Source organism: Pongo abelii, chromosome 1 (genome assembly GCF_028885655.2).
Source record: "Pongo abelii isolate AG06213 chromosome 1, NHGRI_mPonAbe1-v2.0_pri, whole genome shotgun sequence".
Classification (NCBI taxonomy): Eukaryota; Metazoa; Chordata; class Mammalia; order Primates; family Hominidae; genus Pongo; species Pongo abelii.
Genome location: NC_071985.2, coordinates 216,292,982 through 216,434,194, shown reverse-complemented (window position 1 = coordinate 216,434,194; position 141,213 = coordinate 216,292,982). Strand labels below are relative to the sequence as shown.

The window sequence follows — 141,213 nt, the reverse complement described above, 5'->3', positions numbered from 1 at the left end:
GCTATAAGAAACAAATGTGTGCACATGCACAGATGTACCCAAGAAGTGGGTAACCGTCGAGGGAGGGCAAGGAAGACTTCCCAGAGGAGATGTCATCTGACTAGGGTTTGAAGAACTGAATAGGAGTTCGTTAGACGAGGCCGGAGGAGGTGGGGGATGGGGGGGCGTGTGTGTGCGGGGGGCACTGTCATAGCAGAGGGAACTGCATGTACAAAGGCTTGGAGATAACAGCATAATGGATATGGGGAAACCACAGTTCTGTGGGATTCTTGACTGGCTGACCCAACACTTCTATTACTTCTTTCCTTTCCCAACTTTGTCTTGAGCCAATGTGGTCTTGGGGGGGTGGCTGCTGTTTCATTGCAGGAGTGCTGAGCCTCCTTAGGAAGGGATAGGAGACAGTCCTGCTTGAAGGCACTGCCTGGGAGGAACAGGTCTTCAGGGGGCTTGTTAAGCATCCTTCCTTTGCACCACAAGGGAAGAGGCAGAAGGAGGCTCTGTCCCATGTCTCTCTGGCTTGTCTCAGTAGTGTCACTCATCATGGGGGAGGATCTTTTCCAGGAGCAGAGAAACCACAGGGCTGGAACCCTGGGAGAATTGGAGAACATTGGGCTGAATGGCAAAGCTAGGTAGAACCTGAGCTACCTTAGTTTGGAGAGGACAAAATATTTCATCTTCCCTAGCACCTCTACCCTTGGTGCTTGGGGACTGCTGGTTTTGTTTTGTTTTAAGAGACAGGGTCTCACTCTGTCACCCAGGCTGGAGTACAATGGCTTGATTGTGGCTCACTGCAACCTCAAACTCCTGGGCTCAGGTGATCCTCCCACCTCAGCGTCCTAAGTAGCTAGAACTACAGGTGCGCACAAGTATGCCAGGCTAATTTTTTTACTTTTGTAGAGACGAGGTCTCACTATGTTGCCCAGGTTGGTCTTGAACTCCTGGCCTCAACCAATCCTGGGAGTTAGGTACTTGAGGCTGAAATGTGTTTCAGCAGGAAAGTGTGCCGTGATCAATGAGCAATATCTGCCATGAGTGCTGGAAGGGAGCACGTTTGCATGCTCATTAATGGAAGGGAGAGAATGGGTCTGCATGCCATCTCTGCCATCTCTGCCATCTCCAACCTTGTACGCGTGGGGAATCTGAGGGGCAGAGCATGCAAGGGTCTTATTTATTGCTGTCTCCAGTCCCAGAACAGTATCTGTCACACAATATCAGGAAAGGTCTGTGGAACTGAGTTGCATTACCCAGTTCTCCCAAGTCTCAATTTTGGGACTCTATTAAAATGGGACAAGTGGCTGTTTGGTATGTAAACTCTTGCACATTTCCGGGGAGATTTTTCTGCAAAAGAACAGACTCCAAAGGAGGCTAGGAAATCAGAGTGGCGCCTTCTCCTGGTAGCTTTGTGATATCTGGGCACAGAGGCTGGGAACAGACTGAAGAACCAGACTATAGCATAGCAGATTTGGCCTTTTTCAAAAAGATCAATTCAAAAATATTAAATATTGCAGCAGAGCCACAGAACCTTGAGTCCGAAAGCTCTAAGCAGACATTTAGTTCAATTCAGCTGAAACAAAACAAAACAAAACCATACGGACTGAGGTTCAAATCTCAGCTCCATCTATTTCTAGCTGCAGGGCCTTGGGCAAGTGACTTAACCCTTCTGATTCCATTTAGTTTCCTCATTTGTAAAACAAGGACAATGTAATCTCTAGCTCACAGGATTAAATGAAATACGTAAGCAAACTGCCAGCCCAGTGCTTCGTGTGGAAAATAGGAGTTTCCATTTTGCAAAGTGACAGCAAAAAATTTTAAAAAGAAAGAAAGAAAAAAAAAAGGACTCCAAAGAGCACTAGGAGCTGTATTTCTAGCAAATATTCCTATAACAGAGGCACATTTTACTGTCTATTCTATACCTTCCAGAATATTTCACCCCTCACTTCTCCACTTGTCTTCAGGCCACAGTCTTGCCCTTTTCACCATTTCAATATGGCGTTCTGGGCTGACCCCAAAGGGCCAGATTAATTCCTTTACAACTCAACACCTACTATGTTCCAGGCCCCGGCCACAGCGCTAGGGCACGAGTTTTGTCCTCAACAAACCTCCTTTATTCCAGAGGGGACCAGGTGATGACAGCCAGGCAGCCGGCTGTTCAGGGCGGCCATAGGGAAGTCCAGCTCTGCTGGCCCTGGGCAAGTTCCTTCCCGCTGGGCCTCGGTTTTCCCATCTGTGACATGGGAACGTGGGCCTGGACCAAAAGAACTCCAGGGGCCCTTCCCGCTCGGGCCCGGGGTTTGGGGAGGGGTGAAGTTCGTAGCGTGAGCAGGGTGAGAGAGGTGCGCCCCGCCGGGCCCTGACCCGTGACAGCCCGGCCCGGCCCGTGAGTGAGCCTGCAGCGAGGGATTAGCGGGGTAATATCCGGGATAAGCGCAGGCGGCGAGCGCGTTAGTCACTAAGCTGCGCGTTCGCATCCCGAGCCATCTCCCCTGGCCCCCAAGCTCCAATCACAAGTCGGGTCTCCACGCGCTGCCCGGGCGCGGGAGAAACGCCGGAGCCCATTGGCTCAGTGACCTGCAGGAGGGCCTAGGGACGTGCGTGGCCCCTCCCTATAGCCCAAAGGCCCCACCTCCCTCCTCGCGGAGGTCTAGCTCCCCAAAGCGAGCCCGTGTTTGTCGGTGGTCACAGGCATCCTGCACATTTGCGGTAGCTTGGCCTAGAAGTGCGACCATGGGCCTTGGGTTCAAATCTCACCTGAGCTGTTTGCCTGCTCCGTGACCTTGACAGGTTAAGCTCTCCAAGCCCCCAGTTTCCTTACGGGGTCGTGGTAAAACTCATTATTAATAATAACAATAGCGAAGAAAGGGAAGGAGGGAGTAAGAGAGAGAGAAGAAGGGGATGCCTAGGAATGGGAGCTATTTCTAGAACTTCTCTTCCCCGTAACAGGCTCAGCGAGGTTAGCCGCCTTTCTGCGAATCCCACAGCCAGAAGCAGAAGGCTCCCATGGAGCTGCGCCCTGTAGGGCTCATCCTTCCCCCAACGCTCAGGCTGCACCTGCCCTTGTTTCTTCCGGTCTCTCCCAAGACTCTCCCTTAATCCTACTGCTTTGGCCCTGGCCAGGGTGAGGCAGCTCAAGGTCAAAGGTCTGAAAGAAGGAATGGGGACGTGCAAGGCCAAGTATTAGGCTGGTGCAAAAGTAATTGCAGTTTTTGCTATTAGAAGTAATGGCAAAACCGCAATTATTTTTGCACCAACCTAAAACTCAGGCTTCCTCGCTGAGGCACGGGGTATGCTTCCTGTGGCAGGCAGAGGGCTGAGCCCCTTGCCCGGCCTGGCAAGAGAAGAGTGGGGCCCCTCTGTAATCCTATATTTGAACCCAGGACTTTGTGATTTCAGGACCAAGCTCACAGCCTCTAGTTTTCAGATGATTCCATGGAGGTCAGGGCTACACCTCCTATTTACAGAGGAGGGAGACAAGGCTCAGTGTCTGTATTAGTTTTCTTGGGTGCTGTAACAAATTAGAGCAAATCTGGTGGCTAAACAATATAAATTGATAAAGAACAGAAACTTTTTATTTATTTATTTATTTGAGACGGAATCTTGCTCTGTCGCCCAGGCTGGAGTGCAGCGGCGCGATCTCAGCTCACTGCAAGCTCTGCCTCCCAAGTTCACGCCATTCTCCTGCCTCAGCCTCCCAAGTGGCTGGGACTATAGGTGCCCACCACCAAGCCTGGCTAATTTTTTGTATTTTTTTTTTAAGTAGAGTCGGGGTTTCACCATGTTAGCCAGGATGGTCTTGATCTCCTGACCTCATGATCAGCCCACCTCGGCCTCCCAAAGTGCTGGAATTACAGGTGTGAGCCACCATGCCTGGCCAAAACTTTTTATTTTTAATTGAAAAGAAAAAGAAATTTGTGAGACAGGGTGATATGGTTTGGATTTGTGTCACAGCCCAAATCTCATGTGGAATTGTAACCACCAATGTTGGAGGTGGGGCCTGGTGGGAGGTGATTGGATCATGGGGGCTGTTTCTCATGAATGGTTTAACACCATTCCCTTGATGCTGTGCTTGTGATAGAGTTAGTTATTGCGAGATCTGGTTGTTTAAAAGTGTGTATCACCTCCCCCCTCACACTCTTCTTGCTCCTGCCCTGGCCATGCAAGATGTGCCTGCGTCCCCCTCGAAGACATGCCTGCTTCCCCTTTGCCTTCCATCAAGATTGTAAGTTTTCTGAGACTTCCCCAGAAGCCAAGCAGATGCCAGCATCATGCTTCCTGTACAGCCTGCAGAGCCATGAGCCAATTAAACTTCTTTTCTTTATAAGTTACCTAGTCTCATGTATTTCTTTATAGCAATGGGAGAATGGACTAATACAGAAAATTGGTGTCTCACATGTCCATGTGAAGAGACCACCAAATAGGCTTTGTGTGAGCAACAAGGCTGTTTATTTCACCTGGGTGCAGGTGGGCTGAGTCCGAAAAGAGTCAGCAAAGGGTGATGGGATTATCATTAGTTCTTATAGGTTTTGGGATAGGCGGTGGAGTTAGGAGCAATGTTTTGTGGGCAGGGGGTGGATCTCACAAAGTACATTCTCAAGGGTGGGGAGAATTACAAAGGACCTTCTTAAGAGTGGGGGAGATTACAAAGTACATTGATCAGTTAGGGTGGGGCAGAAACAAATCACAATGGTGGAATGTCATCAGTTAAGGCTATTTTCACTTCTTTTGTGTGTCTTCAGTTGCTTCAGGCCATCTGGATGTATACGTGCAGGTCACAGGGGATATGATAGCTTAGCTTGGACTCAGAGGCCTGACAATTGGTACTAAGGAGAGCAGCATTGCTGTAAAGATACTTGAAAATGTGGAAGCAGCTTCAGAACTGGATAACAGGCAAAGGTTGGAAGAGTGTAGAGGGCTCAGAAGAAGACAGGAAGATGAGAGAAAATTTGGAACTTCCTAGAGACTTGTTGAATTTTTGTGACCAAAGTGCTGATGGTGTTATGGACAATGAAGACTACTCTGAGAAGGTCTCAGGTGGAAATGAGGAACTTATTGGGAACTGGAGTAAAGGTCACTCTTGCTATGCTTTAGCAAATAGCCTGGCTGCATTGTGCCCTTGCTTTAGGGATCTGTGGAACTTTGAACTTGAGAGTGATGATTTAGGGTATCTGGTGGAAGAAATTTCTAAGCATCAGTATTCAGGATGTGACCTGGCTGCTTCTAACCACCTATGCTCATATGTGTGAGCAAATAAATGACCTGAAACTGGAACTTATATTTTAAAGGGAAGCAGAGTGTAAAAGTTTGGAAAATTTGCAACCTGCCCATGTGATAGGAAAGAAAAGCCTATTTTCAGGGGAGCAATTCAAGCTGGCTGCAGAAATTTGCATAACTAAAAAGAAAGCAAGTGCTGATAGCTTGGAACACTGTTCCCTGCATCCCAGCTGCTCCAGCTCCAGCTGTGGCTAAAAGGGGCCCAGGTACAGCTTGGGCCACTGCTTCAGACGGTGCAAGCCATAAGTCTTGGTGGCTTCCACGTGGTGTTAAGACTGTAGGTGCACAGAATGCAAGAGTTGAGGCCTGGGAGATTTCAGAGAATGTATGGAAAATCCTGGATGTCCAAGCAGAAGCCTGCTTCAGGGGTGGAGCTCTCATGGAGAGCCTCTAATAGGGCAGTGCAGAGGAGAAATGTGGGGTTGGAGCCCCCACGAAGAGTCCCCAACAGGGGCACAGCCTAGTGGAGCTGTGAGAAGAGGGCCACCGTCCTTCAGACCCTGGAATGGTGGAGCCACAGGCAGCTTGCAGTTTGTACCTAGAAAAGCCCTTGAGAGCAGATGCAGGGGCTGAACCCTGCAAAGCCACAGGAGTGGAGCTACCAAAGGCCTTAGGAGCCCACCCCTTGCATCAGGATGCCCTGGATATTGGACATGGACTCAAAAGAGATTATTTTGGACCTTTAAGATTTAATGACTGCCCTGCTAGGCTTTGGAGTTTCATGGGGCTTCTAACCACTGTCTTTTGGCCAATTTTCCTTTTTGGAATGGGAGTGTTTACCCAACGCCTATACCCCCCTTATATCTTAGAAGTAACTAACTTGTTTTTGATTTTACAGGCTCATAGGCAGAAGGGACTAGCCTTGTCTCAGAATAGACTTGGATTTTGGACTTTTAAGTTAATGCTAAAATAAGCTAAGACTGTTGGGAAAGCATAATTGTATTTTGCAATGTGAGAAGGATATGAGATTTGGGAAGGGCCGGGGTGGAATGATATGGTTTGGATCTGTGTCCCTGCCAGTGTTGGAGGTGCGGGCTGGTGGGAGGTGATTGGATTATGGGAGCAGTTTCTCATGAATGGTTTAGCACAATTCCTTTGGTACTGTTCTCACGATAGTGAGTTTTCACAAGATCTGGTGCACCTCCCCACTCACACTCTTCTTGCTCCTGCTTTGGCCATGTAAGATGTACCTGTTTCTCCTTCACCTTCCATCATGATTGTAAGTTTCCTGAGACTTCCCCAGAAACCAAGCAGATGCCAGCATCATTCTTCCCATATAGCCTGTGGAACCATGAGCCAATTAAATCTCTCTTCTTTATAAATTACCTAGTCTCAAGTATTTCTTTATAGCAATGTGAGAATGAATTAATACACAGGGTCTTGCTCTGTTGCCCAGGATGGAGTGCAGTGGTTCAATCACAGCTCACTGCAGCCTTGTCCTCCTGAGCACAAGCAATTCTCCTGCTTCAGCTTCCCAAGTAGCTGGGACCACAGTTGTGCACCACCACACCCAGCTAATTAAAACAATTAAAAAAAAATAGAAACAAGGCCTCACTTTGTTGCCCAGGCTGGTCCTTAACTCCTGGCCTCAAGTGATCCTCCTGCCTTGGCCTCCCAAAGTACTGAGATTACAGGTGTTAGCCACCATGCCTGGCTGAAAAGAAACTTTTTATTTGAGGAATGTGAGCCCACTTATTTCTAAGGCCCAGAGAGCACGGATATGTGACAGCATGTGATGGCAGTCATGTCTCACTCCCACTTTGAGCCAGATAATGACCTCTTGAAACCTCTTGCTGTGTGGGATCTAGACTGACTGATGCCAAGTAGCTATAAAATGCCATATGCTGGACACCATAACTCATACTCTATCATTCAACAAAGTATTGCCAATCATGGATCAATGTCATCTCTGTAAACCAGTAAGAATGCCTGTCAAACAATTGCATATCTGCTTTAAAAACCTGCTTGTAACAAAGGCTGGATGGAGCACTCCTCCAGACAACTTGGAATGTGTCCTCGGCCGGGCGCGGTGGCTCACGCCTGTAATCCCAGCACTTTGGGAGGCTGAGGAGGGCGGATCACAAGGTCAGGAGATCGAGACCATCCTGGCTAACACGGTGAAAGCCTGACTCTACTAAAAATACCAAAAATTAGCTGGGTGTGGTGGCGGGTGCCTGTAGTCCCAGCTACTCGGGAGGCTGAGGCAGGAGAATGACGTGAACCCGGGAGGCGGAGGTTGCAGTGAGCCGAAATTGCACCACTGCACTCCAGCCTGGGTGACAGAGCGAGACTCCATCAAAAAAAAAAAAAAAAAAAAGGAATGTGTCCTAGGCTGCTGTCCTCAACATTGGCCCAAATAAACTCTCTATATTAATTTTGCCTCAGTTTCTTTCTTTAGGTCTACTAAAGTTATTATCTTACACTTCTGGAGGTCAGAATCACATCTTGTGTCTCACTGGGCTAAAATCCAAGGTTGGCAGGGCTGCATTCCTTTCAGGAGGCTCTGGGGGAAAATCCATCTCCTTGCCTTTTTCAGTTTCCAGAGACCACCCACCTTCCAGTTCTAGCTTCCTTCCTCCAGCCTCCAAGTCAGCAATGTTGTGTCTCTCTGAACTTTCTTCTATAGTTGTGTCTCCCTGCAACCACAGCTGGGAAAGGTTCTCTGCTTTTAAGGATTCATATAATTAGATTGGACCCACTTGGATAATCCAGAATCATCACCTCATCTCAAAATCCTTACCCTTAACCACATCTGCAAAGTCTTCTTGCCACATTCACAGGTTCCAGGGATTAGGACGTGGACATCCTTAGTGGGCAATCATTCTGCCTTGCACAGAAAGAGTAAGCATTCTGCCCCAAATAACACAGCCCAGAAGTAGCACAGCCAGGACTTGAACCCTAGCCCCAAATCCCAGTGATCTCTCCCACCGTGCTTCTCTGCCATTCTGGTTCTAACTTCTATTGATCAGGTAAGGGTTCACTCGAAGGTCACAGGAACTCTCTGAATTAATAAATCACTTTACAAATGAAGATGTCTCAGTAAGTGGTTGATAGATATGATTAGGGAGGACATACCTAAGGACATGCAGAAATGCCAAAGCTAGGAAACTGTCATGGCTGCCCATGGAAAGTCTGTCTTTCTGCCAGGGCTGGCCGAAAGATAGAGATTTGTTTGTGAAAGAGCTGTGGCTCCTTTCAGATGGAAGAAAACTGGCTGGCCTCGGCAAGTGTCCTCCACTGCGGGTGCTTCAGCTCTAAGTGTATGCTTAGCTAGCAGGCTCTGGAGTTTCACCCCAGATTGGTATTTGGGCAGACAACCTTGAGGTGATCAGCTAGCAAAAACTGTGGAGAGAGGTGGAAGTATGGATGGAGCTGGAGGATGAGTAACCCCCACTTCCTGCTCTTCTACAATCCACTATAATAACAAGTGTTGTGGGAATCAGGAGGACCAGAGAGACCTTGGGGTGTATACAGGAGGATCTTTATTGAGTGCACTCAGACCTAGCAGATTTAACATCCAAAAACTGGGCCCAGAACAAAGACAGCACTTGACTTCTATATACACTTCAAAAAGGGGGTGAGCTAGCTTGAAGCAGGCTTACAGTGGTGCAGAAGCAAGGATACAGAGGCAGAACAAAGACAGTTAATCAAGTTGTGACAGGTTCATAACTCAGGATTACACATGACCATTGCTATGCAGCCCAGATGTCTGTTATCTAGATTTCCTCTAGTGCCTAGCACAGACTTATCCCATAACCTTCACTATGGCAGCCAGTTGGCTGTATCTCAGGCCTGCTCAGATGGTTTATGACCTTCACTCCACTGCTTAGGTAAAACAAAATACTTGAAGTTACTAGTTACAGAGAACAGGAATCTATAAGCTCATACCATAAGATAAAGGAAAATCTGTTTTTCTCCTCCCTATGTTGAGGGAGTGCTGGGAAAGTCTCCAGGGCACATTCCTTTGTGTCCTGGCTTCTTAGATAGTATCAAGACTTTTCCTGGGTCTGGGCTGTGCCTGTTGCTGCCTCTGGGACAATTCAGCCTAATACAGGAAAGCTTATTTCTCCTTTTTTAATTTTATTTTTCTTTCTTTCTTTAATTTCCTGCCCCACAAGTAGTGAGGCAGGAGAATAGGGTCTGGAGGCAGGGAACCTAAGGCCAATTCACACTGACTTCCTAGAACTAAATCAAAAGGAAAACCCCAACTTTCCACATCTAAGTAACAAAAAGACCAGAGGCTACTTCCTTTGCAAACCCACACCTTTTCTTCCTGGCAAATGGCAAATTGAAAGTATCTCTGATTGGTTGCTTTCTTCAACCAATCATATGTTTGCATAGGAGTGTAATTTTTGTAACTTCACTTCAGCCTCTGATTGGTTGCTGTCTGCAACCAATCAGACTGATTGCTGGCCAAGTCCTCGTGTGCATAGAAGTGCAACTTTGTAACTTCACTTTAACCTCTGATTGGTTGCTTTCCCCTGCTCAGGCTGCGTCCGCACTGGAGTGTACTTTCATTTTCAGTAAATCTCTACTTTCATTGCTTTATTCTTTCCTTGCTCTGTTTGTGCATTTTGTCCAATTCTTTGTTCAAGACACCAAGATCCTAGACACCCTCCACTGGTAACAGTAGGGTTATGAGACCTTTATAAAAACAGTCACTGAATTTCTTATGGGTGTATTGTTGAAACTGTTTATATTTGACAGGATACTGTATTAGGCCATTCTTGCATTGCTATAAAGAAATACCTGAGACTGGGTAATTTATAAAGAAAAGAGGTTTAATTGGTTTATAGTTCTGCAGGCTTTATAGGAAGCATAGTGGCGTCTGTTTCTGGGGAGGCCCCAGGAAGCTTTCAATCATGGCAGAAGGCAAAGAGGGAGCAGGTGCATCACGTGGCAAGAGTGGGAGCAAGAGGGAGAGAGAGTTAGGTGTCCCACACGTTTAAACAACCAGCCCTTGGTTGGGCGTGGTGGCTCACGCCTGTAATCCCAGCACTTTGGGAGGCTGAGGTGGGCAGATTACAAGGTCAAGAGATCAAGGCCATCCTGGCCAACATGGTGAAACCCCATCTCTACTAAAAATACAAAAATTAGCTGGGTGTGTTGGTGCATGCCTGTAGTTCCAGCTACTCAGGAGGCTGAGGCAGGAGAATCGCTAGAATCCAGGAGGCAGAGGTTGCAGTGAGCTGAGATTGTGCCACTGCACTCCAGCCTGGTGACAGAGTGAGACTCCAACTCAAAAAAACAAAAACAAAACAAAAACAAAAAAACCAGCCAGCTCTTGCAAGAAGTCACTATTGTGAGGACAGTACAGGGAGATGATGTTAAACTATTCATGAGAAACCCTCCCCCATGATCCAACCACCTCCCACCAGGTCCCATCTCTGATACTGGGGATTACAATTCAATACAAGGTTTGGTCTGTATCAGATACTTTTCAGCAGTTACAAGTTGTAGAAAACCCAGTTCAACTAAAAATGGGAATTTATTGGCCCATGGAACTGAAGTCATGGGTAGGTTGGCCTTCAGGTACAGCATGATCCAGCAGCTCATACATGCTCATTTCCATAGCCTCAGTATTAGGTCTATTCTCAGTCATACTCTCCTTTTGTGTTCCAAAGGTGGCTGCAAGAAGTTTCTGGAACTCTATGTTTTCAGATTCAAACGCAGTAGAAAAGAAAAATGTACCTCTCTGGTCACTCAAAAAAGTTCATACATGGGATCTTGTTGGCTCCAATTGGCCCAATCAATAGCTGTGGCCAGAAGCATGGGATATGCTGATTGGCTTAAATCAATTGGTGCCTCCCTCTGAAGCTGAGAGTAGGTCAATTTCTCCCAAAGTTCCAAGTTGGCAAATTGGGAGTCCTTGTTAAAAAGGGAGACCAGAGTCCCTAGCCATTGTTCTTCCATTTATCATCATGTTCCCCTTGTGAGAACACACAACTTTGCTTTTTCTGAGCAGTGGGTATGTTTATACCTATGGATCTCATGACTCTTACATGTGTGTATGTGTGTGTGTGGGGGGGGGTGTGGAGTGGGGTGGGGTGGATTCAAATGATAAATAAATTAGGGAGGAGAGAAAATGAAGGTCAAGTAAGATAAAGCCAGGGAGAATTAGCACATAGAAATTAATGTCACAAACTTGTTCTTTGTCCCAGTCTCTCTGAGCCTTAGTTTCCTCATCTACAAAATGAGACTATTAATACCAACATCATGAAATTAAATGAGAGGAGGTCTGTAAAAGTTTGTGTAAATACAACCAGGTACAGATTTTTTTATTCTCCTCCATTCCCACTGCTTCACTTGACTAGCCTAAAAAAAAGTTTGTGTAAATAGAAAGGAGTGGCCACTCTATCATTCAACAATCACTCATGAAAAGTGCCTACTATGTGCCAGGCTCTGTGCTGGGGATCTAATGATGGGTAACACAGACATGATCCCTGGCCCAAAGGGAACAGAACTTTCCATGTACAAGAAATTATCTCTGTTATTATTAAAAGATGCTAATGCCAGAGGGAGATCTCCAACAAGTCACAGATGGTGCTATAGTTTGGATGTTTGTCCCCCAAAACCTCATGTTGAAATTTGATTCCAGTGTTAGAGGTGGGGCCTAATGGGAAGTGTTTGGGTCATGGGAGTGGATTCCTCATGAATAGATGAATGCCCTCCCTTGGAGGTGAGTGAGTTCCTTATCTACTAGCTCCTGTGAGAGCTGGTTGTTAAAAGAGCCTGGTACCTCCCGTTTGCTCTCTTGCGTCCTCTCTTGCCATGTGATCTCTGCACATGCCAACTCCCTTTCACCTTCCTCCATGAGTGGAAGCAGCCTGAGGCCCTCACCAGATGCCTCCTGGACCTTCCAGCCTGCAGAACCATGAGCCAAATAAACCTCTTTTCTTTGTAAATTACTCAGCCTCAGGTATTCCTTTCTAGCAACACAAAATGGATAAGACAGATGTGCCTTGGGCCACATGGTGGTGGAGCTGGGACTCGAACCAAGAATCTCCTGGCTCTCTCTGCTGCTTCCCATGGCCTTGCCCTTCCTCACACAGTAGCTGTCCCCTGGTTAATGGGTCAGACTTCCCTCTGGTGCACTTAGGAATTGTGTTTGTTGTTGATCTTCCTGGCTTCAGGAGCAGACAGGTCCTTCCCACTGATAATTGGAGTGGAGAATTAATCATGGCTTTGTGGTTGTACTTTCCCTGCCAGTAGCCCTGCACTGCTTCCCAAAGAGGGAGTTGGAATGAGAGCACCAGGTAATGATTTTTGTGTTTTGGGATGAGGCCACTGGGAGGAAGTCAGGGCTGCTCCGCTCCGTGGGTACATATGCCTGAGTGCATATGCACATTTGGGCATGCAGGCTGTGTGTGTGTGTGTGTGTGTGTGTGTGTGTGTGTGTTTGTAAGTGTTGGGACTATTGCTGGACAAGGTCGGGACTCTCCCCAAAGGAGCCCTGGATCTATACCTTCTTCCACCATTGTCTAGCTGGGTCACTAAGGCCAAATCATCCCTCCCCTGTGGGTCTGCATTCTCTTCACTGTAAAATAGGGGTAATCCTTGCCTCATTCCTTGTCTTCCTTATGAGAAGTCTGCGAACATCAAAGAAGACCAAGAGGAAGAAACTGAAAAGGGCAGAACACCTACAGAGGCAGAATGGCCTCATGGTTAGAGTCTAGACAGCCTCTATTCAAGTCCCAGCTCCCCCATTTACTACTAGCTGCATAACCTCGACTTCACCTCTCTGGGCCTCAGTTCCTCATTTGCAAAATAGGGAGAATATGAGAAGCTACCAAAATTGATCAAATCTAAGATTCCATCAATTATCAGATACCAGTATTTTATGTAGCATAAATAAAGAAAAAAAGGCCACTAATTGGCCTTGCCCTGATTTTTCTGACCTGAGATGTGGATGCAGAGCAGCTCAACTTCCAAGGAAGGTGTACGTGGCACTGTGGGATCATGACAAGCGACATTGGGCCAAGGCAGCTGAGACCCCACACCTGGGAACTAGGGAGGGATACAGATTCCTCAAAGGATGGGTCACAAACCACATGCCAGTCTACCTCTGATTCTACCTGCATGCGAGACGGCCCCAGCTCCAGTCAGTGAGACTATGAACTATATTTAAGTCATTAACTAAAACTTAAATCTACTGGAAAAGGAAGAAGCGGTGGGGGTCAGGAAGAAAAAGCCCTAGATTGATGGAATTCACCCTAATTTTCTCAGAGGCACACAAATCCTAATTGACTGAAATTAATCTGAAATGACCAGGGCTGCTCATTGGCTGGTTTAGGTTTCCACCACCAGGGAATGGGGAGCTTGAGACACAGACTACATTTGGTTGCAGAAAAAATAAATTGTGTTTCTTGTGTAAACCAAAAAGGATCTGAGACAAGTCTCAATCAATTTGGAAGTTTATTTTGCCGAGGTTAAGGACATGCCAATGGCACAGCCTCAGGAGGTCCTGATGACATGTGCCCAAGGTGGTTGGGCTACAGCTTGGTTTTATACATTTTAGGGAGACATAAGGCATCAATCAATACATGTAAGATGTGCATTGGTTCAGTCTGGAAAGGAGGGACAACTTGAAGTGGGGAGGGAGTGGTTCCAGATCACAGGTGGATTCAAAGATTTTCTGATTAGCAATTGGTTGAAAGAGTTTATTTAAAGACCTTCAGATAGCAGGCTTCAGAGAGAAAAGATTGTAAATGTTTCTTATCAGACTTAAAGAGTCTGTTCTGTCTTAAGGTCTCTGCTTTAATGTTAATGCTGGTTAGCTGTGCCTGGATTCCAAACGGAGAAAGGTATGATGAGACACCTCCAATTACCCATTCCCGTCATGGCCTGAACTAGTGTTTCAGGTTGACTTTAGAATGCCCTTGGCCAAGAGGAGGAGTCCATTCAGTTGGTTGGGGGCTTAGAATTTTCTTTTTGGTTTAAATTTGCATACCTGAGTTTTTGTACTGGGAAATCCACACCTCCTGTATATTCAATTACACATGCCCCCATAAGTAGATGAACATTCATGTATATATTGATACACAATATGTCTAGAAAAAAGAATCAAAGGAGAGATATCAAATGCTAACAGATTCTCTCTTGATGGGGCTACCTTGGTTTGTATCAGTTATCCCACAGATTTGGCTAGTGTCACAAATATCAGAAAAGCAGTGGCTTTAATAAGGGAGGAGAGGAAAGGGTGAAATGAATGTAGTCCAGGACTACTGAAGGAGCTGACTGACATGTGGGGACCCGGCTCTTTCTGTCTCATTGCTCCACTCTCTCTAACAAGTACTTGGCTTCCACCTCATGATCTAGTCTGGCTGCCCAGGCCCCTTCATCACATCTGCATTCCATCTAATGAGAAAGGAGACAAGGGAAAGGGAAGGCAGGTTTCTGTATTGTTTTTTCTTAAGGACACAATTGAAAGTTGCACGTATCACTTCCTCTCACATGTCTTGGACATATCCTGGTCACTTGGTCACACCAGCTGCAAGGGATACTGAGAAATGAAGTCTTTAGCTGGGTAGTTTTGTGCCTCAATGAAGCACATCTCTGAACATTCCAGCCCTGGAGCCTCCTGTGGGCTTGGCTGAGATCTCTGTTGGAGTCCACCACAGCCCAGCTGCTCTCTCTACCCAATCCATTTCTCTTGGCCTGCCCGCACCCACCCTAGGTGTTGATCCTGAAAGCATCTGCCAATTCAGTGTGCAAATCTCCTTCCCAGAGCCAGTTTCCCAGAGCACACTGCCTAAAATGCACTGTGAAATGGAAACAATATGGTTCTAAGGATTAGATGTGATATTTTAAAATGAAACACTTCCATTGAGTAGGTGCTGAATAAATAATGAAACTGGCAAACACCAGTTTACAGATAGCACTGCCTCTTTCAGATGGTGTTCTAAGCCCTTTTCATGCGTAACGTCATTCACTCTTTGCAGCCAGCCTATGAGGGCGTACTATCATTCCCATTTTACACATGAGGAAGCCGAGGCTCAGAGAGGTTAAGTACTGCACTCCAGCTGCCCAGTTTGTAATTACTCTGATGCAGCACAGACACTTGTCAACTGGTGCGTCAGGATTACAAGGCCAGAGCCAGGAGGACGGTGATGCGGGTAAGGAGCCTGGGCCTCGGTCGCTGCTGCTGGGAACCCCCAGCCCTGTCACCTCATGGGCTCTTCGAGGTTCCCATGCGACCACAGATGGAAGTGCTTTGTAAACTGTAGAGTACTGGGCACCACTGAGGTGTGGTCATCTCTCGTGATTCTTTTTATAACAATGATAATTGGGCCCATTTGTGGGGCACTCACCATGTGCCGGGCCCTAGACAAACATTATGTCATTTACTTCTCACCAACCCCACGAGGCAGGCAGCTGTCACTGTGCTTCACCAGTGAGGACATAGAGGCTCTGGGAGGTTGGGTCAATTGCCTTAGGTCCCAGGGCTGGGGGGTGGCAACGTAAGACATGAGCCCAGGTTGGAGTGAGGCCGGAGGTCATCCCTCACCTCGGGGCCTGTGGAAGGATGTTGTTCCTACTACGCAGCTGCCCTCGAACAGCCACTTCTCAGGTTCCACTGCACTGACTCTAAGTGGACGGGGACTCGTTTTCCAGGGCTGGCCAGTCTCCCAGAGCAAGGGGGTCCAGGGAGTTCCTAGGGGATGGAGGAGACAGAGATCCACCCTGGGAAGGCCACCTGTTTGAGAGAGAGGCTCAGCTTCTGCCCAGGCAGAGCTACTGGTCCGAGGGGTACCCCTGGGAGAGCTCCTGGTGTGGTGGGAAAGGCACAGGCTCTGCCTCGGAGGAGACCCCTGTCTAACGAGGGAGGCTTAGCCTCTGCCCTTGCTCCCTGCTGACGGGGACTCTGGATGCCAGCAGATGCCACAGGAAACAAGAAGCAGGGATGAGAAGGGGCTGAGGAAGGAGGAAACTGGGCAGGGCTCAGGCCAGAGGCCCATCTCTCCTACCTCGCCCTCCCCCGTCTGCCCGGGGCCTCTGTACCAAGCCTGTGAGTAACTGCTCAGTGGCGGCACAGCCAGTCATGAGGACGTGATGGGACTCCATGGGGTAGCCATGCGGGCCCCGGTGAGGAGGACCTGGTGACTCAAGGGCTCTCCAGCCGGCTTGTGCCCTGGGCCAACTCCACTGTCTGCCTGGGCTGCACCTGCCCCTTGCTGTGTAGCCCCAGGCCACTCCTCCTTCGCAGGCCTGTTTCTCCATCTGCGCATGGGGGAATGGCCCTGGACAGCTTCTCTCCCTGTGTGGCTCAGTCACCTCACACCACAGACCCACCAGGAACCCTCTATTTGGAAAACCTGGTCCTGAAGACCTCCTGCCTCTGGTTGCTGTCCTGGCTGGCTCCATTCCTCACACCTTCTCAACCCCATGCCCCCCAATGAGTCCCTTTGAAGGATGTCTTTGCCACCACAGCTTAAGGACAATCCTTGCCTGCACAGTGTCTTTGACTTCATGACCTGTGCGTCCCTGGGCTGGATGGCATGCCACAGTCCCTGTTCTCCTCCTGCTGCTCTGTCGCCTCCACACCCTCCTGCTATCTGTCATCCCCACACCCCCACCCCATGTTGGCAGGGTGCATGGGGTGGGGGACACTTAGCAAGGGGGCCCCTCTATAAGAATGACTCCCAGGGCTCATGCCCAGTGGGGCTTTCACATGGGGGTGTCCCCAGTACAACCCGGCAGGATAAATTAGGAAGATGCTCGCCGCAGTTCCCCATTCCCTACTGTGGATGTGCGTAGTGATTTTCCCCTTCCTCATCGTCATTAGTGAGGCCTTTGTATTACCCCACCCAGGGGGGTTTTGGTCTGGGACCCAAAGCCAGGCATCCCTCAGATGCTATGCTCTAAAGAGTTGGGACTGTGTATATCTTGCACATTTTTGTAGCCCAGTTCTGTCTTCCAGGTCTGGCACATAGTAGGTGTTCAGCACATATTTGTAGACTCAATGGGTGACTGGCTGGTGGAAGAAATGCATCACATGTCATCTGCACAAAGCAGTTGCATGGTACTGTTGGGAAGAGAGAGGAGAAAGGCCTGTGAGGTCCCAGCATGGTGCCGGACGCACAGTCAGGGCTTGGTGTGGGCCGACAGTGGTTGTGACACCTGGCTGCAGTTTGACAGGGCTGAGTGATGTGAGCTTGCACCTGTTGCCCCGGGTTCCTTCGGGCCTTGATTCAGATTCCTGCCCATGGCCTTTCGGATGGGTCCAGGCCAGCATCTGTCAGAGGAGCTCAGAACTTCTGAAATCTCAGCCTCTAGCTCCCGAGGACTTGTGCGGCCGTCCAGACCGTGATGTTGTCGGCCGTGCCCTCAGCAGTAACTGGAAGGGCAGCCAGCAGCCTTTAGAGGACTCCATCTGAAAAAACAAGGCCGAGGCAGGACTTCACATGAGGGTGACTCCTGGGCTGTGCCAGGCTTTGGATCAGTCCCTGAGTTTCTGCTGAACACCTGCTGTGTGCCTTGCCTGGGGAGGGATGGGCTCCAGGAAATCTGTGAGAAGCAGCTGCTGACCTGGAGTTTGGTGTCGGGCAGATGAAGTCAAACCCAAACTGATGACCATGGAGAAATTCCTTCACCCCTCTGAGCCTCAGTTTCCTCAAGTGGCCAGAAGACCAGGAGGACTAAGTGATGCCTGCTGGAGCATGGAGTGCAGCCTCATATGCTGGAGCTTTAAGAAAAACGCTTAATTCTAGGATACGGTCTTGACCCTAAGCATCTCTCTCACATTCCAACTGGGGAGATGGAATTGGAGAGAAGAAAACTGGTAGTTCTTAAATCCCACCATGGCATGGATCCCATGTGACATGCAACTGGGAAGAGCTGAGTTGGAAGCTCTTCTAGGTTAGAGCGATCAGGGAGGGCTTTCTGGAGGAGGTGGCTCCTGAGCCGAGCCCAAGGGAGGAACAGGCTGTGGACAGGTGGATGGGAGAACAGAGGGTGTGTGGGCAGGGGGACAAGGTGTGGGAGCTGTTGTGGTGGGATAGGACTCATACACTGAACCTGGGTACAGTGTTAATGGGAGGCAGTGGGGTGACCTGAATACTCTTAAGGACAATTTGGGGTGTAACAAGAATGGGGTGAGAGGCAGGGCCCACAGTCGACAGTCTTCTGGTGGGGGTGCAGGTGAAGGTCACTGAGTTGGCCCGGTTTAAGGAAGGTTTATTTTTTCAGCACCTAGCAGAGTTGAAAATAGGTCTTGGCAGTTCAGGGGAGAGATGGAGGTGGGGGGCTACAGCCTCATATCACCTTCAGGATAAAGTCCAAGCCCTCAGCCCGGCCTGCAGGAACCTCTGGGATTGGGCTTCTTCTCACCTCTCCAGCCTGAGCATCCCCACCCCAATCCTCTAGCCATGCTGAGGCCCACCCGGTTCCCTGAGCATGCCTCTGCACCACTGCTCCCTGGATCCTTCTGCCTGGAACGCTTTCCCTCCTACCCACCGGGCAAACCCCTACTAACCCCTTAAGACTTGGGTTAACATGACCTCCTCCATGACATTTGCCTTGATCTGCCCAGGAGGATGGTGCAGGACACTCTCCTCTGTATCCCATAGCACCTGCTATCCACATCCTTCATAGCCAATTCATTTTGCTCTCATGAAAACTGGCTGTGTCACATTGGTCAAGTAAATAAAATTCTCTGTGCCTCAGTTTCCTAATCTGCAAAATAGGGCCAATAATTGTAGCTGCCTTGGTTGGGTTAATACTTGTAAAGACTTTAGAAGAGTGCCTGGTGCTTAATAAATAGTAAATGTTACCCATTATTAAAATAATTATTTTACCTCATAGGGCTGTTATGAGGATTAGAAGTCAAGTGCTTATATCATGCTTGGAACATAGTGAGCCCTAACGAATGAGAGCTATCATCCCCACTGTCTTCATTGTCCCCCTCATCCCCACCATGATCCTCACCATCCCCAACACCATCCCCACCGTCCCCACTGCCCTCTCCATCATCCCTACCACCATCCCCAACATCCCCACCATCATCCCCATTACCATCCCCACCACTATTTCCACCATTCCCACCATAGTCACCATCACCCCCACCATCCCATCATCATCCGCACCATTCCCGCCATCCTTACCATCATCATCACCATTCCCACCATCCCCAACACCATTCCCACCATCCCTACCATTACCATCACCATCCCCACCATCATCCCCACCACCATCCTCATTACCATCCCAACCACCATTTCCACCATTCCCACCATCCCTACCATCACCACCACCATCTCCACCATCATCCCCACCATCCCCACCACCATTCCCACCATCCCTACCATCCCCGCCACCATCCCCATCATCATTCTCACCGCCATCCCCGTTACCATCCCCACCACCATTTCCACCATTCCCACCATGGTCACCACCACCCCCATCATCCCCATCATCATCCACACCATTCCCACCATCCTTACCATCACCATCACCATCCCCACCATCATCCCCTCCACCATCCCCACCACCATTTCCATCATCCCTACCATCATCCCCACCACACTTTCCACCATTCCCACCATCCTTACCATCACCATCACCATCCCCACCATCATCCCCTCCACCATCCCCACCACTATTTCCACCATTCCCACCATGGTCTCCATCACCCCCACCATCCCCACCATCCCCATCATCATCCCCACCATCACCACCACCCTACTCATCATCATCCTCACCACCATCCTCATTACCATCCCCAACACCATTTCCACCATTCCCACCATGGTCACCACCACCCCCATCATCCCCATCATCATCCACACCATTCCCACCATCCTTACCATCACCATCACCATCCCCACCATCCCCACCACTGTCCCCATTACCATCCCCACCACCCTTTCCACCATTCCCACCATCTCCAACACCTCCCCCACCATCATCCCCAACATCCCCACCATCCCCACCACCATCTCCACCACCATTCTCACCATCCCCACCACCATCTCCACCACCATTTTCACCATCCCCACCACTATCTCCACCACCATTCTCACCATCCCCACCACCATCTCCATCATCATTCTCACCATCCCCACCACCATCTCCATCATCATTCTCACCATCCCCACCACCATCCCCACCATCCCCACCATCCCCACCACCATCCCCACCACCATCTCCACCACCATTCTCACCATCCCCACCACCATCCCCACCATCCCCACCACCATCCCCATCACCATCTCCACCACCATTCTCACCATCCCCACCACCATCTCCACCATCATTCTCACCATCCCCACCACCATCCCCACCATCCCCACCACCATCTCCACCATCATTCTCACCATCCCCACCACCATCCCCACCATCCCTACCACCATCCTCACCATTCCCTTCATCTCCACCACCATGCCCACCACCATCCCCACCATCAGTTTGCCCACTCGCCTCCTACAGATTGTGAACCCCTACGGCATGGCTGTGCTTTGGCCATCTCTGATCTCAGTGGGATGCTCAGAATCAGGCATGTAGTAGGGGCTCAGTACAATTTTCTTGGGCAAATGAAGGAAGCAGGGCCATGGCTTGGGGGCTGTTAAGGAAGGGAAAGGTGTGAGTGAGGTTTAGGAGGGAGAGCTGTCAGGACTGGAGCCCCATGGCTGGGGGTGGTGGTGGTGGGGAGAAGACTCCAGGCTGGCACTAACCTGGAAACTGCCCATACTAGGGGACTCCATCCTCTGCAAAGCAACTTAAAAACCCTTTGGATCCAGCCTCTATTGGAGCAGGTGGGCATTAAAAGGGATTTGGGAAAAAACAGATTCCCTCTGAAGTCAGCTCTCCCTAAGCCTCTGGTCTCAGAGACTGTCCGCAGCCTTGGACTCCACCCTTAGTCATAGCTGTTGATTCTATTGTGAGGGGGTCTCTGGGTGACAAGGTTGTGCACAGCTCCAGGAGGATCTTCTCAACAGCCTGAGATGTGGATGGGGGAAGGGAGAGCCTGGGGTACAAGCTCAGAGGATGGGAGAATTAGGGAGGGCTTCCTGGAAGAGGTGTTAGGAGCTAGGATATAAATCTAGAGAAGGGATAGGTGGCACCAGTGGACAGCATAGAGTTAGAGAAGAATGAGCTCTGGGTTCCCAGGAGCTCAACCTGTCCACCTCTTGCCACCTGATACCCCTTCTCTAGTCCCAACTCTCATCAGCCCCATCTAGCCCGCTGCATCTCCCTCTTTCCTGCCCTGCCTCCTTAGCATCCTCTCCCTGCAGAACATCCTGGGCTCAGAACCTTGCAGTGACTCCCACCTCACTTGGAGGCAAAGCCAAAGGGCACAACTGGCAAACAAGGCTCTGCATCCCAGCCCCTGCCTGCTGCTTCTGTCTTTGATCCCACCCTCTTCTCTCCCTCCCTTCCTGGCCACAGAGGTCTTCTCGCAGCTCCCTAAACCCTAGAGGCAATTTTCCAGCCCAGGGTCTTTGCATAAACTGTCTCCCCCACCCCCGACCTGGACCGCTGTACTCCTGGCAGTGTCTGGGGCTTTCTCATCCGAGGTTTCAGCTTAAATGTTGCCTTGCCCAGGAGGCTTTCTCAGACCTCTTTATTTGCTTCCTTTACAGACCTAACCACGATTTATAACTAAGTGCATTGTTTTAAAACTTATTATCTCTTCTCTTCACCAATATGTCAGCTTCATGAGGACAAAGCTCTGTCTGGCTCCTTATTGCTACATCCCCAGAGCTCCAGGCAGTTCCTGGCATCTAAATAGGCCTTTAAGTAAAATGGAATTCTGTGTTTTGACATGAGGAAGGGAAATCAAGGAAGGCTCCCTGGAGGAGGTGTTTAGAGATGGGAAGAAAATGCAGAGAAGAAGATGGGTGGTCAACAGTGAGGACAGGGTTGAGGTGCTCAGAGCTAGGTGGAATGGACCCAGGGGAGTCCCTTTGCCCTCCCTGGAATATTTTTAGTCCTACCTGAGCCCCGAGAGCTTCTGTCTAGGTGTGACCTTGCTCCAGGCAAGCTGTCTTATAAAATTCCAGAGCCAGCTGCATGACTGTAAAAGTCCCTTAACGGCACCTGGCCTCAGTGACATCATCTGTTAAATGGGTTGGTGATGATAATGGTCAGCATTTATGGAGGGGCCCACACAGTGCTAAGTGCTTTACACATATCAGCTAACTGAATCCTCACTGCTGCCAATGAGACAGGTACTATTGAATCAGAGGCCCGGAGAGAGCTCCATGCGGTTGGTCATACTGGTGAAGAGCTTGGTTCAATGCCTGGTGAACTCTCGGCACAAGGGTTACCAGTGAAACTCATGCTGTGGGCATTTGTTTCCCTCCAAGAGGGACAGCCCCAGTGTCCCTGGACGCTGACTAGGACTGAGTCAGACCCATCCTCATTAGAGTCCCAACCTTGAGGCTGCCTGCATGGAGTGACGTCTGCAGATATGTGGGTCTCTCTCTGAGCCCGGTCAGGCTTCACGCCCCTCAGAGCCTGCCCTGATGTTACCCCCAGCAGGGGTGAGTCACCTGGTTCCACCTCCTTGGCTGTGAGCCCGGCCAGCTGCTTTTGTGCCTCACATTTTTATGCCAGTTAATTACAGTCATTACTGCCATTATGAAAAAGTTATGTGATCTCAGGCAGGTCCGGGAGGCCCCGAGGCGCCTGGGGGATCTGCCATCCATGGATGTTTGAGAGGAGGCTCTCCCGTGCCTGCTTGTTCTGTCTTCCACTGGACTAGGACCCTTTGAGGTTAAAGACGGTGTCCCACATTAGGCTGGTGTCCTGGACAAAAATTCTAAAAGAATCTTTTAAAAGGCATGACTGAGCTGGCAAGAATGTAGAGGAAGCGCTCAAAAGCCAAAAAAAAAAAAAAAAGAATGTGTACACAAATCAAGAGGGGGTGAACCCTCGACTGGAGGCTGGCCTAAAAGAGTCCTGTAAACTAGAGCTTTGTTGTTTTTTAAGTTGTGGTCAACTTTACGTAGAGTAGAATTCACCCCTTTTAGTATAAAGTTCTTTGAGTGTTGACAAACGCATAGAGTTGTGTACCCGCCATCACAATCAAGGTATAGAAGTTGAATCTCTCGTCAATGTCCCTGAGTCCTTTGGAAGTCAATCCCTGTTCTCACCTCTGCCTCCTGGCAAACACTGATCTGTCTTCTCTTCCTATATTTTTGCTTTTTCCAGGATGTCACAAAAATGGAATCATCCAGCAACATGTAGTCTTTTGAGTGTGACTTTCACTTAGCATAAGGCAATTGAGATTCATCTGTGTTGCGTTTCTAAGTGTGTTAGTATGTGCAGATGTGCCACAGTCTGTTGATCCACTCACTTGCTGAAGAATATCTGAGCTGTCTTCAGCTTTTGGCTATTGTGTATTTTATTTATTTATTTATTTAGACTGTCTCTCTCTGTCTCCCAGGCTGGAGTGCAACAGAGTGATCTTGGCTCACTGCAACCTCCACCTCCCAGGTTCCAGGGATTCTGGTGCCTCAGCCTCCAGAGTAGCTGGGATTACAGATGTGTGCCACCACCCCCAGCTAATTTTTGTATTTTTAGTAGAGACAGGATTTCACCATTGTTGGCCAAACTGGTCTCAAACTCCTATCCTCAAATGATCTGCCTGCCTCAGCCTCCCAAAGTGCTGGGATTACAGCGCGAGTCACCGGGCCAGGCCTCATTTATTGATTTTTAAGACAGAGTCTTGCTCTGCTGCCCAGGCTGGAGTGCAGTGATACAATCATGGCACTGCAGCCTCAAACTCCTGAGCTCAAGCAATCCTCCCACCTCGGCCTCCCAAAGTGCTGGGATTACAGGCGTGAGCCACCGCGCCCGGCTTCTTTTTTTTTTTTAAGTACACTTGGAAGAGGGCCTAGTGGGTGACTTGTGAGATGAAGTGCCAGATACTTTCAACAACATGGATTAATCTAAAAAACAGTTTGCAGAGAGAAAGAAGCAAGATGCAAAAGAATACCAGACCTATGATTTCATGTGTAATTATTTGCGGGACAGGCAAAAATCTAGTCTATAGCCACACAATGCCTGTGAGTGGTTGCTTGGGGACAAGAGTTTAGAAAGGGATTGACGGCAAAGGGAAAAGGGACCTTTTGGGGCTAGTGAAAATGTTGTAGCTCTTGACTGGGGGCAGTGGTTACGTGAGTTTGCACATTTGTCAAAACTCATCAAACCGGCCGGGCGCGGTGGCTCACGCCTGTAATCCCAGCACTTTGGGAGGCCAAGCCGGGTGGATCACGAGGTCAGGAGTTCGAGACCATCCTGGCTAACATGATGAAACCCCGTCTCTACTAAAAATACAAAAAATTAGCCGGGCATGGTGGCGGGCGCCTGTAGTCCCAGCTACTCAGGAGGCTGAGGCAGGAGAATGGTGTGAACCCAGGAGGTGGAGCTTGCAGTGAGCCGAGATGGCGCCACTGCACTCCAGCCTGGGCGACAGAGTGAGACTCTGTCTCAAAAAAAAAAAAAAAAAGAAAAAAACCTCATCAAACCACACACTTAAAATGGATGCTTTCACTGTATGTAAATTATACTTCAATAAAGTTAATTTTATTTATTTATTTATTTGAGACAGAGTCTCAAGTCTCACTCTGTCACCCAGGCTGGAGTGCAGTGGCACGATCTCAGCTCACTGCAGCCTCTGCCTCCTGGGTTTAAGTAATTCTCCTGCCTCAGCCTCCCAAGTAGCTGTGATTACAGGCACCCTCCACCACGCCTGGAAAATTTTCTTAGTAGAGACAGAGTTTCACCATGTTGGCCAGGACGGTCTTGAACTCCTGACCTCAAGTGATCCTCCCACGTCAGCCTCCCAAAGTGCTGGGATTACAGGTGTGAGCCAATGCGCCTGGCCCTAAAGTTAATTTTAAAACTAAAAAGGCATTTATCAGGATGGGAGGCCTAGCTGGGGTCACTTTTCAGACCTTTTTCTTTCACATGCTGATCATGCACCTTATCTATTTATTTATTATTTGTATTTCTTTTAGAAAGAGGGTCTTGCTCTGTCACCCAGGCTGGAGTGCAGGGGCACGATCTTGGCTCACTGTAGCCTAGAACTCTGGTCTCAAGTGATCTTCCCCCCTCAACCTCTCAAGTAACTGGGACCACAAGTGTGTTCCACCACACCCAGCTTATAAAGAAAACAATTTTTTTAGCGAAGGTTTGTGGCATGGGGTCCCACTATGTTGCTCAGGCTGGTCTTGAACTCCTGACTTCAAACAATCCTCCTGCCACCACACCTGGTGATCATGCTCCTTCTTGAGACCCTCTCTCTTCTGGGACTTCCCACTTTCTCTTGGGTTTTCTCCTACCTCCCTGACTCCTTTGTTCTCCCCAAACTCTAAACATTGGGGGGCCTCAGGGCTCTGTCCTTGGGCCCCATCTCTCTCCTACCTACACTCACTCCCTAGGAGATCTCTGGCTTTGAAATTGTCTGCCCACTCCCACAATCCTATGTCCAGCCCAGACCTCTGGCTTTGGACTCCAGTGAGATTAAACAGTCCCCTCCCCTGTGTCGCCCCTTGGAGGTCTAATAGGCACCTCAACCTCACACCTGCAAAGCCATCCTCCTGATGTCTAGCCCTGCAAACTTGCCCCTTCCTGAGACTTCCCCATGCTTCTGGGTGCTTGTGCCAAAACCGTGGAGTCATCCACTCCTCTCTTCCTCTCACACCCCACAGCTTATCCATCAATGAACCCTGTCGGATCTGCCTCCAAAAAATCATCTCTGACTGTTTATTACCTGCTCCACTACTTCCTCCCTAGTCCAAGCCACCATTGCTTCTCGCCAGGATTATGATTGCTTCTCTGACTGGTCTCTCTGCTTTCTACCCTTGCCTCCCTCTAATCTGCGGTCAGCAAAGCAGCCAGAGGGATTCTGCCAAGTTATGCCTCTCCTCTGCTCAAACCCTTCCGGCAACTCCTCATCTCACTCAGAGGAAGCAGACCCTTCCTTTGGCCTATAAGGTCAACATGATTCTGCCTTTCATTTCTCTGACTTCATCCCCTAGTACTCTGGTATGGTTTGACTGTGTCCTCACCCAAATCTCATCTTGAATTGTAGCTCCCATAATTCTCACATGTTGTGGGAGGATCCCAGTGGGAGATAATTGAATTGTGGGGGTGGTTTCCCCCATACTGTTCTTGTGGTAGTGAATAAGTCTCACGAGATCTGACGATTTTATGAAGGGTTTTGCCTTTGGCTTGGTTCTCATTCTGTCTCTTGCCTGCCACCATGTAAGATGTGCCGTTTGCCTTCTGCCATGATTGTGAGGCCTCCCCAGCCATGTAGCACAGTGAGTCCATTAAATCTCTTTTTCTTTATAAATCACCAAGTCTTGGATATGTCTTTATCAGCAGTGTGAAAACAGACTAATACATTACCTGTCCCTTCCCCTCCCCTACCCCTGGGCCACACTAGCCTCCCAGTGGTTCTTTGAATGAGTCAACCATGGTCCTGCACTTGCTGCTCCCTCTTCTGGATCTCAGACTCTCCAGGTGTCCCCATGGCTGTGTCCTTGCATCCTTCAGGTCACTCTTAGTTTGCTTTGCTAGAGAGGCTTTCCGACCGCTGTAGAAATCAGTGCCCTTGCCCCACTCTGTGTGCTAATCATTACCGAGGCGAACATCGATCACCTGGCTGAGGTAGTGTTCATCAGTTTTCACTTGTTATGAGTTGAATTGTGTCCCTGCTACTCACCTAAAATTCACATGCTGAAATCCTAACCCCTAATACCTCAGAATGTGACCTTATCTGGAGACAGGGTCTTTACAGAGGTAATCACGTTAAAATTAAGTTGTTAAGGTGGGCACTATTCCAATGTGACCGGTGTCCTAATAAAAAAGGGTAAATTTGGAAAGACGTGCACACAGGGAGACACCGTGTGAACACGAAGACGGTCATCTATAAGCCAAGGAGAGAAGCCTGGAATAGCTTTGGTATGATTAAGCTTTGTGTCCCCACTCAAATCTCATCTTGAATTGTAATCCCCATAATCCCCATAATCTCTGCATGTCAAGGGAGAGACCAGGTGGAGGTAATTGAATCACGGGGGCAGTTTCTCCCATGCTGTTCTCATGATAGTCAGTGAGTTCTCATGAGATCTGATGATTTTATAAGAGGCTCTTCTCCCTTCACTTCTCCTTCCTGTCGCCTTGTGAAGAAGGGGCCTTTCTTCCGCTTAGCCTTCCGCCATGATTGTAAGTTTCCTGATGCCTCCCCAGCCACGCTGAACTGTGAGTCAATTAAGCCTCTTTCCTTTTCAAATTACCCAGTCTTGGGCAGTTCTTTATTGCCGTATGAAAATGGACTAATACAAGCTCCTTCTCTCACAGCCCTCAGAAGGAACCAACCCTACCAACACCTTGATTTTGAACTTTCAGCCTTCAAAATGGTGAGAAATTTGGGAACAAATTTCTGTTGTTTAAGCAACTCAGTTGTGATACCCGGTTATGACAGCCCTAGGACATTGACACAGCACTGTAAAAAGTTACTCCCCCACCCCACCTGTCCATATTCTCCTCAGTAGATCTACATAAATTATTCTTCTCCATGGACAATATATGTTTTAGTCATATGTTTGTTTGCTTAGCCGTTTGTTTATTGTCTGTCTCACCCAACCAGACTCTAATGCCGAGCATATGTATTTTTGACTCTTTGATTCACTGCCATATTTTAGCACCTAAAACAGAGCCTGGCACACAGTAGCCACTTAAATATTTGGATGAACAAAATTAATGAGCCAGCAATGACAATAATTGGAAATGGACTGGAATAAATTATCTAGTTGAAAAACATGTATTGTGAGAATGGATGAAAAAGCAAAACTTTGTACTAGAGTAAAATATAAAATCAGGCCGAGTGTGGTGGCTCATGCCTCTAATCCCAGCACTTTGGGAGGCTGAGGCAGGTGGATCACTTGAGGTCAGGAGTCTGAGGCCAGCCTGGCCAACATGGTGAAACCCCATCTCTACTTAAAAAATACAAAAATTAGCTGGGCATGGTGGCACATGCCTGTAATCCCAGCTACTCAGGAGGCTGAGACAGGAGAATCGCTTGAACCTGGGAGGTAGAGGTTGCAGTGAGCCAAGATTGCACCACTGCACTCCAGCCTGGGTGACAGAGTGAAACTGTCTCAAAAAAACTATATATATATACATGCAAATATACAATCATAGGAAGTAGATAAGCAAAAGAATAGGAAAAGACATACCAAAAAAAAAAAAAAAAAAAAGCCAACCCAAAGGAACTAGGTTCAGCTTTAATAAACGTGGATAAGATGGGCTTTAAAGTAAAAACGTTGTGAGGAGACAAGGGAGTTACCATATAATGTTAAAAGGTTTAATACATTGGAATACTGAAACAATTATGAACTTGTATGATCTAATAACATAAGTTCAGAATATATAAAGCTGGGTTTCCTGGGTTTTCTTTTTGCCTCACATATCCCAAATTGGAGAGGCAGCAACCCCAAAACATGAAGGGATGCAGACAAATAAGCCCCAAGAAAAGCTGGCTCTTTCTAGCCAAAGGACCAGGAAGAAGCAGCTGAGAAAGACAATCTTTCAGATGATAACTGCTCTACTCCAGCCAAACACTACAGAAAAAACTGTGACCTTAGCCTTACCTTTCCAGGGAAGGCTGAGTGGGGAACTTTGACTTCCATCTTTTCCAGACTACAAAGAGATGCCTCAACTTTTCAGCTGTGGTGACATCAGAGAAGGCAGAGGAGCTGGACTTTGATTCTCACTGGGTGATAATGAGTACCTTCATACTCTGTAATATCAGTAGACCATGCGGTGGGGCCTGATCGTCCACCTCTATCCTGCAGCAATGAGGGGCTTACTGAGGTGGTAGCAGAGGAGCCCTAGAATTGCATCAGGGCTTTCACTACTGTCCAATAGTAATGAAGATAACCTCCACTTCCATGTCAACAGTAGAGGCCATATGGGGAGCAGCAACAGGGCACCCCTGTCCCTCTAAGCCTAGTGGGGAGACTGAGCTCTCACTTTCACTCAACAGTAATCAGAAAGCCCTCCCCACCAGATGTCAACAGAAGCTGAATGGGGAACCTGAACTTCCACTTCCTCCTGGCAGGAATGAGATGGTCCCTCTCTTTTCCCACTACAGCAGTGTCAGAGAAGGCCTGCTATAATACAGGGTTTCAATAAGATCCAGAGTTTTATAACATAACACCCAAATGTTCAGATTTCAATAGAAAATCATTTGTCATACCAAGAACTAGGAAAATCTCAAGTTGAATGAGAAAAGACAATCAATAGACATCAACACTGAGATGACACAGATGTTAGGATGTTAGAATTATCTGACAAAGGTTTTAAAGCAGCTATCATAAAAATGCTTCAAAGAGCAATTGTAAACAATCTTGAAATAAATGAAAAGGTAGAAAAGCTCGGCAAAGAATAGAAGACACAAAGAAGAACCAAATGGAAATTTTAGAACTTAAAATACAATAACTAAAATTAAAACTTAATGGATGGGCTCAACAACAGAATGAAGACAACACAGGAATTAATCAGCAAACTTGAAAATAGAACAATATAATTACCCAATCTGAAAAATAGACAAAAAATAGGCTGGAAAAGAAGTGAACAGAACTTCAGGGACCTGTGGTTAATAATAAAATGACCTCAGGTTTGTTATATAGATAAACTCATGTCGAGGAAAAAAGTAATAATAAAACAACCTAACATTCAGCCACTGGAGTCAGAGAGGAGAGGAGAAAGAGGATGGGGCTGAAAAAGCACTCAAAGAAATAATGGGAAAATTTCTCAAATTTGGCGAAAGACATGAACATACAGATTTAAGAGCTGAGTCACTCCAAACAAGATAAGCCCAAATAAATCTATTCCAAGACAAATTATAGTCAAACTTTCGAAAAATAAAGCCAAATAAAATCTTGAAAGTACTAAGGGAGAAATAACATCTTACTTATGGAGAAAACAATTTGATAGACCGAAGATTTGTCATCAGAAACCATGGAAGACAGAAGAATGTGGCATAACATTTTTCAAATAATGAAAGAAAAGAATCATTAACCTAGAATTCTACCCTCAGCAAAAATATATTTCAGGAATGCAGATATACTCAGATGAGAGAAAATTAGATTTTGTCACCATAAACCTACCCTATCATTTCCTTTAAGCAGAGAGGAAATGATAAAAGAAGAAAATTTGAAACATTAGGAATGGAAGAAAGACAACAGAAAGAGCAAAATTATGATAAACACAATGAACTTTCTTCTCCTGAGCTGTCTAAATTATGTTTGATGGTTGAAGCAAAAATCGTAACACCGTCTGATGTGATTTTGAATGTATGTAGATAAAATATTTAAGACAATTATAAACGGGGAAAAAACAATGTAAAGAGAGACAAGTTTTCCATACTTCACTCAAACTGTTAAGATGATAATACCAGCAGATTATGTTCAGTTATATATATATAATGTAATACCTAGAGCAACCACTAAAAAAATGTATACAAAGAGATACACTAAAAAACACTATAGATGATTAAAAAATTATAAAAAATAGTTCCAGTAACCCACAAGAAGGTAGGAAAAAGAAAACAGAGAAACAAAGTAAAATGGCAGGTCTAAGCTCTAACATACAAATGATTACATTAAATGTAAATGGTCTATATAAACTAATTAGAAGATGGAAATTGGTAAAGCAGATAAATATTACCACACTAACTATATGCTGTCTACAAGAAACTCACTTCAAATATAATGATATAAGTAAGTTTAACACAAAAGGATGGAAAAAGATATACCACGTCAACATTAATTGAAAAACAGCAGGAGTGGCTGTATTAATATCAGATAACATAGACTTTAGAGCAAAGAAATTACCAGGGATAGAGAGAGCCATTACATATGATAAGAGTCAATTCACCAAGAAAATATAGAAATCTTAAATGTGTATACACCAAACAATGGGGCTACAAAATATATGAAGTAAAAACCGATAAAACTGAGAAGAGAAATAAACACATTTACAATTATAGTTGAAGGATTTAATACTCTTTCAACAATTGATAGAACAATTAGACAGAAACCAGCAAAGTTACAGAACTCAACAAACACTATCAACCAACAGTATCTACTCCACATTTTGTATCAGCTCATCCAACCAAAGTAGAACACACATTCTTTTTCAAGAACCTGTGGGACATAAACCAAAATAGACCATATCCTTGGTCATATAACAAATCTCAAAAAATTTAAAAGAATTGACATTGTAGAGTGTGATCTCTGACCACAATGGAATTAAAATAAAAATCAGTAACAGGAAAACTTCCAAATGCTTAAAAACTAAACAGCACACTTCTGAATAATACATAGGTCAAAAAAGAAGTCTCAAGGAAAATGAAAATACAACATATCCAAATTTATGGAACACAGCAAGTGCTGAGAAGGAAATCTAAATCACTAAACACTTACATTAGAAAAAAGAAAAAGCTTCAAATTGATACTCTAAGCTCCCACCTTAAGTAATTAGAAAAAGAAGAGTAAAAGAAACCAAAAGCAGCCAGAAGGAAGAAAATAATAAAGATAAGAGCAGAAACCCAAGAAAATAAAAATAGGAAAGCAATAGGGAAAAATCAATGAAACAAAATCTGGTTCTTTGAAAAGATAAATACAGTTGACAAATGCCTAGCAAGATCAACAAAGAAAAAAAGAGAGAAGACTCAAATTACCAATCTCAGGAATAAAATGGGAATATCATGACAGACCATGCAGACATCAAAACAATAATAATGGAATACTTAAAACAACTTAACAAGCATAAATTTGACAACTTAGATAAAATGGACTACTTTCTCAAAAAGTACAAACAGCCAAAACTCACCCAATATGAAATAAGTAATTTGAATAGCCATATAGCTATTAAAGAAATTGAACTAGTAATTTTATTTTTTTCATGTTTTCCTCTATTTTATTTTTATTTTTTATTTCCATAGGTTTTTGGGGGAACAGGTGGAGTTCGGTTACATAAATAAGTTCTTTAGTGGTGGTTAGTGAGATTTCGGTGCACCCATCACCTTAGCAGTATGCACTGTGCCCAATTTGTAGTCTTTTATCCCTCACCCCACTCCCACCCTTTCCCTTAAGTCCCCAAAGTCCACTGTATCATTCTTATGTCTTTGCATCTTCATAGCTTAGCTCTCACTTATGAGTGAGAACATATATGTTTGGTTTTCCATTCCTGAGTTACTTCACTTGGAATAATGGTCTCCAATTCCATCCAGGTTGCTGTGAATGCCACTATTTCATTCCTCTTTATGGCTGAATAGCATTCCATGGTGTATATATATTTATATATATCACAATTTCTTTATCCACTCATCGATTGATGGGCATTCAGGCTGGGTCCATATTTTTGCAATTGTGAATTGTGCTGCTATAAACATGAGTGTACAAGTATCTTTTTCTCAGGGAATTAAATCTAAGACCTGAAACCATAAAAATTCCAGAAGATAACACCAGAAAAACCTTTTTAGACACTGACTTAGGAAAGACTTCATGATCAACAACCCAAAAGCAAATTCAACAAAAACAATGATATATAGGTGAGATTTAATTAAACTAAAAAGTTTCTGCATAGCAAAAGAAACAATCAGCAGAGTAAACAGACAATCCACAGAATGGGAGAAAATCTTCACAATCCATACATCTAACAAAGGACTAATATCCAGAATCTACAATGAACTCAAACAAATTAGCAAGAAAAAAACAAACAATCCCATCAAAAAATGGGCTGAGGACATGAATAGATAATTCTCAAAAGAAGATATACAAATGGCCAACAAACATGTGAAAAAAATCCCAACATCACTAATGATCAGGGAAATGCAAATAAAAACCACAATGTGATATCACCTTACTCCTGAAAGAATGGCCATAATCAAAAAAAAAAAAAAAAAAGATGTTAATAGAGATGTGGTGAAAAGGGAACACTTGTACACTGCCGGTGGGAATGTAAACTAGTACAACCACTATGGAAAACAGTGTGGAGATTCCTTAAAGGACTGAAAGTAGAATTACCCTTTGATCCAGCAATTCTGATACTGGGTATCTACTCAGATGAATTAGTAATTTAAAAACTCCTGAAAAGAAATCTCCTGGCCCAGATTGTTTCACTAGAGAATCCTACCAAATGTTTAAAGAATGTACACCAATTCTACACAATCTTTCCAGAAAACAGAAGAGGAGAGGCCATTTCTCAGCTTATTTTATCAAACTAGTATTACCCTGACATCAAAAGATATGAAGCTAAAATTGATTGAACTCCAAGAACTGGACAAATTTACTAATAGAGTGGGAGATTTTAACATGTCTTAATAATTGATAAATAAAGCAGACAAAAAATTAGTAGTCAATAGGAGATCTCATGAACACAAATAAAGCTCCATCCAATCAATGTATAGGTGACCCTGCATGGGCCATTACACATTTTTCTCAAGCACATAAAACATACATGAAAACTGACTTATGTGGATATCGGCAAAAGCAAGTCTCAACAAAATTGAAATAAAGTATCATCCAGACCACATCTTCTAACTCTAATGCAATTAACTTAGAACTCAGCAAGGATAATAAGAAAACCCTATTCATTTGGAAATTTTAAAAACCAGTCATTTAAATAACTCATTGATCAAAGGAGACATTGCGATGGCAATTCCGAACTGAGCAGTAGAAAGGTCACATATGAAAACTCACGGACTCAACTAAAATGGTTCTTAGAAAGAAATGTACAGTCTTGAATGTTTACAGTAGAATGGCAGAAGAATGGCAGAAAGTGAATGAACTAAGTGCCAAACTGGAGAATTTAGAAAAATAATGAAATTAACCCCCCAAAAGGAAAGATAAATGTAAAAGTGGGAATTGGTGAAAAAAATAGGACTAAAAAAAAAAATCCAAAAGTTGGTTCTTGGAAAAGACTAATTAAATGGATGAACTTTTGGCAACGTTCAATGGGAAAAAGAGAAGTCTTAAATAAAGGAACTTAACAAGACAGGCACAAAAGAGTGTAAAGATATACCACAGGAAACGGAGAGAAGCCACCTCTGTTTCTGGAAGAGACTGGTACCATCTCAGACCTACTAGCCCTTGGGGGACCCCAAGAGAGGGGACACCCATCTCCTGCAATCTTTTGGGGAGCCAAACTTGTACCTGCAAACACACAGAGCCCAGGCCTCCAGAAAAGTGTCTGCATCCTCCCTGAAGGAGCCCCAGGCCAGCAGCCCCTTCCCGTCATATTCCCTTCCTCCCCAGAGATAGAAGGGCTGTCAATCTATCACAGCGCTGCAACTGTACCGGCGTTTCCCAAAGTGGCTGCACCATTTACATTCCAACCAGCAGTGCATGAGGCTTCCAGCTTCTTCAACTCCTTGTCAACACTTCTCGTGGTCTGCCTTTTTGATTCTAGTTATTCTAGTGAGTGTGAGGTAGTATCTCATTGTAGTTTTGATTTTCATTTCCCTACTGACTAATGGTGTGGAGTATCTTTCACGGGCTCATTGGCCATTTGTATATCTTCTTTGGAGAACTATCTATCCAAATTCTTTGTCCACTTTGTAATCTTTTCATTGTTGAGTGATAAGAGTTCTTTACATATTCTGGACACTAGAGCCTTATTGCATTCACAATTTGCAAATATCTTCTCCCCACTGGGGATTGTCTTTTCACTTTCTTGATACCGTCCTTTGAAGCATCAAAATTTTAAATTGTATTTATTTATTTATTTATTTTTGAGATGGGGTCTTGCTCTGTTGCCCAGGCTGGAGTGCAGTGGCACGATCTCGGCTCACTGCAAGCTCCGCCTCCCGGGATCGCCCCATTCTCCTGCCTCAGCCTCCTGAGTAGCTGGGACTACAGGCACCCGCCACCATGCCCGGCTAATTATTTGTATTTTTAGTAGAGACAGGGTTTCACCGTGTTAGCCGGGATGGTCTCGATCTCCTGACCTCATGATCCTCCCGCCTCAGCCTCCCAAAGTGCTGGGATTACAGGCATGAGCCACCGTGCCTGCCCCAAAGCTTTAAATTTTGATGAAGTCCAATTTATGCATTTTCCCTTTAGTTGCTAAAATTAAATTTATGAGACTGACATGCTGCCTACTGCACTGAGGAAGCAACTTAAATTTAAATTAAAAGAATGTATATGCCGAGAAATGTGGAAATTTAGATAAAAATGACAAGTTTCTTGGAAAATCTAACTTATCCACACAACCCATGTGGTGTTCTGATAAATATTTAACAATTGGCTTTCCAAACCAACCAACCTAATGCCACACACATAAAAGCCCCTTTCTTGTAGCGCTAACCAGTTTCCATGGTGTAAATACCCCCACCGTGGCCAGTGTGACATCCCCGAGTGTGGTGTTGGGAAGAGATGTGCATTATCCAGTGTGCCACTGAGCCGTAACACAAGAAATGGAGAACCCAAATCATTCTATAACCATAAAACAAGCGGAATTAGTGGCCCAGCCCTCAGTCCTGCACCCATAATCTTCAGGGCTTGCCATGACTTTCTGCAAGAGGGACCACCAAGCCACTCTCCACTCTGGTAGAGTTGATGATGTGGCAACCAGTGAAGAATGCCATCAGCAAAGTCCCACTGGAGAGGCCCAGCCCAGTAGGTCATACCCAGTCCCGGTCCAGCTCTCTTCCCGTCCTCTGCCCCTCCTGCTGAGCAAAGGTTCTGCCTGAACCTTTGGATCTAACCAGGCACGTGTAGACTCACATATCACAGGATGTCAGTGACCAGCTCCTAGCAATGAAGGCTCAGAAAGGGCCATTAACACGCCCAAGGTCACACAGCAGGCCATGGCAGAGTTCAGCTTGAGCCCAAGCCTCAGGACTCCCATCCCAGGCTTAAACTGTGAAACTAGAGTCTGGCCCATGAATCCTCTTCAGCTGAGCCCTTGGGCCCCCCGTGCAGGCCTGAGTGGGCCTGGGGATCTCAATGGGCTTGAATGTGTCCCAAGGCCAGGTATGCCTATGCCTGTCCCATCGCTTCTCCCCAGGGAGTTCAGGGAGCCCCACAGCCGGGGCTACAGCTGGGGGCACGGCCAGCTCTGAACCATGGGCAGAGCCTAGTCCCTGCAAGTCAGGGGTTGAGGTGACAGGATGCTCTGGGTGCTCCCTGGAGGAGGCGGGCATCGCCTGAGGCTCTTCTGGAGGCTGCTAATACAGTGGGGAAATCAAGAGTGCACTTTGGAAGCAGACAGAGCCAGGCTGGCATCTCAGCTTCCCACGTGGGTGCTGCGTGACCTCAGGCAAAGTGTCTCAAAATCTGGAATCTCCTTTTTTTCCTCATAAAGATACCTGGTCTCACAACCATTGAGACTTGAATGAGGTAATGTTATGTTCAAGTGCTCTGCTCTGGGCTGGCACATGGTTGGTGGCCCATAAACAGTAAGTTCCACTCCTTCCGTAGTGGGAGCAGCTCAGCTGTCTCAGCAGAGCCCTTTCACCTGCTTGGGGATCCTGGTGGCTGGTGGGGGTGGGGACAGGGAGGAGGGGTGGTACAAACCTCTACAGAGTGCATACATTCTAAGTGTAGATCTCTGGGCCAGATGCCATGGCCAGGTCCTGGGTTAGCCTCCTCAAGGGATGCCATATGGGGGGACACAGAGCCAGGAGGACAACCCCACAAAGGGCAGCCCCCTAGGCCAGGCACCCTGGCTAACATCTGTAATCCCAGCACTTTGGGAGGCTGAGGCGGGCGAATCACCTGAGGTCAGGAGTTCGAGACCAGCCTAGCCAACATGGTGAAACCCCATCTCTACTAACAATACAAAAATTAGCCAGGCGTGGCGGTGGGTGCCTGTAATTCCAGCTACTTGGGAGGCTGAGGCACAAGAATCGCTTGAACCCGGGAGGTGGAGTTTGTAGTGAGCTGAGATCATGCCACTGCACTCCAGCCTGGGAGGCCTTGGGACTTGGTTGCTGTCTGGAGCCAGAGACTCCATCTCAAAAAACAAAACAAAATAAGACAAAAACAAAGGGCAGCCCCCCAGAAACCCGAATACAGAAGACCTATCCAACATCCTGACCTGTCCCCACAAGGACAGCTGGAGGGGAAGTGCTGCTCCACGTGGCTCCAGTGCTGCAGAGAGCCCTGGCCAGGGATTGGGAGCCAGTGTTGGTGACCTTGGGCAGGTCACCACCCTCCTCTGTTCCTCACCATTCCCATCTGTAAAAGGCAGAGATTGGACTAATTCATCCCCTGGGTCCCTTCTGGCTCTGACCTTTGGGGATTCCCAGCCCCCTCCCAGCCTTGACTTTCAGAGAAGCTATGGGCTGGCCAGGGCTGCCCCTTGGCAAGTGTTTCCTTTGGCTCATGCAGAAGCTGTGCCCCAGGCTCCCTAGTCCAGACCAATAAGCCAGGCTCATAAACGCCTGGTGGGGCAGCCGGTCTCCTTCACATAAAAGTCATTTTCCAAACAGGATCGAGAAAGGCCAGCTCCAGACAGGCCATCTCGGGGGCACTGGAGCAGAGAGTGCCCAATTGCGTGAGCCTTCCCGGCCAGCTCCCTCTGTCATCTGCCTCTTCTTGGTGCCTCCCTCCTTCCCCCTTACCCTCTGGAGATAAACCAGGGCACCAGTCCTGCCTCCTATGTGGCCTTGGTCCTGTCACATCTCCTTCTGGGCCTCAGTTTCCCTATCTGTTAAACAGGGAGGCCCATCCCTGGCTGGCCTCACTCCTGGACTGTGAAGAGGCCTAAGGGAGGCAGTGTGTGACAGTGCCTTGCCAGGAGTGAGCAGAATGCTGGTAGGGAAGCAGCGTGTGGCAGTGCTTTGCCAGGAGCGAGCAGCGTGCTGGTAGGGAAGCAGCGTGTGACAGTGCCTTGCCAGGAGTGAGCAGCATGCTGGTAGGGAAGCAGCGTGTGACAGTGCTTTGCCAGGAGTGAGCAGCGTGCTGGTGAAGAGCGGCTCTCAGCCCCTGGGTGACCCTCTCCATATCCCCCAGCCCAGACCTCTCATCTCAGCTCTGGCCTTCCAGTCTGGCCCAGAACCACATGCCCGGAGGGAGCTCTGCGCACATGGGCAGAAAAGGCCTTGTGACTTGGCTACCGGCTGCATCTGCTGGGTGTGCTGCCTTCCCCATCAGACAAGGAATCAGACCAGAGGCTTCCTGAGGACCAGAGCTGCATCTCATCCATCAGACCAGGACCCCTGAGGACAGCAGCAGCTTCGTCTCCACCCTCAGAAACAGGTGGGTCTTGAAGGTAGCAGTGAGTCCCTTCCACCTGCAGGAAGAGTGTCCTGAGGGCTCCTCCATCAAAAGACTCCAGGGCAGGGCTGTGTTTCCCCCATTAGATTAGAAGGTTCTCAAAAGAGAGAGGGGGCATTGCCTACTCCTTAATTCTTATACCGTGGGAGCTGTGTTTCCCCCATCAGACTAGATGATCTGTGTGTTCAAGGGCTATGCCTCCCCATCAGATTGGAAGCTTCCAAACACAGGGGCTGTTTCTCCCCGATCAGTGAGGAGGCCCCTGAAGGACAGGCATTTTGTCTCCATGCTCAGTCTGGGGTCTCACTGAGCATGACCTGAGCCTCCTCTTCAGACTGTGGGCCCCACTGTCTTCCTTCAGAGCCAGCACCTGGGACGCCTGTGCTGGGTGTCAGGGGGAAAGGAGGATGCACGTGGACTGAGGGGAAGTGAGGCAGGAAGTGTGTATTAAGGCAAAGAGGTGGCTCAGAACCAGGTGCCCACCCTGCCAGGCTGTGCTGGCACCCCGTGCTCCCAGGGCAGAGGGCCGGGGCAGGCTGGGTGATTCACGTCTAGGTTGGAGCTGGTTGCTTCTCAGACTCAGCTCAACCCTGGCTGGCCTCACTATGGGTTACTTGGGGCGATCTTTAGGGGGACATGGAGGCTGGGGGCACTGGGGTGCTGTTTGGGAGAAGGCAGGGGAGGGGCCTCAGGAGATGTAAGCCTCACCTGGTCTCACTGAGTCAGAGCTGGACAGGCCCCTGAGCATCAGCTACCCAAGCCCCTCCTTGGAGAGAGGGCAGAAGGTTGCACAGCCGGTCTCCAGGGTCTTAGGACGGGGACCTAGGGATCCTGACCCCTGGCCCAGTACTCCTTCCAAGCTGGTAACCCAGCTTGTGTTATTAGAGAGGCCCCTCCCATATGAGTGGGGAAGAGAGAACCCCCACTTCCACCTAATTGTTAGCACTGAGTCCAGATAACCCAGGGGGCAGGGCAGGGCCCTGTCTGGGAGCCTTCCTAACCACCCCCATCCTTTCTTCCGGCATCATTCCTCCTCCTTGCCTTGTATTATTCTCCTCTGGCTTTGCAAGCCCATTCCTCTGAAAGCCTCATGTAAAGGGTCGCTTTACATGAGACTTTTCAAAACTGACCCCTCAGTAAAGGCACAAGTAGATTCATGCAACCAGAGGTTGCAGCTGCACAGGCTGGCTGCGAGCAGAGAATCTCCTTGAAGCTTCCTGCTTAATATCTGTGCACGTGTGAATTGAGCTCCACTCCACAATACAGGGCTGCTGCGAATGCTTGGGCAGGTTGTTCACTGCGTACAGAGGAAGAGTTGGGGCTGACTTCCCAACCGAGCGCCTCTTGCCAAGCTTTGTGCCTGAGTGGGGCTGCATCTATCCCAAAGAAGGGGCATGCTTTTTCTTACTTTGCACAAAGGTGCCTTATGGACCAGCAGGCGCCCTGCCATGACCCGGCCAGATTTGTCTTAACATTTTCAAATACTTTTTTTTCTCTCAAATTGTTGGGTAAATTGATACTGCTTCAGGGAGCTGGGCCATGTTTCTCAGGGGCTTTGTGGATCTAGCTCACAGCCTGAGAAGCTCAAATTGACCCCAGATCACAACCTCCTGCCTGGTAAATTAAGACGATGGGTTGGCTTTATCTGTAAATTAAAATGTGGGCTTTTAAATATCTTGTAGCAGGCCTGGCATGGTGGCTCACGCCTGTAATCACAGCACTTTGGGTGGCTGAGGTAGGTGGTTAACTTGAGCTCACGAGTTCAAGACCAGCCAGGGCAACATAGAGAAATCCTGTCTCTACTAAAAATACAAAAATTAGCCAGGTGTGGTGGTGCACATCTGTAGTCCCAGCTATTCGGGAGGCTGAGGCTGGAAGGATGGCTTGAGCCTAGGAGGTGGAGGTAGAGGTAGCAGTGAGCCAAGATTGTACCACTGTGCTCCAGCCTGGGCAATAGAGCCAGACCATATCTCATAAATAAAATAAAATATAAAATAAAATAAAAATCTTGTAGTGAATGCTGTTTCTGGAAGGTTTTTGACACTAAACCCCACCAGTTGTACATGTGGTTACCTGACAATGGCTTTTCTGGCTTCTATCCTGGTTTGGGCATGTTTTCACTGTATGGAAAAAAATGTCTAATTGCTTATTGAAGTTCCTATACATAAAGTACATAAATTTTAAGTGTATAGCCCAATGTATGTTTACATATAATTACAGCAGTGTAATCACCACTCAGATCAAGATACAGAACATTTCTAACACCCCAGAAGGCTTCTTTATGCCTGCTGCTAGTCAATGCTGCCTCCTCTAAATGTAATTACTTTTCTGACCTCTATCACCATAGGTTAGTTTTGCCTGTTCTTGAACTTCATATAAATGGAATCACGCAGTATTTAGTCTTTTGTGTCTGGATTCTCTTGCACATCAATATGTCTGTGAAGTTTATTCTTGTTACGTGGAAATGTGGTATGTTCTTTTTCGTTGTTGTATAGTATTTCATTTAATGAAGATACTACAATGTATGTATCCCTCTCTCTGTTGATGGACATTTGGGTTATTTCCAATTTGTGGTTATTGAAAGTAAAGTTGCTATGAATGTCCTTGTACATATCATTTGGTGGGAAATGGTCTCATTCTTCTATGGTGTCTGGGAGTGGAATTGCTGGGTCATAGGTGTATTAGTCTGTTTTTGCATTGCTATAAAGAATTACTTGAGACTGGGTAATTTATAAAGGAAAGAGGTTTAATTGGCTCAGTTCTGCATGGCTGTGGAGGTCTCAAGAAACTTGCAATCGTGGTGGAAGAAGAAGGAAGCATCTTCTTCACAAGTCAGCAGGAGAGAGAGAGAGCACAGGGGAAACTGCCACTTTTAAACCATCAGATCTCGTGAGAACTCCCTCACTATCATGAGAACAGCACGGGGGAAGCCACCCCCATGATCCAATCACCTCCCACCAGGTTCTTCCCTTGACACGTGGAGATTACGATTTGATATGAGATTTGGGTGGGGACACATATCACAGGGAAAGTATGTGTTGTGCTCCAAGTCTAATAGATACTGCCAACAGTTTTCCAATGTGATCCTACCAATTTCCATTCTCACAGGGAGTGTCTGAGAGTTCTATTTGTTCCACATCCACATCACCAACACTTGGTATTGTGAGGCTTTTTAACTTTGGCCATCCTGGTGGTGGAGTCTTCTTTTTGTTTTCATTTGCATTTCCCTGGTGACTAAAGAAGTTGAGCATCTTTTCCTCTGTTTATTGGCCTCTTGGTATCTTTTACTGTTTTTAAGTGAAGTGCCTGTTCAATTTTTTCTTTTTTGGAGGAATAGAGTCACTTTCTCACCTAGGCTGGAGTGCAGTGGCGTGATCTTGACTCACTGCAACCTCTGCCTCCCAGGTTCAAGCCATTCTCCTGCCTCAGCCTGCGGAGTAGCTGGGCCTATAGGCGTGCACCACCACACCCAGCTAATTGTTTTATTTTTAGTAGAGACGGGGTTTTGCCATGTTGGCCAGGCTAGTCTTGAGCTCCTGACTTCAGGTTATCTGCTCACCTCGGCCTCCCAAAGTCCTGAGATTACAGACATGAGCCACCATGCCTGGCGAATTTTTTTTGCTCGTTAAAAAAATCAGGAGGTCTGCCTTTTTCATATTTATTTGTAGGTCTTCTTATAAATTCTGGATGCGAGCTCTTTGTCAGATGTAAGGATTGTGAGTTACCTCCTCTATTAGCAAATTTAACTTGCTTATTCATCAACTCATTCCAAGAGCACCAATAATGAATGGGCCAGGCCCTGTGCTGGGTGCTGGGTTATCAGAATGAGTATGATGTGGCCCTTGTTCTTGAAGACAGCTCGACCATGGTGGAGGAGACAGGCATTTAGAATGAGCAAGAAATAAAGGTGGCCGTTAAGGGGTCAGCTCCCCTCAACAAAGTCACTTTTGATTTACTTACAAAAGTTTTCTTAAGATTTCTTCAGAACCCAGGTAAGGTGAAAAGCAAGGGTTTCCCTATGCTTATTTTCTGGGCTGGGTTTTTAAATCCCTTGCAGTGAGTACTGCTTTTAGAAGATTCCTTGACTCCATCAGCTGAATGCGTGCTCATCTGCTGATCCCTCCCTTGGTTTCTGCCCTGTTTTGGGGAATGTTAGGCTGGACCCACCAGGATGTGGTCAAATTCTTGGCCCTGGAATCCAGTTCCTGGTGCTCAGTGTGGGTAAGTCAGACCCAGCCAGGAGGGTGGAGGCTTTGGTCGGGAGTTGGGGGTGGGGCCAGGCTGGCGAATGCTCTGGAAAGCTGGGTCCGGTTTAGAAATCTTCACCTCTCCTGGGAAAACTTGTCATGTCAGGCACAGCCAGACTTCCCCTCCCACACCTCAGGCTGCCAGCCCTGATGGGGACTCAGGGGGCTGTGAGTGGCATGGGGACAGAGGCCAACACATTGGAGTGAAGTGGCCATGCTGAGGCCACAGGCGGTGGGCAGGCATGAAAGCTGGGCCCAGGACATGGAAGAAGCCCACTGCCAGTCAGTGCATGAATGATGGGGGGCACCTTGGCAGGCTCGGGGGCATCGTGTACTGGAGTCTGAGAGCAGGCACAAAAGGGCAGTGCACAGGGCGCCGGGCAGGGCATGAGCCCTGCATTCTAGCCTGGGCCCTGTTCCTAGCTCACCCAGTGCCACCCAGCTTCTTTCTCAGTTCTCTGCTCTTGTGGCCCATGTGTCATTGAGGGCCCAACAGCTCTGACATTCTCTGTAGCTTATCTAGGAAGGCGGCACTGTGAACACCTGGGAGCAGGTAGGCGGTGGGGCCTGGCCTTGGGGAGCCCAGAGTGACCACAGGGAAGCAAGGGTTGTGCTGGACAGAGGGGCCTGACACCCAGTCCTTTCCTCACACTGTCACCTCTCAGGAAGGCTCCCGACCCCAGATGGACCCAGAGCCCATGGTCCTGTGGGGGCCTCTCTATGTTCATCATCTGAGACACCAAAATAGATGCCCCTTTATCAACTAAGATGGACCCCAAGGTTAAGGAAACAAAAGTTACCTAGAGGCAGAAGGTTCAATGCCTGGTTGGCATGGCAACTCTCTAAATTCCTACCACTGCAAGAATAACCACACCTGGCCAGGTGCGGTGGCTCATGCCTGTAATCCCAGCACTTTGGGAGATCAAGGTGGGTAGATCACTTGAGGTCAGGAGTTCGAGACCAGCCCGTCTTTACTAAAAATACAAAAATTAGCTGGGTGGTGGTGGTGCACGCCTGTCATCCCAGCTACTCCGGAGGCTGAGGAAGGAGAATCGCTTGAATCTGGGAGGTGAAGTTTGCAGTGAGCCAAGATTGCGCCACTGCACTCCAGCCTGGGCAACAGAGTGAGTGAGACTCCATCTCAAAAATAACCACACCTGGCCGGGCGCGGTGGCTCACGCCTGTAATCCCAGCACTTTGGGAGGCTGAGGCAGGCGGATCACGAGGTCAGGAGATCCAGACCATCCTGGCTAACACGGTGAAACCCTGTCTCTACTAAAAATACAAAAATTAGCCGGGCATGGTGGCGGGTGCCTGTAGTCCCAGCTACTCGGGAGGCTGAGGCAGGAGAATGGCGTGAACCCAGGAGGTGGAGCTTGCAGTGAGCCGAGATCAGGCCACCGCACTTGAGCCTGGGCAACAATGTGAGACTCCATCTCGGAAAAAAAATAATAATAATAAAAAAAATAACCACACCCTTGCTAAACTCTCAGTAATAGGAACTGTCAGGCAAATCGTCACATCCTTCATGACTTGGATTTACAACCAAGACCATTACAGCTCTGACTGGATGGAGGAACTGCCTGACAAACATTTTTTTCTTCTTCTTCTTCCTCTTTTCTTCTTCTTTATACTCTTCTTCTTTTCTCCTTCTCCTTCTCCTTCTCATTCTTCTTCTTCTTCTTCTCCTCTTCTTCTTCTTCTTCTCCCTCTTCCTTCTCCTTCTCCTTCTCCTTCTGCTTCTCCTTGTTCTTCTTCTTCTTCTTTTTGAGACAGAGTCTCACTCTGCTGCCCAGGGCTGCTGTGCAGTGGTGTGAACATGGCTCACTGCATCCTCGACCTTCCAGGCTCATGTGATACTTTCACCTCGGCCTCCCGAGTAGCTGGGATTATAGGCATGCACCACCATGCCTGGCTAATTTTCTTTATCTCTTGTAGAGACAGGGTTTCGCCATGTTGTTCAGTCTGGTCTCGAACTCCTGGGCTCAAGCAATCCACCTGTCTTGGCTTCCCAAAGTGCTGGGATTATAGGCATGAGCCACTGCGCCTGGCCTCAAATATTCTCTTCTGATACGCAACTGCAGACCTTAAGCCATTTCAGCAGCTTATAGAGTCTGCAAACAAGCTGTCTTTGTGTCATACACCTTTTGCTATAAAGAACCAAATTCCACCCCATTTTAGTACTAGAACCCTAGCCCAAAGTGAAAGTGGGGTGTTCGTTACCCTATGTGTGAAAGTGGGGTGTGCATTGTACTATGTGTGCCTGTGTGCATACGCTCCCCTCCCTTCATAAATATGGATAGCCTTTCCTGCAAACCTGCTGAATATGTATGACTGTATTGTGTCATACGGGCTCCATGAGGCACAAAACCCAACCTGCTCTTTTCCTCTCCCAAGAGAGAGCACATCCAGAACACGCCAGAGACTGTCTCTTCCTGGTTTGCAAACTCATACCACTAGTAAAGCTCCTTTCTGCTATTTAGCTATCCTGGTGGTCTTTTGGGCAACATGCTTGTCTGGGAAGATCTGTCTTGTAATCTCTGCATCTGCATCAGACTCTGCCAGCCCTAGACTGGGAGCTCTGAGATGACATAGGCTGCATCCCGCCCCAGCAGCAGCATGCCAGGTTGGGGACACATGTGAGGGTGTGTGGTGCAGCCCTGAAGAGCCTCAGGCAGACTCCCTGTATTCTTGTTTCCAACCTCCTCCCTCCCTAGGTCAGAAGGCTGGGGCAGGAGGCCAGGCAGATCACAGCGTCCATGCCTAGATGCTCCCTGACCCCCAGGAGCCAGAAGTGCTGTCTCCTGAAGGCTCTGGAAACCCGGGATCAGCCTACGAGGCACCAGGGCTGCCATGGAGGGTGGAAATGAGGACCTCAGGCCCCAGAGGGCATGCAGGCGAGGTGAAGTTCAGGAGAGGTAAGCCTAAGGACCCTCAGAGCCATCACACTACGCCCTCCACCCAAATGATGCACACAGGAAAACTGTGGCCTAGACCGGACCACCACGGCCAAAGAGGATCTTTGTCTTGTCTTGTCCCACAGCCAGGAAGTGTCCCCCTCTTCCTGGCCTGCTGTATCCCAGGACGCAGGGCGTATGTGTGGAGGAGGAAGGGCTGCAGGGCGAGGCGGCCCACACTTTGGCTCAGGACAGGGATGGGACCAGGACACACGGGAAAATAGTCTGTGAGTCCTGGATAATGGCAGGAGCATGAGCTCAGGGTCGGGCGGCTGTCCTGGATGACCTGTGGGACTCTCTTCCTCTCCGAGCCATGCTTTGCTCAACTGTCCCTTCCTTGTGGGATGCAAGAGGACACGGCGAGCGAAGGCGTGTGCCAAGAGCTGCCACTCAATGTGGGCCAGCGAAGGCGTGTGCCAAGAGCTGCCACTCAATGTGAATCAGCGTGCTGGCCCTCCCTCCCTTTCTCCAGGGGGCCTAGGACTTTTGGGGGGAGCCTGAGGACATGCTTCACTGATGTCACTGTGGGGAATGTACAAATGGCCACCCTGCTGCTTATCGGTTCTATGTGGGCATCCAGGCTGGAGAGCAGGGGGTGGGGAGATGGAGATGCTACTGGCAGGGGCCTGGTTCCTAGAAGAGAGGGCGAGTTTGGGTGGTCCCAGAGGCGCCCATCCCAGAAAAGACAGCAGGAGGCAGGAGGTGGGCATGGAGAATGTGGAGGGGGGCGTTGACAGTTTCTAGAGTGTTCGCCACCGCCCATCTGATAAGACCTGGAGCCTCATTACCAAACACTTAATGAGATTCGCTTTGTTTTCTTATGAGCCAGGCAAGGTGTCAGGGGAAGTGGCTTCCAGCCCCAGGCTCTGCAGCTGGCTGCTATGTGACCCAGAGCCAGGCACTGCACCTCTCTGGGCCTTAGACTCCTTTTCCATGACCTTCCTGCCTGCACCCTAACATTCAGTGTCATTAGCCGAGTTACCCATTGGCTCCCAGCCTCAGTTTCTTCATCTGCACATTAGGGATAAGTACAGCCATCCACCTGGGAGGTGTCAAGGGGGCGTGGTCCCAGCACCCAGCCCACGCACAAGTTCAGTGATCACTACCTGTCTCCCCCAGCCCTGCCTGAGTGTGGGGATCAGCAGGCTTGGGAAGGGGGAGCCCCCAGGGATGTGGAAAGTGGAGAGGGAGCACATGGGCTCTGGGGCCTCGGGGCTCCTGGGCTCTGTTCTGCCTGTCTGGGAGCTGTCTCCTGCTCTCCCTTGCAGTGTCTCTGTCTCTCTTTGTTCTGTTCCTCCCTCTGTCCTTCAGTTTGTCCCTCTCCATCTCAGTCTCTGGTTGTCTCAGTCTCTCTTTGCACCTCACTGTCTCTGCCTTTCTCTGCATCTCTCTTCCTTTCCTGGGCTCTCTCTCTCTCTTTCGTCCCTGTTTTGGGCTTTCTCTGTCTCTGTCTCTCTGTTTTTCAGTCTGCTTCTTTCGGTCTCCATTCATTTCTCTGTATGTCTTTGTCCCCTGCACTCCCTTTCTCCTCCCATGCTGTCCTCTCTGGGGGCCCCTCTGGCTTCACTGAGCCACAGGCCCAGGCTGGGGTGTGAAGAAGCAGGAGCTCCCCTGTCAGATGACGCTGGGTGCCCCAGTCAGGGCGATGGGGACCAGACAAAGAGCTCTGCGAGGGGTGGCAAAATCCTCTTCCCAGGGAAGGGAATGTGGGGGCTACTGGCCAGCTGTGGGATTGGTGGCTGAGAACTCTCATACCACTGCAAATCTAGATGTTTTTCACTTATATCAGCTTCCTGATCCCCCTGAGCCAAAGGCCTAGAAGGTCCCTGTCCTTTTGGAATGTGCAGTCTTACTTACCAGAGTGACAAGGGGATCAGAGTTGAAACAGGTGGTTTCCCAGCACAGGAGCCTGTGGGGGCTGCTTAGAGAACAGCACATTCCCTGGGAGCCAGAGCCATCTGGGAGGGCTTCCTGAAGGAGGCAGATCATGAGGGATCAGGATGGGGACTAATATGTACTGAGTGCCTCATGGTGCTTTATAAATATCAGCAGATTGGGAGATAAGCATAGCCACCTTGTGGAGACACCTGGGAGGTGTCAAGGGGCGTGCATTGTAAAGGCCCAGAGTGCTGAAGCATCCACCAGCTGGTGAGTGGTAGCCTCGGGTGGGGCCTGTCATTGTCCCCATGCTCTGTCCACTACTGGTGTGGCTTGCCCCACTTGTGACCATTGTTTCTTCCCCTCCACCCCCAGTGCCACTTCCTCTCTCCCTTGTTGTAGGGGAAAGAACATGGGCTGTGTGGCCTTGGGTCAATTGCTTGCCCTCTCTGGGCCTTCTTATTGGTGACAGACTGGTGACTTTCTGAGAGGATCTATGCAACCTCAGGCTCCTGCACCTGGGTTACAGCGTCTTCTGGAGGGGAAGAGATGAGCAGGTAGGCTTTGACACCTGCCTGCTTTGTCCTGAGTGTCTACTATGTCATCTGCTTTAAATGCAAAGCCCCTGAGACTTGCGAATTATCTCTAAGCCTTCTCTTTTCCCGACTTTCTGGGAGTGTGTGTACCCCCATTCCCTCACCCTAGCCATCAGGGTCCTTTCTGAGATGGGCCTCCTTCCTAGCTCTGGGCTACGCCAGAACTGTAGGCCAGCAGGAACTGGAAAGTCCGCACTCACTCCCTGGGAGGCTCCAGGCTCTAAGGGGTGCTGGAGTGATGGAGTTGGGCGGCCAGTGCTCAGAGGACCTTAATGGTGTGGGGACAGCTGGAAACTGGTTGTCTCTTGAAACTTCTTGCCACCAGGCCTCTGCCCAGGAGGGCTGTTGGGGGCCAAGAGGCCAGACACCAGACAGTCACACCTTTGGTAGGGCTGAAGTCGGGGGTTTGTGACACAATGGGAAAGACTGGGGCTGGCAGTCCCTGCAGCCTATAAGCACCAGCAACCCATCAGGGGACACAGGCACCCTCTGGCCTCATCCTCCTTGGAGCCAGTGGGATGTAGCAACTAAAATACAAGCTCTGAAGTTTCATGGACTGGAGTTGCATCTCTGCTTCCATCCTAATTAGCAAGAGACCTTGGCCATGTTGCTTAAACTCTGACACTAGATTTTCCCCCTCTGCAAAGCAGGGACAATAGCAGTGCTCCTCTCCCGGGTCAGTTGCAAGGATTAAGGATGATGTCTGCAAAGTGCTTAGTCAGAGCCAGCATACCGTAAGTGCTCAATAAATGCTGGCTCCCATTATTAGTATCCCTTCCCTCCACGCCCTCAGCACATCCCTTTATCATGGTGGAATAACCAACTGCCTGGTAACAACATGTTCACACTTCCACGCTCCCTATCAACCACGCTCACCTATAAGGCAGGCTGTGACCAGCTCCTCTTCATCTATTCATTGCCTGGCCCATGCTAGGGGCCCAAGAAATGTTTGTTGAATCAACGAGTGATTTTGGGAAAGGTGCTGAGCCCTTCTGTCCCGTGAAGCTCTTGCGAGATAGTGTCTCGTCAGCAACCTGGATCGTGAGAACCACAGAGGATGGGCCAGATCTAGATGGAGAATCCATTGGGCAGAGCTGCTCCTGTGAAAGAAAAAGTTTTTCAAGAAACCATGGCAGGGGGCCCAAGAATCCAAGTTTCTAACTCTGGGACCAGTTTTCTGTCTTTTACCTCGGTTTGCCTCTCCCTAGCTGTGTGGTTTATGGCAAGTCACTCTATGCCTCTGTATCCACGTGTTCAAGGAGGCAGCCGGTCCAAGGGGCCTTCATAGAAGGGGCTGCCGAGATGTGAGCCCTGCATTGGGGGATGCCCCACAGAGGTGTTGCCCCCCCACCTCCTTTCCAGGTATGAGTGTCCCCCAGCACTGAGTGAATCAGTAGGAGGTGTTGGACCTGGGCTGATTCTCACAGTGGGACCTCAACTCTAGCCCCAGGTTGGCTGACATTGGAGGACTTTGGGTCGCTGTTCTGGCAGCTGCAAGGAAGAGCCAATATCAGGGAGGGAAACCCCACATTTCCTGGCACTATTCAAGCAAAGGTTTGGTTAAAACAAAGAATTCTCATGGAGAAGAGTCTGAAGGACTCAAAACACATATTTCTGTAGACATCCTATCCCAAAATAAACCTATGGATCAAACCAGACCCAAATATAAGGATGCTATGAACCACACATGGTTCAATGTTCCACACTTTCCCCATCCATTAAACCCCACCCAGGGTGGGAAGGGGATGGATTTCCCTCAGTTCTCAGGGCCTAGAAGAGCAGGGCTTTTTTCCCTCAACTGGTTGAGTTTTACTTTGTGAGCACCATGATTCCTAAAACCGGTTATATTTTCTTTTTCTCCTGGGCTGCCAGGGAACTCACCAACCAAAGAGGATGTCCAGACCTGTCTTTTTCTTTCTTCCCTCATTCTTTGACTTAATTTCCTCACTTGAAAAAAAACCAAAAAAACCAAAAACCACCTTATTCAGGGTATACTTTATGGGCAGTCTTAATTTTTTTTATTAGGACGTGGGATGTAAATCCATAAAAGAAGTAGAAATACTGAGCCTTCCTGTGGAGTGGGTGCTGGAGGGGAAAAGGTGGAGTTAGGGGAGGGAAGGGGAGGGCAGGAAGATTGGTGATGGGCAGAGATTCACAGAGACTCCCAGGTCAGGGAGCAATCCCCCAGTTGGGGTAGCAGGAATGCCCAGAGGAATTTTGATCGGGACAGAGGTCGGGCACTGAGTGAAGAGAGGTCCCTCAGGGTCCTGGTCTCAGGGGCCTTGAATGCCACGCAAAGCATCTGTGTCTTGAGCATCAACTATATGCCGGGCAACTTTTACATATATTATTTCTTACTTCTAAATTATTCCAGATTTTAAGCCGGGTGCAGTGGCTCACGCCTGTAATCTCAGCATTTTGGGAGGCCGAGGCAGGAGGATAACCTGAGGTCAGGAGTTCAAGACCAGCCTGGCTAACACGGTGAAACCCCGTCTCTACTAAAAATACAAAAATCGACTGGGTGTAGTGGTACACTCCTGTAATCCTAGCTACACGGAAGGCTGAGGCAGGAGGATTGCTTGAACCTGAGTGGCAGAGGTTGCAGTGAGCTGAGATTGTGCCACCGAGCTCCAGCCGGAACTACAAAGTGAGACTCCATCTCAAAATAATAAATAAATAAATAAGGCCGGGTGCGGTGGCTCACGCCTGTAATCCCAGCACTTTGGGAGGCTAAGGCGGGTGGATCAAAAGGTCAGGAGATCAAGACCACCCTGGCTAACACAGTGAAACCCTGTATCTACTAAAAATACAAAAAATTAGCCGGGTGTGGTGGCGGGCGCCTGTAGTCCCAGCTACTCGGGAGGCTGAGGCAGGAGAATGGAGTGGACCTGGGAGGCGGAGCTTGCAGTGAGCTGAGATCACGCCCCTGCACTCCAGCTTGGGCGACAGAGCCAGACTCCATCTCAAAAAAATAAAAAAATAAAAATAAATAAATAAATAAATAAATAAATAAATAAATCTATCAACCCAGATTTTACCAATTAGGAGACTGAGCCTCAGAGAAGTTAAATCACTTGTCAAGAGCCCTGAAATTGGAGAAGCAGCTGCGCCCAGATTGGAACCCTAGATGGTAGGGCCCCTTAATCCTCCTTTATCTTGGGGAGATCCAGGGAAGGCTTTTCAGCAGGGGAATGATCCAATTGGACACACATGTCAGGGGGAACACGACTGCTTGTGGCAAGGAACGCAGTAAGCCTGGGGCCAGGGAGACCAGGAGCTGCTGAGGTCTCAGCTCAGAGATGGTGGCTGGAACCAGGATGGTGACGGTGGAGGTGAGGGTGGGGGCAAAGAGGAAGGGAAGGGTCAAGAGATGTTTGGGAGGTAGAGCTGATGATCAGAAGGGGTGCGGGAGTGGGAGGCAGAGGTTGCCTGGGCTGGCTTGGGCGGCTAGGGTGGAGGTGGCACCATTTGCTGAGATGGGAAAAGCCAGCTGGGGGTAGGGAAGGGGCTGATGTGCTTGGAGGCTGCTGAGTTGGCCACCTGTGGGGATGACTCGTCTGGCCACAGCCCCCCAAGGGCAGAGGACACATGCCTGCTCAGCTGGGGCTGTGCCATGTCCCGCCCTGCCCCATGAATGGTATCATTAACACTGATGATGCTGCCACATGGAGCCTTGGATGTCCCCAGACCCGAGGAGGGAGTTGGTAATTCCTGCAGGTCCGCACAGCCCAGCAGAGCCTGGTCTGGAGTTTGGATGCTGAGGGGATAGTGCGGATTGAGTTGGGTGACTCATGGTCCTTACCACTTCCTGCCATTAAAGCCTCCGGCCCGCCCTCTGGCCCTGTGGGAATCAGTGGGTACCCTATTTTCTCACAATGGCCAAGTCAGAACCCCCAAGGCTTCTCCCCCATTCACCAGGAGGTCCAGGATCCTGCCCTGGGTGCCAGGAGCACAGGAAGGGGTTGGGTCAACATAGGGAGCTGAGCAGACTCAGCAGATGTCAAGGACTCTGACTTCCGGAACAGCATCTGTATGTAAAAAGTGCCTAATAGATGTTTGTTGACTGAATGAAGACTTTGGATCCAAATCTGGCTTCTTGTGACTTTACTGTGTCACCTTGGGTGAGTCACTGCGTCTCTCCGTGCTGTGGTTTACCCAGCTGGAAAGTGAAGGGGCTGGATTGATAGTTTCGGGGGCCCTTCCAGCTTGAAGTTGGAGGATCCTGGAGAGCAACTGGAACTGTCCCTGTGGTACCCGGGGGTGCTGGGAGGGGAGAACGGCCTCAGACGGGGTTACAAGAACTGGGCTCTGCTGATCCTCCCTACCTTCCTCCATGGGGTCCTAGGTGAGCTCAGGCACAGCAGGCAGCATGTGTGTGTGTATGTGTGTTAGGGAGAGGTCCCCCGGACCAGAAGAGCCCACAGCTGGTGCTGGCAATGCAGGTAGACCCAGAACCTACCCTGATTGGTCCCAAGGCCTGAGGCAGGCAATTTCCATGGCTTGATGGTGCCAAGGCTCACTGGGGCCCACATTGCTTACCCTCAAGGGCATCAAATGACTTCCCCAGCCGGTGTTATTCCCTCCACCCCTCTCCTTACCCATCAACACAAAATAACCAATGCTGGGGGCTCAAACTCATGGCCCAAGAGCTAGGTCTGGCCTACTGATGGGTTTTGTTTGACCTCAGTATTCTGTTTCTGAGAAACACTGACTTAATGCATGAGCCCAGCAGGCTCTGTTCCCTCTGCAGCAGTTACCACCCCTCCCTATCGTCTCCCAGCTGGTAGCGTCACACATTTCTATTATCTGCCTGCCCCCCTGGAGGTGTCTGAGTTTGGAAACTCTGATCTAGCTTAACAATCCATTTTGTAAATAGGGAGACTGGGGGGTTGTGGGGGGTGATCCTACTGTTTCCGGATGAACGAGGACAGGCTGCTTGCTCTCGTGGTCCAATAAGGAGATGCAGACAGACTGAGAAAAAAGGGAGTTTATTTCTGCAACCGGTTACAGGGAGAAGGTCAGAGTAACTCACCAGACCAGCTCGAAAGTACAAGTTTTTCCCCAGTGTTGTCTACATTCTAAGCTGTATGCCTACGTGTGGGAGTATACGTTACCAGAGAGTAGGTCTGTTTCATTCCATCTTTATCTAATCTTTAGGGTCCAGGGTCTGGGAAGCTTTTTCTAGAGCCTTGGAAAGTTTCTTAATCTTTTTTTTGAGACAGAGCCTCACTCTGTTGCCCAGGCTAGAGTACAGTGACACAATCTCAGCTGACTGCTACCTCTGCCCCTGGGTTCCAGCAATTCTCATGCCTCAGCCTCCTGAGTAGCTGGGACTACAGGTGCACACCACCACATCTGGCTAGTTAATTTTTTTTTAGTAGAGTTGGGGTTTCGCCACGTTGCCCAGGCTGGTCTGGAACTCCTAGCTTCAAGTGATCCACGCACCTCAGCCTCCCAAAGTGCTGGGATTACAGGCATGAGCCCCTGTGCCCAGCAGAAAGTTTCTTAATCCTAAGTGGGCCCTGGTATGAGGTGTATGTGTAAGAATACTTTCATTATTTCATCAGACTTTCGGGTCTGAGAAAACCTAGGCGCGGTCTTAACGGGTTTGTTTTCACATTCCAGCCCTCATACTCGGGCACCATTTTCTTCAGTTCTCTAATGTTTAACTTATGCATTCATCAGAATGAGAGGAAAGGGCTCTCTCTCTGTGTGTGAGAGTGTGGCTGCTCTGGCTGCTAATGGAAACCCAGCTTGCCACACTAGGTTCATGGAATCTTAGTCCATAGACACCAGTTTTCCTGGGCTCTGTATCCACGGAGTAAACTTAGAACTTGCCTTGGTGCCTTTAGGTGTGATGTACTTTGCAGATCAATAACATTTGCAATAGGAAAGATTATTTCAAAAAGATCTTCAAAATCAAAAGTAACCAAATAAATGTTTATGTCAATATCACTAAGGTCTCATTTCCAGCTCTCTGCTCCAATATCATTTCTTCAGATTGGCCTTCTCTGATCACTTGACTCAAAACAGCACCCCATCCCCTCCTTTCTTCTATTTTATTTGTCTGAATCACTTCCTGATATCACAGTTTCTATCCCACCAGCTTTCTACCTGTCTGCCCTCCACGATGTCCCACGAGGGCAGGGGCTTGGTCTATCTTATTCACTGTGGTATCCCCAGGGCCAGAATAACGTCTGGCACATTTTAGGTGCTCAAAAAAAATTGTTGAAGAAGAGGGAAAATGAGGCCCTGGCCATTGTAGCCCCATCACCAGCCACCTTCCCTATAGTGGTTTCTTGAGTTGTTCCAGGGGCTTCCTGGGGTCATCTTACAGTCCCCTAGTCACCGGGCAGCTGGCAGCCCTCTACCCTGCATGGGGCCCCGTTTCAGGCTAAGTGGGGCTGGCCTCCCAGCTTTATGTCCTCCTCCAGAGGGGAAGGAGGCAGTGATGTCACAGAGGTCTCCCACCCTCGCTCCTCCCCAGTCTGACCGATCAAGGCTGAAATCCCAAGTTCAAAGAGACCACAGCATGGGTGTGCAGGATGTGCTGTTTGTGGGTTGTAGGTAGGGCAGGGGCCCAGGCAGGTCATGGTGTCTTAAAAGAATGTTCTTTGAGCTGGAAGACTGAAAAAGGGAGGCGGGGAAGGAATAGCAGAGGGTGTGGAGAGAGGCCAAAAGGAGGAAACGCATCTTATTTTTCCTCGAAGAGAGAATAACGAGGGTGGCTTCATTTTTTTTTTTCCAACAGTAAAAATGTTGTTTGCTCATGAAAGTGATTCAAACAATACACAAAAGTATGGGGAAGAAATGACCTGATATTCTGCCTCCCAGGGATCTAGTCAGCAATCAGCCCACCAGGGTCAGATGGCCTGGGCTTGAATCCTGATGGGACCAACTTCCAACCGTGGACTTGGGAGGGTCCCCAACTTCTCTGTGCCTCAGTTTCTTTTGCTGTAAAATAGAGATGTGCCTATCCTCTCCTCCTCTCTGCCTACCCTCTGCTCTTCCCTCCTTGCCCCCCCTTTCTCTTTCCTCTATCTCAAAGAACATTCTTTTTTTTTTTTTTTTCAAGATGGAGTCTTGCTCTGTTGCCCAGGCTGGAATGCAGTGGTACAGTCTTGGCTCACTGTAACCTCCACCTCCCAGGTTCAAGCAATTCTCCTGCCTCAGCCTCCCGAGTAGGTGGGATTACAGGTGCCCGCTACCATGTACAGCTAATTTTTGTGTTCTTAGTAAAGATGGGGTTTCACCATGTTGGCCAGGCTGGTCTTGAACTCTTGACTCGAGATCCGCCCGCCTCGGCCTCCCAAAGTGCTGGGATTACAGGCATGAGCCACTGCGCCCGGCCCAAAGAACATTCTTTTAAGACACCATGACCTGCCTGGGCCCTTGCCCTGCCCACAACTGGCCAAGGGCACATCCTGCACATCCATGTGGTCTGTTTGAACTTGGCATCCCAGGCTTGATTGATACCTGCCACCCAGTATTATTGTGAGGATTAGGTAAATGAATACATGGAGAGGTCTTAAAACAGTGGCACATGGTGAGGGCCATATATGTGTTTGCATCATCATTATTGTTGTCATCATCACCACCATCATCATCATCATCATCTTTTTAGACAGCTCTTTATGCACCAGCCTGCCTTTCTTCCTGCATCCCTTTTTTCTATCGTTCACCTATCCATCTGTCCATCCATCCATCCACCCACACATCCATCCATCCATCTATCCATCCATCCATCCATCCATCCATCCATCCATCCATTCATCCATCCATCCATCCATCCATCCATCCATCCATCCATTTAATCTTCTCTAATGGGAACACACCCATGTGCTCTGCAGGAAACTGCTTTTTCCACTCTGCATTCCATACGAAATGGACATGTTTATGTCAATAAATGCTGTTAAACAAAATGACTGAGGTCCTGGTAAATTGGGGTTTGGGGTTTGGATGATGGAAAGCCATCCCTGAACACCTGTTTCCCTGGGTTCTGTATCCATGGGGTAAAATTAGACTTTGTCTTGGTGACTTTAGGTGTAATGAACTTTGCAGATCAATAACATTTGCAATAAGAAAGATTGTTTCAAAAAGATCTTCAAAATCAAAAGTAACCAAATAAATGTTTATGCCATTTAAACATTTCCTGTCTCCCTAATCAGGCTGGGGTTCCTGCAGGGAGGGACTGTGTGTCCCCCACATCTTCCATCAGACTGACAACTCCTCAGGCAAGGCTGTTTCTCCTCTTTCTCTCTGTCTTTCTTGCTCTTTGCTGCCCTCCCACCCCAGCCCTGTGGATACCAGAGTTCTGGTTTGTGTGCCCCTTTTTCCACTCTGTATAAGAGCCCCCTGGAAGAAGAGGACCACATTACTGAGGAGGGGTGACCTGCGATTCCAGAGTGAACAGCTTTTCTCATCACCCCTGATGCCCAATATGAAGGGAACATGTCACCTGCAATTCACCACCCGTACCCCAAGCTCTAACAGACATCTCATGTCAAATGAGTCCAACAGAGAATGGCCAAGCTCCCTGCCCAGCTTGCCCTCCTGCAGCCTTCCCCATCTCTCTGATGACAACTCCATCCTTCTAGCTGCTCAGGTCCCAAATACTCCAGTGATCCTTGACCACTCTCTCTCACACCCACATCCAACTCATGAGCAAACCTCATCGGCTCTACCTTCAAGATACATTCAGGATCCAACCACTTCCCACCACCTTCCCTGTTACCCTGGGACCAAGCCACGCCTTCCCTCGCTTGGATAATGGGAAGAACCTCAGTGCACCATCTGATGTCATACACACTTTACTCATTTAACTTCACCTATGGTCTGTCTCCCCCAGAATATAAATGTCATCAGAGCAGGAATCATGGTCTCTTTTGTTCATAGTTGTATCCCCATCACCTAAATGAGTGCCTGACACATAAAAGATGATTAACAAACACTTGTCAAATTAACAAATGAAGTTCTACAAACAGCCTCAGAACAGGCTGAAGCTTGCTGTGCTGAGCTGAAAGAAGAGGGATTTTCAGAAATGAGTCCACGCTCCCAGGTCATTGCTCTGAGCTCTTTTTCAAGTTCCCTCCTCTCTGGCTCCCCAAGAATGCTTGCCTGGGGTGGCTTCTGCTGTCTGTGGAGTCTGGGCACAAGGGCCTACCCTCACCTGTTGGGGGGTGGTATTGTGTGGCGAGACGGGTGAACCTGCGTGGAAGTTATAACTCTACCACTTACTAGCAGTGAGAGCGGCAGCCATGATTCTCTTACTTGCAAAATGAGTACACAAGTCATAGTTGTTAGCGTTTTAGTGAACGCTAGGTGCCAGGAGCTGTGCTAATCTTCTTACACATAACTCATGTCTTTCCCACATCAACACAATGGGACAGGTACTACTGTTATAGCTGCCAACTTACACATGAGGCAGCTGAGTCACAGAGAGGTTAAAAGGTTTGATAAGGATCACAGGTGGTTAGAGGCAGAGCCCGCACATAGTCAGCCCTCAGAAACACTGACATCATTGTAATAGCGGTTTAAGCACTAGGAGTGTTTGAGGGGAGGGCAGAGGCTGCTGGGGAGCTCTGGAGGGTCTCCTGTCAGCAGCTGAGCCCTGCCTCGCCCAGGGCCTCCAGTTGAAGCTCCCCTTCCCCATCTCCCAGAGAGGCCTCAGACACCTCCTCCCCTGACCTCCTGGATTGACAGCCCTGAGTGAGGAGGGTGTGGAGCCAGGAGGTGGAGACCAGGCTCAGCCAGGCTAATCAGGTCGCAGGGTGAAATTAAAAGGGAGGAGGAGGCACCAATCCGTCAGAACTCACACTTCTTCCTAGCAAAGAAGTGCCCAGGACGGGAGCTGGGGAGCCAGAGCTGATCTAGGAGGCTGGGAGCCAGGGGACAGGATGGCCCCAAAGAGAACTGTGCGGCTGTCCCTGAAGATGCCTACCCATGCCGTGTGTGTGGTGGGAGTCACGGCACATGTGGACATTCACAGGTAAGAGCTGGGGGGCGCTCTCCTGGCTGCAGAGAGCTGGGTTAGAATGTAGGTCAATGGGGTGGGTACCTGGTAGACAAGTCAGGCACATTGGAGAGGATGCTGGCAGGAGATAGCAGAGAAGGTGGAGCTGGCTGTGGAGTCTGGGAGGAAGGAACTAGGGTCTAGTCAGGTCCTCCTTGGGGCCCCAGCTCCTGGGCACTGGGCTCAGGACATTGACCTCAATCCCCTGGGTAAGAGTCCAGCCTTAGATTTCTAACTCTGAGCCCTGGGGTCAGGCTTTGGGGTCTGGGCCCTGCATTCTGACACCTAGGTAGAACTTGTGTGGAACATCAGATGGCTCAAGACGGGGAAGAGAACTGGTCTCCCCCTCCCTCAATTTCTTGCCAAGCCCCCATCTCTCTGAGGTGAAGGGATGTGTGTGGTAGCTTGACCCTTGGAGGTCAACCAGAGATAACTAGATTGATTCCAATCAGGAGGGAGTGGTTAGGAAATACTCGATGAATTAATATGAAGAGAGAACCTGGAGCAAGACGGCTGGGACTTATGTTTGCTGTGAGATGATGGTGATGACGGTGATTATGGTGATGATGGCGGTGAAGGTGGCAATGATGACATCTGAGGAGGCAGCAGTAGCATTTGCTTCTCCTGTTGACCCAAATCTTTCCTGTGCTCGCTGTGCCCAGATGGGGATTCAGGGACTCAGCCTTAGTTTCCCCACCTGGCCACTAAGGGAGCTGGATTTGGTGATCTCTGGCGGCATTTCCAACTCTGACAGGCTGTCTATGGATTCCATCCCTGCTGGAGCAGGTGGGGCTGAACCCCTTGCAGATAGGGGGCTCGTGCTGGGAGTCTCCCTCAAAGAGGAGCTGGGTGCTGGGGGTCTGTTACTGAGTGGGATCTGAGCTCCTATCTCCCTCTTGGGACTCAGCCCCTGTACCTGCTGGTCTGGTTAATGTATGCAGGGCCCAGGGCCCAGCTGCCCACCTGGCCTCTGGTGATCCTCTGCCCGAGAAGCCCTTCCTGCTTCTCTGTTGGGCAGTGGTCTGTGACCCCAGTGGCAGGGCTGGGGAGGAGAACCAGGAGCCATGGAAACCGAACCTTGACTCTAAGTTGCTGTTGGGAGCCCCGGTGTGGGGGCTGGTTCTCTCGGGTCTAGGTGGCCAGCAGAGACTCCATTGTCTCCTGCCCTGTTAACATAGATAGGCTTGCCAGATTTAGCAAATAAAAATACAGGATGCCTAGTTAAGTTTGAATTTCAGATAAACAACAAAAAGCTTTTTTAGTATATTGCATGGGAGATATTTCTACTAAAATAATATGCTGTTTAGCTGAAGCTGAAGTCTTTTTTTTTCTTTTTTTCTTTTTTTTTTTTTGAGATGGGGTCTCGCTCTGTTGCCCAGGCTGGAGTGCAGTGGCGAGATCTTTGCTCACTGCAACCTCCGCCTCCCGGGTTCAATTCTCTGCTGCAGCCTCCCAAGTAGCTGGGATAACAGGCACCCGCCATCACACCCGGCTCATTTTGTATTTTTAGTAGAGACAAGGTTTTGCCATGTTGGCCAGGCTGGTCTCAAACTCCTGACCTCAAGTGATCAACCCACCTCAGCCTCCCAAAATGCTGGGATTACAAGCGTGAGCCACCGTGCCTGGCCACTAAAGCTGAAATCAAACTAGGCATCCCACATTGTATCTGGGAATCTACTTTCACACCAAGAGTGGGAAAAGGGTCCCTTGCAGGCCCCTTTCTTTTTATTTCAGGCTTCTGCTCTCATCTGAGGGCATGGCTGTTTCTAGAAGGTGATTTCAGAACCTCTGGCTCTACGTGGTGCTGCTAAGGCCAGAAACATTTCATGGGGAGCCAGACCAGAAACATTTCCTGGTCTTAGCTCTGCCACTGACTTCCTGCTGGATGTGGGCCAAGTCTCTTGTCCTCTCTGGCTTTCATTTCCTCATCTGAGCCCCTGTGAGATGAGCCGAGTCCACTCTGCAGTTCACTGTGGAGGTGAAGTACCCAGACCCTGGAGTTGAACACACTCCATTCTCAGGCTGGCTCCAGGCATGGCTGGAGCTGCACTTCCAAGCCTCAGTTTCCACATCTGAAAATGAAGAAACAATATAACACAGTTATAATGGGTTCAGGGGAAGATAAATGAGGCCATGCATGTATAAGGCCCGTTGCACTGTGGGTGCCCTGGCAGTGCGCACAGCTCTGGTAGCTCTGTGAGTCCCCTTTTCTCCAGCATCTGTCCTTTCCCTCACACCTGAGAGGATGGGAGGAGACGAGGACAGCTCAGACATGTGCTGGGAGCATATGGTGTCTGTAAAGCTCCTTAGCATCCTCAAATGCAGGCCCTGGCCCAGCAGAGGGGCAATGGGAAGTTGCCTGGGCTATTCATAGCTGTTGTGCTCTGCTTGGCTCTGGGAGGCAGAGGTTGCTCTGGGATCCTGAGTGAGCACATGGGGCACCTCCACCCAAGAGCCCTTCAGGAACCTTCACCTGGGTGTTGGTGGTGACTATGGTCATAGCTACTGAGAGCCTTCAAACTGGGACACAGAAGTTTATTCTGCAGCATAAGGAAGAGCTTCCTGCTGGCCAGGTCTGCGATGGGCAGGGAAAGAGGGAAATGGAATTGTCAACTTGGGAAGGTTTTTAAGAGGAGCCTGAAGCCACTTCAGCAGCTGGGCTGGCAGCAGGAGGAAGGGGTTACACTTGATGACAAGTGATGAACTTGGGGCCTCCCCAACCCCTTCACCCAGTGCCTGGCTCTAGCTAAGGCCAAGTAAGGGGTTTCTAGTTGGCCGTACTGGTGGGAGAGGGGAAGCCCCCAGAAGAGGAGGTGTTGCCAGTCACCTGAGCTGCTGGGAGTCTGAGCCCTCCAGGAGATGGGTGTGTAGGGATGGCATCACAGGAAGTGATTCATTCCCCCAGGGGCTGTGTGAACTGGTTATTTGGAGAAACATTTGTGTTTGGGGTAATTGTGTGCCCCAGGGTGTCCCAGCCTAGGAAACCCTTAGGAATCCTCGACTCAGCATGTGCTACAGGTCCCAACCCCACACCCCAGTGGGCTAGCCCACCACCCTGTCCACCCCCGACCCCAGTGGGCTAGCTCACCACCCTGTCCACCCCCCCACCCCAGAGGGCTAGCTCACCATCCTGATGCCCCACACTCCAGTGGGCTAGCTCACCATCCTGACCCCCACACCCCAGTGGGCTAGCTCACCACCCTGACTCCCTGGAACTGGCCAGACTGCCCTGGCTGTCCTTGTCCTTGCCTAAGGAGTTCAGGTGGCTCATGCCAATAAAGACACGGGTGGGAAGTGTGAGGAATCCATCTGCAGTCCTGTGTGGCCCTCCTTGACTGCCCAGAGGCCAGAACCAGAGCCCCAGGCTGGAGACTGTAAAGAACCTTTATTATTTGGGATGCAGAAGGCTGGCCTTGTAGGAGACAGGGACATTCTTCTGCACTTTCCCCCAAGCCTTCCCCACCACTGCAAAAGCAGCAATGCAAGACTGAGTCGGGAATCACACAGCGGTAGAATTGGAGGGGGGCATAGGGAGAAGGGACTCTGCAGGCCTCTCAGATGCATTTTCTGGAATTCCCCGTATTTCAGAAAATGAAAATGCCAAAACAGAGTTCGAAAACTTGTGGTACATGTAATGTGTACATCGAGTAAATTAATGCTTTTAACTTGCACAGAAGAACAATGAGGCATAATCGTGCTCCACAGGGGAAAATTATAGGATTGACGCAGACATTAATTTCCAGCGACCGACAGGCTGCCGGCCCCTGACTGGACACATTCTCTGCTCCATCCTGTCACTGTGTCACTGCAGCAGGAAGGACACTCTTCACCAGAAGAGACATTAAAAGTTCAAGTTTCAGGGTCCCTGGAGAATATGAAGCTGGGGTCCTCTGCAAGTTCTGCGGGGCCCTGATGGGCCCAGGGGTTGTAGAAACTGGACTCAGAATGGTGGAGGGTGGCATTCTTGAAACATAGAATATTGACATCAAGAAGGGCCTCAGAGTTCAGCCACCTCTTAATTCTGTGGAACTCCCTGCTCCCCTGGGTCCTAGCTGCCACTTGCCATTTTGGGACTGGCTAGGAATCTCTCCCCCTCCCTCTGGCCCCCCAGGCCCTCCGCTTTCCTCATCCTTACCCCTTCCTGGCATTTCCTGGATCCTAGTCTTGGAATGTCTCCTCACTCCAAGCCTTCTCCTCTTCCTTTCTCAACTCCCATCCCTTTTACCTCCAGCTGGTCTTTGCAGGCTGTGTGACCTTGGGCCAGTCACTTAGCATCTCTGAGCCTGTTTTCTTCGGAGTGACATCCCTTATTGTTTGTACCTGCGAAGCTGGCACCTTTATTTTTTCCATTTTATTTTATTTTATTTTTATTTTTGAGATGGAGTCTCGCTCTGTTGCCAAGGCTGGAGTGCAGTGACATGATCTCGGCTCACTACAACCTCCACCTCCCAGGTTCAAGTGATTCTCCTGCACTCCCCAGCCCCCCGAGTAGCTGGGATTATAGTTACGCACCACCCCATATTTTTAATGGAGACAAGGTTTTGCCACGTTGTCCAGGCTGGTCTCGAACTCCTGACCTCAGGTGATCTGCCCACCTCGGCCTCCCAAAGTGTTGGGATTACAGGCGTGAGCCATCTCACCCAGCCTAGGTTTTTATTTTATTTTATTTTTTTTTTGAGACAAGGTCTCGTTCTGTCACCCAGGCTAGGGTGCAGTGGTGTGACCGTGGCTCACTGCAATCTCAAACTCCTGGGCTCAAGTGATCCTCTGCCTTAGCCTCCCAAGTAGCTAGGATTACAGGCCTGAGCCACCACGCCCGGCCTTTTTTTTCCATTTTACATTGAGGAATTCCACAGTCCACAGAATGCGGACATGCTATGGGGAGAGGAGCAATGACTCACAACTTGGACTCTAAATTCAGGGCTGTATCTCTCAGGGATATTCTGGTCCCCAGCCCCTGTTTATCTCTTCTGTGAAGACCAGTGAGTGAAAGCTGTCCCTCTCCTCCAGCTTCCATTCCTGGCTGGGCAGAGCTCCACTTGGGAGAAGGCTGGTTCAGCCTGTGCCCTCAGCCTGGGCTCTCTGGGCGTGCCCCTCCCCAAGCAGTGACAGGGCATAAGGCACCCACTCGTGTGATTTCTGTGAATGAGGGAGAAGACAGGACACAGCCACATCATGTGTGATTCTAGACTCCTGAGAAAATGCCTGAGCCTGCTGAGGGGTTTGGGACATCAGCCATTGCCCTCCCTCAACCTCCAGCAGCCCAGCCAGCCCCGGGGAGAGGACGCAGGGGAAAGCTAAAGCCAGGGTTGCAAGCCAGGGGACTGGGGGTTGGAGCTGCCCCCTCGTATTGTCTCGCGCCCACACCTCCCATCTCAAGGAACCTCCTGTGGTCTTTTCCCCAGGGCAGTCTGCTCCTGGGCACCTGCTCTGTGCTGGGCTCTGGCACTCGGTGATGATACGGCCCATGGCCACAAGTGAGGAGCTTCCATCCTAGTCGGGGAGTTAAACAAATTTCAGGGTGTGGGTTTCAACAATTGCACACCTGACCCATTTTCTTCGTCAGGGAGGAGAGTGAAGGGAGGTGCCAGGGTCCTCTTAACCACAGGGCCCTGTGTCTTCTTTTGCCCAGTTCTGCCCACTCCTCCGTGCCTTTCAGATGCCATCTGTGACAGTAATGATCATGACGGCAGCCCTGGTTTTTTGTTTTTGTTTTTGTTTTTGTTTTTTTTGAGATGGAGTCTTGCTCTGTCGCCCAGGCTGGAGTGCAGTGGCACGATCTCGGCTCACTGCAACCTCCGCCTCCCAGGTTGAAGCAATTCCTCTGCCTCCACCACGCCCAGCTAATTTTTTGTATTTTTAGTAGAGATGGGGTTTCACTATGTAGGCCAGGCTGGTCTTGAACTCCTGACCTCAGCCTCCCAAAGTGCTGGGATTACAGGCATGAGCCACCGTGCCCGGCCGGCAGCCCTGTTTTAAGTGCTCATGGCACTATCTCAGTTAAACCTCACAACAAGCCTATGAGATGGGGACTACCATAATCCCCATTTGCAGACACACGGAGACACAGAGAGGTTGAGAGACTTTTCTGAAGTCACACAGGCCACAAATGCCAGAGCTGGGATTTGGACCCACGTCCACCTGGTTCTGAATTCTGTGAACCCAACCCTGTGACTGCCCAGGCTCTGGGACTCTTCTATGTTGCTGGGTAAGTGAGGGGTGAAGTGAAGGCAGGGCAGCAGATGAGCTTTGGAGTCAGACCCAGGCAGGGGCCAAGCACAGCTGTGCCCCATCACCCTCTGTGTGACCTCTTTGCATTTCAGCTCATTTTCTGTAAAATGGGGAGAAGAATAATCACTCCCCTATTAGCAGGCAGGGGCCATGGGGATGGAATCAGAGAATGGAGTAAAAACCCTCTGTAGACTCTGATGGACCTGCCCCGTGTGGACCCCACAAGGGCAAAGCCAAGGATGATTTGTCTCTGCTTTCCTGGTGCCCAGCGTGGGACCTGATGTACAGTAGCTACCCAGGAAGGTATGTTGAGGCAGAGCCACTGGCAGCGCTAATGGGAGCCCTGTGTGCCCCAGGGAAGCTGCTGGCCTTTAGCGCTGGAGCTCATGGGGTGGCGGCCAGTACCCTGGGACTCTCAGCCTCCAGGCAGATCCCTGGCTCCAGGCAGAATCGCCCACGGAGCTGGTCACCCCAGGGGATTTGCTGTGCCCTGCTGGCTGACCCTATGGCATTTCTTGTGGCTTCATTCCAGAACACCTAGCGGCTGGCACCTGTAGGGCTCCTGGCAGGCAGGATCCTGGCCAGGCGTGCAGGGGAGCCACAGGCTCAGCCAGCAGTGTCTGCTCTTCAGCCTTTTCATCCAATTCTGCCTAATTCTCCCCCTCCTGCCCCCACCACTCACCCAGCACAGTGCCCCAGCGACCCCCAAGAGCACATTGGCCCCCGCCCCCACCCACTCAGTTTCTGTCCCCAGGATCTGGCCATGTCCAAACGGCAGGATAGGACAGTGGACAGGGAAGCACTTCTCTGTGACTGCTGTATTTCTCTTCTCCCTAGAGACCAGGTGGTACATTTCTGAGCTGTTGACATAAGATTTGGCCTGTGGAGCCCCAGTGGGCCGAGGCTTCTGGGAAGCAAGTTGCAGCCACGCAAAAGGAAAAGCTTTCTAATTACCTGAACTGTCAAAGCAGAGAGGGGTGTGAGGTAGTGAGCTGTCTGTCTTGGGGAGTGGGCAGGCAGCTGGCCGGGATGACCTCCAAGGCCCGCCTCTGACCCAAGGCCTATCCTATGCAAGATGCTCCCTGGTCTCTTCTGTCATTTTAGGGCAGACAAGGACAAGAAGATCACAGGCACCAGCCCCGTGGCCTTGCTGCTGTAAGATGTGGGTGCATGGTGGGGCCAGGGGGCTGTGGCTTTCCTGCCTTGGTACCTCCCCCCTCCCTAGGCCTCTCTGGCCTGCTGCCAAAGAGCCATGCAGAGGAGCTCGAATTGCACACTCTCAACACATTCCTGTTTCCTTCTGACATCCCCGATCTTCTCCTCCTTCCAGTCCCCGACAAGGGCATGCTCAGGGCACACACGCATTCATTTTAATACCAGCCAGGATAGCTCCTCACTTTGCCATCTGTGCAGCCTGAGCAAAGTTACTTAACTTCTCTGAGATTTCTTCATCTGTGAAGTGGGGACGTAATGCAGAGTCCTCATTAATGAAAAGGAGCCAGGCTGGCAGGAGCAGGGAAAAGTAAAAAAAGAAATCTGATCAGCTCCTAGCCTGCCTTTCTCCATGGTCCAGGACACATCGCCCTCCTATGCAGATAACTCACAATCTTCCTGCGCCCAGCTTTCACCAGACCCCTGCAACTGAGCTCCCCGCGGCCTGGGCGTAATCAGTACTGCACAAAGCCCTCTTCAACAGACAGCATAAACATCGTCCTATAAAATCCCCAGCAAGTCTTTGTTTCTTTGCAGTTGGCTTCACCCCAGAGAGAGACTTCTTTCTTGAAAGCTGACCGTTGTGTCTCTGGCGATGTATTTTCCTACTTTCTGTAATCAATCTGCTCTTCTTTACATACAGCTGTCCTGGTAAATTCTTTTACTCCTGCATTACCGGCCGTCATTACCCTGTGACAAGTAACACCTACCTTGGTCGGGGAGCAGGAGTTGGAGTGAAGTCGAGACGAGATCATGGATAGCAAAAGCTAAGCATGTGCCTGGCACATGGCAGGTGCTTGAAAATGCAGGCTCTTTTCCTGCTCCACTAGAACCCATGGAACATGCTGCCTTATGCCATAACCAGTGGGTGAACCTGCACCTTACCACAGGAGGTGGGCAGGGGTGGAGAGTAGTTGGTTTTACACTCCTCATCCCACCCTCTGCATCTCCTTTTGTGAGATTCTCTAAGAATTCACCCCATTCTGCTCATAACCTCTCTATTGAACCTGATGCAACGGGCCCTGCTGTGGGCATGAGGTTGGTGGGCTTTGCAGGGTGAGTAGGAGGACGCTGCTCTGGGCGGCGCAGACAAGATGTGAAGTGGCCCCCAGGAAGGTCTGAACCAGGGCCATGGGGGCACAGAGGAAGCACATAGGTTTCTAGCTGGAGTGAGTTGGGCTGTCTGGGGATTCTGAGAAGAGTAATCATAACCATGGTGACAGCATCTAACGCTGAGAAGTCATCATCTCAGGGAATCCATCCAACAGCCTAGGAAGTAGTTCTTGGGATTATGTCCATTTTACAGCGGAGGAAAATCGAGGCAGTTGAGTGACCCAGTTTGAGGCCATACTCCACACAGAACCCACACTTCACTCCATGGAAGAGGTGGCATTTGAAGTGGGTCTTGAAGAATGCAAAAGACCCCCCTGCCCCCCGGCCCCGTGACTCGGCCAGCAGAGATGGGGGAGCAGCCTGGTGAGGGGCAGGCTCATCAGCATAACAGTGGAAACCATAATAATATAACAGTGATTACCAGGACACCTGACAGGGTGACTCCTGTAGTGGTAATGATTTTGGTCTTTTTTATTTGGAGGGGTGCTTTCAAATCCGTGACCTCACCTGACTGTGCATTTGGGGACATGCCAGTACTGCATATCTGGGGGTTTGTTAGGTCTGGGGGCTACATCATGAGACATCACCAAAGAGAAGCATCTTGCAGAGGATTATTAGATTCGGAGGAAGCTGGGAGCAGCTCCGGAAAGCTGGCGCGGCACAGCCCACTGCAGGGTGGCCTGGGGCTCCCCACAAGCTCCCACTCCTGCCTGTCACACCTCCCAAGGGCAGCCCTTCATCCATGGCCAGACCCACAGATCTGGGCACCTGAGAGATAAAGAAAGGCAGTGTAAGCCCCGTCTCCCAGACCCAGGGCAGGGAAGGGGGTAGGATGCCAAGGGAATGAGAATCAAAGGCAGCGCAGGGCTCACCTGGCATAACCTGCCTTGCTTGGGTGCCAGAGAGAATAAGCAGACCCCTCCTCCTGCCTCTTCCTGGTGGTCTTCAAAGCTCCTGCTGGGGTACCTGCCGGCTCTTCTGTAGCTGAAGCTGACCTGGATGGGGGTGATGGGAGCCAAGTCTTGAAGGCAGTGGGGCTGGGAACTAGAACAGGCCCCTCCCCATGCCTGTGGGAGTGGCCCTGGGCCTCAGACCTGCATAGCAGGTGTCTTCTGCAGGAAGCCACATTTCCCCCAAGGCCCGACCCCTCTAGGCACTGCCCACTCATCTGTTACTCACAGGGAAGTGAGACACTGAGACCAGGAGCCCAGCACCCCAGAGAGAGGTGAACAGAGGTGTGAGCTATTGAGCAAGTTTGGAGTGCGGAGGGAGCAGATCTAGACTACAGGAAGCTAGGCTGGGCTTGGAGGGTCTTGATAGCCCCAGAGGAATTGTACCTGTCATTTCTTCCCCCTTCCTTCATCATCATCATCATCATCATCATTTTCTACCAAGACTCCAAATACGGGGCTGTGACTTGGAGATGTCAACTTTTGCCCAAAGCTGGGGATTGGCTCCACAGAGTCCTGCTTCCCTTGAAAGGGCTGTATCTGCCACTGGTGGTCCCTGAGTGGGGTGGAGCAGGGGTCCCCCATGAGCTAGAAACCCTTCTGCTGCCAGCTGGGTGCCTTGGGCTTGTGGCTACTTGCTCTTGGAACTCATGGGCCAGGCCGACTGGATTCAATCATGACTCAGCCACCTCCCCGCTGGGCAGTCCCGAGAAAGCCACTCCACCATCCTGAGTCGCTGTGTCCTTGTCCAGAACGCGTTGATTGTGCCCCTGTTTCATGCCAGGCACTAAGCTGGATGCAGAGATGACAGCAGCGATGCAGACAGCATAAAACAGAAAAAAAATCTCTGCATTTTAGAGGGAGAGACTGCAATGAGCAGATATGTGCTCTGTCAGGTGGCTGGGAGGTGGCCGGTTCCATGGGCTGGAGTGAAGCTGGGGTTGGGGCACCAGACTCATGGTGTCATTTGTGTCACGCCATTTGCAACAGGCAAGAAGGGTACATCAGAAGGGCCTCGTATGCTACCCTGAGAGAAGGAAGTGAGGGGCTGGGCAGACCGCAGGGATCGGTGACAGGAACATTCAGGACAGAGAGAGCTGCAGCTCTGGCATGCTTGAGGAAGGACAGGGAAGAAGCAAGAGGGTGTGGGGAGGGAAAGCAATGGGTCAGGAAAGCCTGGGAGTCCACACAGGCTCTGGCGACAGCCTCTGAGCAGGAGGGATGCGATGGGACTTCTATTTTAAAAGGTCCCTCTGGCTGCTATGTTGAAGCTGGACTGTGGGGAGAGAGGGGAAGCAGGGCACTGGCCTATGATAAAAATCCACATGGAAGCAACTGGCGGCTTGGACAGGGTGTGAGCTGTGGCAGAGGTGGGCGCATTCAGGGTCTGCAGTTGCTATGAAGGTGGAGCTGATGGGATTTGCTGAGGGGCTGGCTGTGCGAGTGAGGGAACAAGATGAGGTGAGGCTGAATTGGAAGGTGGAGCTGCTATGGACAGACTTGTGGTGGGTTGGGCAGGAGCAGGTCTGAAAGGAGTGGGGAAGGAGTGGGCATGGGGAAGCAGGAGTTTGGCTTCGGACGTGTGAAATTTAAAATGCCTGGTAGGGCTGAGCGCAGTGGCTCAAGCCTGTAATCCCAGCACTTTGGGAGGCCGAGGCTGGCAGATCATTTGAGGTCGGGAATTCGAGACCAGCCTGGCCAACATGGCGAAACCCCGTCTCTACTAAAAATACAAAAATTAGCTGGCGTGGTGGTGAGCTCCTGTAATCCCAGCTACTTGGGAGGCTGAGACAGGGGAATTGCTTGAACCCAGGAGGCAGAGCTTGCAGTGAGCTGAGATCGTGCCTTTGCACTCCAGCCTGGGTGACAGAGCAAGACTTTGTCTCAAAAAATACAAAATAAATAAAATAAAATGCCTGGTAGACACCCAGGGAGAAACTCAAAAAACAAGAAGTCTGGGAGTTCTAACCATATTGATGTGGCAGGTGGAGAAAACCAAGGCAGTGGGTGTAGACAGAAGAAAGGAGGAGAGGAGAGAGGAGGGAGGGGAGGAGAGGAGGAGAGGGGAGGCTGAGCCCTAAGCCAGGTGCGCTGGGGCCAGCCACACTCTGAAGCGTACCAGTGTAGGGATTCTGCCCATTGCCGATGGTGCCTATTCCAATTACACATTTTAGAACTTGTTGGGGTGGGGCGGAACCACAGATGGGCTCAGGGTCTCCCTGGACCCACTGTAAGATGAATCTGAGCTGAAACTCCATGGATCACCTGGCCTCCATGAGCCCCTGCTCTGCCAGGTGGGCGGCAGTGATGTTTAGGGTCAGTTCAGGGTCAGTGTGCAGGAGAACTGGAAACGTATGATTACTTCCTTTTCCACAGCGACAGTCACCCTGGTAAAAAGTTGTATGTCCTCTTGGGGAAGGCTGGGAGAAAGTTGAACAGTGTAAGTTTGTGGCAATGTACCAGGGTCCTTCCTCAAGGAGATCTGATTGTTTATTTTTTAGGAAGGTTATGAGCCCCTTGTTAAACACAGCCACTATTTAAAATTAAATTATACACACAATTAAACAAATTATATTAAAAACAAAGGCAGTAATACTGAAAACTCATCACTGCTTAATTATTTTACTGCATTCTACCATTGTCCAGATATAGTGGAAATAGTGATGTCACGAGGTGCTATTATGCATCTCTTTGAAACTCTGAGTCCGATGATGTCGGGCTGGTAACTTGAAACTGGCCAGAGTGAGAGTATTTACACCACAGACATTGGTCAAGGCTACAGATCAGGGCTTCATTCATGGTTTCATTCAATGCCTAGAGTTCAGAAAGTGATGGAGACAGGTTAACAATGTCATTTAAATTTAAAAGTGTATTGTGTCTATAGCCATGACATTGTGGTTAGTACCAAAAATTGATGAAATATTCCTCCAGGATTATCTGATTCAGCAAAGAAGTTGCTCACATCCTAGATGAATGAATGAAGAGTGACATGCATCTTCATTGTTTCCCTTTCATCTTATTCGTGAACACAAACAAAAATATCAACCAGCGTTTACGTCACATATCAGATTTAGTGACAATAAACTTATGGAGGAAAGAATGAACAGATTGGGATGCAATTGCATTGGTCAAATCATGGTCAAATTGCAACCACAGGTTGGCTACAGTTGCAAGAGAGGGCATCTGGAGGAATCAATGGACTATATAGAATTTACAACACATTTTACAATAAAGAATAATATGTATTATATTATTATTTTTACATTATGTGCTACACACTATTTACATCAGTAAAATTTATAATAAATTTATATATACATATATATGCATAAGAACCCCCCCACTCCAGACAGCTGGTTGTTAAACATTTGCCAGCACACCACTGCCTGGAGTTAGGGGGTAAGGGGGGTGACACAGCAACGGCATTAGAGGAAAGGCCAGGGAGTCAGAGGAGAGCAAGCAGAGCCCATGTCCCAGCTGCCAAGTGGGAAAGTGTTTCAAAGACAGGTGATCATCTGGGCCAAGTGCCTCTGACAGGTCAACGAGGGGAAGAAGAGAAAAGACCCATTAGGTTTGGCAACAGTGGAGTTTCCTTGGTGTGGTGGGGAGGAAAGGCTGATTAGGGGCCGGTTGCAGAGGCAAAGAGAAGAAATAATTGGAGGTGTCAAGGGAGCAGAAGAAATGAGGAGGTCAAAGAGAATGAGTTTGGGGATGGGTGATATTCACCATGTCTGTGTGCTGGGTGCAAGCGAAGGGAGAAGGGGCAAGGCCGATGATGCCCTTGAGTAGGGGATGTGCCCCCAGGAGGGCTGGTCTTGAGCAAGAGCCCAAGCAGCTCACGCCTCATCCCAGGAGGGCAGGCATGGTCGTGGACTCAAAGGCAGGAGGGCTGGGAGATGAGGTGGTGGGAGAAAGGAGGTTGAAGGCTCTGAGTGACGAGGGGGAGGAGTAGGGAGGCTTCCGGGGATAGCAGAAGATAGGACATAGTCCTCTAGGACACTGAAAGAGAAAAGAGCCTGGAGCAATGCTGTAGGAGCACCGGGCATGTCACACATCCATTGAGGTCAGCAGTCATGAATCCAAGTAAACCATGGTCAGCTGCGTAGTGCAGGTGCAGAGAGGGTGGAGAGTTGGATCTGATTGTATAGCTGGAGCTCTGCCAGGCAGCTCAAGGTAGGGAAGGATGAGCAAAAGATTAGGGAGTGGAGCAAATGGGTGGCCGCAGCGGGGGACTATGGGATCTATGGGACTATGCTGGGGAAGGGAAGAGGGAACATGAGGGGTGAGGGACTGCAGTGGTGGGCGAGTAGAGAGGACTCAGCCTTCAAAGGTCAAGTGTCCCAGTGGGCTGAAGGCTTGGTTGCATTGGTGTGTTAGGAGTGAGCTGGAATATTGGGAAGTGGTGTCCGAGTGGGTTGCTAACAGGGGAGCTTGTAGTGGGTGCAGTTTTTTGGTAATGACATTCTATAGCACCTGCCCCAGGAAGGAGGGGACGAGGCCAAGTGGATGACAGGAGCATTGGATGAGAGGTCAAGGGGCTGAGGGACCAGGGTGCAGCACACCATCTACATCACCATTGAAGTAGAAACTGGTGACGGCAGCCGGCTGAGGAACATGGCAGGAGCTGGCACCCTCGAGATGAGGACAGAGCAACGGTGTGCAGGGGTGTCCCTGTAGATGGGCCGTGTAGCCTGGAAATGTCAATGCAAAGCTGGGGATTTACGGAGTGAAGAAAGATGATGATTTGGAAAGGACATTAAGGAGCATGAAGGACCCTTGCCCACCTCCAGGCACAGGGGCTGGAGGGAGTAAGGGGGAAGCAGTCACCATGGAGATGGCTGAAGGGGAGGCCATGCCTGCTGTTGGGGGCAGGCTTCCTTTACAGTACAAGATCAAGGAAACTGTCTGGGGTGGGACTGAGGATATCATGCAGATGATGGTGGCTGGGATTGAAAGGGAGTTGGGGAGGATGAGGAAGGGGGTCAGATGAGAGGATGAGAGTCCAGGAGACTTGGGGTTTCCATGGCAACTGATGTAAACGATGAAGAAAAGCAGGTAAGATGGGCGGACCCCCAAAAGTGCTGTGGAATGTGGTGATTGTAAGGCCAGGAGTGGGGGATGGGGGAGGTGGGTCTTGCCAGCAGCCTGCGGGGGCTCTGGGGCCTCTGCACGCTCCTGCCTTATCTGTAAAATGGGGATTATAATCTTTGCTTTGGGGGGTTGTGATGCGCATTAGGGAGCACCGAGTAGGACTCGTGATTGTTGGAATAAGGACTGTTGTCACCGCAGTCAATGGAGATAGTTTTTGGATGGGGCCAAGTGATCATGGCAGAGGTTGCGGAGGGGGTCTGGTTTCTCCAGAGGGCTGAATATTTGGGTGGTTTTTTAGGGGTCCAGGAAAGGATGAAGGCAGGAGAATATGCAGAGGGACCCCTTTTGCAGAGTGGCAGAAAGTGAGATTCAATCCATTCATTAACAAGTGTTTATTGAGCACCTACTATGGGCCAGACACTGTAATAGGTGCTAGGGATGCAGCTGTGAGCAAAACAGACAAAATTCCTCCAGCAGCATCTTTGTAGTCAGGTGGATGGCTGTAAGTGGACTTGACCTTGGGTGGCGTCCTGGTGGCTGATGGCTCTGCCATGGGGGATGACGTTGGAGAGCCCTGACATACAAAGGAAGAACAAGCACTAATGTGTAGTTCTCTCATTCAACCTCCCCTCCAGAGTGTGAGCGCCACGGGCCCAAGAGCCTCCTGGAACTCTGGGGATTAGTGCAGTGCCTGGCACAGAGAGGCCATAGTTCACCCACAGAGGCCCTGTTGGTTTTGCCACCCACAGAGGCCCTGTTGGTTTTGCTCTGGGTGCCCTGTAGCCTGAGTTTGCAGTGCATCCCCCTCTGATGCTGTGGGCCAGGAAGGCTGGCCCCAACCAGCTGTGGCTGGGAGCAGCTGGTGGTGTGAGGAGTAGGGTGGGGGCCCGGCAGATGAGTGCCCCAGGCTGGGGCCAAGGCAGATGGGAGGCTTCTCAACACCCATTTCTTGATCCCGGAGCTCTGGTGTATCAGGTGAATGTGGTGTATTGGGTGAGGGAAAGAAGTTGCACAGGTTGCTGGCATTAGTCAAGTTCTAGATCTCCACTCAAGAGCAGATGGGCTTGAATCCCCCTGCAGAGTGGCAGAAAGTGAGAATGCATCCCTTCATTCACACGTGTTTATTGAGCACCTACACCTACCATGTGCCAGGCACTGTTATAGGTGCTGGGGATGCAGCTGTGAACAAACCAGATAAAATTCCTGCCCTTGTGGAGCTGGCCTTCTAGCAAGAGAGATGGACAGTTGACTGGCATTGAGGTGGGAGAGTCGCTTGAACCCGGGAGGCGGAGGTTGCAGTGAGCAGAGATCGCACCACTGTACTCCAACCTGGGCGACAGAGCGAGACTCTGTCTCAAAAAAAAAAAAAAAAAAAAAAGAATCAAGAATCAGAGCAGGGGAAGGGAGATGGGGGATCAGTCGGGGGGAAAGATGGACAAGGTGCAGCATTAAATGGAGTGATTGGGTGGGGTCAGGGGCTTGCCGAGAAGGTGACATTTAGGCAGAGCCCTGAAGAGGGTGAGGGAGGGAGCCTTGTGGACATCTTGGGGAGGAGCAGTCGATGCAGCAGGAGCAGGCAGTGCCAGGACAGCCTTGGCATCTTCATGGCACAACAGGAAGGCCAGCGTGGCTGGAGCTAAGTGAGCGAGGGGAAACGTAGTAGGGAGGAGGCAGTCAGCAAGGTGGCAGGGGCGCATCAGAAGGGCCTCTTATGCTACTCAGGAGGATTCTGCCTTTTACTGAGTTTGATGGAAACCACTGCTTTCGAGCAAAGGAACAACACACTCTGCTGTGTGCAAAACAGACTGGAGGGGCCCAGGTGGGACCATGGACCCATGAGAAAGCTGCTCAGTGATCCAGGCGAGGGGTGATGGTGGCTTGGGCCACAGTGATGTCAGTGGAGGTGGTGAGAGGTGGTGGGTTAGTGGATTTCCTGTTGAGCTGGAGAGTTTGGAAGTGTCAGATCTGGAAGGGACTCGGGTGTGGGCTGGGGGTGTCCAAGCATTTGCCATTTATGCCCTGGCTTCCTGATGCCCAGCCCAGGTTGGTCTCCTGGCCAGTGGCACTGCCCTGTGCCTCCCCGGCCTGGCTGTTGAGGGGTGCCATTTGAACGGCCTGGCAGCCCCAGGCCCCCACCCCACTGTGGCCACTCCCCTGAGCACTGGGTCTCTTCCCATCTCCCTTCTCTGCCAGTGATGTGCCCAAGGGTGCCAACAGCTTCAGGGTCTCTGGAAGCTCCGGGGTGGAGGCCTTCATGGTCTACAACCGCACACATGTGACAGAGCCCATGGGCAAGGCCCGTTGGCCGCTGGACACTGATGCAGACATGGTCGTATCTGTGGGCACAGCCAGTAAGGAATTAAAGGACTTCAAGGTAAGAGGCCACTTTCTCATAGAAAAGGGTTGGATCTCTCCACCCCCACCCAAGGTAAGAGCCCCACCATGGCAATTCCCATTCCAAAGCTCCCCACTTAACCAAACCTCACAAAGCTTATCACAGTACATACACAAAACGTATCCTGATACAATGCCACAGACGCCCCAAACAAGCAAACCTCCACCACCACCCCAGTATCACACATGTACACATGAGTACTCCCACAAAACACAAGCTCTCCTAGTCACCCCCTCAGATTCACAGACAACTTCACATTAATCCCTGTATTCAGGCCACACATGGACCCAGCAAGATGCCCCAGTGCTCTTGTGTGGGCAGGACCGCACAACAACAACTGGTGCAGGTGCACACACACACGTCCACTCCTTTGTGTGCACGGATCTCCCACGCCTAAGCCAACCTTCTCTCTCATCACCTGCCAGAAGCTCAGATGAGTCCCTCCTCACTCGCCCCAGCCCCCGGCACCCATGGCATACAGTGATCCACCAAATCCTAGACATCCAAATCTCCCCGACAGGGAAAAGGCAGGGATGAAGCAGCTGTTGAGAGAGGGGCTCAGGAGCCCACCGTGGGCTCAGATCCCACCTCCTCTGCTTGCTAGCTGAGGGACTGCTGGGACTGCAGCAGTCCCAGCTGGGACTGCTGGGACTGCTGGGACTGTCGACTGGGGCCATCCCAGGGGCTCACTGGGATGACCCAGCTGGAGGGCTTGGCATGGATTCTGGACCACTCTAAAAGCTCCAGGACCACTGACTGTGGTGATGGAGTGGGGGTTCTCATTCCCATTTTATTGAGGAAGTAGCCGAGGCTTAGAGGAACTGAGAGACTTGCCTAAATTGATGGAGTTGGCTGCTCCTCCCTCATCTGCCAGCTGCTCCTGCTGGGAGCTGCCCCACCTTTCTCATCCCTCCACCCTGCCCCCACCCTCCTTGTTCCTCACACCTGCTCTGGGAACTAGGGTGGGCTCCACAGCCACTTGGTGAAGAATGTAGCTCCGAATCCCAGCTGGGAGCCCTTGAGTCTTGGGACTTCAGAGACTGGGGGGGTCTCCATGCCTCCTGTGCCTCTAAGTAGGGCTGTCAGGATGTGTCCCCCATCACCTCTGCCCGCACCATCTCTGAAGGTGATGGTCGTGCAGGCTTAGGGCTATGTTCTGCAGGTGAGGGTCTCCTACTTTGGGGAGCAGGAAGACCAAGCCCTGGGCCACAGCGTGCTTTACCTCACTGGCGTCGGTAAGTAGCAGCTCCCTGGCTGCCCGTCTATCCCTTCACCCCTCCAGGTTGACTGTTTGAGGGTCTTAGTGGATTCCTTGGAGTGGAAGACCCATGGCCAGCTTCCTCCATCACTGAGGGGCTTGGATTCCTCAGGGACCTTCTGTCCACTCTGGAACCACAGGGATTGAGACCCAGCAGTCCTTAGGACCACAAGGATCTAGAGACTTCACTGCCCAGTGAACAACAGCTAGACCCACAATAAGCCTCCTTCATCCAGAGTCCAACATATACCCTCATTAGATCTCCAAGACGCAGCACAGAACGTGCCCCCTTCAGCCAGGGCCCAGGGCGATGGAATGACAGAACCCAGCCCCTACAACCTCAGGCCTGTCCCCAGTTCCCAGAGTTTGGGGTCACCAGCATGTGATCTAGAACCCCAAAGCCACCAAGAGCTAGCAGGTGGACATGCACAGGCAAGCAAGTGATTCAAGAGCCAAAGGCTTGGGTCCCTCCAACTCCCAGAACCACATGGCAAGCCACAAGGGTCTCCCAAGTGTGGGGTCTGACCCCCAGGCAGGGCATCCCAGTCCTCATGGGCTTGGGGAGGGGGTCAGAGTTTGCCCAACCTGGACTTTAGGGGTGTGAAGATGGGGCTGGATGACCCCCTGGTAGCCCCTCTCCATCTCTTTGCAGATATTTCCCTTGAGGTTGACACAAGCCGCACAGGCAAGGTGAAGAGAAGCCAAGGGGACAAGGTGAGACCCTCCCGGGCACCCCAAGACTGCGGGGTTGAAAGGCAAACTTGGGGTGGTCCCGGGTGGATTGTGCTCTCCCTCCAGAAGAATGATGGATCCTCAGGGTCTGTAGTATCCAACCATGTAGGGAACCCATCTGGGACAGCCAAATTGGCATGAGTGGACATTAACCTACACCCTGTAACCAACATGCTGTGAGGACGTTAACCTACACCCTGTAACTGACATGCTGTGTGACTGCTGGAAAACAGCTTACCCTCTCTGGGTCTCTCTTGTGCCACTTTGAAATTGGGATTGGTTCTTTTGTTGCTGCCTTTTTTATTTTGAGGGCTCTATTTGGACCCCTACACATGTGGGAGTGCTTCCTAAAAGGTTGAGTGATGGAAGGCAAGGAGAAGACAAGCCTTCAGGTAGAGGAGGCTATGGTGGTCAGCCCCAGGTAACACCTGAAGAGTAAAAAGGACAGAGTGGGCTCAGGGCATCACCCCACAGGAAGTATCTGGAAGCTGTCCTGGGAGGGGTAGAAGGTACAATTTGAAGGTAAAGACTCCAGAGAGGCAGCCTGGATCACAAGGCTTTGAGGACAAGGTGGGCAGGGCTGCCATGGATGGCTGTGCTGGTTGTTCACTGCACAAGAGTGCTTGGGTGTGGTGGCAACTATGATACAAATCATGTCTGGGGCCCTGCTGCAAAGTGGCATCTACCCAGACGGTGGGCAAGAGTGCCATAAAGGCTAACAGTGGCCCTGTGCAACCCCAAGAACCTGGGTTTGAAGGCCAGCTATGCGGCTTGGGACTCACCTCTCAGAACCTCCCTGCACCCTTCTGTGAAATGGGGAAAGTGAGGCCTGCCTTATGGGTCTGGTGGGGAGGTGTGTTGGGGACAGCAGCAACCACAGAGGCAGGGAGAACTCCAGCCATCTTTCCCGCCTCGGCTCAGACCTCAGCTTGCAGAGCCTGCAGGACTGCAGGCAGATGCCAGAGATATCTATGGGACAGGTCCCAGGAGAGTGCTGGGATGGGGAGGGTCTCCCAAAGATTCTCCAGATCCCAACCCTCATCAAGGTCATGGCAGGCAGCCTCTGCCCATCCCCACCCTACAGGCAGAGCTAAAGCTTAGCCAGCTTTTGAGGGCCATTTCTGGTTGTGGTAACAACACCTTTGCTTCTCCAGTGTGATGGCTGGATAGAGCCATTGTGTATGGTTGTGCAGGTTGTTCACTGCACAAGGAAGAGGTGGGTCTAGAGCCTTATCTGGAACTCCATTCCTCAAATAATCCTTTTTAAAATCTTTAAGCAAACCAAAAATATGAAAATCTACAATCTAACAAAGTAGCCCGCCCTGGCCATGTCTAGAACCCCTTCTTGGAGCCTCCTGGGTCCCACTGATCCCAAGGCATCTTATTTTGCCACAGAAAACCTGGCGCTGGGGCCCTGAGGGCTATGGGGCTATCTTGCTGGTGAACTGTGACCGGGACAATCACAGGTCCACGGAGCCTGACTTCACCCACAGCTGGCTGATGTCGCTGGCTGGTGAGTGACACAAGATGTTGTCTGGGGATTGGGGAAGGGGGATGGGAGGGGATCCTGTTGGTGGGGTGGAGAAAGGGTGATCTCAAGGGGGCCACTCTCTCCAGATCTGCAGGACATGTCCCCAATGCTGCTGAGCTGCAATGGCCCCGACAAGCTCTTCGACAGCCACAAGCTTGTCTTGAACGTGCCCTTTTCTGATTCCAAAAGAGTGAGGGTCTTCTGTGCCCGGGGTGAGTGACCTGACGGGGCCTTGTCCTCCCGGCTCCATCCATGTCTATCCTCTCCTCCCCCATCTCTCTCTCTCTTTTTTTCCGTCACCTTTTTGTAATTCTCATTACAACTTACAAACAACCACTCCATCAGTACCAAATATAGTCCTCAAGGAGGAGGTTCAATGACAACGAGTTCCATTTTATGGAGAGGAAAACTGAGGCTCAGATGCAGGAATTCACTGTGGCACAACCATCTGGGGTGGAGCAGGCATTCCAACCCAGGTGTCTTGGGTGCACCAAAGCTCCTCCTTTTACCATTGCCCCACCCCCGTTCCCTCCTCTGGTCAATCAGCGTGGACTGAACTGCATGCCAAGCACTGTCCAGGCAGGGAGGGCGTGAGAACCAGTGAGGCTGAGGCCCAGGCCCTGCCTCTGGCCCCAGAACCCGACTTTCTCACCAGAGTTTTTATTAATCAGCCTGTGGCTTTAAAAAATATGGCCAAGGCTGGGCGCAATGACTCACGTCTGTAATCCCAGTACTTTGGGAGGCGGATTACCTGAGGTCAGGAGTTCAAGAGCAGCCTGGCTAACACAGTGAAACCCTGTCTCTATTAAAAATACAAAAATTAGGCCAGGCACGGTGGCTCACACCTGTAATCCCAGCACTTTGAGAGGCCGAGGAGGGTGGATCACAAGGTCAGGAGATCGAGAACATCCTGGCTAACATGGAGAAAACCCGTTTCCACTAAAAAATACAAAAAAATTAGCCAGGTGTGGTGGCAGGTGCCTGTAGTCCCAGCTACTCGGGAGGTTAAGGCAGGAGGTGGAGCTTGCAGTGAGCTGAGATCACACCACTGCACTCCAGCCTGGGCGACAGAGTGAGACTCTGTCTTAAAAAAAAAAAAAAATTAGCTGGGTGTGGTGACTCATGCCTGTAGTCCCAGCTACTCGGGAGGCTGAGGCAGGAGAATCACTCAAACCCAGGAGGCAGAGGTTGCAGTGAACCAAGATCATGCCACTGCACTCCAGCCTGGGTGAGTGAACCAAGATCATGCCACTGCACTCCAGCCTGGGTGAGTGAACCAAGATCATGCCACTGCACTCCAGCCTGGGTGACAGTGCAAGACTTCGTCTCAAAAAAAAAAAAAATTTGTCGGGCCCAGTGGCTCATGCCTGTAATTCCAGCACTTTGGGAGGCCAAGGCGGGAGGATCACTTGAGCCCAGGAGTTTGAGACCAGCCTGGGCAACGTGGCAAAACCTTGTCTCTACAAAACATACAAAAAAAATTAGCCTGTAGTCCCAGCTACTCTGGAGGCAGAAGTGGGAGGATCACTTGAGCCCAGGAAGTCAAGGCTGCAGGAAGCCGTGTTCATGCCACTGTACTCCAGCCTGGGAGACAGAGTGAGACCCAGTCTCAAATAAATAAATAAATAAATAAATAAATAAATAAATAAATAACCACTCCTTAACCCCAGACTGCTCTTACTTGTTTTTACAAACAGCAACAGGCTTCTACCCCTTCCTGATTCCCCTTCACCCTTCGCTGTTCAAACTGACCCAGAACTTGTTGTTCCAGCTAAATGAGCCTGGCAGGAGCCAGAATGTTCCCTCCCATGCACCAGTGGTGGATGTTTAGGCAGAGGACTCAGCTTAAAAGCACTTAGTGTGACACCAGGGCGTAAGCAAAGTCTCGACAAGTGAATGGACAGCCTCTCTTGCTGTGTGCAGCCACTGATGTGCTTTCTGTATCTCTGAAATTCCCTCTCTGAATATTTCATATAAATGGAACCATACAATAGGCTTCTTTTAGTTAGCATAATGTCTTCAAGGTTCATCCATGGTGTAGCATGAATCAGTGCTTCATTACTTTTCTTATGTTTTAGAGACAGGATCTCACTCTGTTGTCCAGGCTGGCGTGCAGTGATGCTATCACGGCTCACTGCGGCCTTGAACTCCCGGGCTCAAGGGATACTCCCACCTCAGCCTCCCGAGTAGCTGGGACTACAGACATGTGCCACCATGCCTGGCTATTTTAAAAAATTTTTCGTAGAGATGGGGTCTCGCTATGTTGCCCAGGCGGGTCTCAAGTTATCCTCTCACCTTGGCCTCCCAAAGTGCTGGGATTATAGACATGAGCCACCATACCTGTCTGGTCATTACTTTTTATGAATTAGTAATATTCCATCTTATGAATATATTACATTTTGCATATCTATTTATCCATGGGTAGTTTTCACCTTTTGTGCCAGGTGCTTCTCTCTCTTTATTTAGTTTAAAGTTTATATTGGCCTCTTGAGAAAATGTTAGCCATTTTACAGATAAGAAACTGAGGCTCAGAGAGGTTGAGTCATTGAGCTAAGGCCACGCAGCTTGCACATGGCAGAGCCAGAGAGGAACCCAAGCTGCTCTAACCACAAAGGGGGCTCTGTCCTGGATTCCTGGGTTTGCAGCCCCTTACCCCTGTCTCCTCGCTAGCCCCTGGCTCTTGTTCTTCCTAGGTGGGAATTCTCTCTCGGACTACAAGCAGGTGCTGGGGCCCCAGTGTTTGTCCTATGAAGTTGAGCGGCAGCTGGGCGAGCAGGAGATCAAGTTCTATGTGGAGGGGCTGACCTTCCCCGATGCCGATTTCCTGGGGCTGGTTTCCCTCAGTGTCAGCCTGGTGGACCCGGGGGTGTGTACAGCCCTGGGGGATGGGCATGGAGGCTGAGGGGTTTGGGGGCCCAGTTTGGAGCCTCCAGGGCTGGGCAGGCTGGGGGCTGGGGGAGCTTGAGGCAGGCTAGGGGTCCCTGCAGGGCCCACCAAGTCCTCATTTTCCCCTCAGACCCTGCCCGAGGTGACCCTCTTCACAGACACTGTGGGCTTCCGCATGGCGCCCTGGATCATGACACCCAACACTCAGCCTCCTGAGGAGCTGTATGTGTGCAGGTGACGCTCCCTCCCTCCAGCCCTCCCCCAAGTCTGGAGTGCAGAGGTAGGGACAGAAGCTGCCTCAGGGTTGCGCCCCTCACTCACACCAACGGATTCATTGCAGGCACCCATTCAGGCAGAGCCGGTGGCAGGACAGCAGCAGGTGGGCTGGGGCCCCACCCTGCCCTGTGCAGCTAAGGCCCCTCCCAGGTCACTGGCTCAAGCTCTGGCTTTCCTGCCCATCCTGTCCTGTGGCTGCAGCCCCAGAACATCTCAGATTTAGTCTAGGCAGTGGAGCCAGGCCCTGCACAGGCTGCTGGTGGCCATCGGAGACCTACCCTTACTGTAACATGGGTACGATCCCGTGCCTGCTATGGACATGGGAACCCAGTCTGCAAGCCCGATCTCACCCAGCTCGCTGGTCCTTCTGCCGTCTCTCAGAATCCTCATCATGCCCTTGAGGGAAGGATCAGCCTCGATTGGCAAAGCGCTGCCAGGCCTCTGTGCCAGAGGTCAGACCACTGGAAAAAAGCACAGCTGATCTGGACATAAGTTAAAAGGCTGGGAAGGGTGTGGCCAAACAGGTTTGCTCTGCTTCCCTGGGTCTAGGTGTGTGTAGGTATTAAAAAGAGACTCTTCTCCTGCTTGCTAACCCCACCCTGACCCCCTTGCTTAGGCCAATTGTGTGGAACAGGAGTAGATGGGGCTACCTGCCCCTCACTGCTATTTTAACCCAAAAGATTCAGCCCTAGGTCACCTCTGTGGCGACTTCCCTGACTCCCTGTGCTGGGTTAGGTGCCCTGCCTCTGGGCTCCACTGCCTGCCCTTACGCCTCACCTTGCACCTGTCACCTGATATGATCTGGATACTTTATCCATCTACCCCATGGGCCTATGAGCCTCTCAAGGCCATGAACCGGAACCCCTGTACCCCAGAGGCTGCACAGGGCCCAGCACAAACGGAATCAAGGCCACTCACACCTCAGCCACAGTCAGGGGCCATTAGCATGCTCCCCTCTCCCTACCTTTTACAGTGTGATGGACACTCATGGCTCCAATGAGAAATTCCTGGAGGACATGTCTTATCTGACATTGAAAGCCAACTGCAAACTGACCATCTGCCCTCAAGTTGAAAATCGAAATGACCGCTGGATCCAGGTGGGAGCCGAAGCCGTCTCCAGAAGAGAGCTGGGGGCAGCCCGGGAAGCCTGCATCTTGGCTTGGGGAAAGGGAAGCCACACAGGTGCCTGATGGACCTCAGTGTCGCTAGAGAAGCCACAGCAGCCTGGGCCAGGCCTCTGGGGCGAGGGCTTTTCCGCTGCCTGCATCAGCCCCAGCCTCCACTGCTTCCCTCCAAAAGCTTTGGTCCCAGATGACAGTCCTCTCCTGGCTGGGGTCCTAAGAGGCCTCACTTCTACCTCTGCCCCTCACCAGGTCTTAGAGAAGACCCGCTGCCCTGCCCTGCCCCAGGCCTGGTGGGGACCACCCTGTTCTGTAAACCACCGGAAAAAGGTCACCATGGCTTTTTCATCTCTCCCCTCCCAGGACGAGATGGAGTTTGGCTACATCGAGGCCCCTCACAAATCCTTCCCTGTGGTCTTTGACTCCCCCCGGAACAGGGGCCTGAAAGATTTCCCCTATAAGAGGATCCTGGTATGTAGTGACAGGCAGAGTGCAGAAACCCTGGTTGGGTCCACCTGGAGGGGCACCAGTGAAGTCTCATCTGGGCCTGGTCCTATAGGGCTCAGAGAACAGGAGGAGGGGGCAGAAGGATACAGGAGGTGGGATATCAGCAAACTGGGGAGCCAGTGGGGAGTTTGGGCAAGAGAGGAAATGATATGCAAATCACATGCAAATAGGCAGCAGCCTGATTGTTCCTGTGTTGGGAAGGGCAGGACAGCAGAGCTCTTCTGGATAAGGAGACTTGTTGCCAAGGGGGAATTAGCAGTGTGGTCAGCTCTGGGGAGACCAAACTGCCTTTTGGAGGGAATGCACCCTTAGTGAGCCTGCATGGCTCTTGTTCTTAAGAGCTAGGGCCTCTCTTTAGGTGTCAAATGTTTTCTGAACACCTACTATGTGCCAGGCACTGTGCCACCTCCTGTGCACGAGATGGCAACAGTAGCACCCACCATTACGTATTGAGTTCCAGGCACTGTCTCCTAGCTTTCCATGGCTTACCTTATGTATTCCATGGGGTACTCCTATGGATAAGTGCTATCATTATTTCCTGTTTATGGATGAGGAAATCAAGGCTCAGGGAGGTTAAGTAACTTGCCCAAGGCCATGCAGCAAGTTAATAGTGGTCAAGATGCAAAGCTAGAGGGGCTGTGCCCACAGCCCTGCACTCAGCCTCAAGGCTGCGCTACCCCTCGAGGTGAGCCCACAGCCTCTGCCTGTTTCCCGGCTCCCACTCTGCCACTGCTGGGACAGTGATGGTCTAGGTGGGAGCTGTGATGGGCTGCAGTCTGCGGGCACACAGAGCAGGGACATTCATCCCAGCCTGGAGGGATCAGGTGACAATGAACCCTGCAGGTGAGTGAACCCGCCAGGGCCAACGTGCTGGAGGGGTCCCCACCTGACCTGCCCTGGGCTTGACCTGTAGGAGCCAGGGGATTTTTTCACTGATTTCTGCCCTCATCTTTATCATTTTCATTTTCTACTTTATTTGTGTTTAGTTTGCTGTTCTTTTTCTAGCTTGAAATGGAAACTAAGATGTTTCAGCCTTTTCTTTTTATTTTATTTTATTTATATATATATTTTATTATACTTTAAGTTCTAGGGTACATGTGCCATGTTCGTGTGCTGCACCCATTAACTCGGCATTTACATTAGGTATATCTCCTAATGCTATCCCTCCCCCATCCCCTCACCCCACATCAGCCTTTTCTCTTCCTAAAAAAAACACGTGTCTGTTTGTTTGTTTGTTTGTTTGTTTGTTTGTTTTTGAGAAGGAGTCTCGCACTGTTGCCTGGGCTGGAGTGCAATGGCGCAATCTCGGCTCACTGCAACCTCTGCCTTCCGGGTTCAAGCGATTCTCCTGCCTCAGCCTCCCGAGTAGCTGGGATTACAGGTGCCCCGCGCCCTACCACCATGCCTGGCTAATTTTTTGTATTTTTAGTAGAGATTGGGTTTCACCATGTTGTCCAGGCTGATCTCAAACTCCTGACCTCGTGATCCACCCACCTCGGTCTCCCAAAGTGCTGGGATTACAGGTGTGAGCCACCACGCTTGGCCTACTTTATTTTATGAAACAGGGTCTTGCTCTGTCACCCAGACTAGAGTGCAGTGGTGCAATCCTAGCTCACTGCAGCCTGCACCTCCTGGGCTCAAGCCATCATCCCACTTCACCCCCTGAAGAGCTGGGAGCACAGGCGTGCCCCACCACACTCGGTTTAAATACACATGTCTAGAGCTCTGACAGCTCCCTAGCAGTGCTGCCTCATCAACATCCCATGAGTTTTAATGTGCTATCAAAAGACAGCAGATTTTTATGAACTTTCACTTCAAAATCTTGTCTAATTTCCACTTTGATTTCTTCTTTGATCCATGGATTCTTTAGATGTGTACTGCTTAATTTCCAAACATTTGGGGGAATTTTTAGTTATCTTTGCTTATTGATTTGACTTTAACCACATGGTTCTCAGAGCCCAGGGGGGTTTGTAAAAAGTGGACAGAGATCGTTTTTCAGGCAGTAAGAGCTATGGAGTGGGAGACCCCCAGCATCTTCCCTCTACTCCAAGAACTGCCTCGTCCTGTCCTCACTGACCTCTCCTTCTTGGGGCGCGGGTCTCGCTGGTCCTTCCATAGGGTCCTGACTTTGGATATGTGACCCGGGAGATCCCATTCCCTGGTCCCTCCAGCCTTGACTCCTTCGGCAACCTGGACGTCAGCCCGCCCGTCACGGTGGGCGGCATGGAATATCCCCTGGGCCGGATCCTCATCGGGAGCAGCTTCCCCAAGTGAGGGGCTGGGGCGGGAGGTGGGGGGGCACAAGGGAATGACTGCAGCATCCACCCTCCCTGTGCTGCCATCACAAACACAGTTCCCTAGTCTGAGAAGTGATCTTAACTTCCTGCATGGAATCTTGGAATCAAAGACTCAGCAACCTAGGATCTCAGATTGAAAAGATCACAGAGTCTTACGTGAAAACTCACACGCTTATGGCCTGCGATCTTTTGGCCTACTTCACTTTATGAGCTTAATGAGTCACCAACATTAAATAGATATCGGCGGGGCCTCCCATAAAAAGCCAGGTTTCTGGCTTCTCATGAAAAATTGGAGAAGCTGGGGAGGTGAGATACGGTCTGGCACAGAGACAGAGGAATAGACTCATTGACGTCTCCCATTAGGAAGTCAGAATAGCTTCTGTCCTAACCATGGCTTAAAAGGGCCCTGAAGTCATGAAGTTCTCAGGGCAGGTGGCTGCAGGTAAGCAAGTGATTGGCCAGGATACCCTGATGACTGAGGTGAGTCAGTGGATCTCACCCTGGACAGATGTGATGGAGCAGGAAACAAGGTATTTAGGTTTTAACGCTCAAACAGGTGGCGATGTCTGTTAGGTCCTGCTGAATGGGTACACACCCTCCCTGCAGGTAACCAAAGAATGGGGTGTGCAGTTCAGGGTCCTGGTGGGTCCCCCTGTTTCCTCCCTGGAGATGATACCCACTGCAAACCCTGGAGATCACCTTCCTATTTGTGGGGTTTTTGCATAGCAGGGGTGCCCCCACTTGCCCCCCAAGCCCTGGCTGACCATCTAGTCTCCAGCCCAGAGGAGTCAAGCAGTGCTGAGAAGGTCACAGCCTCACCTGGTGAATCTGGCAGTTTCAGAGCTCTGGATCGGATGAGGTGAGGCTTCCTGGAACCTACCCAGGCACGTAACTGGGTGCCTAGACAGGATGCCTGGGGCTGAGACTGGCCAGGCGAGAGGCATGTGCTCACCCTGTTGGTGACTCATGACCAGACACTACTGTGTGGGCTGTTCTACCCACACCCTTACTCAGGGAGGAACCCGTGAGGAAGGAACACAAGCTTTGGAATCAGACGGACTTGGGTTTGAGTCCTGGCCCTGCCACTTGCCAGCCACATGATTTGGGATGAGTCCCCCAAACCAGTGTATACCACAGTGCCTGGCACAAAATAGGTACTCAATTAATTCGTTTAAAAATATTTACTGTATGCCAGGCACAGTTAAAAGTACTGGGGATATATCAGTGAACAAAACAGATGCATTTTAAATAAGCAAATTATTTTATACTCCATGCCTCAGTTTCCTTATCTTTAAAATGGGCCTGATGAAAATCCCAGTCCCAGCTATAGAATCAGCATTACTGGGGATAAAGAATTCGTGTCAATCACCTCTTGAATGCTTAGGTATTTTTCAGTTGGCCCCAGTAGTGGGGCTGCTTCAAAGCAGGTTGGAACTAATTGGACAAAATGTATTGACCACCTACTACCTACTACGTGTCACACCCATAGTGCTTTCCCCAGGCTACCTCATTTCATTTCTACAACAACCCAGTGAGACTGAGACCATCATTATCCCCACTTTACAGATAAGGAAGCTGAGGCTTGGAAAAGTTAAGTTACGTGCATTCTTTCATACATTCATTTACCAATTCAGTAAATATTTATGGAGACTTCCTATAGGCCAAGCCCAAGGTCTAATGCTGGGGATACAGAAATGGCTGAGGAGCTTGCCCTTGAGATTTAGAGTCTAATGAGGGAGACAGGCAAGCAATGGATCAGAGAGGGGATCACATATCATCCCACGTGCAGTGTCCTAGAAGGCTTCCTAGGGGCAGCCAACGATATTGACGCTTCTTTGAGAGGCCAAGGTGGGTGGATCACCTGAGGCCAGGAGTTCGAGACCAGCCTGGCCAACATGGTGAAACCTCGTCTCTACTAAAAATACTAAAATTAGCTGGGCGTGATGGTGCATGCCCATGGTCCCAGCTACTTGGGAGGCTGAGGCAGGAGAATTGCTTGAATCCAGGAGGTGGAGGTTGCGCTGAGCCAAGATCATGCCACTGCACTCCAGCCTGGGTGACAGAGCAAGACTCATCTAAACAAACAAATAAATGAAGGAAGGAAGGAAGGAAGGAAGGAAGGGTGGGAAGGGGGAAGGAAGGAAGGGAGGGAGGGAGGAAAGGAAGGAAGGAAGGAAGGAAGGAAGGAAGGAGGCAAAGTAGCGTGGAGTGTACCATGTTGCAGGCAGAGGGAAGCGCTCAGGCAGAAGCCTGGAAGCCAGAGAAGGTACAGCTCAAAGGAAAAGTCGAAAAAACTCAGTATGGGTGGCATGTAGATGGGCAGGGATGGACTGGTAGGACCTCAGGCAGGAGGGGGCTCTGCGGGTCCAGCTAGGGACAGAGTTCAGGGAGAAACCATTCTGTTCAGATGCCTCATGGGGCAGTTCTCTCCTCCAGGATCCTTGGGACCTGGGCTCAGGAGCAGAGAGCTAGGAGGATGTAGGCTCAGGGGCAGAGAGCTCGGAGGATGCAGGCTCAGGGGCAGAGAGCTTGGAGGATGCAGACTCAGGAAGGGGAGGGGCTCCTTGGTGTTCTCCAAGGACTTTGCTCCCTTCTGTGTCCCAGGCTCCTGCCCCAGTCTCTATATCACACTGCAACACATGGACATCCTTACCTGTCTGCTCCCACAAGCCTCACGAGCCAGTGAGCCAAGCCAGGAGACTTCTCTCAAGGGTGCAGGGGTCTGCTCTGGGAACTCCCAGGCACAGAGCAAGGACCCCACATGGGAAAGTGAGGGGTCTCCAGTGTGGACATGTCCCCATTCCATTGGCTGTTGGATTGAAAACCAGGAATGAGGCCTTTGGTGGACAGATGGGACCTGAGGTTTGAAAAGGGTTGGCTACATACTTAGGACCACATAGCAAGTTAGCAGTACGGTCAGAACCCAGGTCTCCTTCTACCTGGGCCCCAAACTCAAATTTAGCACCTCAGGCTGCAGTCCAGTGACCCTGCCTTGGTTTCTGACCTTAGCAATAGACAAAACAGACAACCAAACATTCCAGCAGAGAGAAACAGACAATAAGTGAACAAAACAAATAAGTACCTCCAATCATATGTATGAATATAATACGAATGCATGAACAAATGCATATAACTTTAATTTTCTGGGCCTCAACTTCCTCATCCGTAAAATGGAGACAGTAATAGTCCCAACCCCACAGGGCTGTCATAAGGATTAAATGAAGTAGCCTGGGTAAAGCATGTGTGTGGCACATGTCAATAAATGTTTGTCTTAGCTTTGCTGAGAGTCTGATGTTTAAACAAAGCCTTGAAGGAAAAGAGGCAGTTAGGCCAAGCACAGTGGCCCTCACTTGTAGTCCCAGTGCTGTGGGAGGCCAAGGTGGGGGGGTCGCTTGAATCCAGGAGTTTTAAGACTAGCCTGGGTGGCATGGTGAAACCCACCTCTACAAAAAATGCAAAAATTAGCCGTGCATGGTGTCACATACCTGTTGTCCAAGCTACTCAGGAGGCTGAGGTGGGAGGATCACTTGAGCACGGGAGGTTGAGGCTGCAGTGAGCCATGCACTCCAGCCTCTAGGCTGGGCAACAGAGTGAGTGAGACCTTGTCTCAAAAAAAAATAAGAAAAGAGAGAGAGAAAGAAAGAAAAAAAAAAGGAAGGAAGGAAGAGGAAGAAAGAGAAAAGAAGGAAAGAAAGAAGAGGCAGTTAAAGATGTGGCTACTTAGGAAATATTCCAGGGTGTAGAAACAGCCGTGCAAAGGCCCTGAGGCAGGAGCAGGCTGGAGACAGCAGATCAGCAGGGAGGCCGGTGGGGCACAGTGGGGAGTGAGGCCAGAGAGCTTGGATGAGCACGCTTCAGATGTAACTTGGAGCTGGTATTTGTATGTATATCATAGGGTCATCAGGAGGATTAAACAAGACACTTACTGCGAGGACCCTAAGGACAGCACACACTAGGTGCTTAAATGCACACACAAATGCACAGTCCATTCTCTGCTGTCTTAGTTTCTCCACTCTCTATGCCCCACGTTTAAAGCATTCTTTGAGCAATTCCGCCCCCTGGTGGCAGATCTGATGATGACTCAGGCAAGGCCTGATGCCTCTCAGGCACAAGGTGACTGTGCGCCCTCTCCCTCCTGGCCAGGTCTGGTGGGCGGCAGATGGCCAGGGCAGTTCGGAACTTCCTGAAGGCACAGCAGGTGCAGGCACCCGTGGAGCTCTATTCGGACTGGCTCTCTGTGGGCCATGTGGACGAGTTTCTGACCTTTGTGCCTACCTCTGACCAAAAGGTGCGTCCCCTCCCTCCCTGCCTGAGCCACCTCTGCCCCTGTTTGATCTGATGGGATGAGTCAGGGCAAAGCCATTTGGAACAGCTCAACCCTGTGCCCCGAGTAAGCTCTGGATTGGGACATTCTCTGGGTCAGGGCACCCTGACACGCTCATCCTCACACTTCCAGGGTATTTGTGCTTGGACCCAAATCCCTTAGCCAATAGTCAGGAACGATATTGATAATAATTGGTAATATTTACTGAGCACCTACTATGTGCCAGATACTCACATATTTTAATTCATTTAATCCTCCAACAAGCCCATCAAGTGGGCGCGATTATTATTGTCCCATTTTACAAGTGAGGAAATTGAGGCTCAGAAGGGCCATTAACCCATCCAAGCTCACCCAGCCTGCAGGTGTCAGGATAGGATTCAAATCCGGGTTCTGGGCCTCTACAGTAAGCCTTGCAGAGGTGGCTGGGGAAGGCATGGCCAGGGAGCCAGCAGCCTGGGAGGGAAGGCTTCCCAGTGACCAGTGGTTACAGCTCTGCTAGGGACAGCTCTGACAGTGAAGGAGGAGACATCTGAATTGGGTATTTTGTTTGTTTTTTGTTTGTTTGTTATTTGAGACAGAATCTTGCTCTGTTGCCCAGGCTGGAGTGCAATAGCGCGATCTCGGCTCACTACAACCTTCACCTGCTGGGTTCAAGCGATTCTCCTGCCTCAGCCTCCCAAGTAGCTGGGATTACGCCACCATGCCCGGCTAATTTTTTGTATTTTTAGTAGAGGCAGGGTTTCACCATGTTGGCCAGGCTGGTCTCAAACTCCTGATTGCAGGTGATCCGCCCACCTTGGCCTCCCAAAGTGCTGGGATTACAGGCATGAGCCACCACACCCGGCCCTGAATTGGGCCTTGAAAGAAGAAATCAGAATGCCCTGGTGGGCAAAATGCGAAGGGCCTCCAGGGAGGGAGAACAGCACAGACAAAGTTCTGGAGGTGGGAACCTGCTTGGAGGACCTGGAGAGTTGCAGACAGTGCTTTGTGGCTGATGTGCAGACTGAGTGGGAGAGGGGAGTCCCAAGAACTGTCAGGCCCCTCCTGAGTCCCGAGTCTGGGGTCTCCTGTGTCTAGGGGGACCCTGTCCACTAAGCCATTCTCCCTCCCTCCGTGCCAGGGCTTCCGGCTGCTCCTGGCTAGCCCCAGCGCTTGCCTCAAACTCTTCCAAGAGAAGAAAGAAGAGGGCTATGGGGAGGCGGCCCAGTTTGATGGTGAGTGCCAATGACCCGGTCACCCCTGGGGGACCCTGCCCTTTCATCACCATCCTTGGGTACAGCCCCTGCACCTGCAGATCTCTCAGCTGGACTCAGAACCCAACACCGACTCTCCGTTTCTTGGGTCCCCAGGTCCTCTGATGGGTGGGGAAGTTCCTGGGCCACACCCCAGGAGAGGAAAGGCACAGGAAGACATGAGTGCCCCAGGTGCCAGTCAATGCCAGGCACGTTCTTGTTCTCGCTCCCATTTGATCTCTCTTCCCTCTTCCTTATCCCTGTTCACAGAAGTGGAAACTGAGGCTCAGAGAGGAGAACTGGCTTGGCCAGGGCTATGCAGCCAGGGAGCAGCAGGGCTGGGGCCTTGAGAGAGGAAGGAGGAGAAGCCAGGCTTGGTCAGGGCCCCTCTGCAGAGCTTCCTGCAGGAGCTAACAGACCCTCCAAGGGCTTGGTTGGCCCATCTCCCCTCCTTATCACACCCTCAGTGTTCTCATCTGGGGAATATCTGGGGAATAGAGCATTGGAATGGATGTGGTGCAGATGTCCACAAGGATAGCCCTGAGTTCAAATCCTGGTCTTGGCATTTGCTGGCTGTGGTATCAAGGGTGTGTTCTGAACCTCTCAGTGCCTCAGTTTCCTCTTCTCTGAGTTGTAGATGATAATTAATCCCTCCTATAGTTGCTTTAAATATTAATAATACATTAAGTAGGATGCCCAGAGCATGGCACACATTCAATAATGGTAGCTGTGCCATAATTATTAGGCTCCGAGTCCAGAGTCACTTCCTGAGGGGGTTCCTCATCCATCACCAGGTTTTCCTTGCAGCCAGGGCCTGGTCCCATCAGGGTTCTCAGTCTCTGGCTTTCTCTATCCTGGCTTCTGACCCTGGCACTGAGGTAGGAGGTAAATCCTGGACTGGATTATATAGCCCCTGGCCGAAGACAGCCTCCAGGCAGTGCTCCCTGAGCTATGTACTGTCTTTCTCTTCTTGCAGGGTTAAAACACCAAGAAAAAAGAAGCATTAATGAGATGCTGTCAGACAGACATCTCCAGAGAGACAATCTTCATGCACAGGTGAGGGGCAGGACCACCAGCTGCTCTAAGGGGTCCTTTCTCTTCCAGGGAGAAGCAGCCCCAGGAACTGCTGGGGTGGGTCAGGGATTCAGTGTTGGAGCTCTCGTGGTCCTGGGAGCTGCTGGGGCCTGTGGGTAGGATAGAGCCTCTGCCTTCAGGAACCCACAGTCTGATGAAAGAGACAGAGCCATGTCCTCAGGGAGCTCCCAGCCTAATGAGGGAGACCTGGCCCCAGTCTGGGGCAATGACCTATTTTCACAGAAGCAAATCTGAGCCTCTCATCTGAGAAGTCTGGTGAAATGCGAGAGACATGGTGGGGAAATAGGACCTTGCGGGGCCCAGAGGTGGGGTGGGGTGGGGTGGGTAAGAGTCAGGGGGATTCTGTGAGAACAGGTAAAGCAAGGTGTCAGGAAGGGGCAGGGCTCACCCCAAGGATAAAAGGTGCCTGTCCTGTGCAAGGTGAAGGGGCTAGCACAGACTCGGTGCTCAGTTAATGGGAGAAGGCCCCTTACCCCTTCCCAGTGGTGCCCAGCACTTTCTCCTAAGCTGCTGAGAAGGGACAGGAGCATCAGCCACGCTGTGGCTGGGGCTGGGACAGTGTGTTGTACTGACAAGAACATTTGCATCCAGAAACTGCCTGGGTTCAAACCCCAGCTTTGGCACATCCTAGCGGTGTGCACTTGAGCAGGTTGCCTGAGCCTCAGTTTCCCCCGGACAGCAATGGCTTCTATTGCACAAAGCTGTTGTGAGGCTTCAAGGAGCTAGCGGGCCCAGAGGGCTCCACACGGGCCCGGCGCACAGTGGGTGCTTGGCCAGTGTTATGCTCTTCCTAGTCCTGGGCTGCCCAGCTGCCTCCTTCCCCAGAAATGCATTGACTGGAACCGTAATGTGCTGAAGCGGGAACTGGGCCTGGCAGAGAGTGACATCGTGGACATTCCCCAGCTCTTCCTCCTGAAAAACTTCTACGCAGAAGCCTTCTTCCCAGACATGGTGAGAGCCCTTGGGCAGGGTCCTCCTGGGGAGGGGGTCTGCGGGGCTCTGAGAAGAAGCACTCCCTGGCCCAGGGCAGGCTGATGCAGAGGCTGGAAGGCTCTGCGGACCTCTCCGGTGTCTGTTTTTGTGAATATAGAGAACATTCCCATCAGTGGCTCTCAACCAGGGCAATTTTGCCCCCAGGGGATTTTTGTTGCCACAGTGAGGTGCATGCCCCTGGCATCTGGTGGGTAGAAGCCAGGGATTTCACTAAACATCCTACAGAGCATAGGATGCCCTGCCACAAAGCACTTTTTTTTTCCTCACCCAGATGGAAAAAGAAAGCGTGGTTTGGTTCCAAGTGTTTCAGGCTTCTGTCTCTGGGTCTCAGCTGCCTGCTGTGTTCCCCACCACAGCCCCTCACTTGCTGCTCTCCAGTGGGGGTCCTGTTTCAGGCAGGCAGGGCAGGTGGGGTGGGCGGTGGCCTCGCTGACTCTCATTAACGGGGCAGCTGACAAGGAGATGAGCAAATGTGATCTCACCTGGGAGGGGCCTGAGCGATGCTATCGGGGTGGGCCTGGCCCAAGTGCCCATTAACCTCTTGGGAAAGGATGTTGGGGTGTTGGCAGCTGGCAGGGATGGTCCCCCAGGATGGGGATAGACCCTCTTTCTTCAGACTGCGGTCTTTAGCTTGAATCCCTGTCTTGGGACAAGCCGAGGGTTGGAAGTGAATGTCAGAATCAGGATGGAATCAGGGTTGGAAGTGAATGTCGGAATCAGGATGGAATCAGGGTTGGAAGTGAATGTCAGAATCAGGATGCAGGTTGCAGGAGGTGGGGAGGACCCGTGTGCTTTCCTGGCTCCTCATGGGGAGATTCCAGCCTCTAGGTCCTGGCAGAGACCCCCAAGCAGGATTTCTCGACTCCGTAGCTCTATTGCTGTTTTAGGCTGGATAAGCCTTTGTTGTAGATGCTGTACTGTGCCTCGCAGGATGTTTAGTGGCCTCCCTGCTCTACCCACTAGATGCCAATAGCACTCTCCCAGATGTGACAACCAAAAATGCCCTAGTGGACAAAATCGACCCTGATTGAGAACCACTGCTTGAAGGCAGTGCTGTCTGTTAGAACATTCTGTGCTGATGCAAATGTTCCATATCTGCACAATACAGTCCAGTAGCCACTCAGCTACCACTTGAAATGTGGCTAGTGTCAATGAAGAACAGAAATTGTAACTTTATGTAAGTTTAATTTTAATTTTAATTTAAACAACTGCATGTGGCCAGTGGCTACTGTGCTGGACAGCAAAGCTCTAAGGGACTGCTAAGCTCTGGTTCTGGCTGAAGGTGGGGGGAGGGCCTAGGCTGGGGCATGTGTGACTGGCCTGGCCTCCGTCTGCTGGAAGCCCCTGCCTGTGGGTCATCCTGTGGGGATTCCCTAGTTTCGTTCCAGGCTCTGCTGAAGGATCCCAGCTTGTTTTCACTGGAGGGTCCCATAGGGAACACCCAGTTAACCCCTTGGTTTGTCAGATGGGGAAACTGAGGCTTAGAAGGAGAGTGGGTCATGTGTCTGAGGTCACACAGTGAGCGAGTGGCGGAGTTGGGACCAGCCCCCAATCCCATGACTCCTCATTTAGGAGGAAGCAGAAGCCTGGCTGGCTCTGGCCCTGGTCCTGGTCCTGGTCCTGGTCCTGGTCCTGGCTCTTTTCTCCTCTTTCTGCCCTTTGCCCCCTGCATGCCCCATCACCACTCCCACCCCAGCATGTTCTGGCCCATTAGTGGGCAAAGGGGTAGTTCAGAGCCAAAGCCAAGGGACTGACCTCACGGGACCCTCCAGCTTTATGTTGGTCCCTGCCATGGATGAGGGTGGGGCAGACTCGAGGGTCGGGGGCAGAGCACGGAGAGTGTGAGGGCAGAGTCAAGGACAGGCTCACCCCGAACCCAAGACAGCCCAGAGCAGCCCTCTAGAGAGAAGGTCTGGAGTCCCCTTTGAACACCAAGGGTCACCCCTTATGACCTCTTGCCATCAACCTGGGCTGAGATTTCCTCTAAGAAACCCCCATACCACTGCATGGGGGAGAATTCCCATCCCCAGATTAGGGCCCCAAGCCAGGTCCACAACCAAGGGAAGGAGAGGTGCCCCCAGAGTTAAACTCAAGTGTCCCCAAAGGCTTTCAGCCCCTTCCCCCAACTCCTCAGTCGCACAGGTGGCCAGATAAAAAGAGCATGGATTTTGGCACCAGTCAGATCCAAGTCTAAATGTCAGTCTCATCATTTTCTGGCTGTATGATTATGTGACTTAACCTGTCTGAGCCACAGCTTCAGAGGGAGGCTGTGGGATTTAGTGATGATATATCTGGCACATAGAAGATGCTCAATAAATGCTAACAATGATCAGGGCTGCCAAAGACAGTTAAGCAAGCTGTGCACTGCAAAAGCACACCACACTTTGGAAGACATCCACACCACAGACCTTGTAGGTGTGTATATTTGTTGTACAAGTTTCTGGCAGATGACACGAAAATCTCTTGTTCTAACAAAGTTGCTATGACAATTTTTTCATAGATGGAAGAAAGTGTTGGAGAAGTGGGTTTTTGTTTTGTTTTGTTTTGTTTTGTTTTGTTTTAATGTACAAAATTCCTGGTAGCCCTGGCTGTTATTCAACCTCATTTCTAACCTTGAATCTTTTTGTCCTCTGCTTTCATAGACCCTAACTCTTGAGCAAACCCCAGTCCTAGAGCCCTTTCTGGGCTCTGGCTATGGCCAACCCATTCCCCAGGGCCTGTCTCATTCTGGCAAGGAAGGGGTGCCAGAAGTACAGCACTCACAGCCTGACAGCCTCCCTCTTGCCTTTTCTCTTTTGCAGGTTAACATGGTGGTCTTAGGCAAGTACCTGGGCATCCCCAAGCCCTACGGGCCCATCATCAATGGCCGCTGCTGCCTGGAGGAGAAGGTGCAGTCCCTGCTGGAGCCTCTGGGCCTGCACTGCATCTTCATTGATGACTACTTGTCCTACCACGAGCTGCAGGGGGAGATCCACTGTGGCACCAACGTGCGCAGGAAGCCCTTTCCCTTCAAATGGTGGAACATGGTGCCCTGAGCCTGCCCCCACCCGCCATCCTCTCTGCCCTCTTGCTGGGGAACCCCGCCAGGGTGAGGGCAAGGAACAACCACCTGGCCTCCATTCTCTTGGGGGAGTCTTGGCACTTTGCAAACATCCTGGCCACCGTGGGCACCAGGACACAGGGATGGATACCACCTACCCTCGCCTCTGGAATGGCCTACCCAACCCAAGAAGAATGCACCTCATTCTTCCCTCGCCTCTTTCCCACCCACAGCCCCCAGAGGCTCTAGATCAACAATGTTAGCATGTTCAAGAATGGCTGTGGGTGGCCTAGGGAGATGGGCCCCACTTAGAATTGCTCCCCTTTCATTCTGATACCTCTCTGGGGAACAAGGATAATGACTTTGCATCTGCACCAGGAACGGGGCCCGGGGGACCTGGGGTCTGGTGTGCCAGGCACCAGGCTGCCTCTGCTCTTGGAAAACCAGGAAAGGAGATCAGAAACATCCTCTCCCGCTTCCAGGTTTCTTCTCCCAAAGGGGACCCAAGGCTGTGACACTTACTCCACCCCCATCCAGCACCCTTCAGCTGTGTGTGGACAAACAAGGACAGAAAAACCCAGTGTCCAAGGGCCAATTTAAATAGAAAAAAAGACAACAAAATTTTAATAACTGACTCCGACCTCAGAAGAGTGATTGCTACCTTTCTGGAAAGACTTTAATTACCAGAGCTGGTTTCTCCCAGCTCAGAAATGCTGACAGGCCAACGTGAGGCCTGAGGACACACAAAGGATGACGGGGCAGGAGGGGATGAGGTCAGGATGAAAGAGTGTGTGACGACGGATTTGGGGGCCTAGAGGTGTCCGTGGTTCCTGGGCTGGGATTTTGGACTCTGGATTTGAAGGGAGCTGGAGCTTCCAGATATAGCAGGGGTAGGGGGCCAGATGTTAGAAGAGGGTGTGTGTGTTGGGAGGAAATTAGGTTATCTTTGAAGGTGGAGTTTAATTTCCTTTAATAGTCTTTAATTATTCCCCTTCATTCTGCAGGCAGTGGGAGGGGAAGGCTTGCCCGGTCTCTCTCAGCAACCCAGGGACCCTGCACATATAGCTTGGGTTTCATCCCTGAATAAACCGCTGTGGCAGGCCCATGTCCCCTCCCATAGTAGGGAAGACAGCTGCCACAGGAGGTTAATAGCCCTGAGTGAGGTCACTGAGACATGCACAGGCAGGCTGGTTCAGCTGGGCTGCAGGGCACAGGCAGGAGGAAGCCAGCCTACCCTCTTCCCCCACTGCCAGTGAGGCCATTATAGGGCAGTTGGCCCTAGGGCCTCGGTCCATCTAGGTTTTCCGTGGCCCCTGCTGAGACCTCACACTAAGCCAACTACTGTCACTCTTTTAACCAACAAAAGCTAGCCTGGAACTGCTATGGTTAAAGTGGGTGAGCAGGAACATGAAAATTCCCTTCTGGAAGGTTCTACAGAACCCCATTTGCAAGCTCCTGCTTTAACCTGAGTGTCCTCTGCTCAGGATCATACCCCAGGCTGCAGTGAGTCAAGAAGGAGAAGAAGGCTCTGAAGGGGCCGGGGGTGTGAGCTGGGGTTGGGATTCCCCTGAGAAAGAGCTGTGGGTAGGAAGGGAGTGCGCATTGCAGAGCTAGGGCTGGGGGTCGGTGCCACACTGAGTGTGGGAAGCTCTGGAGTTGCTGCTGGGCCATCGAGGGGCCCTGATGTTGACTCTGAGAATGTTCTGGGTGACCAGTCACCTCCTTTCTGATCAATAAAAGTGTCGACATGCATTTCTTACAGGGCTGTCTCCCCAGCCTGTTTGTTGGGTTGGGGAGGAGGGGAGGAAAGCAGAGAAGGCTGCTTCCAGTTCCACCCACTATGCAGCTGCTTGGCTCAATTTCTGCTGCCACAGGCAGCCCCTGCTCAGCTGGGAGAGCCTCACAGTGCCAAGGCCAGTGCCAGGCAGGCTGATTCAGCAGGATGACTGGCACATGCCTCTTGCTCTGGGGCTGATGGCCCTGCTAAGATGGAGATCAGATCAGGGGAGGGATGGATCCTGCCTCTTCCTCTCTCCTCTCTTCCTTCAGCATCTCCTCCATCTCTCAGGGACAACAAGGTTGGGGAGGCAGCCTGGGCCCTATTAACAGAGGTGAGAGTTCCCCAGCAGGGCTGGTTCCCAGGGCCACAGGCCACTACAGTTCCCTTTCTGGTTTTTGTTTTGTTTTGTTTTCTTTTCTTTTGTTTGAGACCAAGTCTTGCTCCGCCACCCAAGCTGGAGTGCAGTGGTGCTATCACAGCTCATTACAGCCTTGAATTCTTGTGCTCAAGCGATCCTCCCACCTCAGCCTCCTGAGTAGCTAGGAATACAGGCACAGGCCACCATGCCCAGCTAATTGCTAATTTATTTTTTACGGAGCTGGGGTTTTGCTATGTTACCCAGGCTGGTCTCAAACTCCTGGGCTCAAGCGATCCTCCCATCTTGGCCTCCCAAAGTGCTGGGATTACAGGTGTGAGCTACTGTGCCTGGCCCAATTCCCTTCCATTTTTGTGTCTGAAGCTTCTAAGTTACCCGGCTTCAGTGGTCTGATTTTGGATGCCTGAAAATATCACCCTCTCATCCTATACATTTGCTGCTGCCTCAAATTACACCCTTTGATACTCACTCACTTTATTTTAGCTTTTGTTGTGGACTAAGAGGGCAAAAAGTTGCTGCCTATTAGTCATTGACACTTTAGTCTGAATTAACCACAAACCTGTTTCTAAAAGTTGATATTAACAAAGGAGAAGTGAAGGCATGAGTTTCCTTCCAAAGGCACATACAGTTCTCCAAGAAAGAGGCAGGTAGTGGGCCAGCATCCCAGCGAAAGCCCCTACTTTCTGCATCTATTCCCTATCTGTGCTCACAAGCAGCCTAGGGAGACTAAGGCTTCCTCCTGAGCTTGAACTCTAACCCAGGGCTCCCAAGGCTGACTCAGCCATCAAGCCATTCCACAGCTGAAAAAAGTGAAGCTGTCCCTTGACCCAGCAGTCTAGCAGCTCTCCTTGAAAAGAACATCTTTCCCAAAAACTGAGACATGGGAATGACAATCTCAGGGTCCTGTTGAGGCCCTTGAACTGGTGCAGATGTCCCAGCTGGAGATGCTGGGGAGCGGGTCCTAGTCCCCATCCTGCCTCAGGCTGTCAGCACTGCCAGGGAGAAGGGAGGAAACCTCTATTCAGCACCTCCTGAGCCTCCTCCAGGCAGGGTGCGTCTTCACTATTATCTCCACCAGGGCCAGTGATTAGCTGCATTTTCTACAGATGAGGAAACCGAGTCTCCAAGAGGGGGAACACTGACACCCAAGGCTCTATTGTGGGTGCACAGTGGAGTCTGCATCTGAACCCAAGACTTCTCTTCCCAGAGCCCTTGCTCCTGCTCTTCCAGGAGCCTGAATGCCCCTCTGACTTCAGTTTCCCACCTGAGGACTGAGCTTTCCTACTCTGACATGCCCAGCTCCCCCTGGCTGGAGAGAGTTCTCAACCTTATCATTTACCGCTTTCAGAGGTTTTTGGGACCTAATAACAGCAACAATAGTAATACAATAATGCCAAGCTCCATGCCAGAGCTCTACCAACGCTGGCCACTGAGGCCTCACAGCAACCATTTTTCAGATGAGAAAAATGAGGCACGAACAATTAGGAAACTTGCCTGGCCGGGCGCGGTGGCTCACGCCTGTAATCCCAGTACTTTGAGAGGCCAAGGCAGGTGGATCAAGAGGTCAGGAGATCGAGACCATCCTGACTAACACGGTGAAACCCCGCCTCTACTAAAAATACAAAAAAATAGCTGGGCTCCGTGGCAGGCACCTGTAGTCCCAGCTACTCGGGAGGCTGAGGCAGGAGAATGGCGTGAACCTGGGAAGCGGAGCTTGCAGTGAGCCGAGATCGCGCCACTGCACTCTAGCCTGGGCGACAGAGCGAAACTCTGTCTCAAAAAAAAAAAAAAGAAACCTGCCCAAGGTGGCCCATCCAGGAAGTAGCTGAGGCAGGGCTGAAACCCAGGTCTCTAAAATCCATTAAAAAAAAAAAAAAAAAAAAAAAAAGTGGTGTTTCTCAAAGGGCACCAAAATGCTTTGGGGGTGCTTATTAAAAAATCCAGAGGGCCGGGTGCCATGGCTCATGCCTGTAATCCCAGCACTTTGGGAGGCCGAGGCAGGTGGATCACCTGAGGTCTGGAGTTCAAGACCAGCCTGACCAACATGGAAAAACTCCGTCTCTACTAAAAATACAAAATTAGCCGGGAGTGGTGGCACACGCCTATAATCCCAGCTACTCGGGAGGCTGAGGCAGGAGAATTGCTTGAACCTGGGAGGCGAAGGTTGTGGTGAGCCGAGATCGCACCACTGCATTCCAGCCTGGGCAACAAGAGTGAAACTCCGTCTCAAAAAAAAAAAAAAAAAAAAAAAATCCAGAGGCCAGGCTGCACCCCTAACCTGCTGGATCAGAGTGGACAACAGACCTGGGAATCCGCATTTTCACCAGCTTCCCCAGCAGAGTAAGAAAGCTCCCCATTGTAGTCTCTGAAAATGCAGAAAATGGAGGTGAGGAACCAAGAAGCGTCCGAGATCAATATCATATATCTCTGCACCCCCTCAACAGCACCTGCCCCCAACAGTTCCTGGTGCCTAGCCAGGTACCTGTGGGGACTTGCTTCCCAAGAAATTAACTTCCTGGGTGCCGGGGTCGGGACAACAGGTTCGTATACAAATACTGGGTCCCTTCCAGCCAATCCTGAGCTCTCAGCTCTGGGAAGGGGCTGGGCTTTCATGACTGGAGCCAATGAATTGGCACCCTGGGCTGGAGGGGTGGGGCCAGGGGCTTTTAAACCTCATCCTAAGGGGCCTCGGGGGCAGTGTTGGGGTTGGCGGCCACAGCTAAGTCCAAGACCAGCATGTCGCTGCAGAGAATCGTGCGTGTGTCCCTGGAGCATCCCACCAGCGCCGTGTGTGTGGCTGGCGTGGAGACCCTCGTGGACATTTATGGGTAAGAGTCAGAGGACATTTATGAGTAAGAGTCAGAGGCCTAGTGGTTTGCAGGCCCTTGGTGCTGATGCCCTTGGACCTTCTTCCCTGCAGGCTGGGCAGGGCTTCTTCAGGGCCCACTCCCCAGCCTTGGCCTCGGAACAGCAGCCAATCAGGGAAGCTTGGGTCCTCCTCTTGGTCAGCTGAGTTTCCTGAAGACCTCAGCCAGGGAATTTGAAGTTCGGGAGGCTGAGCGGGGTAGAAGACGCTTCAGTGGCTGAGCTCCAGACCAGGGGCTTGGAGGGGGCTGGTGCCACGAAGAGATGGCATTTTTCTATGTCCAAGGGATCCTGCAGATTGGGCTGAGGATCTGTCTGGGGCACACAAGAATAGGAACAGGCAGATATACCCAGCCCCATCCTGAGCCTATGAGCCTAGAAACAGAGCGTGAATCATTTTTAAAAGATAAGTTAATACATAGCACTTACCATGTGCCAGGCATTATTCTAAGAGCTTCACAAGCCTCTTGAGTTAACTTTCGAACTTTAATCTTGAATTTAACCCTTACAACAACCCTGTGAGCTAGGCTTATTATTAGCACCATCTCATCAGACAAATGAGAAAACTGAGGCAGAGAGGGCAAGCCATTCGCTCAAGTCACACAGTTACTAAGTGGCAAAGCCGGGGTTTAAACCCGCTTGTGGTCTTACTCAAGAGTCTTATGGTTTTAGCTGCTCTGATACTTGGAAAATAGAGATTTCCAACCTGGTTTCCTCCAGACACTCAATGCCCATGCATTATGCCCCTACTGTGTACCACGTCATGACTTTAAGGCCCATGGTGGAGGGAGGTAAGGCCCTATCTTCTCTCTCTTAGGAAGAAAAGAGGGTTAGGGTAGGGTTTTAGGAGCTGGGCTCCGGGGACCACCAGGGAGCTGGCTTCTTAGGCTTTTGGGGGGTCTCCAGGGTCCTGGCTTCGAGGTAATCAGGATACTGGGAGGGGAGGGTGCGGAACTGTGGGACAGCCCTCTCCTCAGGCCAGGTTTCTTAACCTCAGCACTACTGTCACGGTGCCTGTTTGCCATGGGGGCCGCCCTGTGTACTGTAGGATGGAGAGCAGCATTCTGGGCCTCTCTTTGCTAGATACCAGCAGCACACTCCTGAGTTGTGACAACCAAAAATGTCCCCAGACATTGCCAAATGTGCCCTGGGGTGGGGAGCAAAATAGCCCACCCATTGAGAACGAGTCTCCAAGACTAAGACTTGAAAAATCAGGGCGAACTTAATCGGGAGCAGCGATGGGGTTGATCCAGGGCATTGGATGAGAGGGGGTGAGGAGCTGGTCATGGGAGGGAGCCAAGTCCGGAGCAGAGCCAGCCCAGGAGATAAATCCTGGTGTTGGTGGGTGGACAGTGAGGAGGAGGAAGGGGATTCAGTGGTTCTTGAAGGAAGGGGCAGCCACGGAGGCTGTGCCACGGAGGTAATGAGGAAGGAGGGCTATCTGCCACTTGGCACCACTGCCTGCCTGCCATGGGGTGACTGGGCTGCATGCCGTGGGGTGACTCATCTGCCCCTGCTGCCTCATGCCCGTTGGGCCGATGTGTCTCTGGTTTGACCTGCCCCAGGAAGCCTGGGCCTGGCTCCCCCTCCGCAGAGCTTCCTTAGAGGATAGAGGATGGATTGGGGCAATAAGAGATAAAGGCCATAGCTTCCTGGAGTCACCTGAGCCACACTGGAGATTTGCAGAGAAGGCCATGGGTGGGACAGCCACAGGGTGGGGGATGGAAGCTCTGATACCTTCAAATGAGGGATTCTTGGGCCCTGGTGGCCAAACCCCCCAGGGGTGGGAGTGGAGAGCTCCTAGTTCGTTCATTCGCACATTCTTCAAGTATTTCTTTTGGGTCTAGTGTATGTACCAGTCAGAGCCTTGAAGGATGAGCACAGGCTCTGGGGACATATACAGGGGAGCACAAGCAGCCTCTCCCCTCTGAGAAGCCAGCAGAGGCCGAACAACCTTCTTACAAGGGTGCCACAGAAAGGACTCCTTTCTGGGAAGGGGAGCAGAACTGAGTTAGTTCTGAGGTCCCTCCCGGCTTGGAGGTGCCATGATGTAACAATCCTGGGTGCTCAGCCTGCGGGCCAACAAGAGAAAGGGCAGTAGGTGTTGTGGCTCAGTCCTGGCTCTGCAACTTCCCAGCTCTTTGCCGTGGGAAACTCCTTTAACTTCTCTGAGTCTCTGTTTCCTCACCTGTTGCCTGGGGATGATAATAATATCAGCAATGACACTTAATGCCACTCCCCAGCAGTGCCTGTAAGCGCTTTCCATATGTTAACTAATTCTCACAAAATTCTCAAGTGGGCACTGTCATCGTCGTCATTTTATAGATGAGAAAACAAAGGCACAGAGAGGTTAAACAACTTGTCCAAGGTCACATGGCCAGTGAGTGGCAGAGCCAGGATGTAACCCAGTTTGGCCTCACTTCAAAGGGCAGTTGGGGGCATTGAATGAGATTGTGTGTGCAACGCATGTAACTAATACTGATTTGTGGTGAACATTCAGTTATGTTAACTGTCACCATTATCATCATCATCAGTTTAAGGCTTTGTCCTGGGCCTGTGGACAGCCTCAAGCATCCCCAAACCTGCCATATGCAGGATGTCTGGGGAACAGTCTCTGGACCGTATTGGAAGAAGGAGTTGAGAAAAGAGAAATCAGCATGGCTGAGTCAGGGCAGGCTTCCTGGAGGAGGGGCACCAATCAGACCCTTGAAGGATGAGGACAAGCAAGTCTGTTGGGCCTCTCTATCTGTGGCAGTGGATTCAACTTTATCTTCTTGCCTTTCCATGAATTGGAGACGACCTAGGCATGGTATGGGGGCTTTTCTTTCTTGAGCAGTGAGTCTTAGGACGGGGAAAGGGAAGGAAGGGTACCCTGGTGCATGAGCCATGCACTGGGTGTCTGGTGGCTGATTAACTCTTCCCTGCAACTGGAGGCAGGCTCAGCGGGATGGCGGTCTCACAAGTGCTATCCCACAGGGCTGTAGGGCTTGAACCCAGATCCCATCAAGTTCCACAGCCCAGGTGGTTTGCTGGTTCCACACAGCTCTTTCTCAAGGCTCAGGCATCAGCACAAACCTTAGCACAAAGCCTTGGTGCAGGAAGAAAGCTGCTTTCTTTTTTTCTTTTTTTTTTTGTTGGAGGCAGGGTCTCACTCTGTTGCCCAGGCTGGAACACAGTGGTGCAGTCTTGGCTCACTGCAGCCTGGACCTCCCCAGGCTCAAGCAATCCTCCTGCCTCAGCCTCCCGAGTAGCTGGGACTACAGGCATGCACCACCATCCCCGACTAATTTTTGTATGTTTTGTAGAGATGGGGTTTTGCCATGTTGCCCAGGCTGGTCTTGAACTCCTGGGCTCAAGTGATCCGCCTGCCTGAGCCTCCCAAAGTGTTGGGATTACAGGTGAGAGCCACCGTGTCTGGCCTGGTTTCATTCTTAATGGGCAAAATCAAAATCCCAGGATGACCTCTGGTGGGGAGGGCCATCCTCAGGGCCTCTGTCATTGGCCCAGTGGTAAGAACAGACTGGACCCATTCCCGCTGGGCTTTCCCATAACATGTGGAGATGCTTCCTGGAGTCTGCTGGGTTGTGGCTGCTCATGTGGCTGAGGGGCCCACGAAGCTGGTCACCTTTGGGATTCATCACAGGTGGGCTTGGAGAGCAGTCCCCAGGCTGGTTCAGTGAGACATCTCTGGGGTCTTACCCACCACTTCATTTTTTAGTTGGGGAAACTGAGGCCTGGACTGTGAAATGACTTGCTCAGGGTTACATAGTGAGTTAGGGACAGAGCTAAAACTAGAAACCAGGTCTTCCAATTCAAACGAAGGATCTCTGACTATTGGTGAAGAAGAAACTGAGTCACAGAGGTGCTGAGACTCGCCTGGATTGGAGGTCCTGGTGGGGCTTGTAGCGCCTCTGTGCTGGTAGACTTGGCTCTAAGGGCCCCAGAGCTCCAGGTGTTCTCAGATGCACAGCTGTGTAGGCCCCGCAGTCAGAAGGTCCCAGAAGGGTCAGGTCCCATCTGCATGGCTACAGAGGGGCCCAGCGCACACAGCAGCCTAGACGGCAGCTGAGTCTGTTCTCTAAGACACCTCGAAGAGGGGGCAACCTTGACCTGAGCAGGTGCACAGCTCCCACACCTCAGAATGACCTCAAGTAACAGCACATGGAAAAGACAGAAGGCAGGGAGCCCATCACTAAGGTACCCCAGGCAGGTGTCCCCTAAGGGACCACACCTGGCAATGAGCCATCAAGCTCCTCTTTTCTCCAGCTCAGAGGTTCTCAACCCTGGCAGCATGTTTCAATCACCTGGGAACCCATAAAAAGTTGATGCCCAGGCCCCACCTTGGGAAACCTGATTCAACTCATCTCTGAAGGGCCCCAGCACCCTAGGTTTTCCAGGATCCACTGGGGATGAATGTACACCTGGGGCTGAGAACCGTTGCCCTCGTTGGGAGAACAAACAACTCATGTCACCCCTTTCTCTGCAGAGGCTGCCTAATGGAGCCAGGATGCTGAGTTTTGGTCCTAGTTCTGTTGCCACTCACTATGTCGTCTTGAGCAACTTTCTATTCAACCCTGGGCCTCAGTTTCCCCATATGGACCCTGAAGGGGTTAGCATAGAACAGTGAGTTTCAAGTTCCACTCATGGAGGCCTCTGAGTCCCCTCCCTGATTTGACAAAGCAGCTTCCATTCTGTCAACATCGGATTTTGTTTGATGCGAGAGCTCTGACCTGCCTGTGCAGAGAGCTGGGCCCTTTGGGGGGTTGGTGCATTTCTACTCTTTTAAATACGGGGGATTTGGAAAAAGGGTGTACGGGGCTGCCACTTTCCAGTGGTGGGGTGGGGCAGGGCCACCCAGGATTACGGTGGGACCGTGATTTCCTGAACCTGATTCTATTGATGAGGCTGGCAGGGTCAGCGGATCTGGGATCCTCGCTGACTGGTGAGGGGTGGCTGGAACTGCCACCCAGGAACCCAGCTGCCTGGGTCTTGGTCTCCTCTGCCCCCACAGCCCAGCTTGGTGGAGACCTCGTTGGTCATCTTGTCAACCTTTCTGTGTTCAGCCACGGGGACCTTTCCCATCAGTTTCTCAGCTCCTAAAATGTCTGGTTTTGTTCTCCCAGAAGTCCAGGCCCTGAGTCCATAAAGGAAGAGGATAGGTTTGGGTTTGCAGGGGGAGTGGGGACAGAGCTGGCCATGAGTCCTGGCTCTGTCACTTACTAGCTGTGTGACTTTGGGCAAATCACCTGATGTCTCCAAGGCTCAGTATTCTCATCTGTAAAGTGGGGATAATAGCACATATGTTATATGGCTATGGGGCATTCCTCACCAATGCCCCGTCCTCCTCCTCACCATTGAAGGGGATGATACACAAGGGGGATGGGCTCACACTGAGTCAACTCTACATGCGCTGGAGGGACCAGGCTCCAGCATTTTTTTTTTTTTTTGAGATGGAGTTTTGCTCTTGTTGCCCAGGCTGGAGTGCAATGGGGCTATCTCGGCTCACTGCAACCTCCGCCTCCCAGGTTCAAGCGATTCCCTGCCTCAGCCTCCCTAGTAGCCGGGATTACAGGCATGTACCACCACGCCCGGCTAATTTTGTATTTTTAGTAGAGACGGGCTTTCTCCATGTTGGTCCGGCTGGTCTCAAACTCCTGACCTCAGGTGATCCACCCTCCTCGGCCTCCCAGAGTGCTGGGATTATAGGCGTGAGCCACCGCGCCCGGCCCACCAGGCTCCAGCGTTTCTAAGACAACCTACTCTAAGCCGTGATTCTCAGATGTCAGCGAACATCAGAATGGCTTAAAATGCGGTTCCAAGGACCCGCCTGGAGCACTTCTAAGAATCTGCATTTTCAATAAGGTGGATCTGAGGTTGGCTACTTTTAGGGAGGCCAACTGTTCCTGTTTGTCTGGGACCTTGCAGGTTTTAGCACAGCAAATTCTGTATCCAGGAACAGCCTTAGTCCCAGCAAACAGATGCTGTTGGCCACCCTACCATGTTTTACCCCCCACTCACCATCTTAGGCTGGCTGTGCCATGGGAGCAGTTGAGTTCTCGGGTTGGCTTGGGGGTGTGGGGCTGGGAGAGCCCTGGACAGGCCTGTGCATGGAAGCCTCAGCAGGCGAGGGTCCAAGGCCCTGAGCCCAGGACTGGACCAGAAGCACTGCCTAGAAAGCCCAGAAGCCAGCATGTGACAGCTCAGCCATGCTGGCAGCTCGAGGTGGCCTGGAGAGGAAGGACTTTGTCCAGGTGAGGCTCCAGGTACTTCCCCTGTTCTCTAGGAAATAGGAAGCTAGATCCTCCCATACCTGATTCAGGATCTCCTCCCAGCAGCTGTCCCTCTCATTTTCCTAACACACAACTTTCATGACAGGCATGAGCACTGGACTGGGAGTCAGCAGCCCTACCTTCTAGTCACTTCTCTTCTGGGCCTCAGTTTCCCCATCAGTGAAATGAGGGCATGACTTTTGCTCCTCCTGAGTGCTTTACCCACACTGGTTCCTTTCATCTTCTCCTCATCCCCACCAGATAGATGTCAATGCTGCGGCTGAGGGAGGCAGTCACTTGCTCAAAGTCACACACCTAATGAGTGATGGGACTGGGATTTGAACCCGGTTGCCTGGCCTCAGGGACCACAGGCTCAAGTACCTTGCCACGGCTCCATCATGTTGCCCCTCCTGATCAAGAACCATCGCTGGCTCCCCGTTACATAGGGATGAAATGAAAACAAGCTCATTATAGCCTGAGTCTAAACTAGACCTCTTAAGGCTCCTTGGTGAAAACACCTTCCCCTCACTTGTGTCTCCTCTTGGTGCCTTCCCTGGGGAACCTGCCCCAGCCGCCCAGCCCACTGTCTCATCCTGCCTCCAGACCCATTTCCTGCACCCTCATTTACTTTAATAGCCCCTTCCCTGTCCTGGGCCAATGGTGTTCCAAGCCTTTCCTATGTATTATCACACTTGAGTTTCATGATTGCCCACGAGGTTGGCCAAGTAGGTGTCATTATCCCACTTTATAGGTGAGGTTAATGGGCCCAGAGAGACTAAGTGATTTAGTCAAGCTCAGCTGGCTGATGTGTGACCCAGCCTGGTCTGGAACCTAATTCTTGACTCTGGTCCCAGCACTACCTGAGCCCTTGGCTTCTGCGGCCCCTCCCTTCCTCAACCTCAGATGTAGCTTGTTCACCTGTGTGAAGCCCTTGTTCAGACCATGGCCCTGGAGACCCTCCTGGGCAGGGGTGCTTCAGTCTTCATTGGGGATCCCCCAGCATCTCACACAGAGCCTGGCACATGGAGGGGCAGGGGCGCTGGGCTGAAATACCCTACACCCAGGGGCTGGAGCCTGGGGACTGAGTGGGGTTTTCATACCAGAAGGACCATCAAGGGTGTTCAGCCCTCGCCCATGGACACTTGAGGCCCAAGGAACAGCTTTGGGGTTGAGGGAGTTCCATAAAAAGTTTACAGGCTTCAGTCAGGCGCGGTGGCTCACACCTGTGATCCCAGCTGGGAGGCTGAGGCAGGCGGATCACTTGAGGTCAGGAGTTCATGACCAGTCTGGCCAATATGGTGAAACCCTGTCTCTACTGAAAATAAAAAAATTAGCTGGGCACGGTGGTGGGCTGTGTTGTCCCAGCTGCTTGGGAGGCTGAGGCATGAGAATTGCTTGAACCTGGGAGGTGGAGGTTGCAATGAGCCAAGATTGCACCACTGCACTCCAGCCTGGGTCACAGAGCAAGACTCTGTCTCAGAAAAAAAAGGAAAAAAAGAAAAAAAAAAAAAGGCTTCCTTGGAAGGTAGAAGTCAGGTGCCTCAGGAGTGGGGCTGAGGGTGTTCCCGAGGGCATGAAAGGCTGCCCCTCCTACCTGGGTTTGTCTTCCTGTGTCTCTTTCTGACTCCCTGTCTCTGACTCTCCATCTCGCTGGGTCTCTCCAAGTCTCCCTGTCCTATCTCTCTGTCTCTGTGTCTTCATGCCTCCCTACCTGCTTCTGCCATTTCCCCTGTGGGGGGCTGCCCAGGGCTGAACAGGCCAGAGGGCTCCACCAGCCCTGGAAATTACAGACTTTGGGAGTAGGGTTGCCAGATAAAATAAAAGATGCCTAGTTAAAATTGAATTTCAGGTAAATAATTAATAATTTTTTTAGTATAAGTATATCCCAAATACTTCACGGGAGTACCAAACAATGATTGACTGTTCACTTGAAATTCAAGTCCAACTGAGTGTTCTGTATTTTTATTTGCTAAGTCTGGCAGCCCTGCTTAGGAGGAGAAACAGGTGTGTCTGTCCCTCCCACCTGGTGAGGACACCTGACAGGGCCCCAGACACCAGAGTGGGACCTGCCTGATGGAGAGAAGCTTGGGCTTGGTTTAGTTCCCTTTTCATAAAAAAGCTGCTTTGAGATGTAAGAGAATCATGTTGATGGAAGAGCGAAGAGGTTGTTTTGGGGGAGGTCTGCCTAACTCCGAGGGAAGATGGGAAGTGGGGGGAGTGGCCAGCTGTGGAAATCTGGGGGAGTCCCCTACGTATCCTGTGCCTCAGTTTCCCCATGTGTAAACAGGAGTAATCATCTCATCCTGGGGCTGCAGTGAGGATCAGACGAGCTAATGTACAAAAAGGCTTAGGCAGGCCTGCCGTGATAAGGGTGCAGAGGCTGGGGGCTTTTTGTGTTATGGTATTGTTGTTATTATTACTCCTGGGGAGGTGGTGGGCAAGAGTGTGGACTGAGGAGCCACATGGCTGGGTTTGGATCCCAGCCCGGCCACAGACCTTGGGCAAGTTACTTAACCTCGGCTTTCCCACCTGTATAACGGGAGACAATAATAGATAGTGCCTCCCTTCTAGCGTTATTGAGAGGATTGCATGATGGGCTGGCACACAACATGAGCTTAATAAGTGTCAGTCACTGTTATCCCCCAGGGGCGTGCGTGCCGCTTCCTCCAGGAAGCCCTCCAACTCGCAGTGGCCTCTCCCTGTGTGGGTTCCCACTGAGCTGTGATCCTGTGGCCCTGAGCCCCATCTGGCTGCCCTGGACAATGTTGGTCCTCAGCTCCCCAGCGGGATCAACAGTGGGGAGAGCAGTGGGTAGATCTGCCCAGCCAGGCAGTACCTGAGTGCACAGTGGGCACTCCACAGTCAAAGGATGCACAGGCTGGTTTCCAAGGAGGAACCCCAGACTAGGAGGAATGAAGGAAATGCAATCTCAGGGCCAGATAACATCACAGATACTTTAAACCTGCAATTAATGCCTGGTTGTTTGACCAAATCCGGCCAAGTTTCCCGGGTGACACTGCAGAGCTGTGGAACAGCATGGGCTTAGAGTCAGACCTGGTGCACACCTGGCTCTGCCATGTGATGCAACCTCAGGCTTGTCACGAGGCCTCCTTGAGCCTCAGTTGCTAATATGTCAAATGGGGATGATATTGCTCACCTTACAGCTTGTAAGAGTGGAGGGGGCTGCGTGTACCAGGTGCCTGGCATGCAGCGGGCGCTCAACCAGATTGAATTCCTTTCCCAGGGAAGAATCCAATTATAACTTCCCACCCACTAAGGAGACATGTGATGGGATCTGGGGTGGGAATTGCTCTTTTTAAAGCTCTCAGAACTGTAAGGGGCTCGACCCATCACTGGCTGGTGTTCACTGAGCTCTCTTCGTGCCCAGACCTGCACTGGGGATTTATCGAACACACGGCTGGGTTCTGACTTCCGAAGAGTTCGCCATTCTGGTGGATAGTAAAGAAACTCACAAGGGAAATGTTAATGAACACAGGGGCTTAGAACATCAGACTGTGTGTATGTTTTTTTGTTTTGTTTTGAAACAGGGTCTTGCTCTGTTGCCCAGGCTGGAGTGCAGTGGTGCAATCTTGGCTCACTGCAACCTCTGCCTCCTGGGTTCAAGCGATTCTTCTGCCTCAGCCTCCCCAGTAGCTGGGATTACAGGCACATGCCACCACGCCCGGCTATTTTTTTGTATTTTTAGTAGAGACATGTTGGCCAGGCTCAACCTCAAGTGATCCGCCCGCCTCGGCTTCCCAAAGTGCTGGGATTAAAGGAGTGAGTCACCATGCCCGGCCGACTGTGTATATGTTTGTGTGGGGTCCAGACTTGACTCCCAGGAGCTTACTGTGAGGATCTGAGGGGACTGCGTGGCCAAGGAAGGCTTCCTGGAGGAAGCAGGGCTTGAGCCAAAGCTCAAACATCTGAGCAAAATATACCTCCTTCAGCACCGCCCATGGCTCTCTGCCCTGCCCAGGTCAGTGCCTGAGGGCACAGAAATGTTTGAGGTCTATGGGACGCCTGGCGTGGAAATCTACGTCTCTCCCATCATGGAGAGGGGCCGGGAGCGTGCAGACACCAGGCGGTGGCGCTTTGACGCGACTTTGGAGATCATCGTGGTCATGAACTCCCCCAGCAATGACCTCAACGACAGCCATGTGAGCTGGTCCCTGGTGGGGTGGGGAGAGGTTGCAAGGGAGGCAGCTGTCTAGCTCTAGAAGGGCCCAACATTCTTTCTCCAGAGCGCAGGGCAGCACAGTGGGTAAGTGCCTGGCCTTGGAGCCATACTGCTGGTTTTGAATCCCAGCTCTGCAAGTTACAGACACATACCATGTGTCCTTGGAAAGCCTTATCATCCCCTGGGGCCTCTGTCTGCCATCTGTAAAATGAGATAACCATAACCCCCGCCTCCTATCATTGCTGTGGAGTGCCACAGGAGCCAGTGTTGCTCCTTCTCTTGCTTCCCAAGACCCCCTGGAGAAGGAGTTGTCCCAGTTCTGCTGAGTTGGGTCTCAGTTTCCCCATATGTAGGCTGAGGGTTGACTAGGGGATCTCTGCCACTTTGAATGAAACAGAGAAAGCAGGGACAGGGGAGGGACACCGGCGCCCGGGGAGACCCCCTTCCTAGGTGACAGCATTTCCCCAAGGTGCTTTGCTGTCCCTAATCCACTGTCTTCCTGACCCTATTTGCAGGGTAGGGGACATTTAACACACAGGAGAAATGGGTGGCCTTTAAGCTTGGCACAGGTGATGTTCGCTTTGAGGGCTGATGGGGACCAGGACTTGGAGGGTGGGAGCAGTGGGATCCACTCTGTGTCAGAAGTGACGTTTCAGAAACTGGCCCTTTAAGGAGCACTGACCACGTGCCAGGCACTGGGCAGCCATGACCTCATCCAGCCCTCACGGCAGCCCAGAGAGGCAGGGGACTGCTGCCCATTTCGCAGATGGGACAACTGAGGCTCAGAGTAACTGTCCCGGGACCGCACACTAATGGTTAGAAGAGCTAGAATTCAGTGCAGACCTGCCTGACCCCTGGGGGGCAGTCTCCCTCCATCACCCCCACCTCTGTTCCCAGCCATGCATCTGAATTGAGCATCTCCACTGAGCTCCATGAGGCACTTGGGGCAGGACCCAATGAACCCATTTAACAGGCAAGAAAACTAAGAAGGAGAAGGGGTGTGGCTTTCCTGAAGTCACATGATCTAGCGAGTGGCAGAGTTGGTGAGAGTCAGAACAGAGTCCCGGGGTAGTGCAAGAGGACCGGCCAGCCTGTGAGGGGCCCCACCTTGGTGCCAGTTGAAGTGGGGACGGTGTGGGTACCCCCCGTCTTGAATTCCTTGGCCATGATGGCTGGTGGGATGGAGGAAGTTCAGAGCCTCTCCCACTCTTTCCCTCGCCCGCCATATACCCCTGCTCCCTATCCTGCCTTTGGCCAGGATCCCAGTAATTGTATGTTTGAGGCAAGCATCACTGCTGGTGATTGACACACAGGGGTCAGTAATTGCAGGATTTAGGGGCTTCCAGGACTAAGGAGGTGAGTGGCCCCTGCAAGATCCTCCCCTCTGGCTGAGATTCGGACATCAGAAGCAGAGAGTTGAGACACCCATGTCAGGAGGGAATACCCCAAAGGGAGGGCCATGCTTTAAAGGGAACTTGGATGCCTTGGATTCATCTGCCTCCAACTAAATATCATCCTCGCCATCTTCATCCTCACCCTCTAACAGTTCTTGAGTGCTCGCTGTGGGCCGGGCGCCAAGCTGCACATGCCCCATATATGACTCCTTTCATCTTCACAGCCTCTAATTAGTCCTAAGGGGTAGGAACTATTATTATCCCCACTTTACAGTTGAGGAAATTGAGGCCCAGAGAAGCTCAGTAACTTTTCCTGGGATATTCAAAAGTGGGGGATCCAGAATCTGGGCCCAGGCCATCTGATCTCAGAGCCCTGCATTTAACCACCCCCCACCCCACATGATGCCACCTGTCCACTGATAACAGTAGCTAGTATTTCTTGGGCACTTCCTATGGGCTCAGTATTTTACATGTATTGTTTCCAAGCTGCACTACAAGCCTCTGAGGTAGAGACCTATAGAGATAGAGATCTTTTCCCATTTTGCAGATGAGAAAACTGAGGTGGCTCAGGTAGGTGAGAGGCCTTGGCCAAGGTCATAGAATGCCCAGAGGTGCCGGGCTCAAGCCCAGGCCTGTCTGAGTCCCACAGACAAGAATGTTGGCTTGGAGAGTGTCCCTAAACCCCGCCCAGCCCAAACCCTTTATTTTACAAATGGCAAAACTGAGACCCAAAGGGGAGCAAGAGCTTGTCAAAAACCAGAGTAGGTTATTGGAGGGACTGAGACCCAAGTCTCTAGAGAAGCTCTCACAAATAGCTCCCATTTTACAGATATGCCAACCAAGACACAGAAAAATAAATGGCACAGAGGAGGTTAAAGAAAGAGCAAGGTTCCTGGGGCCCCCTCCCCTCCTTACCAGATCCCTGAGAGCTATCTTTTGGGGCAGGCGCTCTGGGCTTCTGCTGGTATTACTCTGCGCCCAACTCTCCACAGGTTCAGATTTCCTACCACTCCAGCCACGAGCCTCTGCCCCTGGCCTACGCGGTGCTCTACCTCACCTGTGTTGGTAAGTTGGGGGCCATGTTGATGGTGTGGCCAAGGGCACATTTAAAAAATTCAAGCAGTACAAAAGAGTATACGTTGAACATTAAACCTCCTTCCCTCCAACTCAAGACTTCTAGTTCCCCAAACCCAGCACTTTTCTAGAGATACGCTGTGCTTATATATGAAAGCACATACATACCTCTATATCCCCCCTCTTCTGTAAGCAAATTGAAGCATACTATAGACATGGAACTAGACCTTGCTTTTGCCAGCTTGAAGTTTTTCTGCTAAGCCTCCACAAATGGTTACATAAAATCCATGCAAGATGACTCAGATGTTGGAGCTATCAGACAGGGCATGCAAAGTAATTGTGATTAATATGTTAAGGGTTCTAGTGGAAAAGGTAGACAATATGTATGAACAGATGGGGAATTTCAACAGAGAAGAAAATCGATAAGAAAGAGTCAAATGGAAATGCTAGACATAAAAACCATAGTAATAGAGATTTTAAAAATGCTTTTGAAGGTTTCACCGGTAGACTTGACACAGCTGAGGAAAGAATCAGTGAACTTGAAGATAAGTGAATAAAAGTTACTCAAACTGAAACCCAAAGAGAAAAAAGAATAAAACAAACAAATGAAAAAACATAACAGATCTAAGAGCTCTGTGACAGTATCAAACAGTCTAAATTCAGTGAAATTCCTACAGAAATTCCAACATGGCTTTTTTTTTTTTTTTTTTTTTTTTAAGGAGTTTCGCTCTTGTTGCCCAGGCTGGAGTGCAATGGCACAATCTCAGCTCACCGCGACCTCTGCCTCCTGGGTTCAAACGATTCTCCTACCTCAGCCTCCCGAGTAGCTGCAATTACAGGTGCATGCCTCCACGCCCAGCTACTTTTGTATTTTTAGTAGAGACAGGGTTTCTCCATGTTGGCCAGGCGGGTCTTGAACTCCTGACCTCAGATGATCTGCCTGCCTCAGCATCCCGAAGTACTGGGATTACAGGCATGAGCCACTATGCCCAGCCCCAACATGGCTTTTTAATATAACTTTACAGAGCTGATCCTAAAATTTGTATGGAAAAGCAAAGGTCAAGAATAGCTAAGACAATTTTGATGAAGAATAAGGTTGAGGGATTCACAATTCCAAATATCAAGACTTTTTTTTCAAGCTATAGTACTTGAGGCATTGTGAAATTGGTATAGAGCAATAGAGCAAATAGAGAACCCAGAGACAGACCCATGCTTGTGTGGTTATCATGTGGCAATAAATGGACTTGGAGCCTTACCTCACACCATACTCAAAAATAAACTTCAAATCAGTTAAAAATCTTAAGGTGAAAATCAAAATTGTAAAGCTTTTAGAAAAGAATATCTTTGTACCCTCAAGATAGTAAAGATTTTCTTTAACAAGGCAAAACAAAAGTGCAAAGACCATAAGGGGAAAGATTGCTAAATTAGACTATATTAAAATTAAAAATTTATATGCAACAGACAACAAGTAAAAAGTTGAACTGAACTAGGAGAAGAAATCTGCAATGCATACGGCTGACTTGGTACATATAGAATATGAAGAACTCCAGTCAATAAGAAAAGGACAAAAATAATAGAAATGGGCAAAAACATGAATAAGCAATTCACAGAAGAGAAAGCCCCAGTGATCAAAACCCAAATTAAAAGATGCCTAACTGAGCATTGCCAAGGTTGTGGAGCTGGGAAACTCCTTACAAAGGAGTGGGTGGGAGTTTGCTTTGGCTCACACACTTGAGAAGCAATTAGCAAAGAAGTTGAAAATGCTTTATCTGTAGGAGGCATTTTTTAGAAGCAGAACTTCTAGGTTATAGAGAATCTATATTTTTTAACTTGATAGATATTGCCAAATTGCTCTCCAAAAACACTGTATCAATATACATGTCTGCCAACTGCATATATGCTTTGCCAACACTGCATTATCAACTTTTTCCCTTTTTGCCAATCAGTTGGCATCTCACTGTTGTTTTACTTTGCCTTTCTTTAGTTAGGAGTGAGGTTGGGCATTCCCCATCTGCAGCCCAAATACATACACACATGATCATTGGAAAATAACATAGACAGAAAAGTACATAAAGCTTTATTTTACATACATATGTGTATAAAGCATATGTATACACACACACACACACACACACGAATAATTACAAAGCAAATCAAAGAATAGCTCAGGAAATAAACCTAAGAGTAGCCCAAGAAATAAAACACTACCAGCACCCCAAAGTCCCCTCAATGTCCCTCTCTGATCATAACTCCCTCCTTCTCCTACAGGTAACCACTATCTTGTGATAAGTATTTTCTTGCTTCTCCTTATGGTTTTATCTCCTGAATGCAATACCCAAGTGACATGGTCTCGTTTTACTGTCTGATATTCTGTGGATGCAGTCATATCATGTATATTCTTTTGCTTTGGGCGTCTTTTGCCCTATGCTATGTTTGTGAGATTTATCCACCTGTTGCATGGTGGTTGAGTATTTTTTCACATGTTTAAAAATCATTTCAGGCCACGTGTGGTGGCTCATGCTTGTAATCCCAGCACTTTGGGAGGCTGGGGTGGGTGGATCACTTGAGCCCAGTAGTTCAAGATCAGCCTAGGCAACATGGTGAAATCCTGCCTCTATGAAAGATACAAAAATTAGTTGGGCATGGTGGCATGCACCAGTAGTCCCAGCACTCAGGAGGCTGAAGTGGGAGGATCACTTGAGCCCAGGAGGCAGAGGTTGCAGTGAGCCATGATCATGCCACTGCACTCCAGCCTGGGCCACAGAGACCCTGTCTTGTCTCAAAAAAAAAAAAAAAAATCCTGTCTAATTTATTCTTTCTTCTCTCCCTCCCTGTTCCTCACTGCTTCTTCTTTAAGAACTAAGAGGACTACTTTTTTTTCAGAGCAGGAAGATTGATTCTGACCTCTTGAATGCTCCATTTGCATTGTGAAATCTCCCCCAGTATCTAGGGATAAATGTTAAGAAGGTGGGATGGGGGTGGGATTTGGGGACTGTGAGTGGCTCAGAGAGGACACCAGCCAGTAGGTGACAGAACCTGGGTTCATGTTCACATCTGTTTGACACCGAAGTCCAGGCTTGCTACTCCATTCCAAGGAGATGAGGCGGCTTTATATAGACAAGAATGTTCCTGGAGACCTGGGCTCAGTTCAGGGCATGCCTGGGACTGCAAGGGCTGCAGGGATGCAGATAGGAAGTGGTCAGGGAAGGCTTCCTAGAGGAGGCAGCATTTGTCCTGGGCCTTTGCTGTGACCCTGCTTCTTGCCTCAGGCCTCTTTCCCCAGCCCGGAGGGTGCAGATGCCCTCACCCCTTGGATGGTGTCTCCTTAGAAATGGCTTGCCTTTGCCCAGCCCCAGACAAGCCCTGAGATCAAGGCCTGCCCTGGGCTCCTGGGAACCTTGTAGTGACTTACCCTCTGCCTCCTCTTACAGACATCTCTCTGGATTGCGACCTGAACTATGAGGGAAGGCAAGACGGGAACTTTGTAGACAAGGTAAGCATCTCTGCCTGGGCCCAGGAAGCAGGAGTGCAGTTGGAGCTTGCTCTAGGTTGGGTTAAGAAGGATGAGGCCATTACAGGTATCCCCCTGCCTCCCAGCTGATGCCGAGACCAAGGGCCAAAAACAGAAACCAGGCATGGCTGGGGATCTTCTTTCACCAGGAGAAAAATCATCACCATGAATTATCAGGCATGGAGGTACCCAGCCCTGAGCTAGGCCTTGGCTTGTGGGATCAAGACCTTCTGGACTCATAAACTAGGTCAGGAGTGGACAAACTTCTTCCATGAGAAGTCACATAGCAAGTATTTTAGGCTTTGTGGGACATATGGTCTCAATTCTACCATTATAGTGCGAAAGCAGCCACAGTTAATACATAAACGGATGGATGTGACTGTGTGCTAATAAAACTTTATTTATACAAACAAGCAGTAGGCCAGATTAATACATAAACGGATGGATGTGACTGTGTGCTAATAAAACTTTATTTATACAAAGAAGCAGTAGGCCAGATTAATACATAAACGGATGGATGTGACTGTGTGCTAATAAAACTTTATTTATACAAACAAGCAGTAGGCCAGATTAATACATAAACGGATGGATGTGACTGTGTGCTAATAAAACTTTATTTATACAAAGAAGCAGTAGGCCAGATTAATACATAAACGGATGGATGTGACTGTGTGCTAATAAAACTTTATTTATACAAACAAGCAGTAGGCCAGATTAATACATAAACGGATGGATGTGACTGTGTGCTAATAAAACTTTATTTATACAAAGAAGCAGTAGGCCAGATTAATACATAAACGGATGGATGTGACTGTGTGCTAATAAAACTTTATTTATACAAACAAGCAGTAGGCCAGATTAATACATAAACGGATGGATGTGACTGTGTGCTAATAAAACTTTATTTATACAAAGAAGCAGTAGGCCAGATTAATACATAAACGGATGGATGTGACTGTGTGCTAATAAAACTTTATTTATACAAACAAGCAGTAGGCCAGATTAATACATAAACGGATGGATGTGACTGTGTGCTAATAAAACTTTATTTATACAAACAAGCAGTAGGCCAGATTAATACATAAACGGATGGATGTGACTGTGTGCTAATAAAACTTTATTTATACAAACAAGCAGTAGGCCAGATTAATACATAAACGGATGGATGTGACTGTGTGCTAATAAAACTTTATTTATACAAAGAAGCAGTAGGCCAGATTAATACATAAACGGATGGATGTGACTGTGTGCTAATAAAACTTTATTTATACAAACAAGCAGTAGGCCAGATTAATACATAAACGGATGGATGTGACTGTGTGCTAATAAAACTTTATTTATACAAAGAAGCAGTAGGCCAGATTAATACATAAACGGATGGATGTGACTGTGTGCTAATAAAACTTTATTTATACAAACAAGCAGTAGGCCAGATTAATACATAAACGGATGGATGTGACTGTGTGCTAATAAAACTTTATTTATACAAACAAGCAGTAGGCCAGATTAATACATAAACGGATGGATGTGACTGTGTGCTAATAAAACTTTATTTATACAAACAAGCAGTAGGCCAGATTAATACATAAACGGATGGATGTGACTGTGTGCTAATAAAACTTTATTTATACAAAGAAGCAGTAGGCCAGATTAATACATAAACGGATGGATGTGACTGTGTGCTAATAAAACTTTATTTATACAAACAAGCAGTAGGCCAGATTAATACATAAACGGATGGATGTGACTGTGTGCTAATAAAACTTTATTTATACAAAGAAGCAGTAGGCCAGATTAATACATAAACGGATGGATGTGACTGTGTGCTAATAAAACTTTATTTATACAAAAAAGCAGTAGGCCAGATTAATACATAAATGGATGGATGTGACTGTGTGCTAATAAAACTTTATTTATACAAACAAGCAGTAGGCCAGATTAATACATAAATGGATGGATGTGACTGTGTGCTAATAAAACTTTATTTATACAAAGAAGCAGTAGGCCAGATTAATACATAAATGGATGGATGTGACTGTGTGCTAATAAAACTTTATTTATACAAACAAGCAGTAGGCCAGATTTGGCCCACAGTTTATAATGTGCTGATCCTGACCTAGGCGAGAAGAGAAACCAAATATGAAACTGTTGAAGAACTTGGGACTGAATTATGTTGGAACTTGGTGCCCTGGGAGTTAAGAGGAGAAGGTCGAGGTGGGCCGGGTGGGTGACGAAGGCTTCCTGGAGGGACGTACCCTTGAGCTGAGCTCTGAAGGGATGCAGGAGGGAGGGCGTTCCAGGTGCAGGGAATGGCAGGAGCAAAACCAAGGAGGGTTTAATGGAGGAATGAGCACAGAGTGAGGCGTGTGGTCCTACAATCAGGAGGTTGCCTATTGAGAAAGAGGATGTTGGCTGAAGGCCCATCACAGACAGCCATGAAAGACAGCTCTGTGCTTTGGACTGGATGGTGTGGGCAACAGAGAGCCATTGCCATTGCCGTGTCTTGAGAAGGAGGTGTTTTGAGAACGTGGACCTAGCCTCACAGGGTGGGGTGGTTACAGGCCAGGCTGGGGTTCCTGGGCAGGGAGGCACAGGTCTCATCTGAGCCCTTATCACTGGCTGTGTTTTGCCATTGGCAGCGGCAGTGGGTCTGGGGGCCCAGTGGGTATGGCGGCATCTTGCTGGTGAACTGTGACCGTGATGATCCGAGCTGTGGTGTCCAGGACAACTGTGACCAGCACGTGCGCTGCCTGCAAGGTGAGGCTGGGGCAGCCTGAGTCCCTGGGTGTCCAGGGTCACTGCTCAGTTACCCCGTGGAAGTTCCAACCCACAGGCAGGACTCTGAGGCCAGAGTCCAGGGGAGAGCGCTAGCCTCCAGACATACCTCGATGCTCCTCAAAACCCATCTCAGGCTGGCAGCTGCCCCTCCCTCGTGTCTCTAGTGCCAGCGAGCACTCACATGCCAGGGCAGAAGCTCTGGAAATGAGCCACCTCGCCATTCTCTTCCTCCAGGGGAGCAGAGGATGCTAGCATTGTATGAGCACCTACTGTGTGCCAGGCCTTTTCCCCAAATTCTCATTGAATCATCCAAGTGGGACAGTATCATCACCCCAATTTAGAGATGAGGATGCTGAGACTCAGAAGCCAGGAGACTCCCTGAAGACTGTGTCTGATCCGGGGCCTCCCCTCTCAACCCCAAATCTGGGCCTCCTCCTTCAGCACCTCTGGCCTGCATTTCTGTGACCCCCTACCTCTTGCTAAGTCCATCTGTCCTGAATTCCAGCCCCATGGAGAATGAGCTGCAATATTACGGGGTGTGCTAGGTGCTGTCCACGGGAGATGCCCATGGCTGCCTTCTGAAGTGGGCACCATTGGAGATGGGGATGCTGGGGCTCCGGAAAGGAGGGGCTTGTCCAGGGTCACAGGGAGTGATGCTGGGATGGAGACCAGAACCCTTACCTGCACGATGCCCACATAGCCTTACCCTCCTTGCTTCTCTGGAGCATCTGTTGTGTGTCAGACACCAGCTGGCTATGCCACACTTCATGTTTCTCTGGGCAATAGAGGAAACATGAGTCCAGGAGAGCATAGATGTCTTTGTGGTTTGTTCTTGATGGCTTCCAGAGTTTTCACAAAGCTAGGGCTGGGAGACCCAGGTCTTGATACCCACTGACCTGGGGAGGGAGCCGGGCAACAGAGGAAGGGGCCAGGGGCCAGGACTCCCTTGAGTCACTACCACTCTGGCTTCACAGACCTGGAAGACATGTCTGTCATGATCCTGCGGGTGCAGGGCCCTGCAGCCCTCTTTGATGACCACAAACTTGTCCTCCACACCTCCAGCTATGATGCCAAACGGGCACAGGTCTTCCACATCTGCGGTGAGTTTGTGCCACTCCCCCTTGCCATCTGTGCCCTGTTGCCAGGTTGCCTGCCAGGGAACCTCGTGTTCCTGCCTTGGGCCATAGGCAGGTCCTGCTCACACTCCAGGAGATGCCCTAGTGGGTGGCAGGTCACAGTAAGAACAGTCAGAAGTAGGGGCTTTGGGGCTTTGGAACTGATGAACTGGTGCCCCCAGCACAACACCTGGCCTGAGGTCATTTTATTGGATGAATGACCTTTTCAAATACATTTTAAGCATGTGTAGAAATTCTTATCAAAAATTTCAAACATACACAAAAAGCAGTGCTATGAATCCCCTTGTGCCTGTCACTCAGATTAAACAATTATCACTGTTTTGTCTGTCTCGCTGAAGTTTTGTAAAACCAACCCCAAACACCATAGATTTCGCCCAATTAATTCAGTTTGTATTCCCCCCAAATATAGATGGCTGTTGTTTTACATAGTCTGCCAAAATCACAAGAAATACAAGTAAAAATCTAAATGCCTTTGAGAAACTAAAAATGTATACAAGAAATAAGATGCTTTTTTTTTTTTTTTTGGACACAGAGTCTCGCTCTGTTGCTCAGGCTGGAGTGCAGTGGCGCGACCTCGGCTCACTGCAACCTCCACCTCCCGGGTTCTGGCAGTTCTCCTGCCTCAGCCTCCCAAGTAGTTGTGACTACAGGCATGTGCCACCACACCCAGCTAATTTTTTGTATTTTTAGTAGAGACAGGGTTTCATTGTCTTAGCCAGGATGGTCTCAATCTCCTGACCTTGTGATCTGCCCGCCTCGGCCTCCCAAAGTGCTGGGATTATAGAAGTGAGCCACCGTGCCTGGCCGCTTATTTTTTAAATAATCAGACAATATGGAAGTATAGAAAATGAAACCTGAGAGTTCTCTACCCCTGTCTGTAAATCTTACTTTTATTTTATTATTATTATTATTATTTTTTTGAGTCAAGGTCTTGCTCTGTTGCCCAGGCTGGAGTGCAGTGGCATGATCTCAGCTCACTGCAGCCTCCACCTTTCAGGCTCAAGCAATCCTTCCACCTTAGCCTCACGAGTAGCTGGGACTACAGGCATGTACCACCACACGCTGCTAATCTTTTTTTTTTTTTTGTAAAGACAGGGTTTCACCATGCTGCCTAGGCTGGTCATGAACTCCTGGGCTCAAGCAATCCACCCACTTTGGCCTCTCAAAGTACTAGGATTATAGGCGTGAGACGCCGCACCTGGCCTGAATCTGATTGTCACTGTTAACGAGTTGGGATGTGCGCTTCCCAACTTTATTCTACACATTCTCCAGCGTGTGTCCATATGCTGCTTTCCAATCGGCTTCTTTCATTAAGTAATAATCCCACACATCTTTCCTGGTATTTATTGAGCTCTACTTCCTTCTTTTCCACTGCTGTATAATATTCCCAAGTATAGAGGTGCTGTGACTTACACAGTTCTCTGAACATCATAGTGGTTTGCAGTGTTTTGATTTTATAACAATGCAGGTTGCTTGAGGTCAGGGGCTTTGTTCAAGTCCAGAACTGTGCCCCATGGGTGCACTGCAGTTGCACAGTAAATATTTGATGAATTAATGAATATCGAGCACTCTTATACAGAAATATTATGTGAGTTTGTACCTTTTATTGTTTGTTTGTCATTGTTGTTTTGTTTTTTGTTGTTTTTGTTGTTGTTGTTGTTGTTGTTTTTGAGATGGAGTCTTGCTCTGTGCCCAGGCTGGAGTGCAGTGGTGTGATCTTGGCTCCCTGCAACCTCCACCTCCCGGGTTCAAGCGATCCTCCTGCCTAAGCCTCCTGAGTAGCTGGGATTACAGGTGTGCACCACCAACGCCCGGCTAATTTTTGTGTTTATAGTAGAGACAGGGTTTCACCATGTTAGCCAGGTGGGTCTTGAACTCCTAACTTCAGGTGATCCACCGCCCTCGGCCTCCCAAAGTGCTGTGATTACAGGCATGAGCCACCATGCCCAGCCTGTAGATGTATTTTTGTAGGAAAGATACCTAGTAGTGTAATTGCTGGGCTCGGGGTAAACATTACTTTGTTGGATGCTGCCAAATTGTGCTCCAAAAAGACATGAGTGCCAGTCTTAGAAAGGAAGACCCTTTCCCCCAGCTGTGCCCCCACTGTGTATTACCTGTCCTCTCCTTTGCCAGTGGAGGTGAAAGGAGGGAGTTGTTGGAGGACTTGGAATTTTTGGTGAGGCTGCAGGTTTCTTCCTGTCCCTCATACTCACGCTCCCTGGGCCCACAGGGAGTCACAGCCACCCCTTCCCTCCCCTTCCAGGTCCTGAGGATGCGTGTGAGGCCTATAGGCATGTGCTGGGCCAAGATAAGGTGTCCTACGAGGTACCCTGCTTCCATGGGGATGAGGAGCGCTTCTTCGTGGAAGGCCTGTCCTTCCCTGATGCCAGCTTCACAGGACTCATCTCCTTCCATGTCACTCTGCTGGACGACTCCAACGAGGTGGGGACAGAGGGGGTTCAAGAGGGGCTCCACTTGGGACCAGCCTGGGCAGCATGGCAAAACCCCATCTCTACAAAAAAAAAAAAAAAAATTAGCGAAGTATAGTGGTGTACACCTATGGTCCCAGTTACTTGGGAGGCTGAGGTGGGAGGATCACCTGAACCCCAGGGAGGCTGAGGTTGCAGTGAGCCATGATCACCCCACTGTGCTCCACAGCCTGGACAACAAAGTAAGACCCTGTCTCCAAAAAAATAATAATAATAAAGGGCGGTGGGGAGGGCTCCATTCCTGGTAAGTCTACCAGGCATCACTGGTGTGAAAGACCCCAGACTTCTTGACCACCCGTCTGGTTCGTTTCCACCTTGCAGAGAAGCAAAGGGGCTTTCTTATGGACCACAGTGGTGGACTCAGAGTCCCCCCAGGCCTCTGGACTCCAAGTCCAGTGCTCTTTCTCCCCTGGTCTGCCCCTGCAGGATTTCTCGGCATCCCCTATCTTCACTGACACCGTGGTGTTCCGAGTGGCACCCTGGATCATGACGCCCAGCACCCTGCCGCCCCTAGAGGTGTATGTGTGCCGGTGAGTCTTGGGGCAGTAGGTGGTCCCTCTGGCCCCCAGGCCCCGGCTCCATCCTGAGCCCCTCTTCCCTGGGCTTGTCCGTAGTGTGAGGAACAACACGTGTTTTGTGGATGCGGTGGCAGAGCTGGCCAGGAAGGCCGGCTGCAAGCTGACCATCTGCCCACAGGCCGAGAACCGCAACGACCGCTGGATCCAGGTAACCACAGCCGCTGGGCAGGGCCCAGCAAGGACGCCATCCTGGAGGGAGAGGCCTTCATCTGGGGGCCACTGAGAAACATCCAGGAGGACCTGGGTGCTCCCCAGGGAACTTGCTGCCCTTTCTAATGTGAGACCTAGAGGCTTCTCTCCAGAACTTTCTGGAGACCCAGACACATGCTGATCCTGGATTCAACACCCATTCACCCACCGGATCTGGGCTAGGCACTAGGCTAGGCCCACAGGGGTGGCACAGGTGTGAGACACACACTCCCTGCCTTCAACAGCTGAGACCAGTGGTTCTCATCAAGAGGTGATGTGTCCCCAGGAGACGTTTTGCAGTATCTGCAGACAGTGCGCAGGACAAGCCCCCTCAATAACATATAATCCAGTCCCACGCCTCAGTAGTGTGGAGGCTGAGAAACCCTGTTGTGCAGAATGCTTGCTACAAAAATACCTGCTCCTACCATCCAGGGTATAGCTGGGGCAACATGGTGAAACCTGTCTCTGCAAAAAAGTTAAAAAACTAGCAGGTCATGGTGGCGTGTGTCTGTAGTCCCAGCTACTCTGGAGGCTGAGGTCAGAGGATCACCTGAGTTTAGGAAGGTCAAGGCTGCAGAGAACTGTGATTGTGCTGCTGCACTCCAGCCTCAGCAACAACAAAAAAAAAAAGAGAGAGAGAGAAAAAGAAATATCTAGGGTGCAGAGGCTGTACCAGCAAAGCACCAGTAGGGTTTAGGGGATGCAGCATCACCTCTGCCCAGGGAATCAGTGAAGACCTCCAGGACGGAGAGCATCTGAGCTGGACCAGATTTGGCAGATGGGGGCACATGACTTCTACCATTTATGCTGCATTTTCTGCAGGCCAGGCATAGCATCATTTCGTCTTCTTGATAACCCCCTGTAAGTCCCCCATAATTCAGGAGCTCTTAGGGGAGCATGACTGGCCACAGAGCTGGTAAAGGCAGTGCTGGGACTCAGGCTGCCAAGCACCAGGCTGTACAGGGTGGTGGTCCTGGCAGAGACTGAGCATGCGCAAAACCCAGGGGTGGGAGCAGGAGAGAGAACCCTGTGTGTTCTCCTCTGTCAGGGCACTGGTTCTGAGAAAGGCAAGGGTTGAGATGGGAGACCTTGAATTCCAAGTTAAGGAGCTTTCCTCTTGGCTGGAGGTCAGTCCAGTGAGAGGGTTTGGGGCAGGACTCTGGGGCAAGATAGGCTAGGTTTAGAGCCTGGCTGTGCCACCAACTAACTAGCTGTGAGCTTTGGGACAAATATTTTTTAATTTTTATTTCTTTATTTTTTTAATTAATATATTTTGAATTTATTTTTCTTTTTGGAGACAGTGACTCTCTGTCACCCTGGCTGGAGTGCCATGGCGTGATCACAGCTCACTGGCAACCTGGAACTCCTGGGTTCAAGTGATCCTCCTGCCTCAGTCTCCTGAGTAGCTGAGACCACAGGTGCAGCCACCAGGCTCAGCTAATTTTTTGTAGAGATGGGGTCTTGCCATGTTGCCCAGGGTTGTCTCAAACTCCTGGCCTCAAGCAATCCTCCCGCCTCACCTTCCCCAAGTGCTGGGATTATAGGTGTGAGCCACCACGCCCGGACTGGATAAATAATTAGACCTCTTAGTTCCTCATTTTCCTCATCTGTCACATGGGATAATTATGGTGCCCACGCCTAGGCATGTCATGAGGATGAATGGAGTTAATGTTTATAAAGAGTTTAGGGCAGGACCTGGACGTGAAGTTCATTCACACGGGGCCATCTTTTCCTCCAGAACCAGAGGGGTCAGGACTGACCTGGGCACATTTATGGATCCAACTCAGGCCACTGTGAGGGCTTCTCTGTGTCCACCTGCCCTGGCCCAGTACTCACAGGGACACCCCCAAGGTCGTGTCCATGTTCTCGTTCACCTCCGGCCTCTGTCTTGCTGTGCGACCTTGGACAAGTGCACCCCCTCTTTGAGCCTCCAGCCCCTCCTCCAGTCAGTAGGCACCCTGACCTCGGTCCTCTCCGCCTCCAAGCACAAAACATGCTTGGGACAGGGGACTTGGTGAGCAGTCTGCCCCACAGGGCTCAGAGCAGAGCCAGCAGGGGCAGCTGTTGACTGTCACAGCTGTGCATCTCTCACCTCTCCTTACTTGCAGGATGAGATGGAGCTGGGCTACGTTCAGGCACCACACAAGACCCTCCCGGTGGTCTTTGACTCCCCAAGGAATGGGGAGCTGCAGGATTTCCCTTACAAAAGAATCCTGGTGAGTGGTCCCCAGCCGCAGACCACCCCTGAGAGCTGAGAGGCCTTACCCCAAGGGCCACACCGGGGTGCGAGGTACAGAGGGCAGCAGTGAGAACCGTGCTCTTTAGGGATGAGGGTATGGTTGCCAGATAAAATGCAGGAGATGCCCAGTCAAATGTGAATTTCAGACAAGCAACAGGTTAACTTTTTGGTGTAAGTATGTCCCAAATATTGCATGGGATATACTTAATACTAAAAAAAGTTGCTGTTTATCTAAAATTCAAAGTTAATTGGGCATCCTGTAGTTTTATTTACTAAATCTGGCAGCCCTAAATAGGGGAGGCAGAATGGTGCACCTGTTCAGAACACAAGCTTTAGAGTCAGAACAACCCTGCTCCATTACTTACATGCTGTGTGATGTTGCGTGAGTTACTACCGCTCTCTGAGCCTCAGTTTCCTCATCAGTAAAAATGGCATTTTGGCCCTGGCCTCACAGGTGTTTGTGAAGCATCTCATCATCACAGTACCTGCATGGAGGGAGTGTGTGTGGCACACCACTGTTAGCTGGTATCATTATTTTAATAAAAAGGATAACAGGGAAGGTGATGGTTGCTAACCAGGACCTCTTGAGAAAACAAGAGTGACTTGCTTGGTGCCGTAAAGAACAGGAGACCCCTCCAGCCCCCTCACTGATCACACAGATGCTAGGAGCTCTCTCCTGACCCTTGATGTTGTTGAAGTTGCTTCTGAGAGATAGCCCTGGGGAGGTCTCCCCTTCTCTAGAATTCAAAGACAGAGGCCCAGAGGGCCATCAGCAGCCTCTTGGTTCCCACAACTGGCCACTTGAGCTGCTACTTGCCCTTGGGCTGAACTTGGCAGGGAGGCTGTGTAGGTAAGGGGGGGGTGGTGGGGTGGCCATAGCCTCAGGCTCCATGTCCGATGGGGCGTGCAGGAGCAACCAGCGCGCCCCCTGCTGTCTTGCCGTGATAAGGCAGCAGGGCCAGAGAGTCCGAGCACTTCCCAACTTTGCCTGCTATGCGTGCATGAAATATTGGCTGGGTCAGATCCCCTACCCACCGCCAATGACTCTGTATTTCCATCTGAAGAATGGATGGCCTTTCCCACCCTGTCTTGAAGGAGCTCAGAGCCCAGGAAGTTGGTTCAGGCTCTTCCTGGTACCCTCCACCCCCGCCTGACTTGGTTTCCCTCTCCAGGGTCCAGATTTTGGTTACGTGACTCGGGAACCACACGACAGGTCTGTGAGTGGCCTGGACTCCTTTGGGAACCTGGAGGTCAGCCCCCCAGTGGTGGCCAATGGGAAAGAGTACCCCCTGGGGAGGATCCTCATTGGGGGCAACCTGCCTGGGTGAGAGAGAGACAGGGAATGGAGTTCCTGGGGTAGAGGCTGAGGGTTGGGGGTGGTGATGATGGTGGAGCAGGGGCCATTCCACTCCTTGAAGACAGCCAGAAGCAAGGAGTGATGAAATTATACTCCCGGATATGGTGGGGTTGGTGGGTGTTCACCAGACGCAGTCCACACTTACCTCGGGGACTCTGAAACCAGAGACAGCAGAGACCTAAGAAATCATTCAGTCCAACACTTTCATTTTACAAGTGGGCCCAGAGAGGGTGAGTCACATAGAAAGCAAAGTTATAACTAGACTCGGGTTTTCTAATTCTGAAAATAAATACATGATACTAGTAACAGTCAATTAATAGTAACAGAAGAAGACCGGGCATGGTGGTTCATGCCTGTAATCCCAGCACTTTGGGAGGCCAAGGCAGGTGGATCACGAGGTCAGGAGATCGAGACCATCCTGGCTAACACGGTGAAACTCCGTCTCTACTTAAAAAAAAAAAAAAAAAAAAAAATTAGCCAAGCGTGGTGGCGGGCGCCTGTAGTCCCAGCTACTCAGGAGGCTGAGGCAGGAGAATGGCGTGAACACAGGAGGTGGAGCTTGCAGTGAGCTGAGATCATGCCACTGCACTCCAGCCTGGGCGACAGAGCGAGACTCCGTCTCAAAAAAAAAAAAAAAAAGTAACAGAGAAAAAGTTTCCATTCCCAACAGTCCTGGGAGAAAATGCATTTAGGTCAAAGCTTGTTCATACTACCATGTAAATGACTAATATGAGATCTTTTCCTGAGAGCAAGAGAAGTGAGGTACAAGACATGCTAAGTGAAATGACAATAACATACAGAGAGACTAACAAATGATGTGTTGTTCAGTAGTGACACAGGGGTGCTGATGGAAAAGGAATCCTATCATATTGGTTACTTGCTGTGGACTAGACCAAGACATTGAGCTAACCAAATGCAACAAAGCTGTTAGAACAGATTTGGGATCAAATAATGAATGAATCCAGAGTCAAGCTTTGGAAGGGACTACTGCCCTCAAATACATAATCCCATTGAAAGAGGAAGCTGGACCATGCCCTTAGATACATTTTCCTAAAAATTGAACATGGGGGTGAAATCTGTCTCTTGGAGAATAAGAACCTGGTGTGAAGGTGGTTCTGAAGATTTTCCTGGATGGTGGGACCTGGTAGGTCATTGCCCTGGTGTGACTGACCTGTCTTGAATCTGCCTCATGCAGAACTCACCCTGAGTGGAATTCTAAAATATACATATCTGGCTGGGTACGGTGGCTCATCCCTGTAATCCCAGCACTTTGGGAGGCTGAGGCGGGCAGATCACTTGAGGTCAGGAGTTCGAGACCAGCCTGGCCAACATGGTGAAACCCCATCTCTAGTAAAAATACAGAAAAATTAGCCTGGCCTGGTGGTGCACACCTATAATTCCAGTTGCTTGGGAGGCTGAGGCAGGAGAATCCCTTGAACCTGGGAGGCAGAAGTTGCAATGAGACAAGATCACACCACTGCACTCCAGCCTGAGTGACAGAGTGAGATTCCATCTCAAAAATAAATAAGTAAATAAATAAGTATACAAAATGAAATATACATATTTATTACCTTTCTTGTTTATAAAAGTAATGCATGTTTTTTGTTTTTTAAAAATCAGATATTGCAGGAATGCTAAACTCTTGTCATTTTATTTCTGCATGGGGTCTTTTTAGTTAAGCAACTTTTTTTTTAACCTCGTGGGTCCCAGGTCAAGTGGCCGCAGGGTCACCCAGGTGGTGCGGGACTTCCTCCATGCCCAGAAGGTGCAGCCCCCCGTGGAGCTCTTTGTGGACTGGTTGACCGTGGGCCACGTGGATGAGTTTCTGAGCTTCGTCCCTGCCCCTGATGAGAAGGTAAGAACTTCGTGCGTGACATGTCTTTCCCTGGCATCTGGGGCAAGAACTGAGCTCCAGGGCGCCACTCCAAGGCAGGAGGCTCAGCTGAATCTGTTCTCTGCACACAGGGCTTCCGGATGCTCCTGGCCAGCCCTGGGGCCTGCTTCAAGCTCTTCCAGGAAAAGCAGAAGTGTGGCCACGGGAGGGCCCTCCTGTTCCAGGAGGTTGTTGGTGGGTAACAGTGCCGTGTCCCTCCTTGCGGCTTGCCTGCCTCTCACCCAAATTAAGACACATTATGGCTTGAGGGGGGAGGGCAAGTTTTAAAGCAGGGGTGTGTCCCCAAATTGAGGGCTTCTCACTCCTGCCCCTGCACACCTTGCTTCACCAGATACCACTGCCCATGGCTGGAGCCGAGCTGAGGCGGGGAGCAGGGTGATAGAAGGTGGACATGGACTGAGCGGGGACATAGTGGCTTCCCAGGGAGGTGACCAGTGCAGTCACGCCGTGGAGCTTTAATGTTCTGCAGTCACTATCCTGAAATCTCCCTTTTTTTGTTTTCTTTTTGAGATGGAGTTTCACTCTTGTTGCCCAGGCTGGAGTGCAATGGCGTGATCTGTGCTCACCGCAATCTCCGCCTCCTGAGTTCAAGCGATTCTCCTGCCTCAGCCTCCTGAGTAGCTGGGATTACAGGCATGCGCCACCATGCCTGGCTAATTTTGTGTTTTTAGTAGAGATGGGGGGTTTCTCCATGTTGGTCAGGCTGGTCTCAAACTCCTGACCTCAGGTTATCAGCCCGCCTCGGCCTCTCAAAGTGCAAGGATTACAGGCGTGAGCCACCGCACCTGGCTGCCCTGAAATCTTAATTCTGTTTTGTGAGGTCTGATGGATCAATGGAGCATCTATGGGGCTTGGAGCCTCTGCTCAGGCACAGTCCTGTCTCCCAGCCTCCCTGCCTCCCTGGCACAGATTCTCTGCTGCCTATTCCTGTGCTCCCTGGAGCCCCAGTGCAAGGCCTCCCCATCTCTGTGACTGTCCTGAGATGCTGCAGCACTCTGCCCCCAGCAGGAGCCTGGGCATGGGGAGGGTTGGGGTTGGGCACATGTGCCACTCAGCATCTTCATGGCATCAGTCGTCTCTGCCCTGCAAGGGCATTTGGTGGGCAACTTGGGAGGGGTAAGTGTCTCACTCAGCCTTGCTCAGGTACCCAGCACATACCCAGAGGCCACAATACTCTGGAGGTCGCCCATTTGCCTTGGCTTGGGGTGGCAGGCCTGTGGGAAGGAGAGATGCCAGAATGGACCTGCCAGCCCCATTCCAGGGCACAGCATGTGGGTCTCATAGCAGAGGCATGCCCAGGCACAGCACCCTGGGAGCTAGGCCTCCGCTGTGAGGCCCACAGGCTGGGCCCTGACACCAGCAAGGGTCTGTCCAGCCCCATGCAAGTCCCCGGCAAAGTGCAATGTGAAATAGCAAATAAAAACCATCCTGACAAGTCAGGAGAGAGACTCGGGGAGAAAGAAACAACTTTATACTGTAGCACCTTTAATGGTACTCTTTTCTCTGCTCTTTAAACAAGGAGCTAGCATTTTCTTTTTTTCTTTTTTTGAGACAGGGTCTATCAGCCAGGCTGGAGTGCAGTGACATGATCTCAGCTCACTGCAGCCTCAACCTCCCAGACTTAAGCGAGTCTCCCACCGCAGCCTTGCAAGTAGCTGGGACCACAGGCATGCACCACCACGCCTGGCTAATTTTTTGTATTTTTTGTAGAGATGGAGTCTCACCATGTTGCCCAGGCTGGTCTTGAACTCCTGAGCTCAAGTGATCTGTCTGTATTGGCCTCCCGAAGTGCGGGATTACAGGTGTGAACCACTGTGTCTGGCCAGGGCCCACTTTTTTTTGTTTTGTTTTGTTTTTTGTTTTTTGTGGGTTTCTTTTGTACTGGAGGAATTTTGAGAGAGAGAGCTGGCTGGACTGGAGTCATCTGGCAAGCTTGCTGGAAGGGTTCTCAAATTCACTCCCTTTCCAGCCCCACCGAGACTGCATGAATCCCAGAGGATCCTCCCTTTCTCGGTGACCCCAGAGGTCACAGAGCAAAGACCCTTTGGCACACAGGATCATAGATTTTCTTGGTCCCATGGCCTCAGGGAAGGCAGATAGCATCCTGGACCAAACACAGCTCAGAGAGAAAAAAAGCTCCTGTAGAACTTAGACGCCCCCAAGTTTCATAACTTCCAAAGTCCCCTTGCTCTCTGTTTGCTAGCGTTAACTTCTTCCAACACAACCCTGGAGCCCTAGCAATAAAATGGAAGAGAAATAGTCTTTCTTGACCCTGTTGCTCCCAAAGGGACCCTGACTAGACTCCGGTGAACCTAGAGTAAGTCTTAGAAATCCTTAAATCCAAATTAGGTACCAGGCAGGGAGAAATGCCACCTTCATCTTTCCTGAGAGAACCATGTTTATGGTGAGCAAGACCCAGGAATGGGTTGAGCAGAGTTATTCCAACCTGCCCAGCTGGGAGGGAGTGTGGGAGAATTCACAGATGGCAGGTCACAAGCAGCCACCCCACCCTCGAGGGCTGACACTCAGGCAGTGACTGTGGCGATTAATTACACAGACACAGAGGCCAGAGCACTTATTAGGCACCTCAGTGCGCCAGGCCTCACGCTGTGTGCATCACATGTGTTATCTCATTTGATCTCACAAGAGCCTGTGGGATGACTCTCACCCACCTTTATTCCCAAGAATGTGAGGCTCAGAGAGGGGACATCACTGGCCCAGAGGCCTCAGCAAGATTGCAGTGGAGCTGGGACTGGACCCCAGCTGCCTGCCTTAAACTGGGGTGAAGCGGGTGTTGGACCTGCAGATGGGTCAGGGGAGCCCTCTCCTTTCCCTTGGTCAAGGCTTGAGGCCCTGTGTGAGTCCTGGGCTTGGGTTTGAATCACAAGCCCCCACATATCCTACCTGTGTGACCTTGGGCAAGTCTTCTGACCTCTCTAAGCCTCAGTTTTCTCATCTGTAAAGTGGGGATCATAATGCATACCTTGTGGGGGTCACCGTGAGGGTTAAATGAGATGCTGAACCTGGGCACTCCCCTTGGGGCCTGCTCATGGTAAGTGCTTACTAAGTGGCAGCCATGAGGATTGTGTGCCATTGACTCTAGCCTCCCCTTCCCTGTCCAGTCTCATCTGCGTGGGCACACCATCAGGCTGAGAAAATCTGGACCCCTGGGAGGTCCCCATTTCATGCAGTCACCTCCTGAAGGGCAGGATTGGGGCTGGATGGTGTCCGAATCCCAGGACTGGCTGGTTCGCTGCTCAGTGAACCTATAAAACCTGACTGATGGTGGGTAGGTGGGCAGCAACTGACCCAGCTCCCCGCTAAGCCAAAGCAAGAGGATTCCTCATCCAGTGCCCTCAGGCAGTTGTAAATTTCCAGTGAAAGGCATTACCACTTCCAGTGAACTCAAATAAAGGTCTAAGTTCATTCCACTATGGCAACCAGACCCTCCCACTCCTTATACCCCAAGATGTGCACAGTGGCCAAGGCAAGCTCAGACAGGTGGTACCCACCCAAGGCCCGGGAAAGTCAGAGGCTGCTGACTCGGCAAGACCAGTAGCTGTGAACTTGGCTCCTGCCTGTCTGCTTCCCTAAGCAGGTGGTCCTCATGTTGGTGCTGTCCCTGTCCTTCCCTTTCATCTCTCTCCTTCACAGATGATGAGCAGGTCCAGACCATCTCCATCAACCAGGTGCTCTCCAATAAAGACCTCATCAACTACAATAAGTTTGTGCAGGTACAAGGGCTGTGGTGTACCTGTGGGCTGTGATTTGGGAGTAGGCGGGGCTGGAGGCAAGGATGGGATACAGACATCTGAGGCTCACCGTTCATGAAAGCTCAGGTTAGAACAGGCCCAGACAGAGGGGCCCCAACACCCTGCTTTGACCCAGGAGAAGTGAGGGGAGCAAGGCATGTGCATGGGAGGAAGACAGGCCTTTCAGGCAGAGCGGACAGCACAGGAAATGGCCCTGAGATGGAATGAACAGGCCTGGAATTTTAGGACAAGCCAGGAGGCTGATGAGGAGCAAGAAGAGGCCAGGTCACATCACGTGAGTCCTCGTAGGGCATCGCTAGAACTTTGGCTATGACTCTGAGTGAGATTCGAGGCCACTAGGGGATTTGAGCAGAGGAGAGGCCAGTCCGACTTATGCTTTAAAAGATCTCTTGGCCAGGCACGGTGGCTCATGCCTGTAATCTCAGCACTTCGGGAGGCCGAGGCAGGTGAATCACAAGGTCAGGAGTTCAAGACCAGCCAGTTCGAGACCAGCCTGACCAACATGGCGAAACCCCTTCTTTACTAAAACTACAAAAATTAGTCGGGTGTGGTGGCATGCGCCTGTGATCCTAGCTACTCGGGAGGTTAAGGCAGGAGAATTGCTTGAACCTGGGAGGCAGAGGCTGCAGTGAGCCAAGATTGCACCACTGCACTCCAGCCTGGGCGACAGAGCAAGACTCCATCTCAGAAAAAAAAAAATCTCTCTGTTGCTGTGTTGAAAACATATTACTATTCTGTGGAGGTAAGGGGTGACAGTAGATTCCAGCAGGAAACACATGGCACCTGGAGCTGGATAACTGCAGAAGAGGTTGATAAAGGGGATATTTACAAAGGTACAGGCAGGCTCAAGGAAACTAGCAAGGGACTGTGCAGTATCCCAGGCTAGGATGAGCGGGAAGTGTTACCATCCCTACACCTGAAGGAATGAGGGAAGGGAACTGTTCCTGGAACCTGGAGAGGCCACCAGGATAAGAGGCTGCGAGACAGGAGATATGACAGTCAACCCACAGTGACCTGGCGGGAGGGAGCTGCAGGGACAAACACCTCAGCTGTATTCTCCTCCTTCTTTGCCCCCATTGGCTGAGCCCAATCAGGAGCCAGAGGGCACTGGAGTCTTTGATTCCTAGGGATCAGCCTCCCTGTGCACAGAGCAGAGATGGGTGTACAGTGTTCCCGAAGGGCAAACAGAATTTCCCACACAGGGACCGCATGAGTCAAAATCCTCCAAGAATGTCAAGATGGGGTTAAACATGTCAGGGTTTTATTAGTGAAAATGCCTGTGTGAGGAAATAGAGCGGGAGCCAGAGAAGACTGCGAGAACCTGAGTGAAAGAGAGAAGGAAGGTGGGGTGCGCGCACCCTGTACTGTATACAGCCTGGGGAACCTTCAGCAAAGCCATGGGGGATCCTACTAGCCACAGTCGGCCACTAGAGGAGTCCCTCGTCTCTCAGAAATGGGTCTGCCTGAGTGCACCGTCACCCTCAGCCATTGGCTAGGAGCAGCCGGTGAGAGGTGTGACCTCAAACCCAGGAAGGGCTTCAGAGCCGGGCAGCAAGCACCCTTGGTCAGTTACACTCCCAAGTTGGAGGTGTCCAAGAGGAGTTATCATGGCTGCCACATGGGGCAAGGGCAGAGACCCCATAGGAAGCCATCGCAGTCCACCAGGCTGGAGTGGGTGGCCTTCAGACCAGGTGGGAAGGGGGCAGATTGGGAACAGATGGCAAAGGTAGTGCCCACAGGACTTGCTGATGGATTGGATATGGAGGAGGGGACAGGAGACATCAAGAATAACAGCAAGCCTTGTGGCCCTAACAGCTGGGTGAACAGCGGTGACATGTACTAAGCTGAAGAACCCTGGGGGAAGAGCAGGGTAGTGGGGTAGAAATTAAGCGTTTCTCTTTGGACGCGTCGTGTTTGATGAGCCTGTTAGACACTCAGGTGAAGATGCTAAGTAGGCAGCTACGCTCACATGTCTGAGTTTAGGAAAGAGATGGGCTTCACAAAGAGGTTGGGATTAGCCGGGCGTGGTGCTGGGTGCCTGTAATCCCAGCTACTCAGGAGGCTGAGGCAGGAGAATCACTTGAGCCAAGGAGGCAAAGGTTGCAGTGAGCCAAGATTGCACCACTGCACTCCAGCCTGGGTGACAGAGTGAGAAGCTGTCTTAAAAAACAAACAAAGAGGTTGGGAGATGCACATTTGGGAACTGTCACTGTGTAGAGAGGTTTTAAACCATGAGACAGGCCGGGAGCTGTGGCACATGCCTGTAATCCTAGCACTTTAGGAGGCTGAGGTGGGCAGATCACCTGAGGTCAGGAGTTGGAGACCAACCTGGCCAATGTGGTGAAACCCCGTCTCTACTAAAAATACAAAAATTAGCTGGGTGTGTTATGGTGGGCACCTGTAATCCCAGCTACTTGGGAGTCTGAGGCAGGAGAATCGCTTGAACCCTGGAGGCAGAGGTTGCAGTGAGCCAAGATCACACCACTGCACTCCAGCCTGGGAGACAGAGCAAGACTCCATCTCAAAATAAACACAACAACAACAACAACAAAAACCATGAGACAGAATGAGATCCTCTAAGGCATGAGGGATTTGAAGAAGAGGGTCAAGGACGGAGCACTCTAAAACACTCATTTTTAACCTTACTTATGGGGTAGGACTGTGAGGGGGTGGACACGGGATAGGTATATTTTGACAAAGGGGCATGAAGATAAGGTCTGTGTGGACAATTGGCCTATGGGCACTTGGGTATCCTGCCTCTCCTCAACCAGACATGATGCCTTGGGTGCCCCCAAAACACACTGGCAAGGTGTCCCCAACTCTGTCCCTCCCCTGCCCCAAGAGCTGCATCGACTGGAACCGTGAGGTACTGAAGCGGGAGCTGGGCCTGGCAGAGTGTGACATCATTGACATCCCACAGCTCTTCAAGACCGAGAGGAGAAAAGCAATGGCCTTCTTCCCTGACTTGGTGAGGCCACCACCCATGACTCCTTTGTCAAATCAGGTTGCAAACCTCTAAGCTCGAGAGAGGAAAAATGTTTGGTCACAGTCATATTTAGGACTGTGGTGGCCAGTGGGGGTGGCAGGGAGAATCAGGGGTCCTATGGTGCACCTCAGAAGGGCTTCTAGCTGGCTGACCACCATGGTCTCTGTGGAATGCTTGCTGGCCAAGCTCTGGCCCAAGGGACATCAGGGAAGGGGTCCACTTGACATTTGTGGAGTGAATGAATGATTGCATGAGGTCACGTGTGCAAAGCAAATGACATCAGCTAGGAACCAGGATGTTCATTATGCTCTCTTCCTCCCAGCTTGTGGCCCTTCATCCATCCCACATGTATTTAGGGTGTCCTGTGGCAGATGCAGAGATGATTAAGAATGCCCCCTGCTCTCAAGGGACTTTCAGTCTAATCTGTTGAGAGGGAAACTCTTCCCCTCTCTGAGGACATGTCCCAGTGATCTATTTTGTAGGATAAGGCGATTTGGCAGTTTGGAGGTGAGACAAAGCACTTCCAGCCTAAGAGGTAGAACTGGAGATCCAGGAAGTCTTCATGGAAGAAGTGGCTTTTGACTGAGCCTTGAGGGCTTTGCCTCTGATGCTTCTAAATCTTTTTTTTTTTTTTTGAGACGGAGTCTCACTCTGTTGCCCAGGCTGGAGTGCAGTGGCGCAATCTCGCTCACTGCAACCTCCGCCTCCAGGGTTCAAGCGATTCTCCTGCCTCAGCCTCCTGAGTAGCTGGGATTACAGGCATGCACCACCATGCCCGACTAATTTCTGTATTTTTAATAGAGACGGAGTTTCGCCATGTTGGCCAGGCTGGTCTTGAACTCCTGACATCCAGTGATCCACCCACCTCGGCCTCCCAAAGTGCTAGGATTACAGGCGGGAGCCACCGTGCCCGGCCTGCTTCTAAATCTTGAGCTTGCATTTGAAACATCTGGACAGGTGGGGCCCCCACCCCGGTGGTCCTGATTCAGCAGGTCTAAGGCAGGGCCCAAGGCACTGCTGCCCCGCTAACAAGTGCCCAGGTGGTGCTGATGCTGCCTTTTAGAGGAACACAGTTTGAGTAGCACTGCTATAGGTCACCCAGCTCCCCTCTCCACTCCTCCCCACCTCATCTCCTAAAAGAACTCAATTTGCCCATTGTCAGAGCCTTGTGGGGAACCTGTCCACACCACCATTGCTTCATGCCCCCCTTTTTCCTTCCTCTTTTCAGGCAACATTTTGCCCTCCGCTTGCAAAGCCTCTTTTCACTCCCCTTCCTTCCTGTTCGAGGCTATGTTGTAATTATATGTGTGCCCCAAGAAGTTTGTGCAATGATTCAGGTTCTTGTGTCCACAAGAGACAGAGTCCTACTCAAGCCAGCTTCAGCCAGAGGGAGTCTTAATATAAGGACATCAGAAACCTGAGGGCAGGACAGCTGCAGCAGAGACTGGAACCCTCTCTGTTTCTGGGTCTACATCATTCATTCTCTCTCTTTCTCTCACCCTCTCCACCTCCTACTTCCTCTCCCTCTTCTTCCAGCTTGGCTTCCTTTGCTTCTCTCTTCCTGGGGACAAAGATGAGTATGGCCATGCACAGAGACACTGACACGGGCAGAGACCAACTAGACGCTCCCATTGTCAGTTTCAAATTCCTGGGAGAGGGACTCTGATTGGTCCATCTTGGACCAGCTGTCCTCTCTGGCCCAATCAGTTATGGCCTAGAAGGTTGGGCTTCTGTAGCACAAACATGGCAGCTGCCACAAACCACAATTCCAAATTCACATTAGGGCAGTTTCCAGAGAACGTTGCCAGAGTGAGTTCTGTAGATGCTCCCAAAGGCACCTGGCTAACAGGTTCTTCCCAGCCCCTTTAGCCAGTTACCCTCTCATTGCACAGGAAAGGGTGAGTAGCTATTGATTGACAAGGCTGCCTAAAACACAAACCTAGGTCCTGCAGGTAGAGTAGAGGTGTGGGGTGGGAGCCCAGTGATGAAGTGCTGCCTCCCCTTTGGACTGCAGGTGAACATGCTGGTGCTGGGGAAGCACCTGGGCATCCCCAAGCCCTTTGGGCCCATCATCAACGGCCGCTGCTGCCTGGAGGAGAAGGTGCGGTCCCTGCTGGAGCCGCTGGGCCTCCACTGCACCTTCATTGATGACTTCACTCCATACCACATGCTGCATGGGGAGGTGCACTGTGGCACCAATGTGCGCAGAAAGCCCTTCTCTTTCAAGTGGTGGAACATGGTGCCCTGAGACAGCTCCCACCCACCATCCTGTCCCCCTGGGGCGGGCATTGGCCCACGTGGTGGAGACAGAGACAGGCCCCTGAACGATAAGCACCAAGAGACCCCAAGGCTCCAGATGGAACACTGAGGGTGACCGTCCCTCTCAGAAGCCTTTTCCCTGGAAGTGTCCATGCCTCACCTGCAACCCATGTGGTTCTCAGACTTGAATCTTCTTGGCCCCCCAAAAAGAAGGACCTCATTTCTTATAGCCTCTCCTGTGTCTCAACACAACCCATGGAGATGTCCCCTTCTCACTCTGAAATCATCCATTTGGGGACAAATCCACATTGGGGTCTAGAAACATCCACGTATCTCATCAGCCATCTTGTCCTGTGCATCCTAACAGAGGAAGGACCCATGATTCTGCTTTGGTCCAATTGCTTCCTCTCTGCAGAGGAACAACCCTAAAACCAGACCACTCCACACAGGACAGGCAGGAGAGATTCTTCCTAAAGCCTCCCCCATAAAAAGGGAGCCGTGGATCCACTTAGATCAGGGCGGAACCATCTTTCACCCTGCCAAGCTCCTGCCCAGATGTTGACCCTCACCCAGCGTGAGCTGTCACATAGTAGGAGCTTCTAGATGCGTGTGGAAGCAACGAGAGTTGTCCTTTAGCCTTATAAACTCCCCATCATCTGACATGCAGAAATCCAGCTTTGTCCAGAATCCTCCTGGAATTTCTTGGAGATGAAAGTATCTGGGGGATTGTTGGGTATTGGGGAGACTGGGTACAAGGGTGAAAAGTAGCTCCCATAATACACATGGTTGACTATGGTGATCCACCTTGTGAGGGTTAATATTAGGTGTCTGGAGAAGGATGCTTCATTGGCCCTGGGACTTCTCTCTGCAGGAGGAGAGACCCCTGCCTCTCCTCTGGGTTGGTCTCAGGCTCTCTGTTGGCCTTTGGTCAGCGTTTCCACATCCTGCTCTGCTGCAGGAGAGGGGGCTAAGGGGCTGGATCCACCAAGGCAGCTCACAGCGGGAAAACTCTGGGAATGAACCACTGAATTCAGGGGATGGGGGTGGGGGGCGGTTCTCGAGATGTGTGCCAGCTACACGTGTGTTCTGTATGGGTCCAGCTGTGTTTCCATCACTGGCTAATAAATCAACAGAAACACAAATGGCTTGGCTCTCATGTTGACCCTTCTTTGAACTTAGAATGAGACAGCAAAGAGAGAGGACTTTCTTGCAGCTGAAGCATTTGCTTTCTTGACCCCCAAGAATTTGGGGCTGACATTCCAAATCTTGACAAGACTGAGATTGCCTTGTCTTGGCCAGAGGATGGGTTAGGGCTGCCATGGACACTTGTGATGATATAGACACATAAAAGCAAGCCTGGGGGTAAAATGCCAGGCTACCAGGACAAGTGAACATGGCAGGGCTAGGGACCGGGCCGTGGCCGGAGGTTGCACTGTGGAAGGAGGGGCAATGGGGAGCATGTGGAGGCCTTTTGCGTGTCCTTAGCAGCATCCTCCTTCCGCCTGCAAGAGGCTGCAGGAAGCCTTACTTCAGAGTACTTGGGCACTGTCCCTCTGCCCTCCACCCTCCCAGCCCCCTTATTCTCCCTCAAGGTGCAAAACA

The 141,213-nt window shown here is 50.4% G+C and overlaps 2 protein-coding genes and 1 long non-coding RNA gene across 3 annotated transcripts; all 3 read left to right on the top strand.

Annotated features, from left to right (window-relative positions):
- The first annotated feature begins 42,360 nt into the window (after positions 1–42,360).
- Positions 42,361–48,921, top strand: LOC112130354 (uncharacterized). Its single transcript, XR_002912637.2, has 4 exons — positions 42,361–42,502; positions 45,475–45,675; positions 47,995–48,149; positions 48,836–48,921. It is a non-coding gene; the product is annotated as an uncharacterized LOC112130354 (long non-coding RNA).
- A 9,100-nt stretch (positions 48,922–58,021) lies between these two features.
- Positions 58,022–98,100, top strand: PADI1 (peptidyl arginine deiminase 1). Its single transcript, XM_002811406.5, has 16 exons — positions 58,022–58,176; positions 74,991–75,171; positions 76,355–76,427; positions 77,103–77,164; positions 78,578–78,695; positions 78,800–78,925; positions 81,407–81,579; positions 81,730–81,833; positions 82,849–82,972; positions 83,360–83,467; positions 85,622–85,773; positions 89,944–90,088; positions 91,245–91,338; positions 92,333–92,412; positions 93,277–93,402; positions 96,246–98,100. Exons 1-16 carry the CDS (start codon positions 58,085–58,087, stop codon positions 96,477–96,479), a joined length of 1,992 nt encoding a protein of 663 aa, XP_002811452.1. The 5' UTR covers positions 58,022–58,084; the 3' UTR covers positions 96,480–98,100.
- Positions 98,101–101,336: 3,236 nt separating this feature from the next.
- On the top strand, positions 101,337–140,753 carry PADI3 (peptidyl arginine deiminase 3). Its single transcript, XM_002811405.3, has 16 exons — positions 101,337–101,468; positions 111,754–111,934; positions 114,341–114,413; positions 117,854–117,915; positions 120,573–120,690; positions 121,686–121,811; positions 124,111–124,289; positions 124,763–124,866; positions 124,951–125,062; positions 127,212–127,319; positions 128,515–128,666; positions 130,410–130,554; positions 130,665–130,767; positions 134,248–134,327; positions 137,209–137,334; positions 139,367–140,753. Exons 1-16 carry the CDS (start codon positions 101,377–101,379, stop codon positions 139,598–139,600), a joined length of 1,995 nt encoding a protein of 664 aa, XP_002811451.3. The 5' UTR covers positions 101,337–101,376; the 3' UTR covers positions 139,601–140,753.
- Positions 140,754–141,213: the final 460 nt, after the last annotated feature.

Coding starts and splice junctions, on each gene's coding strand:
- PADI1 (XM_002811406.5), top strand. CDS start 58,085: ATGGCCCCAAAGAGAACTGTGCGGCTGTCCCTGAAGATGCCTACCCAT. Junction 77,165..78,577: donor AGAGAAGCCAAGGGGACAAG/GTGAGACCCTCC, acceptor ATTTTGCCACAG/AAAACCTGGCGCTGGGGCCC. Junction 90,089..91,244: donor TGCCTACCTCTGACCAAAAG/GTGCGTCCCCTC, acceptor CCTCCGTGCCAG/GGCTTCCGGCTGCTCCTGGC.
- PADI3 (XM_002811405.3), top strand. CDS start 101,377: ATGTCGCTGCAGAGAATCGTGCGTGTGTCCCTGGAGCATCCCACCAGC. Junction 117,916..120,572: donor ACGGGAACTTTGTAGACAAG/GTAAGCATCTCT, acceptor TGCCATTGGCAG/CGGCAGTGGGTCTGGGGGCC. Junction 128,667..130,409: donor ATTGGGGGCAACCTGCCTGG/GTGAGAGAGAGA, acceptor CGTGGGTCCCAG/GTCAAGTGGCCGCAGGGTCA.